The 144,179-nt window shown below is 32.5% G+C and overlaps 5 protein-coding genes across 5 annotated transcripts in view; 3 read left to right on the top strand and 2 right to left on the bottom strand.

The window, feature by feature from the left end:
- Positions 1 to 11,832, bottom strand: part of LOC129227019 (uncharacterized) — a 15,367-nt gene extending 3,535 nt beyond the window's left edge. Inside the window, exons 1-4 of the mRNA XM_054861654.1 lie at positions 11,707 to 11,832; positions 10,359 to 10,405; positions 5,049 to 5,159; positions 1,510 to 1,554 (exon numbers count right to left, since the gene is read on the bottom strand). Coding sequence (XP_054717629.1) covers positions 1,510 to 1,554; positions 5,049 to 5,159; positions 10,359 to 10,405; positions 11,707 to 11,809 — 306 coding nt within the window. The 5' untranslated portion in view covers positions 11,810 to 11,832. The remainder of the gene's footprint in view (positions 1 to 1,509; positions 1,555 to 5,048; positions 5,160 to 10,358; positions 10,406 to 11,706) is intronic.
- Positions 11,833 to 17,271: 5,439 nt separating this feature from the next.
- LOC129220251 (uncharacterized) lies at positions 17,272 to 53,737 on the bottom strand. Its single transcript, XM_054854629.1, has 6 exons — positions 53,611 to 53,737; positions 43,920 to 43,966; positions 37,367 to 37,477; positions 36,265 to 36,309; positions 32,571 to 32,630; positions 17,272 to 17,475 (listed from the first exon to the last, which is right to left on the bottom strand). The coding sequence occupies exons 1-6, from the start codon at positions 53,735 to 53,737 to the stop codon at positions 17,272 to 17,274; spliced, it is 594 nt and encodes a 197-aa protein (XP_054710604.1).
- A 9,215-nt stretch (positions 53,738 to 62,952) lies between these two features.
- LOC129227010 (WD repeat domain phosphoinositide-interacting protein 4-like) lies at positions 62,953 to 89,493 on the top strand. The gene is made up of 11 exons (XM_054861643.1): positions 62,953 to 63,072; positions 63,547 to 63,621; positions 69,405 to 69,509; positions 71,897 to 71,984; positions 73,595 to 73,689; positions 74,573 to 74,658; positions 76,375 to 76,497; positions 78,270 to 78,355; positions 80,475 to 80,576; positions 84,001 to 84,119; positions 86,175 to 89,493. The coding sequence occupies exons 1-11, from the start codon at positions 63,012 to 63,014 to the stop codon at positions 86,282 to 86,284; spliced, it is 1,050 nt and encodes a 349-aa protein (XP_054717618.1). The 5' UTR covers positions 62,953 to 63,011; the 3' UTR covers positions 86,285 to 89,493.
- Positions 89,494 to 96,522: 7,029 nt separating this feature from the next.
- Positions 96,523 to 118,923, top strand: LOC129227000 (protein ILRUN-like). The gene is given in 7 exon segments (XM_054861631.1): positions 96,523 to 96,645; positions 96,647 to 96,681; positions 103,337 to 103,491; positions 110,097 to 110,294; positions 112,148 to 112,294; positions 113,946 to 114,103; positions 118,827 to 118,923. Coding segments are annotated over 7 exon segments (903 nt in total). The 5' UTR covers positions 96,523 to 96,525; the 3' UTR covers positions 118,917 to 118,923.
- Positions 118,924 to 130,038: 11,115 nt separating this feature from the next.
- LOC129220244 (uncharacterized) lies at positions 130,039 to 143,392 on the top strand. Its single transcript, XM_054854616.1, has 3 exons — positions 130,039 to 130,301; positions 137,967 to 138,045; positions 143,181 to 143,392. The coding sequence occupies exons 1-3, from the start codon at positions 130,239 to 130,241 to the stop codon at positions 143,390 to 143,392; spliced, it is 354 nt and encodes a 117-aa protein (XP_054710591.1). The 5' UTR covers positions 130,039 to 130,238.
- Positions 143,393 to 144,179: the final 787 nt, after the last annotated feature.

Raw genomic sequence — 144,179 nt, 5'->3', positions numbered from 1 at the left:
TATATTTACCGTTGCTTTAAAACTCTATTTAGCGGGTGAAGCGGTTTTTACCTCAATTTAAAATATTTCGCCAAATAAACAAAAAAAAAAAAAGACATTAAATAATATCTTTCAAATGTAAAATAATTCCGCAGCTCTATTGTTTATCGCCAAACCTGCCCAGCAACCACGCTATCATAATCCATCCGTCTAACGAAAAAAAACAACGACCCGTGGAACGTTCAAAAATCATCGTCAGAAAAAAAGAAGAAAATGTCGTACATTTCACTCGGATAAAAACAAATCAAAAGTTTCTTTTCTTTCAAAACAAGGAATTACGATAACGGTTGCCTTAAAACAATAATCCTAGACTGAACTGCTCAGCGCCTAACGTGCCAAGCGATCACGCTACCGGAACCCAGCCCTTTTGCGAGTGAAGCGGATGTATTTTCTTTGCCAATAAATAATAAATGTTTCGCCAAACAAACAAAAGGGTATAAAATCACATTAACAGTAGCTTTTAAATCTTTATGTATTAAGAGCTGTGTTGCCCGACTTTGCCCGGTCTACCTTGAGAACAAAAATTGTCTCAAGTGACATATATTCAACAATTAATTAAAAGAATAACTTAACAACTTAAAGAATAACTTAAATAAAAGAAAAAAAACACCATGCAAAATTACCCTTCCAAACAATGATGACAGATATTAAAGTACTTTTAAGAAATTAAAATGCGAAAGATAAATTTTAAAAGCGTAACCATGGAAACATGAAATAAAATGGTTGACAACCTGAATCAAAATGATATATTTCGAAATTGATTTAAAAATGCTTGTAACTTTTTTTCCTTTGAAGATAGAAGCTAAGTTTTTCGACCAAAGGTCGAGAGAGATCTGGAGTAAAAAATCTCGCTTTTTCCAATGCTGTCAAAAAGAAAACTGTGGGACAATTCCTTCATTTTTTATTGATAGATTTAACTAAGAAAGTAGTGCGTAAATATCAGCTAAGCCTAAAAAAGTTCGAGCTAAAAACGCAAATTACTCCCACCGTAATTAAGTTAGAGCATTGAAATAAATTGTTTAGAACGCACAAAATTCTACCCTTTTTAACGATTCATAATATGAATATGTGCAAGTAATTTTTCACCCCTTTAATAGCCAATAATAGGCAAATTACGTGAAATTTGGGCCTAAATTTGAATACAAAAAGAACTATTTATCGGATTTTTTTCGAGTTATAGCCTATGTTACTCAGTAAGAAAGCACCTTTCATATAGAGAAAGAATTTTTCAAATAGGTGCAGTGGTTCCGGAGATTACTTCGAACATATAAACACACAAAAATCCGCCCTCTTCTTTATAATATTAGTAAAGATAACCATTGAATAATTCAAATACTTTGGAAACATACATGGCTGCATATATGCACAAGGGAATTAATATTCAGAAATTAGGTAATACATTTTTAATTGTTTTTTCGGCTAAGTTTTTTGCAATTTTTCAAGCAAGATAATATGAATAAAGATAATTACTTCGTAGTTTTTCATGGAGTTGTAAGCTTCACTAAAACATGGATACTAGAAAACAAAACAAAAATCATATTACGGCATAAAACCTTTAAATTATATTTTCGTATTGCAACTAAAGATTTTTTTTTTTTAATTTGAAAACATTAAATGGAACACGCAGAAAAAAACATTAATCACACATTTATGGCAATCATTTTTGTTTTTATTTAATTCTATGTAAAAGGAATACACATTCAGTTTTCTTATTTTACAAATATGTATTGAAACTAAACGCAAGAACACGTACGCATAATTATTTGATTACCCAGGAAATACTCGTACTTACTAGGATCACATTACGGACAGTATAATTCCTATATTTTATATAAGTATATATATAAAACCCAAAGCTTTTAGTTTTAGGTTTGAGCTCTAGTTTATTGTTTTTAGTTTAGCAAATGGTGCTTTTGCCCAATGTTACTCTATATTGCATGTACTGGAGCTTAAACATACTCTTTTAATTCATAGTTAAATTTTTGGTCTTTTGATCATAATTAATCCTCCACGGCTGATGAGCTCTGGATTCATACTTTATCTTTTCCTATTTAATAGCTGTTTGCAATTTTCCTTTTTATCGTCATTAATTTTATGTAATTTGTTTAACTAGGGGGCTATCGCCCCCTGCTCGCTATCGCTCGCCAACCCCCGGAACTGCTTACGCAGTTCCCTGTGGATCGCTTCGCGATCCATGCTCGCTTCGCTCGCTCGCTGTATGCCAATACATTAGCCTAGCTAAAATTTTCCGTAAAAATTAAAGTTGGTAATTGCATTTAGGTCACCATCCATTTAACCAATATGAAAATTACGTTCATAATGTTAATTTGTCTGCTTTAGCCAGATTTTCGACAGTTTAACTTTGCTGTATGTAAGATGACTGCCTTGGCAATGTGCACAACTTTACCATTATAGATACAAAAGTGTCTGTCATTGCTTTGGAGAGATTGCACTTCTACCTGTTGGTCCGCGGAAGGTATTTTATTTCCCTTCTACCACCCATTGGAAAACCAATGAAGGCATTCCCCTATCCGCCACCTGGGGACGCGCCCTCTAGGGGTTACAGGCTCCCCCGAGGGATGTATTTACATTATTTACACTCTTATATATTTACATATTTACACTCTTATATATTCTAATCTGAGAAAACTTCCTCATATACACAATTAAAAATGTCCCGTTTGGGAGCCACAACTGACACTGCTTCAAAAGATCTTGTTCTTGATAATGCCACATAGAGCTGGCCATGACTAAAAACAGGCTCAGAGAGCACCAAACATATTTTCTCAAACGTTTGTCCTTCTTGTTGTTATTCTGAATCCTTGCCACGTCACGAACAAAAAATGGTTTAACTAAAAACGCGAAAACTCGCCAAGGCTACTTTGCTTGCACAATACTAAAACTACTATAACCCTAAACAAATTTGGCGAAACCTTTCAGCTGAGAATAAAAGGAATAAAGTAAATTCTTTCTCGGTTATTCATTTTGAACTGAACTGTCGTACTGAAGCAGAGAATAGACGACGCTCAAAGCGCCTACGCGTTCAAAACAACATTGCCGATGAACATGATTGTGGAGCAATGTGTGAAGAATGCGAATTTTGTGGTGCTCTTTATTGGCAGAAAGAGCGTAATACTGCAAATAAATATACTAAATGTTGCCATGACGGAAAGGTGCGGTTACCGGCATTGTGTGACGCACCTGATCTGTTGAAGGAACTGCTGACTGAAAATTCCCCAGCCGCTAAAAATTATCGGCAGCGAATCAGAGAATACAACTCTGGAAATGGCTCGTCTTAAATTGGATTCAAGAACGGTTTCCTGCCTTCTTTGAGCTTTTCTTTGCTGATTAAGGTTGAAATGGGCCACAGCCCGACTCTAACTCATCTCAAAAAAAAAAAAAAAGTTCGTTGAGTATTCTGTGATTCAAGATTTCAAAACAACGTAGAAGTTTGTTTACATGATTTATCGGCGAAGTGTTGCCAACAGAGGTTTAGAAATTCACCCCTTCATTTGCCGGCACATAAGAGAATTATATATATAGATATTTGAAATTCTGTTTGGTTAATTTTATTTTTACTCCGCTTTTTAGTTTTGCTGCGTTGCGCATCTATGGGCTTTTGGTGTGGTTTTTTCAATATTTTTCAATTTTATTATATATATATATATATATATATATATATATATATATATATATGTGTGTGTGTGTGTGTGTGTGTGTGTGTGTGTGTGTGTGTGTGTGTGTATTAATGATATAAATATTTAACGAACATATTTTTTTCTTTTATTTTTTGTTTTTACTCTAAACTTGTCTAAATATTTAAAAATTTAATTTTAAAAATTTAATTTGGCTCTCCCCTAATTTTGAGGTTCTGTTAAGTGTCCTTTGTGCAGGGCGATTAAATCCGCCTGAAACAAGGTGTATGATTCAATGTATTAAGAGGAGGGGGGGTATCACATATTCCAAAACTAAATTCAAACCCGATTTTAAATTCAAACAAACTTAAACAACTTTTAATGCAGAGCATTAGAAAGGTAATGTCATTATTTCGGATAAATTTAAATCATACACTGAACATGAGTGTTAAAATTTAAATCCTAGATTAAGCTTCAAATTCGCTGCAGAAATAAGGTGCTTACTATATTTTGCCAGAATTTTAATCATCAACTAGGTTGTGTTTACGCATTTTAACAATGTAATTAATATCGTTTTCAGAACACATATAGCTGTAATATAAAGTAATAAAATTAATTAACAATCTTTCGCTTTTAAGATCGTCTCAGCAGCAGATTTCGAAATGTAATTTTAACTTCCAATAAGGTGGTTTCCTCCAGTCAAAAGTACTACTTTTAGTCACTGAAATTGATATAATGAGTAAAAAAAAATAACATGGACCTAGAAAATACTTTCATTTTCCCAACAGTTATTTTTTAATAAATTTTTTTAAATGTCCGATTTTGAAAACAAGGCGTGGTCTTTATGACGTTACAAATGATGCAATTTGGCGCATCTTTCTACCACGTTTCCACGTTATGATAATCAAGCAGCGAATTAAAATTGCGCTTTATGCTTGCTATCAATCCTATCGTTGCCAATACACGTGAGTAAAGATGCGACTTAAATATTTTGCTCTGTGATTGGCAACACTGAATGGCATTTCATCATTTGTGATGTCACACGACAGAAGCGTAAACAATGAAAGCGAACCGAATTAAGTAGTTTTTAAAAAATATTAAACAAAAACAAATTATTTAAAAAAAATGGTCAGATCCTGTTTTTAAGCATGCTCTTTCAGAAAAAAATACTTTTAAAATTTTGGAAACGACCCCATTCTGAAAAAATTGTTAAAATTAAGAAGTGTGAACAGCGTGCTGTGTTTGAGAATGACAAAAAGAAATAATGAACTTTAAAAACTTGAAAAGGAGAAAAGTGTTATGTTACTGATACGTCATAAATTAAACTAGGTCATACTAAAATAGCCTTCGAAGAATTCAAAAACAATTACTTACGAATGTATCCCTGTCAAGACCACAAGAAGTGTTTTCTATTGTTGGTGGGTCGTATTGTTCAAGAAATCCAAAGTTACAGCCATGGAGAGCAGATGCCGTACGATTTCGCAACTAAAAAAGAGAACCAAAAGTTTGGTTTATAGACATACAAACATACATAGTCATAGACAACATACAAACTTTGAACTTTTATTTTTAATGGAAGTTCAATAAAGCACTTTTACAATAGATTTTAAATGTCAAAAAACAAAAATAAATTTAACTTTTCACAGTTCTTTATGAATTGTTTCAAATTCGAAACTTAGTTACTTATGATCAAAGAGCAGCTTTCTCAACCTTTTTTATCCCGACGGACAGGTAAAGTTTGAAAAACTTTCATGCACCGTTTTTTTTTTTTCTTTTACTCGAAAAAAACTGATCCAGTTAGTAAAAGGTACCAACTAATAAAGTATGTACGCTAATTTTTGTCATCATTTATTTATAATGATTTTTAACCCGTAAGATAAGCAATTTATTTTTCTTAATATCTATAAGTAAATGAACCTTCAAAAAAAAAAAAAAAAAAAACACCGAGTATCATAACAATAATTGCAAAATTCAGTCCAATTTTTTGAACAATGCTAGACTTAAAACATGACTATGTGACTAATGTGAGCCAAATCCTTGTTTGCCAATCTTCAAAGACAAAGCTAGGGATTCTAGGCACTAAAATTATGGCATAACAAGAAACTTTTTAAACGTAAACAGGTAAAAATTGTTATCCTAAACCACGTCTTTCCAAATGTATGTTTCAGTTAAAAAGATTTTCTTTTTCACTATAGTTGAGGCAAACCTAGCCTGGCAGCATCGTGAAGAGTACGCAGATCCTAATCACAGCATTACGACGCTGTCAGGTTAGGTTTGCCCTAACAATGGATGCATTATATCAATGGATGCGAGTAAAACGAATATTACAATAACATTTATGCATGCGGGTGAATATCAGGAAAAGTGCTAATTTAAGTCCCAGATGAATTTCTTTAGCACTTCCAATTAAAAACCAAAAAGTTTTTTTTTTTTTTTTCATACAATAAACTTCACTGCAATCAGTTCAGATCTTAGCCTATGCTGATGATATTGATATAGTTGCTAGGACTGTACCAGCCTTGGAAGAGGCTTTTTCTTCTTTGGAGATAGCTGCTGGTCGAATGGGACTAAAAATAAATGACTCCAAGACCAAGTATATGCCTGTACAAAAAATTCCGCCAAATGACAGGAACACATGTTTAGAAATTGGTACTCATTCATTTGAAATCGTTAGCAGTTTTACGTACCTTGGGTCCTGTGTTAACAACAAAAATGACATAATCTCAGAAATACAGAACCGAATAACGTTGGCAAACAAGGCCTTTTTTGGACTACGCCCCATCTTCAGATCGTCTTTGATTTCAAGAAAAACAAAGATCTTGGTTTATAAGACTCTTATTAGGCCAGTTCTAAGTTATGCTTCTGAAACATGGCCTTTGACTAAATCCGGAGAGCACAAGATATTAATTTTTGAGAGAAATGTTTTAAGAAGCATTTTTGGAGGCATCAATGAGAACGGTGTCTGGAGACGACGATTCAATCTTGAAATTTACAGATTGTTTAGAGAACCTGACATAATAAAAAGCATAAAAATTAGGAGAATGAACTGGGCGGCCCATGTCTCTCGAATGAACGAAGAAAACCCAGTAAAAAAAGTTTTTGCTGCAAAACCTGTGACAATTCGAGGAAGGGGACGACCAAAAATGAGATGGTTGGATTCTGTTGAATCTGACTTCGATATTCTCAAAGTTAAAAATTGGAAACCCCAGGCAAAAAGTAGGACGTCTTGGAAGATTCTCCAAAGGAAGGCCTTGGCCCACCCTGGGCTGTTGAGCCAACTATGATGATGATGATGAAACTTCACTGCACATGTAATCCATGAGAAAATTTTGAGGTTTTACTTCAATATATGACATTGGAACTCTTTGTGTTGCTCCAAAATCATGTCGGTAACTGTCCCACGTTCGAATCGCAAATTTCAAAAAAAAAAAAACTGTGCATTATAAAACATCGCAGCAGAAACAAATACAAAATGAAATAGAGTAAACCGTATAGCTATTGCCCACTTAAGGACTTCAAACACATTAACATCAAAAAATGAAAAAGTATTCTAACTATCAAACATTTATTACTTTTTCCTTATTACCAAATAAACTCTCCAACAGAATATTAATGGTTTTAAGTTAAAACTTACATATTTCAGATACTTACATATGTTAGATCTTTACTAATAATAAAGCTGAAAGTCTCTCTGTCTGGATCTCTCACTGTCCGGATCTCTCTCTGTCTGTCAGGACCTCTGTGACGCGCATAGCGCCTAGACCGTTCGACCAATTTTTATGAAATTTGGCACAAAATTAGTTTGTAGCATGGAGGTGAGCACCCCAAAGCGATTTTTCGAAAATTCAATTCTGTTCTTTTTCTATTCCAATTCTAAGAATATTTTTTCTTGAGCAGAATTATCATAACATGGAAGAGTAAATTACGAAATTATAATAACGTGGAACCGTAACATGGGCAAGCCAACCGGAGAGAAATTCACCATAAATTATTTGTAAATATACAGGCGAACCAAGAGACCTTTTACTTTTCTACTACGGGCAAAGCCGTGCGGGTACCAATAGTATATGATAAAACAAACTTACAATAACCTATAAAGTACAGTCATTGCCCAGTGCATACACTAATTGCCCACATCACAGCACAGTGATTGCCCAGTACCTTAAAATGATAAATTAGACTTAAAGCGTAAATAAATAATCAAAACAAAACATTAAACTTAAATCTAATAGGATAGTCTTCAAAATCTCGAAATAAATTGCGTTTGGCTTTATTAACTAGGTCAAATATTTCGTTAGCTGCTAGAATCAGAAATTTTTTCAGGCAATCTTTGATACGGATAAATAATAAATGGACAGCAGACATTTCCTGCAGCCTAAAAGGTGAATAAAACTGTAATCGACTCTTATACTTCAGATTGTTCAACATTATAGACATTTTTTGCGCCTTTTTCTGCTAACACTTGGCCACTTTTAACGCTAATTTGGAAATTTGTTTCATCCGCATTGTGGTGCACTAAAAATGGGAGTCACGACTTTTTTCGGCAACATAATTTTGAATTTCTGTTAATCACCCTCTGACATCTTTTTCTGAAGAACAAGAACTTGCTTTTGTCACTCCTTCTGATGTTCTAATAGACTACTTTGGATATACAGTGCTGGTAAAAAAAAAAATTGCATCACCCTCGCGTTTTCACAACAATGGGATTACGTGAGAAGTTTTGGTCGACCGATTAACGATGAATGTATGTGAAATTCTGCAAAACTTATGAAATAAACATTTAACAGCAGGAATCCGATCATTGTTTACGTAGATCGGGCTGTTTCCGGGCCAAGGCAAACTGCGGACACCATGCTCATTTTTCCATTCCCGAACCTGCGTGTGATTTTAGAGAAAAAAAAAATACTCAACCCCATGTCAATTTAAGTCTAATGGCAGGATAAAGGCTTCTAAATTGTTACTTACCAGTTTTGCCCTATAGCACGGAACAGAATCATCCTGGGAAATGACGTTTGGAGCTGAAGTAAAGTGATCCCGGATAGTAGGAAGCAATTTCTACTCCAAAATGCCAATATACACCTGAGCGTTTACTGTTCCTTGCACAAAGTGAAGCCCATCCCTTTATCAGAAATACACCCCCAAATCATCTGGGATACGGGATGCTTGACTGTGTGTTGAGTGTAGTGGGAATGATATTCCTTTCCTTTGCGGCGCGAGTAATGCAATTTTTTTACCACTACTGTAACTAATTTATGAAGGGGTTTTAAATGTTTTGACCATTTCGTGTAAGAGTGATTTAGTCGTTTAGGCCATATTAGCGAAGGAAGTTACAATTACATTTTTCGGTTATGTCCCGGATTTTTAATGTGGTATCGGAGACTGCACCTTGTAACACCGTATTTTTCAGACTAGTAAAAACTAAAAGTATTTGAAATACTAGTTAAACTAGTGCCAAACACACCAATGTTTGACTTCAGGTTGGTCAAATAGACCCTTAAATCATCCTCAACAAACGACAACGCACTATTTAACTTATTTCTGTACTTGCTCTTCAGGTAAGTTAAACTCAAAAGCCCTTTCCCGCACGAGTAAGCTGTTGTAACTCCGCCCTCCCAAGAAAATACTTATCTGCAAAAATATGAGTTTTGCTTTTTATTAAGAGATTTTTTTTTTTACCGTTTTTTGAGTAGTTGTAAATTCAGGGGTGCCCACTTAGGAGGAAGTGGAAAGGTCATGGTGCAGACTGCGCCATCGAAATTTTTTAGGGATAGTTTTCACTTTTTGTGGGGGAGATCCCGGTTGGAGGGGGGCTTTGTGGTATTAAGAGTGCACCCTTGTTGTAAGGGCGGAGATCACTCCTGGTATATTTGGTAATAGTTTTTAAAAATACTTTAACTGACAGTTAGACTAGTAAAAATTTAAAGTGGTAAACTAGTTGAAAAACTAGTCAACTAGTATCAAACATTACTTAAAACCATTTCTTTTTTTTTTTCTTTTTTTTTTGAGCAATTACGATTGCTTATTGTTCTCACTTGACTGTTTTGAATTCCTATGATTTCGTTTTCCCCCGCCTCCCTCTGCAGCACCACCGTCGACCGGCCTCACGATGCTACTCCTCTAGCAAAAATCGTCTACAGGTTGCGTCCATATATGCTACACACACACGCATACATACACACCTACACACACAGACACAAACACACATACGCAAACACCTACACACACACCTACGCACATACATACACACACACATGCCTACATACACACCTACACACACACACACATACACACACACATATACTCACACACACATGCCTACATACACACCTACACACACATACACACACACACATATACTCACACACACATGCCTACATACACACCTACACACACATACACACACACACATACACACACACACCTACACAATCACACACACAAACACACCTACACACACTCATGCCTGCACACAGACACAAACACACGCGTGATTGCGATAAACATAATTTGAATTCCAAATGTCAAAATTCAAATTAATTTTTCATTTTGTTTTCTAATTATAACGTGTATAATCTAAAAAAGAATAAACTATGAAAAAAAAATCACTTTCTTGAAATTATTTTTTGAGTCCAAACTGATAGCGTAGATTAAAGAGAGTGCAACATTTTAAGAATGCATACAAACCATTTCTGGAGCTTTATCGAAGCAATCTATGTAGTAATCAATATGACCTGAAAAATATTTTTAATTATCAGCATGAACGATGGCAAGAATTTTGAAATTCAAATAACAACAGCTTAGTTTTACAGAAATAGATTAATATTTTTTTCTACTAACTTTAAACGTTCTTTACTAAACTAACTTAAACGTTATCTTCTTAAATCCGAACTACCAAATCATGAAGGATGGAATCAATGCAAGAACAGATAAGGAAAGCGGAAAATCCCGTTCACGCAAATAGTACTTCTGAACAGAACAGCATTAAAAACCTACGATAGGTACCCGCTATAGCAGGTAAGTGTGTAGAAAGGACGTAGTCAGTACCCAAACAAACTTTTTAGGGAGGGGATTTCAACTTGTCGAGTGGAACTCCAAATTTCTTCGATTGATGATAATTTTGCCGAATAGAACTCCACATTTCGTCGAATGATGATCATTTTGGCGAATCGTCAGACAAAATTTGCCGAATTAGGACATTTTTGGAGGTGACATTAACCTCCTGTGACCTCCCATCGGGGAAGCCTCTGAGTCGGTGTCGTAAGGTCAATCACATATTAGTTTGCAATTGTTTTATTGCTAAACCTTGTAACATCTTATTTGAAGGAAAGTGTATACCCTCTTATTTTTAAATGTTAATTTACTCATTACGTACATAAAACATCAGTGAGCAGCGTGGTCATTAAAAACATACATTGTAGAAATCACATACATTATTTTCAAAAAAAAAAGATTCAACGATTTTTTTTTTTCTTTTCTGTGTTGCGAAGACAAAGTTCATGAAACAGATATGAAAAAAGAAAAATAAGTCATAGAGCTAATTTGAGGAAAACGCCATCAAACACAAACTCTTTCAACATTTTTCACAATAGTTTGAAGCGCAAAAAAGTTGGATAAAGTATCATTCCATTCAAAACATTAAAAAACATGTACGATATCAGTATTCAACCGGTTTATCTTTTTGAATCAATAAAAACAACACGCGACAGCGACTGCTGAATGCATAACATAATCATAAATGAAAATTGCTGTGCATCATAGACAACTTCTTCTTTGATAACTACAATTAATTTCTCTTACAAGCTTTTATTTAGTTTAACTGCAAACAGTCAGAGCTATTTTTAACTGCCCTTATGATGAAATGACTGGGGCACCACAAAAGGTCGGTGGCCCAAATGTGACCATGGACCAGTTTGAAAGTAGTCGAGTAGCAATTAAAAGATGCAGTCATTAGTAGGTAAAGTATGCCTTGCTGAAATATTTTTCATGAAAAAAATAATAAAATGAAAACTATCATATTTCAGTATTTACTCACCGCATTCGCAGATTTGAAACATTATACATTCGTACATAGCACGGTCATCTGCTCCTTTGATTATTTGACTAGACGCTAAAAGAGTAACACCAACCAACCACATAAACTTGATACGCAAATACAGCATTCTGTCGTACATAAAACAAACATTTATGGATGCAGGATATACTACACATATATATCATATATATCGCGTTATCTGGTATAATTAATTAATAATCATATTGATACTTTTTATCTCGGAAGAATCAAAACTTCTGTCATGGTTTATTGTAAGAGTAAAGATAAATATTCCATGGAATTGTGTTCATGGTAATTTAGCAGATTTTGTTAAGAGGTATTTCCTTCTCTTAAAATAGTTGCTATGATGTTCGTGCAATATGACTATGCTCCATTTGAATTAAAATGCTCTTCTGAGAAGGAAGTTGTGTGAAATGTCACACAATATGCTTTGGAATGCAAATGCTTTTTGAAAGCCTTTTGTAACGGATTTTTTAATGTATCAAGTTTTGTTGCTTCTAAAAAAGAGGTTCAAAAATAATTGAAAAACTTCATTTATGTTCTAGATTAGTCTGACGCTTATGTTTCAGCAATTGCCTATTTAAAAAAAGTTTGAATTTCCATTCAAACATTTCTCGGCCCGTGTTTGTTTAAAAGCAACATAGATAATTAATAGCGATTTTTTTTTTGAGCAATCACGATTGCTTATTGTTCTCACTTGACTGTTTTGATGTCCTATGATTTCATTTCCCCCCGCCTCCCTCTGCAACACCACCATCCACCGGCCGCCTCACGATGCTGCTCGTCTAGCGAAAACCGTCTCCAGGTTGCGTCACTTGCCTACCTTTACACATACACCACCACACATACACCTACACACACAAACACATACACACACCCATACATACAGACACCTACACATACACACACACAAACGCATACACCTACACATACACACAACTACTCGCACGTAACCCCCCCCCCCCACACACAAACACGCATGCACACAACTACCCACACAAACACACATGCCTTTACACACATACCCGCCACACACAAACAACCTCCCCCCCCCACACACACAAACACACACTCGTGATTGCGAAAAACATAATTTGAATTCAAGGTGTCAAAGTTCAAATCTTTCTTTTTTTATTCTGTACTTTTAAATTAAAGATTTTTTATCCGGACCGTAGTCAAGAGAAGAAATATTAGGAACTGGTCCTCCTCATCCCTGAAATGATGAGTGGAAGGAAAAACAGCCTATATCAAGTAAACTGATATCGCATTTTCAAAGAAAAATTCAAAAAATTTAAATTTCATAATTATTATATATTTTTACCACTATTATCGGTAAAAACACACACGAAGGCCAGGTCTCGATGAAAATATTGGGATCCGTGGCCCGCGGTCAAGCACTCTTTCAGAGCTCCTTGCAGTCAAACCTTAAGAACAGCCCTGTATGCCACGCTTAATTAGCGACACACTTAGAGCAATGAATGCAGTTTTCGATTTTGATTGGAGGTTAACAGTCACGTGAATTTGTCGCGCCATTTTGGGTCCCAGCTTGATTGATTACATTGCTCTGAAACACTAGATACATTTAATATTTTGGCTTCGATGTTTAAATCGTTCAACAAACGTTTTGTAAAATATAAAGATGCCTTGTTGTAGTGCATTTGGATGTTTTAACAGTTCGGAGAAAGAAGAAAAACGCTCCTGGTTAGGATCGCAAGCGATCAAGGGATTCCCAACCAACATGGCAAATTCCAAATTGTGTGACATAAGTGAACTCAAATCAATATTTGAACACTTATTCAAGACTTTAATCACATTTAGTCTAGAACACTTATTGTATGCTTATCTGTACCTAATATGTACATTAAATCATAACAGCATCAGAAAAATTTTAAATCATTGAGATAATATTTCCGATCATTTCCATACAATTAAAATCACGAGAAATACGCAGACGACAATCTATTACGATTTATCTTTCTTATTGTTGCATTAATAAAGCTATTTTTATTCGCAAAAAAAAAAAAAAAAAAATCAACACCTCTTGGAGCGATTGGCGTCAAAATTGAACCGAAGCCTGTTTACATATGGATTCACATATATTCCAAATTTCAACCAGAACGTAGCATTATTTCTTGAGATAGGGCACTCACAATGGAAAAAAAAAAGAACGGGTGATTGCGCTACCCCCTTTTTAGCTGTTGACACCAAAATAAAATCAGCTCTTATACCCACTAAGGGCTACTTGTCGATAAATTTTTCTTTCATTCCGTTCATTATTTCTTGAGATACAGCAGTCACTATTGACGACAAAAAACGTTCTATAGCTCAACCCCCGTTTGAGTTATTGACACCAAAATTGAATCAGCACCTGTTCCTGTTAATACCAACATATGGACGAAATTTCGTTTGATTCCTCTAATTACTTCCTGAGCAATAGCAAGCACGCGTAACTCAAAAAACGCCCCATTGCTCCACCCCCCTTTGAGGAATTCGCGCCAAAAACCAATGGGCACAAGTTCACATAGGGGCACATATGTGTACCAAATTTCGTTCAATTTCATGCGGGAGTTTTTGCTGTAGAGCGGCCACAAAAAACTGGTCACACACAGACGTGACACACACACACATACACACACACATACATACACACACACATACATACACACACACACACACACATACACACAGACACACACACACATACACACAGACACACACACACACAGACACACACACACACATACACACAGACACACACATACACACAGACACACACACACACACATACACACAGACACACACACACATACACACAGACACACACACACATACACACAGACACACACACACACACACACACACACAGACAGACAGACATTTTCCAAAAATAGTCGAAATGGACTCAGCACACCTCAAAACGTTCGAATCCGTCAAAATTCGAAATTCGAAAATTTGCACGAATCCAATACTTTCTTCTATATATTAGATATAGAATAAAGTAAAAAGATCACGTTACGAACTCTACATAAATGTCTAAATTACCGTGAAATGACCCTTATCTTATATTAACTCTGTTTCCACATCACCACTGGGGTAAGAGTTCCGATGCGTTTTTGTTAAGGGGGTATCGCCAGGAGCCCTAGTCCCCCGTCAAGACTGTTCGTCTCAACCGTAGAACTATTGTTTCATTGAAGAATCATTGCGTTTTCTGTTTCAGGTTATTCAAACTCCGGCCAATATAGGTAGTTACATGCTTATGGTGTAGAGGAATTCACCTAAAATAAAAAAGAAAATCTATGAATATTTATTAAACCAGTTTCAGAGATATTTTTCTAATTACATTAATACTGGTGGGACCACAAAATAATATTGTTAAGACAGGTGATCGTTATAGACAATTTAGAAATTAATACAAATGTCCCCTCCCCCACCACCTGCCCGATCAGTGTATATAATATATCGAGTTTCATTTAGACGACTGAGCTTGATCGAAGTAATTTAAAATTTGAGAAAAAAGTTAATGTATATATAATTATAAATTATAATATTAGCTAATTTTAAAAATTTTAAGCTTTTGTAATCAATGAAAATAAGAACTGAAAACGTATATACGTACTAGATAAGGACTTAATTCAATACTATCAGCATTAAAAATAATTTTGCTCAGTTAAAAAATTTAGCTATTTTTAATATTGTCCCTCAAAAAAAAAAAAAAAAGAAAGAAAGAAGTAATGGCTATAGTTTACAAGGAAATTCCAAATTTTTCTTTCTTTGTATCAGCTTGTTCTAATTCTTCATCAATTGAATGCTAGTACCTACAGTTCAGCTTTCCCGAAGTTGTCCTGAATTTTCTTAGCGTTTTGTTTTCATTTTTTTTTTTAAATTTCGTATTTGGGATGCAGTTTCTAAGATAGAAAATGCTGTGGTGATTAAATACATGAGTTTTTTTTTTTTTTTTTTTTTTTTAATGCATACATTATTGTAAAAGACAGGTGCATCAGAAATGTGATTGTTGATATAGGGAGGCTTAAAGTACATTCAGTATATGAGAATTTGGCCGGGATCTAAGGAAATATCATTAAAGACAGGTTTATTGTTATCGACAGTATTATTATACACAGGTTTTCACTGTATATTATCTTACAGAGCCACTGTATTTCTTTAGAGTTCATCTATAAATAGCATGTCTTCAAGAATGCTTATATCCTATTTCTGCTTATGTGAACTTATTGTAATTATTTACGGTAAATCGCACAAAATAAAGGTTGCGCAATGACGTGCCTTTAGACTAAAAGTAGCTGTTTTTCCTTTTTATGTTTCCGGGCTTTTTTTCACAAGAATTAAACCAATAGGTATGCATATGCTTCTAAGGGTTGCATTCTTTCAACTATTCACAATTTTAGAGAATTGTTTTCCGTCATGTCTAGAAGTAAAAGATTTAGTCTTCTACTTCTAGATATGACAGAAGAACGGTATATAACATCAATATAATCCCCGAGACTGTGCCATTTTTTGGCATCTTTTTTTTTTTTTGGTGATAACTCGCCAAATGCATTTGTTGTCGTGTTTGGTTTGTCTTTTACAGCTCCTGCTGGCATTCTGCGCGTTAGTTTTTTCCGCCAAAAAATGTCGCTAACCCAGGGATTATAGCAAAGCTGTTCCTATTGGATTTTAATGATATGACGCAGAAGTAACACCATGTGTATAAAATGAAACGCATACTAAAAGATCAAGCAGAACGATAAGTCGTCGTGGTCCTTCCCTGGAAGTCAATATAAATAAAGTTATCCTTGCCAACTAACTTTGGAAAAGAAAAAGGTACTATTTCCAACCAATTTAAAAAAAAACTAAGCTGTTTAATGGCTACCCTATTCTAAGGCTGCGTTCGGAAATGATTCACAGGTTACACCGCGTGGTTAGTCTGGTGTGGTTATGACGTATTTGGAATTTCTTTATGAAGCCGGTAGAACAGAAGTGTTTCCGTACGCTCGTGGTTACACCGCGGTAGTTCTAATTCAGCAGCAAACGACGCTCCAATCAAAGCGTATCTTTCGTGACGTGGAAAGTCACGTGCGTAACGATCAAAACATGAAACACGACCGGATTGGCCAACACAGATTTTGTGACGTTTGTGACCTCGCTAACCGCTTCCAGACAGCAGTGCAACAGGTTGCTACCAAGTCAACAGCCAAAAAACGACCGCAGCGTTTCCGAACGCGGTTAAGTGACGTCACCGGTTCCACCGCAAGTGTTTCCGAACGCTTGCGGTGGCACCGAGGCGGCCGATTCTTGTTTCCGAATGCACCCTAAAAGTAGGAAGTGGTTCGAAATCAACCCAGAAGGTTCGAAGAAACCCTAAATGACTGCACTTATTTTGGCTACAAATTCAGTATTGGGATAGCATAATAAAGAGTTTAAAGACAAGTTTGAGAGGGATCGTGAGCTTTACTTACTTTTTTTGAAGTTTATCGTTAGTATTTTGCTGCTGCTGTGATGTTCTCTTCTTGAAGATGTTTTGTTTACTTTAAGGCAGCGCCATTCGGATTAAAAGGTGGTGGTTGTTGGATATTTGGGCATAGATGTTTGTAGCCATGGAAGGCGTTGAGTGAGTTCGAAGTTGCCCTGAAGTTTTTGATAGTTCACGAGCACAACATTGGTGTTGGCGTCGTGATGTGGTTTGGAGAGGGTGTATTTCCCTCTCCGTTTTTTGAAAAGTGTGGATAGGATTGGAATACCACAAAATTTCATCTGAAAAAGAAGAATTGGACATTTATAAAACCAGTACTTTGAAGATATTTTCATAATTATTTGATAGATATGCTAATTATGGTGTCCCAAAAAATGAAAATCGATTTTTCAAGTCGTGCACTCTTTTTTATGTCAAAACAATTTTAAAAATAGTTTCATACAATTTGAACAACGGCTACCCGTGTCGACTTGCGTCTGAAAGTGTGAACCAGCATTCATATACTAGGCCGTATCGAAAAAAAAAACCATTTTTTAGACCCTCAAGATTTTATGATGATAAAACGTTGCCTCTATACCCTCATATACCACAAAAACACTTATTCAAATTAAAAAACATTTAGGTATTTACCTCTAGGCCTAAAATGAAAAATTTTCATCAGAAAAGAGTTTTTTTTCTAAATATTTTTTTAAATTTTAGGTAAATTTTACGGAATTATCAAGTTGTGATTTTAAAACAGTAGAGTGGGTAATTAACATTAAATAGAAATTTTTTTCTCTTGCAAAATTAAGTATCCTACATTGCACTCAAAGGTATGGATATTTTCAAGTTTAAGTTAAAATTTTCATTTTTATATATTATTATGCATTTTTTTTCTTATTCACGTACAAGTAGTGATTTGAAAGTGTGTTCACTAATAATTTTTGTACTTGATATTTTATTTAACTTTATATGTAATCTTTAGTAGAATGGAATTGCCGTTCGTGTATTAATTCACCTTTGATATATATATATATATATATATATATATATATATATATATATATATACATGTATTTATAGCATTTCAAACATTCAAATATAATCAACATTCATTTATTGTACTGCATTCGTAACTTCAAAATCAATAGTTAAATATTTTTGCATAATTATACTCTAATTTTTAAACTACCCCCACATTACCTCGCTATGGTAGAAAATGGGCGTACCAGAATATGCTGTTTTATTGTATCGCCGAGAGGAAAAAAGATAATAAAATTAAACGGATTTGAAAAAGGTGTCAGATTTATTAAAATTAATTTAACAGTCTGCTTTATGGGATTTGATTTTAATCCTAATTTCCTCATGTGACCCCATGTTTTTTCGCAATGTTCTACAACTGGAGGGTTCAGCAATATAGCAAAGTAAAACTTATTTTTAAGAAAATATATCTTATTTTCAGGATTAGGCAACCAAACAAAATAATGACCAAACCCAAAGGGGGGGGGAGGTAATTGATCTGAAATGGACCTCATGTGTCACTTGTGCGCATAACTTAGCTTACTGCACTCTCTTTGACACCACCAACTTGGATTTTACCACCAAAAACATCGATACATTTGGCAGAACCATTAGTTTTACAAAAAAACGCAATCCCTGCTATTAAATTTTTAATCGAGCAGCTAAGTTACAAGACAAAGGGTAAAGATGCATAAGGACTTACTTTTCACACAAGTTTTTCGCAAAATTTCACAAATATAGCAAAAATTTTTCAGAGCGGAAGCTAGAATCCAGCTATTCAGCGTCAAATCTGCTTCAAAGTGAAGATTTTCAGATTCGTTCGCTCTGTTGCCGAGTTGTGGCATTGTTGAACACATTTGTTGGTTATTGCAACAATGATTTCACTGCTAAGATGTGTTGCGTTACAGTTTTAAGTTGGCAACAATATGGTAAATTTATATTGTTGGAATATCGTTCTTTAAATGTTTAACAGCATTCAAATCTAAAGTATAATTAATTGCAAAGGGGAAAAAAACGCGTACACAGTACACGGTACTATCAGTGTCAGCACACACTTTAGTCCTATTCTATGGTCGAACAAGGAAAAATTCTGAGTTTCGGGAGAGGTCCCTCCTCCCTCTTAGCTACGCTCCTGTGTACGCACATTTAGAAGTTGTAAATCACAAAGGAATATTAATGAGTCAGCAGAAAGCCTTCGCCTGCTGTTAGTCTAAAATTGAGACAATATTATTACTACTAGCAGATAGAGGCTGAATTATAAGCACTACCCTTGCTAAGGACTTACCTTTATCTTGTGTCTTTCAGTTAATTGGGGATATTTCGATAATTGGGAATCTGGCGCGGTCGTCTCATTTTGGGCGAAAATAATTTTGTTTTGGTAACCCTGCTGATTTATAGTAATCCTATGTGAATAGATGTTTCTGATCTCTTTGTTTTGATTTGCAAAGAAAAATACCTCTGGCGCAGGCGCTGGAGCCAAAAATTGACGCCAATCAAGAAAGATCGTCAGGTTCCCAATTATCGAAATATCCCCAGATGACAGAATTCCGCAACATAGTCTTTTTGTGAAATTTAAGGGGATGGCAAATTGACACTCCGATTTTACTTCCAATTTTCAAAAATTGAATGGAATGAGAGAAATCTTAAGCATCAGTTTCGACAAGTTTGACATATCCACTGCAGAGTTCAACGTTAACCAGGTATAAAAAGTCAGCTATTAATGCTAATTCGTTATTGAGCTTTCAGGATGTGTATATAGTTACTTTGGCGTGGCTTAGCTTTAGATTTAAAATATTTTACTAATTACTTTTTGAAATTGGTCCGAGGCTCATAATGGAGTGATGAATTCATTCTTTGGAAGAAAATGTCATCTTTTTTCCTATACGAGACTACAAATCTCATTTATTGTAATTCCTTTTTATTTTCCTTTTTTTTCTAGCAATTTTTTTCAGATTGAATTTGTCAAATAAATATAAGTAGCAGTTTTTCTCGCCAAAATCGTCGACCGCATCAAGCGATTGGCTTATTCGTTTTCCGGATTTCCTTTTTTAAACTTGCATGGCTGTACGCAATTTGCATTTTTTCCCCCAAATTTGACATGATACCAGCAAATTTGTATCGAGTTGAGATAAATCTAGACTTGGATCATTTTCTGTACTATCTTGACCTACTACGTAATCTAGCATTTTAGAAAATTCCTGAAAAGTTTTCATTAGTTCGGCTATATCTGCTTGCAGTGCATCTATTTTATTTCGATTGGTTGATGATGTTGATCTTGGCGACGAAATAACTTTCGCTGCCGAGCATATTTCTGACGTGCTATAAACAGCAACAATTGTATCTGCCACTTCCGCAATATTACCAAGAGAATCTACTTATTGGTAAAATGACTTGCTTGTGCTGTGGAAGCCTTTGTAGCCACAAAGATTTTGTTAATTCAATTCAAATTGAAATTTCGTCAAAATTCTCATTTGCCGAAGAAAATGGAACGAGCGTTTCTCGCCAAGTTCAAGATCGGTCAAAAGTTTTTTTGATCTCGATTCTTCGGTGTCAGTTAATCTTTTGAATACAGTACTTTTCAACGTGTTTAACGTATAACATTGCCGAGGATTCGATATTATGTCCACAATAAAATCCAAAGCGTTGTCATCGAAAACACTTAAACGATATTGTATTTCGTTGAGTCTTGAGAAATATCGCAACGAGCGTATTTGACTTCCAGCTGCAAAAATCATAACTTTGGTTGGTATCGGTTGGTATCGCCGGTTAAACGGATACTTCGTTGATTTCTGTACTTTGCTATCCATTAAAGTTCATTTCAACGGCGTATTTAACATCAAGTTCAAAACAGGATCCCGTCCAATTAAACCAGATATAGGGACGTATGGATTTGAGCGTAAAACACGGTTACATGAACTATATATTTATTACATCAAAGTATAAAGAGAAACTTTATGAACTACTGATTTTTAAACATTTAAACAGAATCGAACGTGACAACAACTTGATGCCAATACAAAACTACACAAATGAAAAGTCATTGAGCAATCACGATTGCTTATTGTTTTTCTTTAACAGTCCGTCCTTGTGGTCCAGTTCCTTTTTCAGAATGTTCTATCTGCAGCACCGCCGTCCATCGGTCCATGCAGGTGCTGATCGTCTGGTCCTGGGCCCTCACTAGCAGCACTGTCCACCGGAATCTCCTCTTCCTAGGTGGTGCCGTCCATGTCGTGCGCGCACCACACACACACTCCTACATACATACACATCTGCACGCATACACGTCCTTACACATAGGTCCCATCACACGAGATCGATCGTTGTAAACGTTCGATCTTGTAAACGATATCATTGTAAACGTTCGATCTTGTAAACGATATCGTTGTAAACGATTTGAACGTCGTTGTAAACGATTGTCGTCGTTGAAAACGTCGTTGTAAACGATTTGAGATCGATCGTGTTGTAAACGATCGATCTCAAATCGATCGTTTACAACCAGAAACCCCGGATCCTGCAACACCTGAAGGACAACATCCGGCTAACCAATCTCAAATCGATCGTTTACAACCAGAAACCCCGGATCCTGCAACACCTGAAGGACAACATCCGGTTGGCCATCGAAAACATTCCTGTCGATATGCTTGAAATAGTGGAACAAAACTTATTCATATCTAGGGTAGATCAGTGCATAATTAATGGCGGCCGCCATTTGCCTGATGTAATTTTTAAATCTAGTTAAAATAAAAATTCAGAATGTATACAATATCTTTTCGAAAGAAATAAATTGATACATCTACTACTTTTTCTTTTATTGACATTTTAAATCAGCAAGTTTCCCTGCCGCACCCTGTATTTGTGAAGCTTGTATCTAAGGAAACCAAACGACATTGAGTAATTCCATGTCAAGTGACCTAGTGGTCCCAGCTCGAACCTCTCCGATTTGGATGAAATTTTATAGAGATGAAAAGATGTCTTGGAAACTAACCTATGCAAGTTTTCAGCTTCCGAGATCCAAATCCTGAAGTACTAGCAGCACTGTCCACCGGAATCTCCTCTTCTTGGGCGGTGGCGCCCATGTCCTTCACACACACTCACTTCTCGCACACACACGTCATACACACAAGCAACCGCCCATTAGGAGGAGGCAGGCTTGGGAGGTCAGGAGCCGTTTCTAGAAACAACAACCCCCAATGAGCATAGGCGGATTTACGGGGGTGCCAGGGGGTGCGCCGCACCCCCAAAATGTTTAGTTATGTTTTGAAAAAAATTAGTTTGGTACATTTCACTCAGAAATGTAGTTGGGGGGAAAAATGCATAGCTGCTATACTAGTAAATTTACTTGAATCCAGTGCATCACCGCACGTCGCTAGTGCAAAAAAAAAAAAAAAAAACATAACTGTGCTCTTAATAAGAATTAAAGTAATTTTATCCATTTAAAAAAAAAAAAACTAGTAATTTTATGCAAATAAAGAAACTTCTCAAACAATTTATTGTTCAGTGCTGTGTTATTGTACAGAATAATTGCATGTTCTGTAACTGGGTATTTATTCGTATATCAATACCAATTCTTCTATTTCGAAACAACAATGGCTAATAAAGTCCAAAAAAAAAAACATGGCTATTTCAGGAAACTTTATCAATAAAATCTACACCGAAATAAACCGAAAACAAAGGTAAATTTTTAAAAATTTTTGAAAGAGGACTCCCTGACATTTTGCTGCAGTGGTGCATCCAGGGGGGGGGGGGCACAAGACTGGTGATTCTCCCCACAAAATGCTGAGTAGATGTTTTTAAAAAAATATTCTTTATTATTGAAGAGAAGAAAAGATCTCATTTTGGGAAAACGCAGTTATTTTACTAAAAAAAAGAATGTTGGGAAAAAATCTTTTTTTTTTCTTTCAAGAAGAAATATTGACATTTAAATTTTTCGACAGCTTCAGATTATTGGCGGCGAATTGTGTTCCTCCTCCCCCCTCCTCACACAATCCTTTTTCTTTCATATCTCACCCCCTCCCCCTTTTTTTTTTCATTTTTTCTATTAGTTCTCAAAATTTTTCTTCTCCAAAGCCCTTTCTCCAGCTAAAGTTATTACAGAGTTCCTCAAATTTCGTTTCTTGGGCTTCACTTTCGCAAAATTCCCAAGGAAGATCTTCTAATCACCTAAATACATCGAAAATCGTTTAAAATTGTGTTTTTGGAGCTTCAGTTTTGAAAAACTGCAGTGTCCTTACCTAACGTTACCAAATATGGTCTTACACTCATGTGTTTAAGACTTTAATTTTGGAAAATATTCGAACAAGGGCCTCCGACCCCCTTTCTTTAATATCATGAAAGAGTGTTAATATTTTGGTTTTGTAAACTACTATTTCGAAATATTTAAGTGGGAGAATCATTTTTCTTAATACCATGGAGTATTGCAGAAGAACTTCATTTTTAGGACTTTAATTTCGAAAATTTTCCAGGGGAGTGCTCCAGAACACCCTGTCCGGTAACAGCATCAAAAATTGTTCTCCGTAGTATTTTTGAAACTTCAATTATGAAAAGTTAAAGAGGTAGCGTGTGGGAGAGGAGGGGGGTACGCATTTCTATCTGCTTTCCAAAAAATCGGTTGGAGACAGTCTATGAGTCTCATTCCTAACCCAAACTATAAATATGGACTATAATCACATTTATAAGACTAAACTTTCTAAAAATAGCCTTGGAGCCACACGTACCTTTCTTGCCCCTAAAATATCACCAAGAACTGTAAAACTGCGTTTTCAAAACTACTATTTCTAATTTTTTCTGGGGCGTGAATCCCATTCCAAACCAGTAGCTGGATTCACCCATTGCTTCTAATATCGACTATCGTTTAAGACTTTCTCTGCAGTTTGAAACGTTAAGAATTGCCCATCCCCTCTAATCTTACTAAATATGGTTTACATCGCGTTTTTTAGACTTAAAAGTATGTCCCGCCCTAAAATTATTTTCTGATTTCGCCACTGCCTTGTTATTCCAGGACTACTCCCCCTCCCCAGATCCCTGTTATTGTTGCACCCCCAAATATTTAGGCTTAAATCCGCCTATGCCAATGAGCAGTGTCCTGTCGCAACTGGTGATTGCGAAAACCATCAGCTTTTTTTGACAATTTGTAATCTAGGCTAAGATTGCAGAAAACTTTATCATGCTGGAAGCTTGAAATTTTAAGAGCTTAAAGTAAGTTTGGTCGTTAATATATTCAAGTATTTTTGTGAATTTGATCTCGTTAGATTTAGTGTAGCATGCGTGTAAACTCATGGAAAAGCGCGATTGGGATTTTTTTTTTTTTTTTTTTTTTGCATTTTAGATTGTCAAAAAATCTGAAAAAAAATTTCAAAGACTCGTACTTCGTGATTTTAGTATAAAAATACTTTTTTTTAATAGGTTACAGTTTCAGAGCTTAAATGTATATTTTCTAAATGATATTGGCTATCAAAACCGTCAAAGTGGCTATCGAAACTGTTCAAGTGAAAAATAGCCTATTTTCAAAGCGCTGTAGCTCAAGTTTGTCACTTCGCATCTTCTTTTCGTTAAGACCGTTAGAAAGAACATATTGTTTCTTAACACAATAAGTTTTTTCTTCTATGGTGTTCTTTCATTTAGGATAAAAAACTCGAAATTCTGTCTGTCGTAACGGTTTTATTTATTTATATTTATTATTTATTAAAAGAAAATTATTTATTAAAATAATTTATTTATTAAAAGTATTACACACTACAGAAAGAATCCAGTTACAGTCGCAACAATAATACAAATAAAATAATAGTTTAAAAAACTAAAAAACACGCTTTCGTAGCAAAATGAACTAAAAAGTGAAAAATAATCTTTGGATGATAGTAGTTGACGAATCTCTTAATTTTAATGCAATACAAAAACCGTGGGGTGCTTTATATTTATATTTTTGCTTGGACAAGAAATGGAAGAAATTCAAGACAACTGATAAGAAGCCCCCCACGCTTTTTTGTATTACATTAAAATTAAGTGATTGGTCAGCTACTATCATCCAAAGATTATTTTTCACTTTTTAGTTCATTTTGCTACGAAAGCGTGTTTTTTAGTTTTTTAAACTATTATTTTATTTTTCTGTTTTTTAGTCTTACGTTGGAGAATTATCAGGCGACGAAATTATTTATAAAACGAGTGCGACGTAGTATCTTAAAGTTAAGACAAGGGCACCCCGATGGGAAGCTACTGTGAGTCATCGATGTATGTTTGCGGAAATCATATTTATATTACTTTGAAAATTTGAGATGCATTTGAATAAAAGTTTTGTTCAACAATGGTCTGATCAGCATTGAATTTCCAATTGAAGGCTCACCTAAATTTTGGCATGAAATTAGTTAAAAACAATTATTTTTCGTGTTCTAATTACCTTGGAACATTTTGTATGATGCAAAAAAATTAAAGGTTTTAGTAGATACTTTTAAATAATTTTTGCGAGCATTTTTTAATGTATTTTTTTAAATTTTTCCTTTTTCACATTGCTGGATTTATGCCAAAATATTGATTAAAATTGGAGGAAACTAACAATTAAAAGAGTTAATTAATTAATTTGATTATAGAATATTGCATTGTCATCGGGTATGAGGTCGCGTGCCAGATTTCAAAAGAATCCGATCGCAGGAAGTGGACGAAATTTGAGCTGCAAGATTCCGTTACAAGATACATACATACATACATACATACATACAGGTGAAGCTAATAAAAGCGTGTTAATAATTGCCTAGTATTCGAAAAATACATCATTTCAAAACAAAAGAGGTATTTTACAATCAGTACTGCCAAATGACAAATTTACAATATCACAGCTTTTACAGGGAGGAATAAAAATCAGAAATTTCGGAAGTGACTGCTTGTAAAGAACATTTCTATAGTGTTTCTTGTGATATTTTGTAGTATGATAGATGGTAATAGGGGAAAGGCTAAGGTGAAATTCTTAATAAAAGGACTTGTTCAAGCATATGAGTGGCTAAGATGATGTAGAGGAAATAGAAATAGTTTATTTTTTATAGCTCAATAATTTTACAAGGATGTGATCCATTTTTAAATATTGAAGAAAAGGGAAAGATTTTCAAATCTTCTAGTAATTAAAAAAAATATGAGGGGGAAAAAAGGTTATCGATAGAAAAAAGTCTTATTTTAATAGTTTTTCTTTTGCGTAGAGTTTTATTTACAAATTTTAAGGCTGTTAGACATTCGGTCAAACACATTTATAGATGCTACAAAAAAATACTATCGAAGGAAGTGCTGCAGAGTTCCAATCACCTACAGTTTTTGTTATTTTATATACTACAGCTAGGGTACACTGAGGTGTAAAAATAAACTACTTGAACAAAATACTAGGTAGCACAAAATTGTTATTTTTATGTTAAAAACCAATCTTATATATATATATATATATATATATATATATATATATATATATATATATATATATATATATATACACGTTTTGTATCGCCCTTGCTTTTAAACGTCGTAATAAGCATATTAAAACTACATTTTGTAGTAATTTTCTATACGGTCTATCATTTTGGGGGTCCTCATAGGCTGAGGATCCCCTGGGCTAGCCCTGAAGGCAAAGAAAGCTCTGCTTTTGTGTACACTTATTTGTATGTTTTACTGCGTAATTCTGAATTTTTTATGTTAGGATATATAGGAAATTCACAAATGTCAGTCAGTTACCTCACGAAGCTATTCTAATTACTCTAATTTTGTTATTTTCGTAATAATTTTGAAATCAAATGGTTTATGCCGGAAGGTTATTCATTTTTCTTTTTGATCCCAATTGAAATTTAGGAATAATTCGTTTTGCTTTCGGAGGAGAATATTTTATTGAATCTATATTACTGTTTTTTCAGATTGCATTTATGTCAGTCAGTTACTATGGTTTTAACATTTTTTAAAATCATCTAAAATAAATTTTTAAAAATTCAATTATACCATTAGATTCAGCTTGAAGAAATCGATAAACTAGGAGAAAATGTTTTTTTTTAATAGATATTTTGTGACGCATGTTTATTTATTTATTTATTTAAACCCCACCAATCACCACCGTACCAACCCCGGTGAAGGTTTAACCGGATGTGGTGACTGGGGGGAACAGAACAGATCACGAGCGACACTCGCTGGAACAATTTTGATAATTACAAAAACCAATAACAATAATAAGATAGCAAACAATAAAAAGAACTAAATAAAAAGAACTAATATACAAGTGAAGAAGCTAAATAAGACTGGGATGGCTGGTAAATACAATGCAAACGGCAAGTTTGAAAATTTTTAGGCTGGATATTTAAAGTCATCTGCTTGAGATATGAGAAGCGACATTATTTTATGGATATTCTTGCGTGTAACTGGATGAGATAGAATGCGTGAAATATTTTTGGAGAAAGAAAAGTTGGAATTGTAAGTGCAATGGAAAGAGCTGGTTAGAGGACAGTTGAATATGTAATGTTCAGGAGTTCCGGGTTGACTGCATACACATAATGGTGAGCTAATTAACTTAAATCTGTGTAAATACGATGGAAATGGTCCATGTGCACTGAGAAATTATACTTCTACTGGATGTTTGCAGCGTTGATTTAGTTTTACTTTTGGCAGGAAATCATGAACTCTCCGACCAGTTTCTGCAGTGTCCCAGATTTCCTGCCAATTTTGAAGAAGTTCAGACCAGAGGAGATATTTGAGGAAAGATTTTGGCAGAGGAATTTTATAGACGAATGATGCATGTTTGTAATATCATTCAGTTGCCAATCTGTCAGTGAATTACCAACTTGTCGTAAATACTGCTAATCTTTATTTTAGTAATACACTGGTCGCCGAGTATATGAATCCCACTTGTTGATTCCATAAAGCGGCTGATTCAATAAAGCGGCTAATTCAATAAAGCTGGATTTTGTTCTGTTTTTGGCAATTTGATTTATTAAAGCGGTTGATTCAAGTTTTCACTGATTCAATTGACCGGAATCCACTGTATCAAATCAAACAAATGTATTTTCATTGCTTGCCTTTTACGTAAACTTATATTTATTTGTTTTGCTGCTTAATTTTAAACATTTGCTTTAGTATATTAAGAAAATTTCAGAAATGTCAGTCAGTTACCAAGCAGTTCTAATTACTATAGTTCTTTATTGTAGCAATATTTTACAACTCAAATGCCATAGGCCGAAAGTTTATTCATTGTTCTCTTATCCCGATTTGAATTTAATAAAAATTTCTTTTATTTTCAGAAAAATCTTATTAGATCAATATTACTTTTCACATAGGTTGCATTCATGTCAGTCAGTTACCAAGCTTTTAACAATTTTTCTAAAATCACCCAATATTTATTTTGGAAATTCAATTATACCATAAAATTCAGCTTAAAAAGTACAATAAACGAGGAGAAAATATCTTTTTATAAGTTAATATTTTGTGGTTTATGTTTCAAAATACATATCGTTTTGCTCTGTGAATGTCAGTCAGTTACCCGTGGAGTTGCCCTAGAACGAAAATTGAAAACATCTGTGTGTAAATAAAAACAAAATACAATAGGCGCCGCTTAATGTTATCATTCGCTTAATGTTATCAGAATCACGAAGTCCCGGAACACTTGTATGTTAACACACGTTAAAAAAGTCGGATATTGTAATCAACGTCTTCGTTTATTGTTATCGCTTTTTCATAAACTTTAAATTTTTTCCCCGTTTTTGTTCCTCAATTAACAGAAATACATAGGCAAACTGACGAGACTAACTTTCTGTGTAGCATTTTGTGGTTTTCAATAACAGTTCAAAATTTTTCTAGGAATGAAGCTACAGAAAGTTCACCCTCCAGTGACCACAGACTCTCTTTAAGAAAACTTTCTTTTGCACCTAAAAAAAATCAGTCGCTGGACATGTTACAGGGATTGATGTAGGGCCTCCATTGTTGCCATTACTTTGTAAACTATTAAAGAATTGTGTCGAGATTGAAAACAAAGCGAAATTAAATTAAAATTTAAACAACAAGCAAAACCATGCTGGAAAAGATAGAAAAGCTGAATGTGCTTTGAAACTGGTTTACGAATGTCAGGGAAAACGGTCATATTTTACTTCACCTATTACTATGTGATTAAAAATTGCAAAATTTAGCTTTAACTTTTTATAATTCAGATATTTCCATTCTGTTAATTTGATAATTTATAATTTGAAAGAGCGTTTAGTTGAGTCACTGTGATTTTAATTTGAGGTTGCCAAAATAAATGCCCCTTAATTGGAAAAAAATAATTATTTTGTGTCTCCTGGATTCATTTCGGTTATTGTTATCAGTCAGTTTTTGTTATCAAATTGTATTTGTCCCAAAGTGATCACATTTAGCGGCGCCTACTGTAATTGAAAAATTGGTCCTTTTTCATTATAGTCAAACTCTGACGGTCATACGTGATCTAAAGACCCTAATATTGTGTATCTAAATATTGTGTAATTTCCCTTATTCTGCGTAGCATGCACTCATTTGTTAAAATGGAAAGATGAAATGATAAAACATGCCAAGGATTAAATTTTTTCTATCCTTGATCCATATTGATTGATATTTTAAAAGAAAGACGCCTTTCAGAGGAAAAAGCATTGTTGTTGAGTTATGAAGTTGTAAATAATAAAGAATGAAATTTGTTGATTTTTGTCGTTAGTAAACATTTTTTTTTTTTTTCTGCCGATTTTATGGCATTGAATACTACGAAAAGTAATCCTCAAAAAAAAGGAGACATCAATACTATGCTGTTATGAAAAACTTTAATACTTCAGTTTACAATTGATGAAATTATTGTACAGTACACTATTAGCTAGATCTTTCTTTTTTTTTTTAATTAAAAGCAATGAGATTGCGTCAGAAGCATTCATTGGTCTCTTCAAGACATCGTGTAAGATAAGACGTCAAACATTGCTGTAAGAAGACAGAAAGTATTAGATTATCTAGGAGCAGAACTGGCAAAATTTAAAAAATAATTTATTTTCCCCCCTTCTAAATCAAGTTCACAATTAAATTTGCAGAGAAATAATGCTTCCAAAATACATTCTTTTTGGAAAATTCAGAGTGACATGGCTTTTTCACGCAAAATTTTTTAATGAACAACTTAATTCTTCAATTTAAAAAAAAATCGGACTAATAAATCTAATAAATAATAAAATTTAAAATTTAAGTTAAAAACTAAAGCAGAGAATTAAGTCCTTGCCTTCAACTATTCGAAAGGCATTTTTTCTGAAATCTCACATATTAAGAAAAAAATATATTTAACTTAAAACTTCAAAGAAATTTAACTTTTTTAAAATACGTATTACGACTGTATACATGTGAAAGTATCTTTCTGTTTTCTGTTAAATTGACAATTTTTTGATTGCAATTGAGGACTTAATAACTAAATTGCTCAACTCTGAGCTAAATTTCAAAACATTAACCTTTTTTTTTTTTTTTGTATCAGTTTACACATACGTTGGAAAAAAATGATATGTTTTTCAGTAAAAAAGGAGAAATATTGATGATAGAGATAAATCTAAATGTTTTTCCAAGTGTCAATATTACTTTAATTTTAATTTTTTTTTTTTTTTTTTTTTTTTTTTGGAATTTTGAAGACATTAAAAAGGTACACATTCGCTGCACTCAAATTTACATTCGTGATATATTTCATCTTTCGTTCTGAAAGAATTAGTGTCCAAGGTAATTTTTCCCAACGTCCAAATTACGCTGAAATGAAGGAAAAGTTCGATTATGCCGCACCCGTAGAAGCAATTATTGCCAAAATATATTCGGAATCAGTTCTTAGTAGGATCCATCCGTATTCGAACTTGTGTTTAATTCTTCGCTTTGCTTCTTCAGATATAAAATGTCATGATAAACGAGACATTTGACATTTGAGTTTTCTTTTACCTGAGACAAACTTTGCTTGAAGCTAATGTCTGAAATAAATGTTTAAAGAATTAAAAATTTCAAAGCTTTCATGTGACTCATAGAACGTATTCCTTTCATATCATTGTCGCTTAATGTCAAGAAAAGTTTTTCGATATTCACGTATATTTTCCTTGTACCATTTCGCCTCCTTCACAGCTCCAATGTATTGCGTTAAGAAATAATTATTTATATTCAGCTACTTTAGATTGGTAACGGCTGCAAAGTTTTTTTGTAGAATGGTTTCAGTATATTTTTACTTTGTTCATGGTCGCACTTTATTCTTTTTCGTTTTATGTAATCGAATAAGCATATGTAAATCAAGTGCGGCCATACTTTGATATTATTTTTAAAGTAAAAGCCTACAATTTGCCTAAAAGTGTACAAAAATACATACACTATATATCGAAGTAGCAAATTGCCGGAAAAAAAAAATTCGATATATAGAAATTTCGATATATGGAAACAATTTTATTTTATCCTAAAAATCTCCTAAAATATTAAAATTTAAGCTAATTTTCATGAATGAAACCCTATTTCTAATTTATACGAGCGTCGGATTAAATGAAAATTAATAATTAAAGAATTAACCGAAATTACATTTTTGCGCCTTCATACATCTTCCTTCTTCGGCAATTCAACTTGATCCGCAACATTAGGGGGATTTTCGTTTTGACAATGTAATCGGAGAAAAGTAAAAAATTATTCTACCTGACTTGAATGATTTTTACTGAAGCTAAAAAGACTAGGAATGAGAATCAACAGACAAAAGGGATAACTTGAAACTGATTTTACAGTGTTACTGGTTAAAACTAAGATTTGAAATAAACTTGAGGGAATTTAAGAACTCCAGAACGGAACAACGACTTATCTACACACCCCTCAACCCCAGATTCCAAATGAGTTTCGTAGCAACCTTTAGTGAAGATAATTTTCTCCCGTAACCTTCAGTTTTCATGAGGCAAACAGTCAAAAGTGAAAAAAAAAAAAAAAATCTACGAATGTCTCGGAAAAAAATTTCGATATATAGAGATTTTTTCGATATATAGAAACAATTTTTCTATGTAATGAACATAGAAATTTGCTGGGATTTTGATATAAAGAAAATTTCGATATGTAGAAGTTCGATATACGAAGGTTCGACTGTATTTGTATTATGCCCCCAATAAAGGTGCTAACGGGTCGAGTTAACAAGTAAAAATATAAGGAAAGTGAGAGAAAGAGGAACACTAAACATTGCGTGTGTGTGAGTGTGTGTGTATGTGTTTGTGTATTTGTCACGTTAATGAAAAGTAAAATAAGGTATGCAAAAGAAAAAGTAAAACGAATATGACTTCAAACAATGTTTTGGAAACGGGTATAGTATTTTTTTTTGGAAATTGCGAGTATTCATGAATATTTTATAGTGAAAATTGTGTTAAGGGAGAAAAAAAAGAAGTTTTATAAATATACCTACCTTTCCGTTTTCAATTTCATATTTTTCGTCTACTCTTCTTATATCACGAGATGTCTCCCGCTGAAAGAAAGGGAAAATATAATTTTTTTGAGAACACTTTTGACATCATGAGGTTTACAAAGAAAACACTAATTTATTCAAATGTTAATGTAAAAACTTACATTGTGGGATTTTTGCGTTTTGAATGTGATAAGAAGTTAAAGCTTTTCCTTCGTTGTGATATCAGAATGCAATCTAAACTAACGATATACTCTGAGAAAGAATTTTCTAGAGGAAATATACAGAGAATGGCAGATATTTTTGCTGAAAAATAACTCATTATTAACAAGTATGTTGCACTATCAGGGCGATTTTCACCAATCATTGGTCTATTTCATCGCAAACACAGCGAAGTTAAATCCGAAGTGTACGAGAGGGCCGTATGCCTAATAAGAAAGAATAATCTAAAGACAAAACATTGAGGAGCGTAAAGATAGGCTCATGTACCTCCATGAAAGAGAACTTCCAATTCCGTCCAACCACAGGAAATATTTTTCTATGCCCTATGGTACGATTATTGGTTGCCCCCCCCCCCCCCCAACTCTCTAGGCGTTGTATCCCTATTTCGTACACTATAATGAAAGAATGGAAAATGCTACTTTATCCTCTCACAGAAACAAACTCAAGAATTTTTCAATATATTCCATCTAGACTAGTTTTAAGAAGTAAAAACGGACATGCAGATCACATTACGACAGACAGTTTTGTTTTTTGTTTTTTACAGTGTGTAGAGCGATGGAAGAAAACAGTCTTGGGTGATCTAAGGTAACCATACGTCCCGCCGGGACAGTCAAAATTTCTGCAGCCTGCCCCATTGTCGCAGCTCACTGTGTCGGGACGCAGAAATGTCCCGTTTTCAGAAAGTTAGCAACCTTCTCTAAGAAATTAAAAAAAAAAAAAAAGTCTTAGAAACGTGAGCAGAGATGGTTTAAAAAAAAAGGGTGATCAAATTAATCATATAAGTGAAAAAATATCAGTAAAATTTAAGCAAAGGAAGGATAATCACGCGATTAATAGATCAGTGTCGAAAATGGCAGCCATATTTGGCAAATACTAGCCGATTTGGCTTCTTTTATTTATTATGTCACTTTAAATATTGTGGGTAAAAATATAGGGAATGTGTTAGAAAAATTCAAGTGCTGTTATACAATTGAAGCTTTTAAAATGGTAGAAAGCTGATACAGTTCTCACACATGTCAGATATGTTTAGTTAATTTTAACTAGTGTTTTGTTTATTTTCAAAACTTTTTATCTGAAAACTCTGGTCTAAGAGACGGAAATATTGTCCGTTTTTCACAAGAAGGCCCTTGGCTCCACCCTCGTCACATGGTATCCGATGATTCTATATCGCTGTTTTCGGCAGAAGGTATATTCGGATCATAGCATTTCGTTGTAAAAGCAGCAGTTTTTAAAATGTAAGAATAACTAAAATGACATCAGACAAGTGAAGCAAGTGATGTAAAGGACAAAAAGACCTTTTTTACACATTAAAATGCACACCCAAGTTAAGGTTGTTTGGTTTGTCTCCTTTAGAAGCGCGTGGATTGCGTACCGATCATCCCCGTGTAAAATGGAACTTTGCTTTCAAGGGGGCGTGGCGAAGTGCCTTCTCTTGAAAAACGGACAATAGAAAACACAAAGTTGTAAAGTTCTCAGGTAAAGGTTTTTATTGATAATGATTGACTCAGTGTATTATATGTGTGTCTATTGAAATCAGAGGAACCATTCTTCTCTTTAGCTGTTCATTTTTATTCTTAGTAATAAGCACAAACAGTTTTTTTTTTTCTAATATTAAGCAGTGTTGCTTAAAATTTCAAAACGTCCCGTTTTGAGGAAAAAAAACTTCTGGTCACTTTAACGGTATACCAGACGTGAAATGTTCTTTGATAAAGAAACCAAATTGTGTGCTATACACCCGCCGTATTCCTTCCATAGAAGACATCAGAAGACTATCCAAAAATTTACAGTGAAAAACGTAATGCTTCAAATTAGGGATTGAAAAGAAGTTTGTTATTCTCAACGGTTGATTTTTAGAGTAATCAATATAGGTCTGATTTTAGATAAAACTAGCAAAAATACCCGGCGTTGCCTGGGTCAGTAATAATTATGAGAAACAATCGTTACTTGCCCTTGTTTTCTGTTTTAAGCGAAAGAATTTAAAACGAACCTTTTTGACGTGATTGAAAATCGAGCTTCTTCCTTACTCATTAAACTAAAATAGCAATAAGTATAAAGAACAAAATAGTACTCAATTAGAAACGAAAGCACAACATTTAAGCATATACAAATTTGAAGAATTTCCGAAATATGAAATTAGACTTTTCATGTTTAAAAAGATTTATCTGTTAGTACTTTTTTTTTTTAAATCTAAAACCTTCTCTGTATGGCTATTGATGTACGAACTGTTTTAAAAAATGTAGCCGTGTTCCCCTTACACTTGCTTTAGTTATTTTGGGAAATTTCAATTTTTGTGAACACTTGGTGCGGTTTAAAATCTTACCAAATTTGCGAGAATCATTTTGGGACACTTTCGATAATACTCCTCCTCCTTACTAATTTTTATTATAGAAATATTATTGCCAGATGCTGAGATACTTTTGGTCAAAAAAAAATGGCGCTAAACGGTTTCATCCGAAATGTTTCCAAAATAAGTAGTAAAATTTGGCGATTGTTTGAAATCGTGCAAAAAGAAAAATTGATGGAAGTTTTTGTGTGGTTTATGGAATTGCCTAATTTAGTTGTTGAATTATTTTACACAGTATTTTTTTTTTTTTAAAGTATATTTGATTGGCGATATTTTGTTTATATGGTGAAAGCTGAGAAACATTATTACGTAGTCTTTGGGCTAAAAAACAGCGACTGGAAAAAACTGCCAAATGCATCAGCTACTGAAATCTTTCTGAAAAAAATTCTGGCGAACAAGTGTCCAATCAGCATAAATAATAATAATAAACCATTAATTACATAAGTTCCGTTTAAAACTAAAATGATCAGCCAAATCCATTTATTTTTAGCCAATCTTGTGGGAAAACGTTACTTTAAGATTTGACTTGAGAAAAGCCTCAAAAAGTCAGACGAAACGCAAAAATGTTCAACAATACAACAATTCTTAGGAGTTGAGATGACACACTAAATAATGACTTGGGTTGATGAAAGCCTTCGAACAGGGAACAAAAAAGCTCATAGCTCGTTTTTTATTCAACTTAGAAACTTCGAACAGATGCTATCTTCAGCAGAAAAATTGGCGCTTTCGATGGACAAATAATAATATGTGCACGTTTTTTTTCCACCCCCATATTGGGGCATTTATGCGAAAATTGGGACAAAAATTGGAATAAAAAGTGAACTATCAATTGGATTTTTTTCGAACTGGTCTATAAACCTTCCCAGTACCAAACTGAACAAACGGTGAAAGATTCAGCCAAACCTGCCGAGTAGTTTCTGAGATCTTAGGGAACAAATTTACCAAACTCCATTTTTATATATATAGATATAATTATTGATTAGTTCAGATGATTCTGAAATGTCCATGGCTACAAATATGAACAAAAAAATTGTTACTCAGAAATTAGGTAATACATTTTTAATTGCCTTTTGGCTAAATTTTGGAAAAATTTTGGAAAAATTTTCCAAGCAAGATAATATGAATAATTACTTCGTAGTTTTTCATTGCGTTGTAGGCTTCACTAAAACATGGATACTAGAAGACAAAAAGAAACATATTACAGAATGACAACTTTAAATTATATTTTTGTATTGAAACTAAACATTTTTTTTTAATTGAAAAGAAAAATGGAGCACGGCAGAAAACACTTGCAGTTTAAACGCACATTTGTGACAATCACCTTCGTATGTATGTAATTCAAAGTTTAAAAATCAATATTTTCTGTTCTCATTTCATAAATATGCATTGAAACTAAACGTAAGGACATGTATGCGCAATTTTTCACGGAACTTCCAGTGGATTATCCTTTTAATACTCACTAGTAATGTATTATGGACAGTATATATATATATATATATATATATATATATATATATATATATATATATATATATATATATATATATATATAATAAAGGTATATATGTATTAATGACATAAATATTTAACAATAATATCATTTTTCTATGTTGTTACTTTTTTACTATAAACTTGTCTAAATATTTAAAAATTCATTTTGAAAAATTAAATTTATCTCTTCTTTAACTTTGAGGCTCCACGTAAAGGTCTGCATGCGATTAAATCCTCCTGAGACGAGGCGTATTATGCAGTATTTTGAGAATGGTATATTATATTCAAAAACCAAATTAAAATCCGAAGTTAAATTTAAATTAACTTAAACAACTTACTATCGCAGAGCGTATAGAAAGGTGATGTCATTGTTTTGGATAAATTTAAGCCATACATTGAACATGAGTGTTCGAAATTTAAATCCTATATTAAGCTTCAAATTTGCAGCTGTTTGTCCGAATAAATTTCAGTGTGCATAAAATAATTATTTAAGTATTTTGCCAGAATTCTTAATCATCAATAACGTTATGTTTTGCGCATTTCAACAATAATATGAATAACTTTTCCAAGAGCATAGATCGCTTAAAGGTAAAGTAATAATATAATATAAAATCCAATAAATGTTAAAATTAAAAAATATAAGCAGTGTGCTAATGTTATAAAGAAATAAAACCTGAAACGTCGTAAAATAAACTATTTCATACTCAAATTGCATTTCAGGAATTTGAAAACAATTACTTACGCCTATATCACGGTCAAGACTACAAGAAATTTTTTCTATAGTTGGTGGGTCATATCTTTCAAGAAATCCCAAATCGCAGTCATGGAGGGCAAAAGCCGTACGATTTCGCAACTAAAAAAGAAAAGCAAAAGTAAGCGTAAACAACATAAAAACTTTGAATCTTTATTTTTAAAGGGAAGATCAATAAAACAATTTTACAATAGATTTTAAACGTCAAAGAGCAAAAATGAATTCAACGTTCCTCAGTTTTTTATGAATTGCTTCAAATTCGAATCTTTACAGGGTTGGCAACTGCTCCGCATCTTGTGGAGTTGCTCCGCAAAAATAGCGAAACTCCGTAACGCCTCAAAAAAGTTATCTTGATCCGCATTTTCTGACCGAGCGATTTCAAGCATGACATAATATTTAAAGCTGTTTTTAAATTTATGGTAGTGCTTAAAATGATTATCGAAGCTCAAAAGCAATTTTTTTTTTAATTGAATTTTGTGCAAAATACCTCAAAATTTGAAAATCACCACAGATGCTCTTCAAATTGTTCCCCAAGGTTGACAACCCTGCTTATGATCATAAAGCAGATTTTCCCGACCTTTTTGTCCCAACGGACAGGTAAAGTCTGGAGATCTTTCGCAAACTGATTATTTTTCCTTCCCTCTTTTTTTTTAAAACTTAACCAGTTAGTAAAAGGTATCAGTTAATAGAGAATGAGAGTTATTTTTTGCCATCATTTATTTACAATTATGTTTATCCCATAGGATAAGCAGTTTATTTTTCTTAATATTTATAAGAAAATGAACCTTTAGAAAAAAAGGAAGAATATTATCTTTATCTTCTTTATCTTTCTTTACTAATAATAAAGCTCAAAGTCTGTCTGTCTGGATGTCTGTGACGCGCACAGCGCCTAAACTGTTGGGCCGATTTTCATGAAAATTGACACAAAAGTAGTTTGCAGCATGGGGTTGTGCACTTCGAAGCGATTTTTCGAAAATTCGATTTTGTTCTTTTTCTATTCCAATTTTAAGAACATTTTACCCAGCAAATTATAATAACGTGGAAAAGTAAATTACGAAATTATCTCAACGTGGAACAGTAACATGGGCGAGCAAATGAACATAGCGAATTGGTGAGAAATTCATCATCCATTATTTGTAAATATACAGACGAACCAAATGAAGTTTTAATTTTCTACTACGGGCAAAGCCGTGCGGGTCCCACTAGTAAACAATAACTGCAGAATTCTGTCCAGTTTTTTAAACAATGTCAGACGTAACACGTGACTATGTGACAAATGTGAGCCAACTCCATATTTGCCAATCTTCAAAGATAAATCTAGGGATTCTAGAGCCTAAAATTACGGCATAGCAAAAAACTTTTTAAACGTTGAGGGGATCCGGGACACAAAAATCGTCAAATTTTGCAATTTTTTTTTTTTTTTTTTTTTATAATTTAAAAAAACTTCTCCGTATTTTTTCTGTTTAAAAGAACGTTTGAATTTTGTTTCTATTTTAATTAGAACGAAAGATATAATTACTTTTGTTGTATGCATTTAACTAAATATTGTATTTAACTTTAAAACTTTAAACGTGTTTTTCTCCATGATGCAATATTTCCCTGTTTCTTGCATTCAAACTCTTATAAATCAAGAACCGATAAAGATAAAGAAATGAAATGTGAAGCATATCTTTTTCAAACAGTTTACTTTAATTTTTATTTGGCGAATTTGGGAATTTGAAAAAAAAAAACGTTTACTGCAAAAAAATATAATTTTTTTTAAAAAAAAGTATCTTTGAATTATTTGAAATTTTTCTTCAAATATTTTTAATTTTTTTATTGAATTGATATTTTTAAAATTTCCAAAGATATTTGTGCATATTTTTTTTTTGAAAAACTTTTTAAAATAGAGCAAGAATATTTTGAGTTATATCTATTTAAAGTAACCCCTTAAAAAATTAAAAATAAATTTAATTTAAATAATTTTTTTTTTATATTTATGTTATGATTTTGCTTGGTGGTGAATAGTGTGGATAGATGGTGAAAAAGTGCAAAAAAATTTCAAAACTCTAAACCATTTAATAAAAAAAATTTCAAAATGTATCCCGGACCGAATTAACTGGTAAAAATCTGAGAACTGGTTAAATTTTTCCGCGGACCGGTGGATGAGAACCACTGTCATAGAGCCCTAAAAATATAGGAAGTAATCTACTTTACAAACACACATACACACGCACACATTAAAGGCACTATAGCTAACTTTCAAGTCACGTATTTCTATGTTCATACAATAGTAAAGCTTTCACTTCTTAGATATCATAAGAATCAACTGAATTTAAAGGTACAAAGCTTTGAAACTTTTTAAAAAGCGTAAACTTTGCTGAAATTGTCAAGCTTAGTGAATTCTTGGTCTCAATGTTGAGCTTATTCTCCATTTTTCTGTTTACTTCACTTAAATTTCAAAAGAACTTATGCATTAATTTTCAAATGAAACTATAATCTTTTTCTTCAATTAACTTAAAGCAACTCCATTAAATTTTCATAAATTTTGAAGTTAAACTTATGCAACATTTACAAAACAATGATATGCACGTTTCTTGAGACTCTTTGTTATCCCAAAACACGTGTTTTCAAATCTATGGTTTAATTAAGAAGACTTTTACTACAGATGAGAAAATCTAACCTGGCAATTATGGAATGCAATATGTACCAAAATCTCAATACCGGTATTCGATATTTATTAAAACGTGATATTGGAATACCGGTATTAGAAATTTTCGAAAAAATGGTCCAAAACATAATGTTTCGCAGACATATTTCATAATTTTGGGTCAAAATTGTATTATTTATGAAAACGTATTGTAAATAAACATAAAATGGAGGAACAAGGGTCATAATAAAAATCAATAATAGTAAAAAACATAATGCATCTATTAAATTGTCTCTAAACCTGGAACTCATTTTAGTGCACAACTTTCCTGCAGTAGAAAATAATCTTTCTGACTTTACGCAGGTCGGTGGTACTGTTGACCATGCGCGATACACTTCCTCTTAATTGCCTCGAAATCTTTTATCTTCAAATAATTCGGTCTCTGCTGCGTGTTATTTTTGGATAAATCCTTTTGCGTGTGTGTTTCTTTTTTGTATTGTGTGTATTTTTACTATTGTTATTATTTTATTAATTAATATTTTTTTTAATTTTTGCTAGTCGTAATTTTTCTTCGAGGGGGGACGATAGTTTTCCCAATATTAACATCATCTTCAACGATTTTCTCTTGATCAGGATGGCTTAATGCTTGTTTTTTTTTTTTTTCATAAGTCCTTTGGTTTGAAATTTACGATGAACTTAACTAAATTTGATCCTGTTGGTTTCTTTAATTATTTTTCGTTTTCTTTCAAAAATCCTTTACTATTATCCATCCACTACAATATTAAAATCTGTTCGCGTCTGTCTGTCTGTCTGTCTGAAGATCTATCTTCTCTAAAACCACTGCGAATCGGGAGTCAAACGAGATACCGATCAATTCCAAATTTTCCAAAGAAAACAATAGGATCAATCTCTTAATTGTGCGACTTTAATTAGCAGAGATATTAATTAAAACGTTAATTAACATAACGTTATTCAGGAATTTTTATTTCTTTCCTGTTGCCATTTTGCATATGCGCAAGCAAGTAAAATTCTAATAATTGTTTTAAAAGAGATTTTTTGGCTGCTGTCCAAATCTTAAAACAACGTTTCCATCTAGAATTTCATTTTAAATTAGTTTAAAATTGGTTGCCCTATTCGGACATAGCCTTTATTTTATCGTCTGTCCTTTTTTTTATTTTTTACATTCAACGTTCTTAACTCTTTTCAGCATATGAAAGTTGTTTCTTTAGCTATGTTTATTGATTGTAGTGTAAGTTTATTATTCACCGACCTCATATTTTGGTACATTTGGGATGTGCGACTAATTATGTTTATTTTGTTGGATTTTTTCCCGTCACATGGGTGAATTTTCGAATTGTAATAACTCTCTTTTTCCTTCCTGTTCCTATTTTTGAAATACAGTTTGTATCGTTAAAAGAACATGTTAAATTAAGATTGTTTGAATTTCTTTAAGTGAAACAGAGTTGAACAAAAATATTGTTTTTAAGGATTTTAACTAAAGCTTAATTCGAATCTGATGACATGGTATTAAATTAATGCTAATTGGTATTTATTAAGTCTTGGTGCTTTAGTTTCACGTAAGCTACCAAAAAGTACGTGTCATTTTATGTAAAAAGCTGATCGTAATTGTACATACAAATGTTTCAGATATAGTCTCTCAGATTTAATTCAGTTTAAAGTGAGCACAGATTATAATTGATAATGCATGTATTTTTATCTTTTGTGCTAATTGAAAATACGCATAACTTGCATTATTGATAACTATGATTAACTTTAAAGAGATTTTTGCCAAAAAATATGCTCTACTGGTGTTTTGAAAACCTTGCATTACGAGTATTTATTTACTCCTTAGCGCTTTGGAAACTGATGTCAGAGTAGTGCAAAAACATCAATTGGGCATCTCTTTCGTTTTTTACGTAGCCCGTGCAACGCCGGGCACGCAGCTAGTAATTATTTAAAATTTGAAAATATTTTTTGATTCTGCCTTACCTCTAGAGCAAGTTTTCAAAAAGCACTATATAATTATTTAATTTCTAACTATTATCTTACTAAGTATAAAGCTAAATAGTGAGACAGGACAACAAACTAATGCCAGAGACAACAAATTACCATTTGTTATACTAACAAAAAAGGTTTTTCTTATCAAAAATCAGCAGAGTTGGGACAAATATTTAAAAATATACAAGGGGATGTGGGGCAAAGTGAAACAGTTAAGATAACTCACTTTTTTCAAAATAAATAAGTTGGAAATTTCTTCAGAAAAGTATGGCACATAAAGAATGAACAATATATTTTATAATAAATAAATAAAAAAAAAACTTTTAAAAACCCCGTCGCAACTGTAGAATCAAGAGGGAAAATTGAAAATCCTTTTAAAAGCCTTATATTATTAACTAGTGGTACCCGCACGGCTTTGCTCGTAGTAGAAAATTAAAAGGTCATTTGGTTCGTCCGTATATTTACAAACAAGGGACGATGAATTTCTCGTCAATTTGCTATATTCATTTGCTTTCCCATGTTACGGTCCCACGTTATGAAAATTTCGTAATTTATTCGTCCACGTTGTGATAATTTGCTCGGTAAAATTTTCTTAAAATTGGAATATAAAAGGAAACAAAATCGAATTTTCGAAAAATCGCTTTGAGGTGCACACCCCCATGCTACAAACCAATTTTATTTGTTATTAAACAGAAGCTGGCAACAGATAAAAATTTTAAATCATTGCGGTTTATTTCCTTGTTGGCCAACAGTGAATTCGGTTATCAATCGCGTGAATAAAGGCTTAGCCGTTATTAAAATCTGCTTTAAAAAACGTTATTATTCGAATTCGATGAAACATGGAAGTTCCAAACACATTCTATCAGACGCGGAAAAAAATTCTTTATTTTGGTATATTAAATTTTAAAATTTTTAACTTTTTTTTTTTTTGCAAAAACCACGGAAAACGTTTTACAGGTTTTTAATTAATATCTTCTTTAATTAATGTCATCCAAAGATGCAACCTAGCTAAGAACACTCTCGATTCCTTTCGAACATTTCCCCCCCCCCCCCAAAAAAAAATCGGTCCATCCGTTTGGGCACCAAAGTGCCACAGACAGACACACAAAACACAGATACACAAACACACAGACACGTCAAACTTGTAAACCCGTGATTTCCCGTTACGAAAAATGGTATGCACACAAATTTTTTTATATACATACCAATATTCTAGGCACTTGTAAACACTAGATTGCCGTTTCTTGGATAAAGAAGTGAATTTTTGCATCATTCAGCATTAAATATTGTTACGATGCACAAAAACAACTATCAATATGAAAGATACACAAAATAAAACAGTACGGTATGTACAGTATGTTGTAATAATAACATGCAGCACTATAATAGAACTGTGCAGTAGGTGTAATAATTATGTTTATAGCTTAAAAAATGATGATGATGGTTGGACAATATCAGGCAACTCGTCAAAAGAAGAAGAATTAGTGATGAATTGATATTCTACTTTCTGCCGAAATTATTCTGGTAAAACTTTCGTGCTGTGAGCGAGGGATTCGCGTTAGCTATAAACTTCATTAATCGTTAAAAACTCGAACTGCAGACATTTCGCGTAGGTCGAATCGCGTTGTGGCGCTAGTCGACTGTTAAATTTAAAAATAGTTTTAACTAATAATTTTTAAAAAGTACTTTAGCTAACAGTTGGACTAGTAAAAACTAAAAGTAGTTGAAATATCTGTTAACCAATACCAAACTCTACTTGAAACCATTTCTTTTTTTTTTTTAATTATAGCATGCAAAATCTAAAAAGGAATAAACTATGGGGGGAAAATCCCTTTTTTGAAATTATTTTTAGATTTCAAAATGATAGCGTATATTAAAGAGAAAAAGGCGTGGAACAGTTTAAGAATGCATACAAACCATTTCTGGAGCTTTACTGAAGCAATCTACGTAAAAACCAACATCACCTGAAAAATATTAGTAATTAGCAACATGAACGATGCCAAGAATTTTGAAATTCAAGTAAAAGCAGCTTAGTTTTAAAGAAATAGATTAATAATTTTTTCTGCTAACTTTAAACAAATCTTTTGTAAGTTCGACATCTTCTCATCCTGACCACCAAATCATGAAGGATGGAATCAATTGCATGAACAGATTTGGAAAGAGTACAATCCCGTTCACGGCAATAGTATCTCTAAACAGAACAGCACTGAAAACATGCGATTATAGCAATTATAGCACCTCCACCCCACCCCCCTTATATAGCAGATGTCATCGTTAGTATGTAGAAAAGACGTAGTGCAGTGGCAACCCAAACTTAAATTCGGGGGCGGGGGTGGAAAATCTCATTTTACCGAATAAAACTCCAAATTTTGCCAAATGATGATAATTTTGCCGAATCGTCAAGGACAATTCCACGGATAACTGATTGACTTTTTTGAAGCAAAACAATGCGTATTTTGTAATATTCAACGTAAAATATACATTGTAAAAACAATCTTTTCCCGTGGAACATTGTATTTTTAGGCTGAGTTCAATAGTATAATTAAATTCTCAAAATACATTTTGGACTATTTAAAAAAAAATGTTAAAAGCATGTGTAACGGATCCGGTGCGACTTCCAACTTTCTTGAAAAGACGACACAGTTCTTGATTAAGAATACACGAAATCTATTTACACTATGTACAAGGAAGATCGTCAACAACTGCTAAATTAATCATCAGCAATTAAGCAAATATCACACAACACCGTAAACTCAACGGTTACACACGTATTTACTTCCAAATACGAAAAACAACACAGCGAAATGCCTCGCAATAAACAGAGCTAATACACTCTCAGTACAAATTCTCAATCGAAACTAATTCTTTATCACGCATAACGCTTTTTATACACACCGAAAGAGAACTCTCAAATATTCCAGAAAATGCTGCACCGTTCTACTTTCTTATTTCATTCACAAATTTTATCAATGGAAAAAAAATAGGGGAATCGTATACTTCAGCCGAATGTACGGGGGGCTGTATATTCATTACGAAAAAACTATTTACAGGTTACGTTACTACAATAATTACTATTTACAGAATTTGTAACACATGATAACTGACTAACATTTACAATGTCATTCGGTTACCCTGTTTTAAATAAATATTTAAAAATCATCCAAAATGTATTTCGAGATTTCAACTATAGCTTAACAACTACAGCTTAAAAAATAAAATATTCCAGGGCAAAAGAAAGATCTTTGCACAACATATATTTTGCGTTGAGTGTTACAAAATACGTATTTTTTTTGCTTCAAAAATGTCAATAAGTTATCCATGGTATTGCCCTCAGACGATCGACGTAGTCGATTGCAAACTTGTTGCAACGACTTGTTGCAAACTTGAGTAAACTTGAGCAAAGAAGAGACCGAGGGGACATGATTCAGTTGTTTAAATTTAAAAAAATGAAAGATGTTACGGGGCTGAAGTTTAGCACTGAAAACAGGACAAGGGGTCATTGTTTTAAGCTATTTAAATCTCAGGCTAACATGGATGTTAGGAAAAATTATTATTTTAGCAGGGTAGTGGAACCTTGGAACAGTTTACCGGAAGAGGTGGTAATGAGCAAGGGAGTAGATAGTTTTAAAAGGGCCATTGATCTTCACTGGGGATTGTAAATTGACTAGGACCAGTCTAGCTGGGCCCAGAGCCTGTTGCTGGTCGTCACTTTTGCATTTGTATTTGTATTTGTTCCTTATGCTTTGGAGTTATACTTTTTTGATGAAAATATTCTGCCGAAATTTGAGTAGGTATTTTATGTTTTTTTTTTTTTTTTTTTCTACTGAGCGTCAGTACCTTAATTTCTAACAATACGACAGTGTTGAGTTAATTTATGCAAAAAAAAAAAGCACAAAACAAATCATGATCCTTCCATGTCAAATAGGCCGACGCATCAGCTTAAGTTTAGCCATTTTGGATCGGATTTTTCATTGTTGCGCTGCTAGGGTTACCCACGGCAAAGTTTCGGTTTTCGCCAAATTTGCCGAAAATAATACTTTATTTAATAAACAATCCACGTGCCACTAATAATCGCTGGCAGTGAAAAATCACCAAGCGCGATAACTTGCCAGAAAATACAACAACTCAAACGCACGCCTCCGTTCCAAAATGGTTGATCCTTAAGCTGATGCGTCGGCTCGTATATATAGGGGCCTTAATGCCAAGCAATTGTGACCCAAGATCATTTATTTCTGCATGAAAAATTAAAATCTTAGTGACCACGAAACACGTGAATGAAATATTCGCGGAAATTTGAATAAAGTTGATGTTATTATTTACAGCAACGACGTATTTTTAAGGTGTTGATTTTATCGATATTTTCTTAACCTTTCGGTCAGTATTAGAGAAAAAAGTCGGTTGAAAAAGGCTGTGGTATTTCTCGTTATTGATGTCAGACGAAATCTCAAATCACTGACTGAAATCGGAAGAAAATGTTTTTGAAACACAATGAATACTAAGCAATAAGTTACCGCCCGTAAGCCAGGCTAAGGCAGAACTACATGCAATGTATCGACAGCCCGGTTATGCCAACCAGAGGCTGCAGTTTCAACCCTTTTTTTGGACTCATCAGTCTGGGAATGCGGAGTTAATATAAAGTGTAGAAATCACTTACATTATTTTGAGAACAGAAAAAGAAAAGAATAAAACTTTTTTTTTTGTAATGATAAAATTCATGATATATATATATATATATATATATATATATATATATATATATATATATATATATATAAAGGAAAAAAAGAAAAGGAAATCACATAGTGCTAATTTTGAGGAAAGTGAAATCGTATACAAACTCTTTCAAAAAATTTCGCAATAGCTTTAAGTGCAAAAAAGTTAGACAAAGGAATGTTGTAGTCAAAAAAAAAAGTATGCTAGCAGTAAAGTCAGACCAAACAACGTAAGTAGAAGCACAAATTTGTAAATTACAGCAGACACGTGTTTCGGCGTTACAGGGAACGCCTTTTTCAATGCAAAAAATAATGAGCTTATGGATGAAAAGACATCCGACAAAAGCCAAGAGCAGATAAGCATGCAGCTTAAAAGATAAAAACAGCGGATTAGCCAAACACCAATGACAAAGTTATAAACCGATCAGGAACCAATAGGAATGCAAGCAAAGGCTAGGAGCTTTCTCTTAGGTACGACCCAGAAAGAAAGAATTCAATTGGACAAGGATTAAGCCGAAGCTTCAACAAAAGGAAAAGAAATTGTCAGTAACCGTGAACCGCAAGAAAGGAAAAGCAGAATGGAAAACACTGAAATAAAATAAACAGAAACAAAAAATATTCGAAAAAAGGAAAAATAAAGATAAATAGAAGAAAATTGGGGGGGGGGGGTCAATCAAGACAAAAAGGTAAAAATAAACAAAGGAAGATAGAAAAAAAAAAAAAAAAAAAAAAAAAAAAAAGGGGGGGGGGGGAATGGGGAAAGGACAGTATTAAAGATATGGGAGCCAAATGTTAGAAAAATATGGAACTGCACTAAGATCGTTAACTAAGTTAGAACTGTTCCTCAAAATATGAAAGGATTCCCAAAAGTCAAGATCTGATGAATTGGGGCATTTTTGGATAATCTGATAAGAGTTAAAATCAAAAGAGTGATTCGAATCCCAACAATGTTGAGCAATACTAGACTTATTTAATTGTTGTTTTTTCACATAATTTTGATGCTCTTTCAAGCGAATTTTTAAAGCACGCCGAGTCTGTCCAATATAGGCAAGTTTACAACTACAATTAATTCTATAAATTCCACAACAATTAAGAGGGTGAATAGGATCTTTAAGAGAAGAGAATGAAAGTTTATTAATAGGAGAGAACACCACCTGGAATTGGAAACGTTTTAGAATCTTAGCAACCTGATAGCTTACAGATGGAAAGAATGGCAAAACAACCAAATTCTTTCTGATGAAGGTTCGGTTAAGAACATTAGTTTGGGATTTATTTGAAAGTTTTTTATAAATGGAATCAATCAAAGTTGGCGGATAGTCTCTATCAATTGCCACAGCTTTAAGATAATTAAGTTCCACTTTAAGAAGTTCCGACGAAGAACAAATATTAATTGCGCGATAAACAAAAGAATTGAAAGCAGAATATTTTTGATTTGGAGGATGAGACGATAGTCTATGAGGAGGTAAAGAGACAGCAAAAGGTTTGCGATAAACAGTAGTTTCAAAACCAATTTCAGTACGAGAAACAAGTACATCAAGAAATGAAATGCAATTATTCCGTTCTTTCTCACAAGAAAACTGAATATGAGGATCAATGGAGTTTAAAATAGATAAAACCTCATCACTCTCAAACTGATTCTGGTTCATTAGAACAAAACAATCATCAACATACCGAACATAAAATTGGAACTGCAGTTTTTGGAACAGCTTAACCTCAAAATAATGCATGTAAATATCACTAAGAATGGGGCTAAGTGGGTTACCCATAGCCAGACCATCTAACATAATATAAAAATTCCCATTAAAAACAAAAGAACATTGCTTAAGACAAGTACGGGTAAGGAAAATTAAATCCTCAATTTCCGTATTGGTGAAATGAAATTCAGAAAGTCTTCTACGAAGGCATAACAATGAACCCTCGACGGGGACGTTTGTAAATAAAGAGTTAACATCAAAAGAAGCCATAAAAGAATTATTTGGAACGAAATTATGAATTTTTTTAACAAACTCAACAGAATTTTTAATAGTAAATAAATTGTGACTCCTAAGGGGAGAAAACACAGAGACTAAATATTTTGCAAGTTTGTACGAAGCCGTACCAATATTGGAAACAATCGGCCTGAAAGGAATACCAGCTTTATGCACCTTAGGTAAAGCATAAAATCTAGCACAATTAGCAATAGATGGAACAACAGAGCGTTTAACATTTGAAGGAATAGACTTAACAGACTTGACAGCAGATGCAATAGTTTTTAACTCTTTATCACTAGGATCTTTAGAAATTTCAGCATATGGCCCAGAAGAAATCAAATCATTAGTTTTATCAACATAAGATGATTTGTCAAGAACAACAATTTGGCCACCCTTGTCAGCTTTGGTAACAACCAGATCAGAATTCGAAACTAAGTCTTTAACAGAACGGCTAACAGTATTAGCAAATACAGGTTTAGAAATTTTCGAGTTAAAGTCAATATTAGAAGCTATAAGATGCCGAATCGAATCTTTTTGAGAGGAAGTTAAGGCACTAAATTTAAAAGCTTTCTCAACAGGAGCAATAAGCTTTGAAAAAGAAGGATTAACACTCACAGCAAAATTATCATTACATTTTAGAGCCTCAATTTGAGAGTTACTTAATGGAACGCTAGAAAGATTAACAACAACATTCTTATTAACAACAGGTAAATTATCAAGAGGAACGACATGAGAAGATTTACAAAGCATAGCTAATTTCTTTTTCAAAACAATTTGATGTTTATCAGAGGAACGAAGGGTTCTAGACCAAGAATTTCTGTCAATAATGTCAAAGTTGGGAATGGAATTAGAAACCGAAAGATGTAAATCATAAAGTTCACGTTCAATAAACGATAAATGTTTCCTAGTTTCCTGGATCGAAGCTCTGAGTAAAGCCAATTTCGACCGAAAGATTACTTTGTCAATTTTTACAGAACGTGGTAAATTACATTTCAAAGAAATAAACTTCGGAATAATTTTCTTGCGCCTACACTCTTGAAGAAATTTCAAATGGTTCAAAAAACGAAATTTCTTAATCCGAAGATTGGCAAACCTATTGATTTGAGACATAATCAAAAGCAAAACCAAAACAAATGAAAATAAACAGAATCAAACAATAACAGAATGAATAAGAAACAAGAAGTAAAAAGTCACGATCAAAATACAACAATAGACAAAAATTCCGAAAACAAAAACAAAAACACAAATTGCAAAAAGGCGGAAAATGTAAACGTAAGGCCCGTTTAAGCCACAAATAAGATAAATAAATACCTTTGTGCTGAATAGTAAAGTCAGACCAAACAACGTAAGTAGAAGCACAAATTTGTAAATTACAGCAGTGCTGCTATTTACTAGTTTTGCTGTAATTTACAAATTTGTGCTTCTACTTACGTTGTTTGGTCTGACTTTACTATTCAGCACAAAGGTATTTATTTATCTTATTTGTGGCTTAAACGGGCCTTACGTTTACATTTTCCGCCTTTTTGCAATTTGTGTTTTTGTTTTTGTTTTCGGAATTTTTGTCTATTGTTGTATTTTGATCGTGACTTTTTACTTCTTGTTTCTTATTCATTCTGTTATTGTTTGATTCTGTTTATTTTCATTTGTTTTGGTTTTGCTTTTGATTATGTCTCAAATCAATAGGTTTGCCAATCTTCGGATTAAGAAATTTCGTTTTTTGAACCATTTGAAATTTCTTCAAGAGTGTAGGCGCAAGAAAATTATTCCGAAGTTTATTTCTTTGAAATGTACTTTACCACGTTCTGTAAAAATTGACAAAGTAATCTTTCGGTCGAAATTGGCTTTACTCAGAGCTTCGATCCAGGAAACTAGGAAACATTTATCGTTTATTGAACGTGAACTTTATGATTTACATCTTTCGGTTTCTAATTCCATTCCCAACTTTGACATTATTGACAGAAATTCTTGGTCTAGAACCCTTCGTTCCTCTGATAAACATCAAATTGTTTTGAAAAAGAAATTAGCTATGCTTTGTAAATCTTCTCATGTCGTTCCTCTTGATAATTTACCTGTTGTTAATAAGAATGTTGTTGTTAATCTTTCTAGCGTTCCATTAAGTAACTCTCAAATTGAGGCTCTAAAATGTAATGATAATTTTGCTGTGAGTGTTAATCCTTCTTTTTCAAAGCTTATTGCTCCTGTTGAGAAAGCTTTTAAATTTAGTGCCTTAACTTCCTCTCAAAAAGATTCGATTCGGCATCTTATAGCTTCTAATATTGACTTTAACTCGAAAATTTCTAAACCTGTATTTGCTAATACTGTTAGCCGTTCTGTTAAAGACTTAGTTTCGAATTCTGATCTGGTTGTTACCAAAGCTGACAAGGGTGGCCAAATTGTTGTTCTTGACAAATCATCTTATGTTGATAAAACTAATGATTTGATTTCTTCTGGGCCATATGCTGAAATTTCTAAAGATCCTAGTGATAAAGAGTTAAAAACTATTGCATCTGCTGTCAAGTCTGTTAAGTCTATTCCTTCAAATGTTAAACGCTCTGTTGTTCCATCTATTGCTAATTGTGCTAGATTTTATGCTTTACCTAAGGTGCATAAAGCTGGTATTCCTTTCAGGCCGATTGTTTCCAATATTGGTACGGCTTCGTACAAACTTGCAAAATATTTAGTCTCTGTGTTTTCTCCCCTTAGGAGTCACAATTTATTTACTATTAAAAATTCTGTTGAGTTTGTTAAAAAAATTCATAATTTCGTTCCAAATAATTCTTTTATGGCTTCTTTTGATGTTAACTCTTTATTTACAAACGTCCCCGTCGAGGGTTCATTGTTATGCCTTCGTAGAAGACTTTCTGAATTTCATTTCACCAATACGGAAATTGAGGATTTAATTTTCCTTACCCGTACTTGTCTTAAGCAATGTTCTTTTGTTTTTAATGGGAATTTTTATATTATGTTAGATGGTCTGGCTATGGGTAACCCACTTAGCCCCATTCTTAGTGATATTTACATGCATTATTTTGAGGTTAAGCTGTTCCAAAAACTGCAGTTCCAATTTTATGTTCGGTATGTTGATGATTGTTTTGTTCTAATGAACCAGAATCAGTTTGAGAGTGATGAGGTTTTATCTATTTTAAACTCCATTGATCCTCATATTCAGTTTTCTTGTGAGAAAGAACGGAATAATTGCATTTCATTTCTTGATGTACTTGTTTCTCGTACTGAAATTGGTTTTGAAACTACTGTTTATCGCAAACCTTTTGCTGTCTCTTTACCTCCTCATAGACTATCGTCTCATCCTCCAAATCAAAAATATTCTGCTTTCAATTCTTTTGTTTATCGCGCAATTAATATTTGTTCTTCGTCGGAACTTCTTAAAGTGGAACTTAATTATCTTAAAGCTGTGGCAATTGATAGAGACTATCCGCCAACTTTGATTGATTCCATTTATAAAAAACTTTCAAATAAATCCCAAACTAATGTTCTTAACCGAACCTTCATCAGAAAGAATTTGGTTGTTTTGCCATTCTTTCCATCTGTAAGCTAACAGGTTGCTAAGATTCTAAAACGTTTCCAATTCCAGGTGGTGTTCTCTCCTATTAATAAACTTTCATTCTCTTCTCTTAAAGATCCTATTCACCCTCTTAATTGTTGTGGAATTTATAGAATTAATTGTAGTTGTAAACTTGCCTATATTGGACAGACTCGGCGTGCTTTAAAAATTCGCTTGAAAGAGCATCAAAATTATGTGAAAAAACAACAATTAAATAAGTCTAGTATTGCTCAACATTGTTGGGATTCGAATCACTCTTTTGATTTTAACTCTTATCAGATTATCCAAAAATGCCCCAATTCATCAGATCTTGACTTTTGGGAATCCTTTCATATTTTGAGGAACAGTTCTAACTTAGTTAACGATCTTAGTGCAGTTCCATATTTTTCTAACATTTGGCTCCCATATCTTTAATACTGTCCCTTTCCCCATTCCCCCCCCCCTTTTTTTTTTTTTTTTTTTTTTTTTTTCTATCTTCCTTTGTTTATTTTTACCTTTTTGTCTTGATTGACCCCCCCCCCCCCCCCAATTTTCTTCTATTTATCTTTATTTTTCCTTTTTTCGAATATTTTTTGTTTCTGTTTATTTTATTTCAGTGTTTTCCATTCTGCTTTTCCTTTCTTGCGGTTCACGGTTACTGACAATTTTTTTCCTTTTGTTGAAGCTTCGGCTTAATCCTTGTCCAATTGAATTCTTTCTTTCTGGGTCGTACCTAAGAGAAAGCTCCTAGCCTTTGCTTGCATTCCTATTGGTTCCTGATCGGTTTATAACTTTGTCATTGGTGTTTGGCTAATCCGCTGTTTTTATCTTTTAAGCTGCATGCTTATCTGCTCTTGGCTTTTGTCGGATGTCTTTTCATCCATAAGCTCATTATTTTTTGCATTGAAAAAGGCGTTCCCTGTAACGCCGAAACACGTGTCTGCTGTAATTTACAAATTTGTGCTTCTACTTACGTTGTTTGGTCTGACTTTACTATTCAGCACAAAGGTATTTATTTATCTTATGCTAGCAGTATTCAACCGGTATTTCTTTTTAAATCAATAAAACAACACATGACAGACAACTGCTTTAAACATAACATAATCATAAATGAAGATAGCTGCGTTATTGCATACTTTCGCTGATATCCACGAACAAACTTTTTCTCAATCTAACTACAAACAGTCTGTTATTTTTAACTGTTCTTACGATGAAATTACTAGGGCACTGCAAAAGGTCGGTGGATCAAATGTGACCATGGACCAGTTTAAAGGTAGTCGAGTAGCAATTTAAAAATGCAGTCAGAAAAAATGTAAAGTATGACTTGCCGAAATATTTTTCATGAAAAAAAAAAAGAAAACTATCATATTTCAGTATTTACTCACCACATTCGCAGATTTGAAACAATATACAATCGAACATAGCACGGTCATCTGCTCCTTTGATTATTGGACTAGACACTAACAGAGTAACCCCAACCAACCACATAAACTTGATACGCAAATACAACATTCTGTCGTACATAAAACAAACATTTATGGATGCGGGCATGCTATACATATATATCATATACATCGCGTTATCTGGTATAATTAATTAATAATCATATTGTTACTTTTTATCTCGGAAGAATCAAAGCTTGTGTCATGATTTATTGTAAGAGTAAAGATAAATATTCCATGGAATTGTGTTCATGGTAATTTAGTAGATTTTATTAAGCGGTACTTCCTTCTTTTAAAATAGTTGCTATGATGTTCGTGCAATATGACCATGCTCCATTTGAATTAAAATGCTACTTTGAGAAGGAAGTTGTGTGAAATATCACACAATATGCTTTGGAATGCAAATACTTTTTTAAAGCCTTTTGCAACGCATTTTTGATTTTTTTTTTTTTTTTTTTTTTTTTTTTGAGCAATCACATTGCTTATTGTTCTCATTTGACTGTTTTGATGTTCCTATGATTTTATTTTCCCCCTGCCTCCCTCTGTAGCACCACTACCCATCCCGTTGCTGCTCCTCTAGCGAAAACCGTCTCCAGGTTGTGTCCATATCCTACACACACTCAAATACCTACACATTCATGCCAGCACACAGACACAAACACACACGCATACATACACACAGCTACACACACACTCATTTAGTACACAGACACAAACACACACCTATACACACCCATACACACACACATAAACTCATGCCTGCACACAGACACAAACACACACGCACACATACATACACACACATACATACACACAAATACATGCCCACATACATACATACTCATGCCTGGACAGAAACACACGCCTACACACACACTCGTGATTGCGAAAAATATAATTTGAATTCAAGATATCAAAATTCAAATTAATTACTTTTTTTTTCTTCTGAAAAAAGGTTTCGAAAATAATTTAAAAAACTTCCTTCATATTCAAGTTTAGTCTGATGCTTATGTTTCAGCAGTTACCAATTTGAAAAAAGTTTGAATTTCCACTCAAACATTTTTCGGTCCGTGTTTATTTAACCTTTCAAAGGCGCATCATTAGTTTTTGAGAAATCTGAAGAAAAAAACACTATAAGTAGGTTTATTTGATCATGTAGACATAGATTCTTCAGTTTAAAAAAGTTTCTTGAATTTTTTTCGTAGGGGGTGGTGCTTGGGGCAGAACAATAACATGTTTATGCACGTAAAAATGAATTTGAATCTTTTAGAACAATATGATATGTACCTCGGGTAAAATGAAAAAAAAATGATTCACTCTTTCTGAACTGATTAAAAATTTAAAATCTGAAAAAAAAAATCCAATTTTTGGGTTCAACGAGAAATTGAGAATTTGATAATTTGAACAAGAAATTGAGTCCACGGAAAAATATTTTTTTGTTATTTTGCTATCTAATGTTCATTGAACTCAAAAGAGAACTCAAGCGATTTTGATTTAAAAAATTCGGAAAAAAAAAAAAAAAACAGAAAAAAAAATTTATAAATTGTTGGTTTTACAGAGCAACCACCGCTCCTGAAAGCGTTAAATGAAACATAGCTAATAAATAGTGGTTTTTTTAGCCACCTTTTAGAAAATTAAACATTTTTTACTCGGACCGTAGTCAAGAGGGGAAGTTTTTAGGGACTGGTTCTTCTCACCCCTAAATTAATGAGTGGAAGGAAAACAGCTAACAGCAAACTGACATTGCATTACTTAAAATACACCACCAGCTCAGTTATTCCATCCGAGGACTGCAGTTTCGTGTTTTCTAGCACTCATCAGCCCGGAATAATAATCACATGAGCTGGAGGCGAAAAACCTCTTAAGGGTGCCAAGAGAGTCAAACAAACTGGTAGCTAATTCAAAGAATTAGCAAACCAGATGAGCGACCGCAGCAATGGTGCGGTTCAACTCAAAGATTGATGGCAAAGCATGGTATTTTGTAGTAAGTTACCGCCCTAAGCCAGTTCTAAGGCAAAAATACTTGAAATACACCACCAGCTCAGTTATTCCATCCGAGTACTGCAGTTTCGTGCTTTTTAGCACTCATCAGCCTGGAATAGGAGTCACATGAGCTGGAGGCGCCTTAGCCCTGGCTTAGGGCGATAACTTACTACAAAATACCATGCTTTGCCATCAATCTTTGAGTTGAATCGCACCATTGCTGCGGTCGCTCATCTGGTTTGCTAATTCTGTATTAGCTACCAGTTTGTTTGGCTCTCTTGGCGCCCTTAAGAGGTTAAGAGATTGGCAACAACACTTGAGCGCAATGGCGAAACCAGGAGAAGGGCTATGGGGCTACATCAACCCTTCCCCCTCTCATGCCAGAGTACCTGATCTCAGAACATCCTCTAAGAGTATCATAAGCTTTGGTTTACGGACTTCAATCTCTACAAATTTCCGCGACAGAGACCCGAATACTCTCTCTCTCTCTAACATTATCCAAAATCGTCTAAAATTTCGTTTTTGGAACTTCAATTTCGAATAATTTCTATGAGAGATTCTCTAAGCCCCAACCCTTATCCTGAAAGGTGTCCTGCAGTTGCGTTTTTAAAGCTGAATTTTAGAAATATTCCAGGGAAGAGCCTCGAACTCCTTCCCGTCCTCGAACTTCATCAAAAATAGCCAAGAAAATATTTTCAGGACTTTAATTTCGAAAAAAAATCCAGGGAGTGCTTGTTTTCCCTCTTCACATAGTTAAAGATTATATAAAATTTCGTTTTTAGGGATTAAATTTCAAAAAAAGTTCCAGGTGAGGGTCTCCGAACATTTCCCCTTGTCATTAAAGGTAACTTAGGATTCTGTTTTTTAGACTTAAATTTCGAAAAAAAACTTTTGGGAGTACCAGGACCTCTCCCGCACACATTCTTAAAACTCGTCTAAAATTTTGCTTTTGGAACATCAATTCCGAAAAAACTCCGGAGGGGGGGGGGAGGCTCCGAATCCAAACCTTTTCCTAATGTTTACTAAGATGGCCTATAATTGCGTTTTTAGAACCTCAAACTCAAAATTTTCCGGGGAAAAGTCTCCCAAACTCCTTTTCTTCCCTAAAGTTCAACAAAGATAGTCAACAACTGAGCTGATTTATGACATATCATTTTCATCGAAAAAACAGAGAGCATCCTTATCCACTTCCCTCCTCCCCCATCGTTAAAAATCATTTAAAACTTCATTTTTTGGACTTTGTCAAACTTCAAAGTCAAGTCTCCGAGCTGGAACCATTCATAAAAGTCCATGAACTTCTCCTCATCTGAACATCACCAGAGATCGTGTAAACTGCAATTTTAGAACTTCAATTTCGAGCAATTTCCGAGGGAGGACCATTGCGAATGCTACTCTTACGAATGTAGATTCCTGCCTTCCGTGCAAAATTTTACCCATTAACATCTTTCACTTTGACAAATTTAGTATCATAATCTAAATCAGAAAGTCCCTTACTAAGCCCAGCAGCACTTCTTTGAACCCTTTCCAATAAAATAAAAAAAAAATTCTCGAGTAGAGATGCAAAAAGCCCATAAGCTACGGGAATAAACCCTGGAATTTTGGGGAATTAACCCGAAACTTTGGGGGAACGTTGGGAATATTGGGAGTAAATAAACACCATGTTTTCCTACGTTGATTCTAAGTTTGAAACCCGATTATGTAAGATTTTTTCAGATGATATCATTGCTAAAAAATATTCTATGTGTTCAGTATAGAACAAGTTATTAAAAATTGAAATCGAATTAAAACTAAAAATATGCTTGTTGTACAAGCTTTTTTTTTTTTTGGAAAGAAATTCAAATTGCTGGTTGCAGGATCGACGCCAAGGGGGGGGGGGGTGCTACACCCTCCCAGTTTTTCAGAAGTGGGGCCGCCAATTTCATTTTAGCGATGCAAAAAACGAAGAAAAAACGAAAACTCTTCGTTGCTTAAAAAATAAAATAATAATTATAACTGAATAATTAAAATAATAGTGACAAAAAGCATTTTTTCTCAAAATTTGAAAGAAAATGTCACTTTAAAATACAATTTTGGAACATTCATGACACACTTTTATTAAGATTATCCAAGTAAGGGCCGCGGAAATGTTCGCTTCAAACAATTTTTAACGAAAAAAAGAGTATTCAGTGCACTATTCACTAAGCTGTGGCCGCAGAGTGGGTATGTCTGGCTAGTCGGAAACTATGGGCCCAAATAAAAGTATTTGGGCCCATTATTAAAGTATAGTGCGGCTCAAATTAAAGTATAGTGCATAGATTAAAATTAGCATAATGAGAGGGAGGACCAGTGACAAAACTAACGTGGTTCATGCTTTGTCTCTCAGCAACCCTGGTTATACAAAACCAAGGTTCTTCAATTTTCATTGAAAAAAAGATAAATAAATAAGATAGCTTCATTGGGGTCGCCGAAACATTCATATATGTAATTTTTTGATGAAAATTATGTCATGCAAAGCATTGTTAACTGGAGAAAAATGCACGGGTCGCCGAAATATATTTCAATTAGAAAAAAAAAAAATGTTAATGCAGAGAGAGATTCAAAGTATATTGCAATGAATACTCACACTAGAAGTTCTAAATGCTTGAATGTAAAAATCGTAAGCAAATCAAAGCTTGATCAAGAATTGCAGGAGGCATATTTAAAATAAAATGAAGTGGAATAAAAACCTAAGATATCGCAGAAAATTACCAAATCTATTCAAAACGTTAAAAGTTATTTTTCTGGGGCCGCAGACTCTTAAGTTTCAAGGAAACAAAAATATTAGGCTGGAAATTGAAAATTATACTATGGAAAATCCAAGCAAAAAATCGTTTTCGGCAAGGAAAATTGAAAGAAAGTCTTGATACAGTGAAACCTGTGTAAGTTGACCACTTGCGGTGCAGTACTTTGGTGGTCAACTTAGACAGGTGGTCAACTTATAAAGGGGATAATGATTTTTTTTTGTCACTTCATGCACCATGTATTTATTTTTTGACTAATTGACACTTACTCTTCCATTCAACTCACTTTCATTGTTTAACATTACTTTGAAACAATAATTTAAAATGTTATTCAAATATTTTTAGAGATTATTTTCTCAGAATGACGTATAATGTGTCATGTAAATTTAAAATTTCAGTAAATTTATCAAAAAAATTCATTGTTTATAAAAAGTTATTTGATATTAATAGTTCCTAAAAATTCATAGCTAATCAAAAATAACATATTTTTCGCTTATTTTTTTTCATATACATTTATTACATTTATAACCATGATGATCTACTTTTCAACGAAATAACTCTTTATTGAAGTTTGGCGCACTTATTAGACACTAGTTTTTGAAATTCCATATGACAGCTAATTTTCTCTGGATTTCTTCCTTTTCAATTAATTTTAATATTTCATACTTTTTATTAATCTCAAGTTCAACTTTCTTTTTGAAGCCATTTTATGTAAAACGATAACACAAAGAGCAACAAGCTGGACTTTCATAGTTCTAAAAAGCAGTTGAAAATGAAAATGTCCTATTTCTTAATCCCTTGCACCAGAAATACTGCAATGCAAGTAACTTTTACTCTAGCACAATTTCAGTGTTGCCACAAAATATTGCAACTGGAAAAAAATGCTTTGCACTTTTCTACTAACACATGTTTACATTGAACAGAGAGTACAAAAGGTAATCTCAAATAGAACAACAAAAGAAAAACAAGTTTGGAGAATAAAAGTGTTCTTAAGCTGGTTTGGCATCAAAAATATTCTTGGAAAGCTATAAAAAAATAATGATAAAATAAATAATTTGCTAAATTAAGTTTTAAAAAATAAACCAAGTGGTCCACTTACAAAGGGTTTTTTACAATACTCCAAACCAAATTTTGGGTCAAGATAGACAGGTGGTCAAGATAGAAAGGTGGTCAAGTTACAGAGGTTTTCCTTCATGATACAAGATAGGACTAATTCCGTTCCTGACAAAAGCGGTCAACATAGACAGGTGGTCAACTTACAAAGGTGGTCAACTTTACAGGTTTTACTGTACAACATTTTTATCAATAATTAAAATTTAAAATGAAGATAGGGATATAGCCAAACTGAGAGAAGAGCGGGGAACACCAAACCCTTCTTTTTACGTCCCCAAAGCCCAAAGGATGTGAGTTTTTAAAGCTTAGGTTTTTGAAAAATTCCGGGAAAACGTTCTCAAACACCACTCCGACCTAACGTCATTAAAGATGGCCTACTACACATGAGTATTTAGGACTGCAATATAGAAAAACCTTGAGAGTGCTCTCAACGTAATCCCCGATAAAAACCCTCTCAATTACTCATTCATCATTATTCAAGATGGAATAAATTTCGTCTTATGGACTTTATTTAAAAAAAAAACTTCCTGAGGTCTCCCGAACCTGTCCCCCTCCTAATATTACCGAAGTTCCTCAAAAATTTCATTGTTAAGGCTTTAATTCAGAAAATTTTTCGGGGGAGATCTTTTAAACCCCCTACTCCTCTAACAGTATTGAAAATTGCCTACGATTGCGTTAATTGAATTTCAATTTTGAAAATTTGCCAGGGGAGGATTCCGAATCTCTCGCCCATTAACATTACCAAAAATCTTCTAAAACTGCGTTTTTATACCGATCGAAAAATTTTCGAGAGAATGCTCCTCTCTCTCTCTCTCTCTCTAGCCAACACCATCGATAAACGTCTTAAATCCCGCTTTTAGTGCTTTTATTACGAAACATTTCTGTGCGCGAGTCCCTTCAAAACACCCCCCCCCCCCCCCCGCCCCTTTCAACGAAATTTGGTATAAATTACGTTTTCGGAGCTTTAATTTCAAGAAACTGGCGGTCCACATTTTAACAAAAAAGCCTACGACCGCGTTTTTATGGCTTCAATTTCAAAAAATTTCGGGGGGATGGCCCCCCGCATCTCTCTTTCCCTTAATATCACCATAGTTCGTCTAAAACTGCATTTTTCGAACTACAATTTTCAAATTTTTCCCGGGGGAGAGCCCCCGGACCCCTTTTGCCTGTCACAATCAGAAGTAATTCACAATTGCGTGCTTGTAATTTGAAATTTTGGAAAAATATCGGGGGATAACCTCGAGTCTCTTCCTCCCCTAACAGCACCATAGATCGTCTAAAACTGCGCATTTCAAATAACAATCTTGAAACTTTCTCGGGGGAACCCTCGGACCGTCTCTCTCCTGAACATAATCAATCATTACGTACAGTTCTGTTTTGGGAACTTAAATTTGGAAAAATTATCGGGAGAGGCTTTCCTGGACCTCCTGTCCCCTTCCTCCCCAACTTAAAATATTGTCGAAAATTGCGTTTTTATATCTTCAATTTTGAAAAAATTCCAGGAGGTAGCCCTCCAACACCCCCTATTTCTGATTGAATATTATCCTTTAATGTAATTATCCCTGCTAAACCAGAAGCTGAATCTTGTCTTTCTCTCTCTCTGCATATTGGAACATGAGTTTGAAACAATTAAGGGGCGCCAAATGCGTACACCTCCCCTCCCCCCAGATTTTTGACCCATCGATGGCCCTGGGTGCTTGATGTCCAAAAATAACTACATAAGCAATTCTTGCTGACGTGATAAATATTACAAATGGTATGGACTTATCTCGGTGCTATTATAAAAAAGTGCTAAATATACAAATAAATACTTTAAAGGTAATTACAGATTAGTAGTGATCATAAAAGTATTAAACATTCAGATCAATCAGTTAAATATTTAATTGCGAACCAATAAAAAAAAGTCAGTTAGGATTAAACAGTCTATTTGGCTTCGAAAAAAGTTACGTATTTTACATTTACTACAGTAAAAAGCATAAAAACTTAGAAATCGTGTAGAAAAAAGGTTAAAATATAAACAAAGTTCTCCTTTCTATAAGCTACTTGAAATCCCTGGAATTTTCAAAATGTCCTTCTCAAAACTTCCAGTTTATTCTTTTTACTTCCTTTGCAACACTATTCTTGAGATACCAGATAAGGAGGCCGAATCTGAATAGCATACTCCAAAGGAGCTCTTACTAAACTTCTATATAAAGACGGAAAAAACTTCTTAGATTTGCTTGAAATAGATCGATTGATAAACCCAAGCATATTTTGTTGACATTTTTACTTGCCATGATGCACTCTGTTGATTAAACTTGAAATCCTGATTCATTGAGACATCCAGATCAATAACATTTTCAACTTAGAATCCTGTAAATAACAACTTGTAGTCTTATTTCCATGACCGAAATGTAGCACTTGGCAACTTGGCATTTCTCAACATTAATTGCCATACTCTGCTCACTGGTTCACTTATTAAGTCTTTAGTGAATAATGATCTAAATCCCCTTGAAGCTGATTTACCAGGAACCCGTCACAAATGACTTTAACGCCCCCCCTTCAATATTGTTTACCCCTACGTCTCTATTCTCCATATTTTTCACCCTCTCATTTTAAAAGTCTCGGGCCCCCTTCAGGCTCAGGCCCGGGTAACAGAGTCCCGCACGCGCCTCTGTTTTGCATTTCTTCAAATCACCAAAACAATTCATTTTTACGGAAATGTATGCATGAATACTCAAGCCAAACGAATACTCAAAGGATTTTTATGTATCGCATAATCGTGCGCTGTCCATTTTCATCATCTTGAAAATGCACCGACTGAAGACAGATTCAAATCTGTGCCTTTGAGCAGTTTTCTTATTTAACAATGTTGATAAGCAATTTATTTATTTTTTTGGTTTAAAAAAAATCCGGTTTTAAACGTGGATACAAATTACGAAAATTCGGGCATTCCCCACAAAGCGAGAACATTTGATCTCGTTATTTAAAGCAATCCCAAAGGATGCTCATTTGATTGCTCATAAGTCCTTCTAAGGTTACGATAAAAGAAATTGTTTTGTTATTTTAAATTGCAGTTATAAAATTGTTGGTTGTAAGTTTTGTTTTCCGAATTTTCTTGCTTGCTTGCTTTCTTTTTCGTTGCTTTTAACTTTGGTTGCGTTCGACGAACTTAACCGGTTTACCGGTTACTAACCGCAGCATTCTATGACCTACCGGTGAATGCACCGGTTACCGTTTTAAGCTGTTGATTGGTTAATTGAAGCAAGTGATCATTAGCTGTCACTTGATCAACTAACCGGTAGCTACCGGTTGTGCTCGTTGAACGTAAGCTTTAAATATTGCACGGTAGAGGGCAATCGATGTTTTTGTTATGAAACAACTCAACTATGTGTGTTTTTTATATTGGCTCCAAATCTATCAGCTGGTGAACAGTTCTGCAGTGAAGGCAATAAAGACGTAAAATGAAGAATAATTGATGACAAAGTTGTTTATTTCGTAATTTTTGCAATGAATTTAGTGCACTCTGATTCTGGTATCGTCACCAGCTTAAGATTCAACCAGGATAATGGTTAGTTTGATCTGTAACTTCGCTTTAAACGAAGTAAACAAGAGCGAAACTACGTTCCAAGTTCTTTGTTTGGGTTGCAACAAGAAGCATTTTTTTTTTCACAGAGTGCTTTTCTGTGTTAATGAAAAAAAATTATGAGTAAAATCTATGAATCAGTTTTCAAATCTTTTCCAGATATTATATTGTATATATTATAAATTTTACTTGTGCATTAATTATATTTACTAGATTCGATGTCTGTCCCAAAACTTGAATTTTTTTTTTTTTTTTTGTTTATTTTAAATACATATTATGTTTATTTTAAACACATATCATTAAAATGCCTAGTTTTGTGTTTTTATATTACTATTTTTTCTTTTAGTAATTTATGAGAATTGAATTTTGAATGTATATTTGCTCATTTTGACTTGATTTATGTTCTTAAAACTTCCTGTCGTTGAGCGTTTAGTAATATTTATTATATTTTTCTCTCAGGCTGTTTTTCTTGTTCTATGGACAATGGTTTGCGAATATACAATGTGGAACCACTTCGTGAGAAAACGCATTTAGGTATGTTTTCATTATGTGTTGACCATTGAAAAGTAATTTTTGTTTGTGCGTAACTCATAAGAGCAGCCAAAATAAAAAACCGTATTTTTCATGATCATTAATGTGTATTTCCTAAACAACTATAAAATAAAACAAATGTTCCTATCAGTCATAAATTCATAATAAAGATTTTTAATATGTTTCTAAATTTCAACACTAGAAAATAGAAAATACTCAGACCACTTTTTTCAGTCACACATGTAAGGCATAGAGTAGTAAACGTTTTCGTCTAAAGTTAAGTTAGGGGACTAAAAGGAAAATACTTCATTTTTTATGAATTAACTTGAAATGGAAGTCACATACATTAACTTATGTCTTTATTCATTTGGCAGACAATGTTTAGTAGGGCTTTACCCGAAAGCAAAATACTTTGATGTTCTTCAGCATAAAGTCATTTAAGTGATATTGTTCTGCAAACACTTCAAGCATTGCTAGAAATGTGATCTTTTCCAAAATCAAAACTGTTTAATATACAGGAGTTTGAAAGAAACATTTTTTCCCCTTCATTACTATCTTACTTAAGAAAAAAGCATGAAATTAAAATTTCTTAACTATAATAAACAAAAACTATTCCCTTTGTTGACAGTTTTGTATTTCCATCTATTAGCATTTGATTTTTGCTGTCGATTAAAAGGTTGAAGTTTGCCAGAAAATCTATCCCGATGATTGGCTTGTCGACATCGGCTATTATGAACGGCCATACAAAGTCTCGTCTGAGGCCAAGATCGAGTCGTAACAGTTTCTGCCCAAAAGTTTTAATTTTCGAATGGTTTGCTGCAAATAGTTCAAACTTATGTACATTTTTTCTTTCCGTGCGCGTTGGAGGAATTACAGAAATCTCCGCCCCTGAATCTACCAGGAAAAGGGCTGCTGATGCTTTGTCACTAATGAAGAGGCGACTCAGCTCCACCCCTAGGCTCCCTGTCGCCGTGGAAAGCCGGGGTATCAGTTTTCCTGCACGTCGGGGCCCTCACGCCGTAGTTGAAGAGACATACTGCATGGTTGTAAGCATTTATACGCTTTATCACCAAACTTTGAATGGAAGTAGCATATTCCGTGCTGATCGGAGGGTTTGCGGCTGCCAGATTTGCTGTGGCTCTTCCCACTATGCTGACGACGAGCTGTGGAACGTCCCCTTTTGTTTAAATTTTCCACCAGTATTCGGAGATCTGTTATCTGTTTTTGGAGGGATTCCAAAGTAACCATCGACACATTAGTATGTGACACCGAAGCCAAATTGTAATTATTGGGTGATCGAAGGTCCCAAATTTTATCAGCCATGGTGGCCAGTTTATTTAAATCATCGTTGCTGACTGATAGAATGCTGCGCATGTCCATTGGGAGGCGTTGCAAAAACAAGGTTTTTAGAAAATTTTCACTAACCTTTTGGTCAGCAAGATTTCTCATTTCACAGAGTAAAATTGAAGGTTTACGATCCCCAAGTTCAATTTGGGTCAACAATTTTTGTGTCCTTTGGGATTCAGTGTCTGCGAAAGTCGAAATCAGGCGATCTTTTATTGCGTCATATTTGTTGTTGGGTGGTGGGGTAACTAAAATGTCCGTAACTTGCGCTAGGATTTCCGCCTCTATGGAACTGACGACTAGGTCGAATTTTGTTTCGTCACTTGTGATTTTTGCACGGCGGAACTGTGCTTCTAACTGCAGAAACCAAATCCTGGGATCAGGCTTCCAAAACGGTGGAACTTTCACTCCAACATGACCCACAAAGCAGGCTTGCTCAGTGCTTTCGGTTTCAGAAAGAACGTCCGTTGCAACGCTTTGTTTCGGAATTTCTTTATCAGTACTCATTTTCAATGCACAAAATAGTCCGGAGGTCACCACTGTAGCTTTAGTGTTGTTGTTGATTCAGTAAACACTATCATCTGACTCCATATTATTTATTAATCTTACAATGATACACACCAAATCAAACGCGTCTGTTCGATCGCCGAATTGTTTTCGTTCCACTCCTGCTCTCCGCTCGAGTTGAGTTGCTCGCTCGCAGGAATCAGTGACTTCATTGTAGCTTGATGTTTTTTAGAATCAAATTATCGGCATTTTCCTAAAGTAGTTTGGTGGCAATTTAGTTCTTGATCATGAAATGGCACTATAGTCGAGAGGAAAATCTACAAGAAGCTGTAAAAGACTCAAATATATTTTTTTTTCCTTCACTTAAAAAATTATCATTGCATTGAAGATGATTATCACTCTATATTTTGAATGCTTTCATCTGCCCACATGCTTAAATGTCAGAAAATTTGGTTACTATTATGAAAAAAAAATTGTATACAATTGAAAATTTTAAAGGAGAATTCAACTTTTATGTAACCAGATTAGAATCAGCTGTATGAATAGGTTATACAGTAGGTGCCAATAGGAAAGTTGCAACCTATTAAATGTTCATATTTTGACTATTGGATATTGTTAATTGACCCTCAAAACTAAAAAATCCACGTGCAAAAGTGCACTTTTCTGAAACGTTACGAGCTTTTGTCACAGGGCACTAATGGGCAGTCTTCCGCCGAAGATCCCTTGTTTTCGCTATGGACATTTTGAGCACGCTGATATTTTTATTTTTAAAAAATGCAATTATCCTTTTGAACACACTATGGAGGCCAAATTCGTTAAAGCACAATCTAATAATCTTCCTCAAGTAACATCAATGATGATATTCGAATATTTCCGAGAGGATGAGAGGTTTAATGTTTCAGAAACGCGAGGAGTTAAATGCGAGGAGGTAAGCCTTACATTTCGTCTTCAAAGCCAACTGCTCGTCCTTCAGCTTCTCCCGCAGCGGAAGAACACATGACGTCATTTCCTGTGCCATTTGACGTCACAACGCTTGAACTTAACTTTAAAAATTAATTTTAAAAAAATTATCATATTGCAAAAATTTTTTCACCTATGATGTTCATACATCATATCTCTATCATATAAAATTGAAAAATCGAAAACTTCCTTATTTATGTCATCACGGTTCATGTGTTTCATTCGCTTAATGTTATCAAAGTCCCAAAGTCCATTACACTTGCAGATTAATATGTGTTACAAAAAGTTGGACATTGTAATCAGTGTGTTTGTTTATTGTTATCACTTTTTCATAAACTTTCAATTTTCTTCTTTTTTGTTCCCCAATGAACAGAAATGCAAACTCTGACAAGTAGCTTCCAAGAAAACGAGTTACGTTCTGATCAATAAAGCAGAAGAATTTTTCTCCCTGCTCAGTTACACTAAAAACTTCACTCTAAATGGTCAAACATTTCAGCCATGGAGGAAAAGTGCAATGAGTTGACTGTCAAGGAAAAAATTGATATTTTAAAATGCTTTGACAATTTAACCGTGGTGAGTCGAGAAAATGCTGCTGAACAACTAAACATTTCTCCGCCATTACTTTGTAGGTTACTAAAAAAACGGAACGAGATTAAAAGCAAAGTAACGTTAAATGAAAATTTTAATAACAAGCGAAACCGTGCTGGAAAAGATGGTGAAGTTGAATGTCAGGGAAGAGGATGTGTGAGTAAACATTAATGTGGAAAAAAACCGAAAATCTTGATTTTAAAATGGGCAAAAAAAAAAAAAGACTTCGTAGCATCAGATGAATGGTTTAATCGATAGAAATAAAGAGCTATTCCATTCTGAGAATTTATTAAAAAAAACTGCATTTAGTTGAGTCATTGAAATTTTAATTTTCATTTGTGAAAAATAAAATGTTTCTTAATTAAAAAAATCATCTTTTTGTGTCTCCTGGATTCTTTTCGGTTATTGTTATCAAACTGTTTTTGTCCCAACGTGATCACATTAAGTGCCCCCTACTGTATATATTTTTACTTAAATGTTCACATTGAACAAATATTTAATATAAAATATTGCTTTGGAACATTTTATTTTGTTTTTGATATTTTCTCACAAAATCCAATTCCTCTAAAAATATAGTTTTGGACAGGACAGTAAATCCGCAGTATTTACCAAAGTATCAAAAACTTTGCCAAACCTTGCTTGAAAACCCAAGCTAGTCACATAGTGGCACTCCACTTGCATTTTTTCTATTGTCTGAAATATGGCTGGGACTCATTAAAATTTTTCAAAAGAAATTAATTGAGTTTGCAGCTAGTTTTTATCCAAGTCTGCAAAAAGGTTGTGAGAATAATTAATACAAATAGATACAGTTTGTCAAACATTTTGTATCTTAAAATGTTAAACCAAAGAGTCAAAGGAAGTCTGTGGCGGACCTGCGTCCAAGAGACCAAATAGTACCTACAGCCTTGAAATTATGTACTAAATTACTCCAAGCCCCGGTGGTATGCACTTGCGTTTTTTTTTTTTTTTTTAAGTTTTGAAACAGGTTTTTTTTTTTTTTTGTAATTACCTTTTTAAGCTAAAATTTTGTGTAAATTAATAGTTATTGTCTGTTAAAGGGGTGAAAAATTACTTGCACATCTTATATCTTTAAACGAGCAATTCTTGTGGGTATATATATATTTCTTATCTCAGAAACGACTCTAACGATTTGGATGAAATTTTGGATTTAATTGTAGTTTTGCATTCTAAGTTCATCTACATCAGTGTTTTTTCTGTAAAAGCGCGATTTTTTACAAAAAACAGTTTTTTAATAATGTCAAATTGAGTTAAGCCTTGAAGCAAACTGTGAGTTGACGCGTCAGGCAGACGATTTGCAATCATAACAATGAAAATTTGTCTCTTCTCGCTTTAAAATTTTATACTTGCTTAGGGTTGCCAGGCTTGGCTGATATTGGCCACTTTGGCTAATTTCAAACACACTTGGCTGAAAACAAATTTAAAAGCATTATGTAAGTCGATGTAAGGCTTTTTTTCCTTTTTAAGTGAAACTATTGCTTGACCATCCTATTTTATTTTATTTTATTTATTTATTTTCTTTTTACACTTCAAATAGTTTAACATGTTTTTTAAATCACGCTTCTAAATTTTATTTCGAAGAAGTGTATGTCTTGAGATTGTTTATGTTTTGTTAAGTCAGTTGTTATCATTTGTTGGAATGGTTTGTGGCTCATCAGTTTTGATGGATATCATACTGTATGTAGCATTTTCTGGCGTAAAAACTAAAAGTACTTATTCAATAAGAAAATCTCGATTGGGATAAAATCGTGAAACGCATCATAGTATGAAAGGAAGTATTCGGTTAAAAACCGATTTCACCATAACAAAACTAAGGTCAAAATATTTAAATTACTGACAAGAAAATTGTATAGTGGAAACAAACGTAACAGATAGTTTAAAGCAAAATGTTGATTTAATTACATTCAGAATCTTCTTTGGTACTTTAACTTTATAAGAAGGTCGAGTACATAATATTTCGTTAACGTGAAGCTTTTCAAGTATATTTGGAAAAGTATTGAACCTCAAAAAAACACAATTTGACAAAAAATAATTCTTTTAAAGCCGAGCGAGACTCGGTCGTCCTGGTATATTAGTATTATGTATCGCTTTAAAGGGTAGAATTTTCTGCATTCTATGCAAGTTGGTTCAATGCCCTAACTTAAATATGGCGAGAGTTATTTGCGTTTTTAGCTCGAACACATTTAGGTTTAGCCCCCTAGTAAATCTGTATAAAAATAAAAACTGCATTGAAAAATAAGTGATAACTAACTGGAAGTTTCAGGCTAGTGTTTTTATGTCAGTTATGTTCTTTGCCTTTATGTAAGTTCTTCCTTTCCCTAATATGATCTTACGAAATAAAGAAAAATTTAAACTATGTTTCCTTTCAGATGCATCTGTTGTAGGGAGCGTTGGTATATGTGAAATGCTGTATCGTACCAATTTACTTGCTATTGTTGGCGGTGGGAGGAAACAAAAATTTGCAGAAAATGCAGGTATGAAATATTTTTTGTCCTTGCAAAATATGAACCTGAATTGATGACAAGGAACTACCCAAATATTTATCTTTAAGTTGCTTAATATTGAAAGTAAATGTTTTAAAGTTGAATGAAAAGTTCCACTACCACTTGGCTGCAAACTAGGCTTGCTGAAATTTGTTTCGATACAACATATAGATAGAACATATTTTTCCTGGTTACCTTGTTGATTGAAACAAAAGAGCCAATGTGCTAGAAATGTCTTCAAAAGTCCAATAAACTTAAGAAGACTCTTAGGGCTTTTCATTTCGCCCAGCTATTTTAATGCATTGCTTATGTTTATTATCATTTTTCATTGGATACTATTTTAAAATTCTAAAAGTGTAAATTAAAATAATGTTAATGAATAAATAAATTATTAAACTAATGAATAAAATTAGCTGAATTACAGTAGCGTATAATAAAAATACCTTAAAACTTTCAAAATAATTGAATATTTTCAGGATGCAAAAAGATTCAAATCTCAAAGGAGGCTTGCAATTTTTGGCGAGGCAATTGCTTCAGTGTTGGCATGTTTCCAGAACATACGTTTATGGATGAAATTAGAGTGGATGAAGATTTAGGGTGAAAAATATAGAAAAAGGAACCAAAAATACAAAAAAAATCATAATCTTTTCAGATTTATATGAATTATTGGATCACTCTAAAGCCTGGAAGCAAACAACTGAAAGAAAGAGGAAAACTTAGCAAAACAAACATAGAAAATTTGAATTCTTCAAAAGCAGAAAAATAATGATTTTTCTGCAGAAATCTGTAGAATTTCTGCAAATATAATTTAATGACTTTGCACAAATTTTGAAGATTTCTTTCCATTTGAAGTAAATCTTAAATGCTTGCAAATGTTGCATAAAATTCAACATTTAGCTTAAGTTTTGCCAAGTAAACGTAATTTATGGGAGTTTTAGATTCTCTTCTAATTTGAAGAAATCTTCAGAAATTGAGCAGAATTTCTGAAAAATTATATTTTTAGTTAGAATATATTACAGAAGACCTGCTTTTGTCGACATTTTCCCCTCACATTTGAACATAATTGCTCTGCTGCTGTGACATCTATTCTGCGATATGCGTCGCAAATTTAGTAGCATTCTACTTTCAGGGTTTATTTTATGGCACATACAGTCCCTGGTACTAAGTGATATTCTATCCATAGAATTGGAACTAAGCATTTTCATTGAAAGGCTGTAATCACTATAAATATATTTATTTCAGTAATGGTTGCAAGATTTGATAGGATATTTCCAGCTTAAAAGAGTGTTGTGATAATTAGTTCCTGATAAAAGTCAATAGTACAACAACGAAAGTAGTAATCTGTATTTTTACTGTAAAATAAGTACAGTCGGACCTCCATATATCAAAGTACCAAATCGCCGGAAAAAAATTCGATATATAGAAATGATCTTAGTTTATCATAAAAATCTCCTAAAACATTAAAGTTGAAGCTAATTTTCATGTATGAAACCCAATTTCTAATTTATACAAGTATCTGATTAAATGAAAGTTAATAATTAAAAAATTAAATGTGAAATATTGACTGTGAGCACTGCATTGTTTCTAAAAAAAACAACTGTATTGCGTTTCATGTTTTTGAGTGAAAGTTTTCTGTAAGTTTCAGTACTTTTATTATGGCATTCCACTTTCTCATAACAGCTGGCACTCTGCTTGCAGAAATACTAAATTTACCAAAAATGACATTTTTGCACCTTCAGGCATCTTTATTCATCGGCAATTCAACTTTATCCACAACATTAGGGGATTTTTGTTTTGACGATGGTAGTCAAGAGAAAAGTAAAAAATCAATCTACTTAACTTGAATGATTTTCACTGAAGCTAAAAAGATGAGGAATGATAATCAACAGACAAAAGGGATAATTTGAAACTGATTTTACTTTATTACTGGTTACAACTAAGATTTTAAATATTCTTGAGCAAATTTAAGAACTCCAGAATGGAAAAACAACCTATCTACACACCCCTCAACCCAAGATACCTTATGAGTTTTGTAGTAACCTTTGGTGAACATAATTTTCTCCCCTAACATTCATTTTTCATGAGACAAACAGTCTAAAGTGGAAAAAAAATCTACGAATGTCTCCAAAAAAAAAATGATATATAGAAAAGTTCGATATATGGAAGCTCGATATTTGGAGGTCCGACTGTATAATTTTGTATTAATTTTGATTTTCTGTAGCTCTCTTTTTAAGAAAGAAGAAGGTTTACATAGTTTCCTGCACTTAAATATTATGACAACAGATAGCAATTAATAGAAGTTTGATTAACCTACTATATGATATTTATATATAATTCAGAAAGAAGTGAAAGTTTTGTATCTTCTTTTCCTTTCACAGTACTATTATGGGATGATCTTGCTCAAAAATTTGTGGCTGAATTTACATTTTCTTCTCCTGTTTTGTCTTTGAGGATGAGGAGAGACAGGTTTGTTGCTCATGTTTTTGATATTTTAGCTCTCTTCTGAAACATTATTATTTATTTATTTATCTATACGGAGGGGAATGGGGTGTAGAATATTAAAAAGAGTTAAACATTTTTCTTATAATTATTTATGCTGTTGAACTTTTAGTTCTTAAAGTTTAAATCTATGTCAGAAAATGTATCAAAAGATATTTGTATTTCTGTCACCGGTTTGAACAGATTTTTTTTAAATTCTTTTTTACTTAAATGGGTTTGCTCAATTTATTTTTATTTATTTATTTATTTATTTATTTATTTTTCAATTTGTCTTTAATTTCTGCTTTTATCATATGAGGCAGTGAGAAGCAAAGGAATGTAAGTGGCAAAATAAAAAATTTGGAGATAGCAAGGCAAATGGTAGGTGAACCTCTCCTCTGTCTTGGGGCAAGAGGTAGTACCCATTAGCCCTGGTAGGTTCTGGTATACAGCAAGATTTAGAAAAACTTCTCAATGAAAATCTGCCTAGGACCTTATCTTTAAACACGTTTTACTCAATACTTGAAAATGTCCACTTACATCCTTTTGCTTCTCACTGCCTCATATATAAGTTCAGATTTCTATAAAAACTGAATTTCAATAAGTTTTAGGCAGCATCTTTCATTGACATCTCTTGTTACATAACATTAATTTATAAATTATTGATTTTTTTTAAACTGTTGGTCAATAACTTATGTTAACTTATAATTAACCATCCAGACGATAGTATAGAGCAGCGGTCAGCAACTGGCCGACCAGGTTACAGCTCTTTCTCACAGAAAGTCAAAAACTGAACCACCAAAAAGGTTTTGAAACTAAAAATACTAAAACAAATAAATAATTATAAAAATATTTTTATGTAGGTAACAATATCTCTTGGCACAACTTTTTCTAGTATTTTTGAAATAAATGTGGGATTGATTTAAGTGGTTAGTGTAGAATATGAGGGTTTTTTCTGGACAACCATAAAAAAATTTCAAAAGTTTCCCTGACACCAACTGAAATTACTTACTGAGCTCTGGTATGGAGGAAGTAAAAAATATGTCTGAGCCATCAGTTAATTGATGAACCTGGGAATTGATTATCATATGATTTTTTAAAGATTGATTCTAAATTTTTTATGTGAATTTATTCCTCGAAACAGATAGTTTGGTAACCATTACCAATAGCTACCAAACCTACATTGTCAGATAGCTTTGCCATTCAATGTTTCGCAGAGAAGCTATTAAAATCTACTTGAAACTTGTATCATTAGAAATATTAATTTCTTTGAAGTAAAGTTCTTTTAATGCTTAACTGCTTTGATTCTGACAAATTGCAATACAGTAATGCTTTTATATAATGTTTCTTGAGAGATTGCTCCATTGATTCCATTTTTCATTTGATTGGTTCTATTTGTTTTTCTGAAATACTTTTTTTCTAAATGATAATAAAACTACATCCTTTTTTCACATTAAACAAGATTACACACTCAGCTGATAAATTTTGTGAATAATTTAAAAACATGACTTTTTTAATTATGCTTAAAATGTTTTTTTTTAAAGTTTAGTCAATTCAAAAAAATTTTCAAATGCTATTCATTTGTTTATTTTTTCTAGGTTATTTGTTGCCCAAAGAACACAGATACATGTGTTCTGCTTTCCAAATAATCCTGCTAAATTGTTTACATTTGACACAGGTGTTAATCCACGAGGTAGGTTCCAATTTGTAAAACTGCAATTAATCATAAAATGTTGGTTTTTTAGTTCTTAATACATGATTTTAAACTTCAATCTAGAACTATTTTTGAAACATGTATAATTTTTGAAACGTTAGGTTTTTAATTTTGTTATTCTTTTTGTTGGTAGTTTATCGTTTTAGATTTTAAATATTTGGATTTTTTTTAACTTCCTTTCACAAAAAGGAAGTATTGTATTCGCGAAAAAATTTTCACTCAAAAATTGGCCTTAATTTCTATTTTGCTCACCCCCGAATGAATGTTGGGTTCTTTTTTGGACTCGACCTCACGTGCATATATGCTTAGGAATGTACGGACACCCGAAATATCCATTTTGACGATCCCCAAGTTAATTACAACGAGTTTTCTCGTGACTGTATGTGCGTATGTATGTACCTCGCATAACTCAAAACGGCATGTCCTAGAAAGTTTAAATTTGGTACGTGGACTCCTAGTAGGGTGTAGTTGTGCATCTTTCCTTTTGGTTGCATTCGGCTGTTGCTATGGTGGTCTTTTGTCCCTTTTTGGGTGGAAATCATTGTTAATTTCGATGTAAACTCAAGTGGTGTTATAATTTGGCTGACACTTGGCGATATATGGCCAGTGTTTTGGTCGCCAACTTGGCGACAAATTTGGCGATTTTTTATCTTTTTGTTTTTTTAAATCTGGTTTGGATTTGGCCACTGTTGGTGATATTTGGAGAGTAAACTATTGAATCACGTTAAAATTGCCAATAATAGGAAAATGACATTAAATTAGAGTAAAAAGAAGTCATGTGATGCACACATCAGCTCATTTTTTTCTGTATCTTTCAATTTTCTGTTTTTAATAATGTAATTTTTAAAATAATTTTATGCAGGTCTGTGTGAAGTCAGTCCATTTCCTAGCTCAGAAAGGCAGCTGCTTGTATTCCCAGGTCACATTTCAGGGAGTATACAAATAGTGGTAAGTTCTAAATTCATGAGGCATTTCATTTGCTTCTTTTTAAACATAAATATTTGATAATTTCACTGGTGAAAAAACTTGTGGGCACTAGGTAAATGGCTAAATGGATGTTAAGCAGTTATAGTTGCAGAGTTAGAACTGAGAATGACATGCTGTAAAAGATTTATCTTCCACATAAATAATTAGATGTTGAAAAAGGTTGTTGGTTCAAAGAACTGAGCACAAGCATTTTTGAAAACGTGTCATTGTAAACAATAACCATCATAGAATGTGACACATCCTCCTTTGTATTAGTACATATTGTAAGCAACCTTATTCAGGAGCTAGTGAGGTAAGAGCCGCATTCATAACGCACTTTTCGACCCGGTAAATCCCTGTTCTGGCTCCACAAAAAAACAATTGAAAAATTCCCCGTTTCCATGTAAAAAGAGGTTCTGCCATTGTACCAGAGAAAGCGGTTTTTACCCAGCATCCTTAGCGACTAGTAGACGAACTTGTTTCGCGTAATGCGTTCTGGATAAAAACACCGCTTTCACTCCAGAAGCTAGCAGGAGTAGAAAGATTCCACATAAACCCTGCAAATATTCTGAATTCGGGAAAAAGGTTTTTTCCGGGTTCGAAAGTGTCCATGGAAACGACCCTAAGCTCTCTCATTGCTTCAGTACGTGATTACAGGTACTCTTTCTGAAGAATATATATGAACAGTAAAATATCATCCAAGAACTCATGAAGTATTTTGTACAACTCAAATTTAGTGATCAAGTCAGGTATAGCAGAACAAGAGTTATTGAACAAGGCAGGGTGCAGGATCGCGTGATTTCAGCAACTTTTTCTAAAATCCCACTCAATAAAAATTCCTTTGTAGGCTGTTCCCTTTGATTCCCACTAGTGGACACACATTAAAAAGATAAGGAAATTCATCTCATCCTGGATTTTTTTATATTTCTTTTTAAAGGATAGCCTATATAACGAAATGGCTTACAATAATCCCGTCACCCTATTGTCAATTAGCAGAAGAATCTAGAAATTTAGCCACTAAGAAACAGTAATCAAAGATTGAGCTTTGTTCTTTGTGTTTACCGAGCGCTCCAACTCCTTTTTGAACTTTGAGTTTATCTTCTGTTACTAGTTGCACTGAATGAAACACATTTTTTTAATCCTTTTTGCATCAAAGCTGCACCAAACTTTTCTTTCTTTTTTTTTTTTGGAGGCATTGGTACATTTTTTAAGACTCAAGAGCGCTTCTTTTGCGCATCATTTAGTAAATGATTAATTAAAAAACGAATCTTGCCTGTGTAGCAGAAATTAAAAGAGTTATCTTTTGATGGTATGCACGTTAAGTGTTTTTTGTTACATGATATGCAGATATTTTGTTCAAATAACTATTTCTCTAAAATATTCATTGTTCAAGGACTCAAAAAAATTAAAAAAAAAAAAAAAAACTACTCTGACTTCCATTTTTGAAATACCCCTTAAAGTTTTAGGCAAAAAGAGCCACAGAAATGGGGTATACATCCGACAAAAGCTTTTGTCCGATGTCTTATCATCTAGAAGCTCATTTCTTTTGTATTGAAAAAGGCATTCCTTGTAACGTCAAAACACGTGTCTGCAGTAATCTGCAATTTGTGCTATTTGACGTTGTTATTTCTTATTTTGCTTTTTATGCACAAAGGTATTTATTTGAGTTATATGTATTTTATTAAATATCTGTTGCAGGACTTGGCTAAAATTCATCCTGGCAGCTCAGCCACACCAATCACGCTTAACGCCCATACTTCAGATGTCGCTTACATTGCAATAAACCATCAAGGAACTTTAGTTGCTACAGCCTCTGTGAAGGTAAGCATTTTCAATTCACTTTTAAGTGTTACTGCTTGACAACATTTTGCCTTTATTTTATGAAAGCATTGGTTTATTGTTTGTTGAGAATTTAATTCAGAAAAACTAACTGACATGTATTATTGTTACATTTCTAAATAATATGCTATTTTGAGTTTTTACCCAAATAGTTCTTTAAAATTCCTTGCTTGTCAGATAAGTTTTAAATTTTTTTTTCATTTAATCTGTATTTACACTTGTGTTGCACTCTAATCTGTTTCTGTAATTTTATCTTCTTTTAGTGGCTAATTGAAGTACAACGAATCTGATGTTGTAGTTTTGCGCACTAATCGTTTAAATACATACATGTGCTTTTTCAACGGATTAGTGAAATTCTACTTTTATGACTCTTTTGTTTTTTACAATTAAAAAAACATACTATTTCAATGGAAAAGCCACACCCTTTTGAAAAACTATTTATGCTCGGTATGTTTTTTATTGTTTACTGGGGGGGGGGGGTTAGGAAGTAATAAGTAGTGTGGAAAACTAATGGCAGATGTTTAAAGATTGCTGCTGTAACGTGTATCTACATTGTAGTATTATTATCTTCCAAAACATCTTACGAGAATGCCAGTTTAATTAGATTGAAAGTTTACTGTGTGCTTTAAAACTATAGCTTCAAATTATCATTTCTCTGTTATGATTCATTATAGAATGTAAAAGCCAATCCTCAAATGTTATCTCCAGAGTTAAGTCGTCCATTATCCCTATTTTCATTCTCGTTAATATGATTGGGTATGGAGCGAAAGTTGATTCCCAAATTGCTTTTACCTTTTATTGACAATGCTAATATCTGGTTAGCATCCTGATATACTAGCTGACCCGTGCAAAGTATTTGCACTTAACAGATGGAATCAAAAACCCGGATTTTTAAGTAATTTTTTGAATAATTGCAGAAATGTGATTTGGTTGTTATTTTTTGATTACCATGTTAAAATTACTGGCTTGTTTCCTGCTTTTAACAACAGAGCTATAACTCAGAATCCTGCAATGAGTTTATATTACAGTAAAATCCCTCTAATGCGGACACTAACGGGACAAATATTTTTATTCGCAATCGAGAGGTGTCCACAGGACAGGGGTTTAATAATGTTATTTGCATTGGAACTGGGGAGTTAAAAATTGTCCGCATAAGAGGGGTGTCCGCCTTTGAGTGGTGTCCGTTAGGAGAGGTTTTACTGTATATATATTCATGGTTATTTTTATCAGGATTCTGAGGAAGTAAACAAGTTATTTAAATAATAGTTTTCTGCCCATGGGGATTCGAATTCATGACCTTTGCATTAGTAGCACAAACCTCTAACCAACTGTTGCCAATGAGTTTCCATTTTAGTATGCTATGCTCTGAAACAATGTCTAATGACAAACACAATAAATCGGACTTGGACAAAACAACCAAAAAGTGAATTTTCTCTATATTTCGCCAAAAAGCTGTAAGAAATATCTTTAAAAGGATGCCTTACTTATTGAGATTGATTAAGTGTAGAGGAAGTTATGGCATTCCCACAAACTAACATCTTTGAGGAATAATACATATGATCATCATATGTTATTCGTAGACCTGCAATGGTGAGATCACCTGATAATTGAGATCACCGTAGGTGTGTTTGTGTTTTACTAGCTCAAGTTGTTTGTCATTGCTGTTAATTGATTACTAAATTATTCATACCAAATTTTTAGTCGTTAATTTTTGAAGTGCTTTAAGCCTTTAATTTTGAAATATCCAATTTCAGGGTACTTTGATAAGAGTATTTGACACATACAGAAAGCTTCTTTTGATTGAATTACGTAGAGGTTATGATCCTGCATCAGTATATTGGTAAGAATTTTAACTATGCTTTGAAATTTTGAAAAATGTTCTCTCTCTCTCTCTTTTTTTTTTTTTTTTTTCAAAAAATTCTTTTTGTCAAATGTTTAATTCAGCACATTTTTTTTTTTTTTTTTTGAGTTACATTCAAGATGTTATTGTATTAAACTTTTTTTGTAATCTTAATTTTCTGAATAAGGTAACGGCACCAGTAACATACAAGGGTCCTGTAACAGATAGTCATAAGTTTAGATTTAAATAATAAGGATTTTAGGCGGGTAAAACAGATGTTGCTAGGGCCCATGACTACGGTACAACCATCTAGTGTCATCAGAGTGAATTTTATGCACCAGTTCGTATTTACAAGGCATTGGTGGAAGGTTATGAACAGCCACCACGAAGTCAACAGGTGTTTCATGTTCATTTGAATTTAATAAGGCTTTAGTTCTAAAAAAACAACTTTTGCACATTTTGAAGAGAAAAGGGGAGTTTTGTACATTGCGCATCCTTTCTTCACATAGGTGGGTTTAAGACTCAGTTCCTGGGGGGGGGGGGCAGTTTTTTTTTTTTTTTTTGAGCAACATCTTTATTCCCCCCCCCCCCCACCCCATCCCACCCCCTCCATGTCTTTTGCCTTTATTTTCTGTGATGCATAAAGCCATGCTTCATATTGTGTGTATCACTTTTATTAATGTGTGACACGCTGTCCTTTTTGAATTGACTTTAAGAGAGCAGCTAGTATCAAGAGCGACACAAAGCTTCCTTTTAAGTGGGATATAGAAAAACTCCAATTTAAGGGGGTCCAGAGGTTTCTCCCCCGGAGGAAATTTCGCAAAAAGGATATAAAATTCTGCAGCTTGATGCTTTATGGGGGGTAATTGGATAGACAAAAATCTAAAGAAAAAATAGGCAAATAAAATTTTTAAAAAGTTATATACATTAAATGTGCTTTGTAATGTAAGTTAATGCTTAAAAAAAATGGTGAACAGATTTAGAAAATAGGTAACAAGAAAGTTAACTCAGTGCCCATTTGAACAATTCATAATTTATGCACTTGATAAGAAATAAAATTGAAGCACATTTTGCTTAAAAGTTTCAAGGACTTATCAAATTCTTTTCAAGGGAGTATTTTTTCTTTGTTTTTAGCTTCTAATTTGTTAAAATAATTGTTGATTATTTTAAGTATTGCAGCTGAATGCATAGCTTGTTGAGCCTATATTTCTATACTTGCCCAAATGGTTTTCATTTCAAAATAGACACATTTTCAGCAACCAAGTGAGTTTTTCTACTTCTAGTACAGTGCCCCCCCCCCCACACACACACTATCAGAAAAAGACATTAGCTATTCTCTTAAATTTCTCTTATGAATCATTCAAAAAAGAAAATAAAAACAATCATGTTTTTTGTTTTAAGATTTTGAGAGGTGTGTTGTTACTATGTTTAAATTCCTCCCAAAACTGGGGGGAGCATTGTCCCCCTTCGCTCCCCCCCCCCCACCACCACATAAACCCGCCCATGTTTCTTCATCCTGTCTGTTACTGTGCATCATCAGATCCGTGTCTGACATCCATCCGATTTTTCAGTGTCTGTTACTGAGAGTCAGACTTTTTTTTTCAAAATTGAGCAAATAAAGATAGAATAAAAATAATTCAGACGATCCAAAATGAGCCAAACGTTAGATGAGATGTAGTTGCATGAGAGAAAAATAGTTTAAAAAGTCTAAATACATTAAAAGCTCAGAAAATTGAGTTAACCTGAGAGCAATGTCTGAAGCATGTCTGTTATTGGTGCAAATACCCTATGTTAGGACTAAGTAATTATTCTTTATTTATTTTATATTTATTTTGTGTATGTGTGCATATGAAACCTTAAGAAATGTTTAACATAAAATTACATTCGGATTCGGTAAACTAAAGTTTTTTGTATATAATTTGCAAAGTAATGCTGTACTGCAGGTGAGCATGTGCATATATTAAGCAAGAACAAACATTCTGATTTTACTTTTCAAACATGCAGTGATAAAAGAACTTAAACTGAAAATTTCTATTGATGCCTTGAAGTTTAGCAGATTGGTGCTATTAATAGTTATGTGGCAATTTCAAATGTTTTAGTTGTAACATTTTATTTTCAGCATAAATTTTAGCAGTGATTCAGATTTTCTGTGTGCATGTAGCGACAAAGGAACTATCCATATATTTGCTCTGAAAGATTTTCATCTCAACAAAAGATTAGCGTAAGTTAAATGCAGTCATTTTTAATTAGTTTTCTTAGAACTTGTTCATAAATCTATACATATAGAACTGATACTTGGAAGCTAAGAAACGGTCTTATTGCAACTCATCAAATGGCAACTCTTGCAAATTGACCAATGATTGTAGCTAAAAAATTCATGTGTTAGATCTAGCTGATGAGATGTGGATCGCTGTATAGCGCCTTCAAAGACAAAAACTGGAATAACTGAAAACTCTGACACTTTGTTTAATTGGTAGATGTAGCCATTAACTTTATTTTTAAATGGCTGACGTAATTTGGTTTCAAAAAGTAAATGTATCTTATAATTTATGTACAGGGGGGGTATCCCTCATATAAAATGGTTAAATCGTTTTGTGTAGTATTGAAACCGTGTTATGCGAGACTTTTTAAAAAATGGTTTTTTTACTTATTTTTAACCTAATTAATCATATATATATATATATGTATATCATAAATCATATCAGTGTGTAACGTGTTATATCGAAGCTATGTTCCGTGTTATATTGAAACAAAGTCATAAGGTGCAAATTTTATAATACCTGAAATTTCCATTCAGTAGAGCATACGAACAAAAACTGGTAACCAGAACATGCAAAGACCTACTGATTTAAAAATAGAAGTTGTTATAAATGATAAAACTTAATTAATTTACGTAGCTCAAATTAAAACTGTTATGCACAACAAGAAAAACCTTTATTCGCTTTTCTTTACTAAGAACAAAATGCATTCTATAAGAAAAAATCTGAGCTTTTCTATAGCAATAATGTTTGTCTGAGCAACAACAACAAAACAAAATATAAAATAAAATAAATAGAATTATTTTATTTGTTTTATTTCATATTTTGTTTCAATTTTTTTTTATTGATCTTTTGCCAAATTTAGCTTTTGTTTAATCCTAATGTTATTTTCTTACAATGCATTGGAAACAAAATAATATTAATATTTTAGCTTTTAAAACACTGATGAGAAAAATAAAGTATGTATTTCAAAGTTAAAAGTTAGTGTTACACGAGGAAACCAAACTTTTTAACCGAAGACAGAAAATTTTACGTAAAAGTTTCATAAAAACAAAGCAAAAACGTATTACAGTTATTACCATGCATTTTTTAACGTATTGAACAAAAATTAAATTCCTTCTTTTGAAATTTGTGTTACATCAAAACCATGTACTTATCAATTCAAGCTTTGTACCATGTAATATTGAAACTGTTGTAGAAGTACTGTGTTGTACTAGGGACACCTGTATTTCTTTTAATTTCAAAAATTGTTTAAAGAATAACTGATTGAAGGATGCTTGATCAGGGCACAAATATGCCGATAGAAGCGTGTAAATGTTTTTTTTTTCTTTCATCCGGCTTGAATAAAAACTTTAGTGAACAGTGAGCAAGCGCATCAATCTTTGTGGCACTGCATCAGTAGTTGAAGAGTGATATCTAGCAGGGAGGGGGTATATTTCTTGCAAAAGTGTTGCTATCTGTTATTTTGATAATTATCCAAATTTTGTTTTCTTTCAAATTTAGTATATAACGTCAAAGCTATCGATGTTTTAAAACTTTAACTTTTTTTAAAAGTAGTTAAAGTTGTGATGTGAAACTTACCAGTTACGATCATAACTGAGAAAAATAAATTGTTTGAAAAACTTGAAGGTGGTTCCTTGAAAGGAGATTATTTACAGTACCTTCAAAATGTGTCCAGATTATACAAGAAAATTCTAGAAATTATTATGATTTGAGCCAATGAGAAGCAAATGGATGTAAGTGCCAAAGTTAAAACTTTGGATCAACCAGCACAGATAATAGGGGAACCTCTCCTCTGCTTTGGAGCAAGAGATTGTACTAGTAGCTCTGGTGGGTGCTACTATACAGCATGATTTAGAAAAAAATTTCAATGAAAGCCTACCTAGGATCTGTGCTTTAAACTAGTTTTATAGGAAACTTTAAAAAGTCTCTTTGCTTCTCACTGCCTCATTCGTAAGTTTAATTTTTCTTTCAGTTTTATAAATAATTTTATTGCATGCACACATTTTTCGTTAATTTTTTTTTTATTATTCTTATTTTAATTATTTATTTTTTTAAAACTCATGTTGAGGTAATACAGTGAAACCAGTGTGTAACAATACTGTCTATAATGATAACTTGTCTATAACATTTTTTTTTTGGGTCCAACAAAATGTCAGTATGAATAATCAAACTATCTATAACGATAACCTATCTATTACGATATTTTTTTAGGTCCCAACAGTATCGTTGTAGACAGGTTTTACTGTAGATGAGCATTTTCTAGACAGAAGACTGTGTTCAAAAACTCAAGAAAACACAATAAAACAGATACTCTCTTGAACTTTAACCCATTAGGTGTCAGGTAGCTTGCAGATTTGTGTTACAGACTTTAAGCTATGCTTACTCACATTTTACCCGAAAACTAAGCTAGAATCACTTTTTGTCTTTGTGTTTTATCGAATTTAGATGTACATACAATGTTTACTATTGTGCTTACTACGATTTATCGTATTTCCATTCATTGCCGGATATATTAACAATTGTTAAAAACTTTCTTGTAAGAATTTGGAAATAGATTTTCTGTGTCCTTACTAGGATTGAGTTACCTATTTAACAAGAATACCTGAAGTAAATATGTTTAAAGTAATATTTTCATTACTTGCAGGCTAAAGTGGGGCAATTCAAGGAAAAACGTTGACCAACCTGATTAATTTTGAAAGTGGAGACTTTACAGAATCTTAATTGTTCCATACATTTTTAGTGGACTATTGAATCTTTTTGCAAAATAGCTTATAAAAAAATTATACAACAAGTATTAACTTTTTTTTTTTAAAAAAATCGTTTGTATCATAATTACATCCACAGCATATGTGTACAAATAAAGTTAGCATTCTCTGTTCAGTTTAAAACTCAACAAAACAATACAAGGTAGTTACTTTTTTTCCATTGTTAATTAAAGAGTAAAATTTGATCCCAGTACAGTTCTGAAACTCTCTTTCAGTTACTAATCTAACAATACCTTTGTAAAAAAAATTTTAAGTGGTATAAATTTTGTACTTGTATTATTATTATTTTTTTTTTTTCAGTAAGTTACCAACTGTAACTTACTGAAAAATACCTGCCTTGCCTTCAATCTTCAAATTGAACCGAACCATTTTTTCGTTCACTCCTCTGGTCAGAGCTAATTCTATATTAGCTACTAGTTTGTTTGGCACTCTTGGCTTCCTTAAGAGGTTTTCCACTTCCAGCTCAGTCACTTCCTATGTTGGGTTGATGAGTGCTAATAAGCACAAGACTTCAATCCTCGGCTGGAATGATTGAGCTGGCGGTGTATTTCATGTATTTAAATACATATTTTTTTTTAATTTTTAATGTAAAAGAATTAATTTTATTTTTTACATCTAGGTTCCCAGCTTCCAAACTAATAGGATCTTATGGAGAGTCTCAGTGGGCATTTGCTAAAATAAATGTGACTCAAGATAGCAGATGTATTTGTGCCTTCGGATCTAATTCCTCTGTTTATGGTATGCATTCATCCCTTATATTTGTTTGATTGAAATAAATGTAATTGCAGATGCTATGCAAGTATTATAGTCAAATGTTATTAGTTTTTTTGTCTATAAATACTTACCCATATTCCTTGCAAACTTTCATTATTTTCATCGGAATAAATTCAGATTGTCTTTATTATAGAAGATTCAAAATGTAATAAGGTAAATTTCTCTATGGGCAACAACAAATTTTTATTATTCAGTAGTACCCATCCACTCCTAAAAAGAAAAATGGGGCACCCCCCCCCCCCATACTACAAAAGTTCATTCAAATTACTCCTCCCTCCCAAAATTTCAATGGCTCAGTCTGCGCTATGACCCCCCCCCCCTCCTCATTATGTTAAAGTTAATTGTGATATACATGAGAAATGACAATTAAAGTTTATTCTTTTTTTTTTTTTTTGAGTAATCACGATTGCTTATTGTTCTCACTTTACCGTCTTTGATGTTCCGTGCCTTTTTCAACCGCCACCGTCACCTGCAGGCGCAACTCCGTCTCCCGGTAACCGCTCCTAATCAGTGGCATTCATGTCCTACACACATACACGCTCATACACATGCGCACTCACACACATACATACACACCAACGTGCATACACACAGGTCTATACACACACAAAAGCCTACACATACCAGGGTTGGCTTTCTGCCGGCAGAAACTGGTTTCTGCCCTGCCGGTGGCAGAAACTGGTTATAACCGGTAAAAACCGGCAGAAATTGGCAAAATTAAAAAGCATCTTTATTAATTCAAGTAATTACAAAATGATATTTGTTTAAGTAAACTAAAAAAAGATTCCATTTCATCATTGTAAAAAATAAAACTCATTGTCCTTGATTTAGTTTGATCAGAAAGAGAACTGTTTAACTGCAGATGCTCGTAACATTTGGATTAATCTAAAGGACAAGAATCTTAAGGGCACTTACGAAAAAGAAGTGACATACAGATTTAAACAGGCAGTTACTGGTTGTCATTTACTAGCTTATACGTGTCGTCTAAAATGCTTGGGATTAAAATTATCATGTGCTCAAGAAGAAAATGCCAGAATTTTACTTGCCGATAGTAACCTCGATTTTATACCTAATATCACATCTTTACAAAACAAATTGACTCTATTTCCAAAAACTTATTTTTCCAGTCATATTTTAAAACCACCCCAGTTACTACATAGTGGATCAGTTTAAAAATATATACAATTGATGAAAGTTTCATGAATCTTTGCTGGCTCCATGATGGCATTGCCATCTAGTACTTCTTCTGTTGCCAGAAAATTCTGTTTTTTCTCCTCTATTCATATTAAATTAAGAAATCATTTATATTTTCAATCCACCTTTTCTTAGAAACAGCTGCAGAGTGCAAAAATCGTAATGTTTGATTTTTAATGATATTGTAATTAAATTGTGCTTTGGCTAACATTTCATTATTTTTCTGTGCTAAATTCCTATTGGGTATCAAAGATTTCTTTTATGTCATTTTTTGAGTTTTTGCCAGTTTCTGCCACAAATGTGGCAGAAATGGGTTTTTGCCATGCCGGTTTTAACCGGTTTCTACCAGTGGTTTTAACCACCTCGGCAGAAACTTGCCAACCCTGACACATACACAACTAATACACACGTCTCTGTTCAAGAGGAAAGGCAGGCTTGGAGGGACAGGAGCCGTGTCTAGAAACAAATGAGTTGGGTAGTAACCAATGAGTAGGGTCCTGTTGCAACTCCGGATTGCGAAAAGCATAATTTGAATTCAAAATTTCAAAATTCAAATTAATTATAATATTTTTTTATTTTTTTTTTTAATTTTTGATTTTAAAACATGATAGTAATTTAAAATATAAACTATAAAAACAATGTAAATTCAGCATAAAATTTGGTTTAACAGTTTGATGTAAGTGCAGTGGCCCCCTAAAATATGAGCTTTGTGTGTATATCTCTCTGTGTGTTTGTGTGTGTGCAGTTTTGATCATCAAAAGTTGAAAATGTATCCTTATTAATTAATTATAGTCTTAATCGTTTCATTTTTTTTCCTCCTAACAGTTGTTTGTGTTGATGGGACTTTTCATAAATATGTGTACACAAATGACAGAAGCTGCAACCGGGAATCTTATGATGTTTTCCTTAATTTGTGTGACAACAGTGATTTTTAAAACTTGTCATATTCTTATAATGTGATATTTAATTTTCAAAGGTTTGAAGATATATTTTTGATGAATAAATACTACAGTTTGTGAAACCCTGAAAACCAAACTATGTATCAATTTTTAAATCTAGACATAAACTTATTTATATTTATGATTTATTTGAAATAGGCTATGTGTTTCTGTGCCATAAGGTTTTAATTACGATTTTGTATAACCAAATGTTTTTAAAATGCTTTGTCTTTTACAAAATTTCTTTTGTGTGTTATCCTTATTGATTTTCTAAAATATTTTTATCTTGCTTAAATTATTTTGAGTGTGTCTAATTAGTTATAAATGTTTGTGTTTGTTTGTCTTTTTTTTTTTCAATGTGTAATATATTATGAACTTTATAAACTTACAATGAAAAAGTCTTATTTTGGTGCTAGATCTTTTGCTTTGAATAAACTCAATTTAACTTAGTTCAATGTAGATTTTAACTGGTAAAGATATTTTCATACTCTTGCATCTCAATAAGTTTGGTAAACTCAACAACAAACGCTCTGGGACCACGAAAATCCTTTGTTTTGGATGGAATTCATTTCAATTAAATTTCCATATTGCTGTGTACAGTGTGTAAATAAAATTGTGTCTTTGTCAAAACTATAGCTAAGTTCCTGATAAAGTGTATAGGTACTAGAACTCTCTTAACTGTCTTTAAAGCTTATGGTTAAATGAATATAAAAGCAACAATTTGTTCAACACAGTCTTTTTGTTTCTGAAATTGAATGTTTAGACAATTGGAAACTTCTCATCATAAATATAGCTAAAAGTTGAATGAATAGAAAAAGTAATATTTCATTCAATGCTATCTTTTTGTTTTGAAATAAAATGTTTAGGAAATTGGAAGCTTTTTTTCATAAACCTTTGTAATGCGAATACGTGCAGAAGTTGGTAACCTTTAAATTTCAAGCAAAATATACTTTTTGATTCTTCTCTTAATCTCATCAAAAAGTAGGGAAAATTTTTTATTGTTCTTATTTTTGAACTACGGTTCATTACAGTATATTTTAGATACATCCCCCCCCCCCCCCCAAATCTAATGCACGTTGAGGAAGTGAAAACTCAATGCTATTTTGCTTCTCGACTTTGATTCCAAATATTTTAGCTTATGTTGCTTCAGAAACAAGGAAAATTATCCGCTAAGCTTTTCGTGTTTATAAATTGTTCAAAAAAGACTTTTTCAATACTTCTCTCTCCAAAATTCATAAGTATTTGTTCTGTGCTAATTGCAAAAATAACAGAAAAGTTGTTTATGTTTATGCATTTGCACAAATCTCACTCTATGTGATGCTTAAATTGTTGGATATGTTGTGCAAAGACATTTAAACTTTTTGTTTTAAATTGTACTTAAAAAAGCCATCAACATTATTGAAGGGTCAAGTCTGAAAGGTGTGGCCATCAAGTATTTCAAGTATACAGAGGAAGCTTTTATGCAACTCAAATTATTTAAGAATTAGGTCATTTTTTATTAGTAAACAAGGACACTATATTTTTATCCATCCAACATGTATATTTTTCTCACCTAGAGGATACCTTTTTAACTTTTTTGCTGATGTAAAAGCTAGCTCCACCACTATGTGGTTATGAAAAAGCTGATTGCTGCATTTCTTTCACAGTTATGTTATGTCTTTGAAGTAATTTGAGACAAGAAATGTTTTATTTTGGATCATAAATATGGTCGATCATATCACAAGTACTGAAAGTGTGTTATACTGTAAAAACGTTCAATGAGCTAACTTGAGTCAAATATTTTCAATGTATTGAATTTTAAGCCATTGATTCCCTCTCCCCACAAGATTTGGGTTTTTTTTTTTTTTTTTTTTGCCTGAAGTACATTAAAATTATTGCTTCACTTATTTTCTGCGTATATTTATTTTTTCATCTAATTTTTACTTATAAAAGTAATATAGAAATATAATCCAGTTTTTATCGTAAATCACAAACTCAGTTTTATGCTCTTTTATCCCTAAGTGACAAATCATATTTTTTAACGTAATTGTTCTGGAATTTGTTGATGTTTCTAGGTTTTTTTTTTTTTTGTTTTTTTTGTATGATGCATGAATTGTTGCATTTTAAGGTTAAATATTTGCAATACATTCAGAAAATTGCTATCAAGATTTAAATTTTAAAAAAAAATAAATAAACTGCCTGCATTTGAATTTTAAATTTACAAAACTCCTTTTTGTCAAAAATTCATAAAAAAGCAGTCAAGTAGTGTGATTGTGTGTGTATATGTAAAACTGGTTTGCTTCTGTTTTCAGTCTTATAAGCTCAAGTGTTTTGTGAAACATCTAGTGCAATGAATGTTTTAGAATACAATTATGTTGGCTGAAAATACTTTAACAAGAAAAATCACTTGTATGATTTTTTAATTTCATGCAATAAAAAGTTACAATAAGTGTTGCATAAATTCTGTTCAATGCATTATAATTTACTAAAATGAATAATTTATTTATTTTAAGTATGTTTTGTAATTACCTTATTTATTGTTTTATACATGAAGATGAAAATCATGTGTAAATATTGTATGTACATCAGACAAGTCTAGAAATGTTTGTTGACTGTTGAAATATCACATGTTTTTGCGCACAAGTGTAAATATAGAAAGAAATATAATGTTTATTCATTGGAAAAATGCAGTTTAGGTAAAAGTTGAATGCAAAGGTAAATTTTTTAAAAGATTTTGGCATTTTATCCAAAATAAGAAAAGTAATTTGGCTTCACTTACTAGTCATTATTTTTTTTAATACAGTGAAACCTGTGTAAGTTGACCACTCGGGGTGCAGTACTTTAGTGGTCAACTTAGACAGGTGGTCAACTTACAAAGGGTTTGTTATAAGGTTCTCAGCCAAATTTGTTGCATATTGGTGGTCAAGATAGACAGGTGATCAACTTACAAAGGTGGTCAACTTTACAGGTTTTACTGTATATTCAACATCTTCTATAACACAATTTCAAGTTAATTTAAGTTAAAAGTTTACTATTTTTTCAGTCTTTTATGTTAACAGGGTTGCCACACCACAGGGAAACCTGAAGAAGCAGGGAAAATACAGGGAATTCAATAATCAACAAAAAAACAGGGAAAATCCAGGGAATTTTGAAAATTTCTTCAAAAACCTGGAAAATGCAGGGAATTTTTTAATTGAAGTTGAAAAATCAGTTTTCATATATATCAACTACCAAAATAAATAAATAAATGACAATAATATTAATGAAGTTCAAAAACAAAATAAAAAATGGTAGTTTTACTTTAAGGGTTTTTTTTTTTTTTTCTGATTTAGTAAATATTAAAATATTTATCATAAAAGCAAAAAATATTTATTGTTTTATTTGACATGCATCTTGAATTTCATGCTAATTTAATTTAGAGAGCATGGAATTAGTCATCAATTCATTATTCTGCTTAACTGTTGCACTTTTATCTTTTTAGATCCAAGTAATGAGTGGTTACAAGAAGGCTTTTTTTTTTCTTGTATACAAAGTTGAATATATATATATTCAGTTACCATGTTATTCTTTCAGTTAAGAAATTCTTCTTTAATTCCCCTTATTTTTTTTATTTTATTTATTTTTTTATTTATTTTATTTTATTTTATTTATTTTTTTTTTTTTGGTATTTTTTTCCCCTATGATGAAAGTAACAGGAATCTGTACGCTTGTTTATAATCTTGCGTACAGGGAAAACACAGGGAAATGATTTTCCAAAATTGAGTGGAAACCCTGGTTAAGTATTTATTTAATATTTTAGTTGAAGTATTTTTTCCTCATATTTCTAAAAAAAAAAAAAGGAACATAACTCAAAAAGTATCTTTTTATAGCTTGGAAGCATTTTTAGTTATAAGAAAAATTAAAAACAAAGAATGCAAAAACCATTTTAAATATAAATGTATGTTTTTTCTTTTGCTGGGATGTTTATTTGGTTTTCAATGCCTCTTTACAAAATCATCCATGTAGTCCCACTTCTTCATAATAATGGAGTTCCAACGACTTGGAAGCTTCCTCATTTAATGTCTCATCCTTTCCATACTTGCCAACTCTACTGTTTTTAACGGGAGACTCCTGTTTTTTGCTTCCATCTCCTGATTTCCCGTTTTTGAATTTTTTCCAGTAAATCATCAAAAAGTTTCACTTTCTTCTCAATAGATGGCTCCCTTTTCTAGTCATCCACCAATGTCAGGGAATGAGAATTTTTCGAATTAATAACTCATTTAGTTTTTTTTTTTTTTTTGGGAAGCTTTCCACATTGCATGTTCAACAAAGCTTAGTGCTTTGCCAAAAATTGTAGCAGATTTCCATCTTTTTGCATCTTGAAAATATTTCAGTTATTTTGAAAGTTTGAACTTATTTCAACATGGGCTACCCTATATCTACTTATTTTATATTTTATTTTCATTAAGTATTGATTTTTTTTCCCCGGATTTTAGTGGTTAAATATTTGTAGCTCTTTTTTTTTTTGGGGGGGGGGGGGGTTTGGATAGTACAAAACTTTAAGCAAATCCACTCCTTGTTATTTGGTTTTTCCTTTGCAGTATATTTTTCTTGCTACTATCAATTAGCTTACATCTGTAAAAAAATCCCATTTCACTTTAAATTTAGTTTTGTTGTGAAATATGCCGCTGGTGAATCACCTATATGCCTGTAGTGGAATCTCCTGTTTTTTTTTTTTTTTCTAAGGGGGTTGACAAGTATGCCTTTCTCATCTGCTTGCTTTGCTCAAATACCAACCCAGAATAGTTGACCAGATGGAAATTGATTTTAACAAATGATTTGATGAAAAAAGATATGCACGATGGGTCATACACACTGCTTCAGACTTATTTCCCACACTTAACAGAACTTATGGGAGGACATCATGTTTCATCTTTGGTTGACCTTTCTGCTGCTGGAATCGTGCTATTGAACAGATGAACAAAGATAGTGTATTAAATGGAATGGTTAACTTGGGTGACAATTTTTTGATGGATTTCCCCCCTTTTTTAAATTTAAAACAGAGTGAGACAGAACAAGATAAAAGAGCCAGTAAATGAATTAATCATGAAAAGTTGATATAATTTTTCTTTGAAATTTAACTTGTATTTCATGATTATAATTGAGAGAGAATTGCTTCTCGTTACCTCTAATAATGAAAAATTAATTCTTAAAATTAAAATTATTTCCCTTAGTTTATTTTAAAAATTACATATATATATATATAATAGCTCTGTGCGGTTATACTTAAAAAATTAAACTTCTTTTCTATGAAAATTCTTCAAAAATTGAAATATGAATAAATTGCAGTATTCAATCATTTTATATACTTAAAAACAAAATTTAGGACACTCACTTCCTATTTGAAAATTTTCACTCTTGAGAATTTTTCCAACTTTCACTCCTGGGTAAACTTTCAGATGATTGGAATTCTGTCTCAGTGATGTTACTTTCAAAAGGATTTTGCAAACCAAATAAACGTTTCAGTAAATGATATATCTTGAAATTATTGAGTGTTCTTAGTGAAATGAGAAGACATTAGTAAAGATATGTAGTCGTTCTGAAGAAAAGAAAAAAAAAGACTTAGAGAAACCATTGTAAAATTAGTATCTTAAGGGTTTGACCAACATTGCATTTTTATGCTGTTTACCTCCATGGCACATTATAATTTTGTTTAAATGTAAATAAATCAGCATGATGTACCTGAACAAATTATTTTCTTTCCAAATTTTAATAATTGAGCATTTAAGGGAGTGCGTGTATTTTTATTCATATGTAAATATTGTTCATAGAAGCTTTATAAAGTTCATGTATATATCTAAACAATAAAATATTATTGTCAAATAACAATGTAGTGTAATGATCTGGTTTATTTTACTTTAACTTGAAAACAGTGATTGATTTGAGTTGTATGATGTGTTTCTTTTAGTTTAAGATTAATTTCCGAAAACTTTACCTTAAACATTTTCACCAACATTCTGACATTGACTCGCACTTAGCGTACTAATAAAGATTAAAGAAATTGGAATGGGTTATAATTACTTCGAAAACTAAGGAGCTCTGCCCCCTGCTTGCTGATGCTCACCTTCGAAATCTTATTTGGTTTGCTAAGATTAAAATAGTCTATTAGAAAGAATCAGATTTATAAAAACGTGTTATGAGTTCCCTTTCGAACAAAATGAAAATCCTCCTTTCCCTTAACTTGTGGTGAGCATTGGAAGAAACTGATTTTTTTTATTTTTAAATCAAAGTATTGAAACTTATTCGAGAAATTTGTAATACAAATAAAATACAGCCTCCAAATGAATATTGCTTAATTATTCAAAAACTACCAGATAATTTTTTGTGAAAAAATCAGTTTATTCCAAGTAGGGGTATTCCAGACCAGTTTCAGATTCTGAATGCTCGCTATATAATATATTATGTTCATCACTATTTAAGACATTATGTTATAAATAGTTGCATTTTTAATATAAATAACAGATAAAAAATAGTATGGTTGGAAAAATATGAATTAGTACGACTATTTTAGTCATAATGCACATTACACAATACGTGCATCTGTACCTTTATCGATTTACTGTGTTTCTAATGCTTTTTATAAAGCTTTTTTTTTTATAAAAAGCATTAAAAACATATTATTTTAGTTGTTACTACTGTAATTTTATATTAAAGTTTAAAACAAACCGTGCAAAAAGCCATTCGAATTAGAAAAGTCTTTTTTTAAATAACTCCATAACATACTAATTTTGAATGATTATATTTCCAAAAGTAATAGGAGTGACACCGATTTTTTTATTTCATATGTTAGACGAACATGTTGGTTATCAAACTTAATTAGTTTCAGATCTCTGCTATGAGGGCGAGAGTAGTAGTTAGATTTTAAACATTTGCATTTTTGTGAAACTTATCACATAAAAGTTCCAATATCTTCTGGCGCCCTTATAGTGACACCAGTTTTATTACATATTTTTGATGTATGCAAGTGTAGCTAGGAATTTATGTAAAAACGTTGGTGTCATCATAAAGGCGCTTTGAGAAAATTGGCATTGAATGTAGTAAAAAAATTCATTTTCGGTCATTTTTAAACGGAGTTTGTTTCTGTCGCCCTCGTAGTGACACCGATTCGACAGCTGTAATAGTGTCTAAGAAGACCATATAATAGTATAGAATTTAAAAATCCATGTTATTATAGGGGCGCTTAAAGCAACAAGAACTTTAAAATCTGCAAATTTGAAAAACACGCAAAAATGTGCCACGCCCCCTAAATTTGAAAATTTAATTTCCCAAAAACGGTAAGGCAGACAAAGCTCATATTTTGCTCTAACATTACATTCATGATAAGGAACAACATATGTGAAAATAAAGAAAATTTAAAATGTCAACAATCACAACCTGCCTGATCCTTACAGACAAAGGCTCTTAAATTGGAGTAAAAGGAAGTCATGTGATGCACACATCAGCTCGTTTTTCAAGTTTTTATGCTGGGTCAAAGTAAGTCGCAATTATTAGTTTACAAGATATGTTGTTTTTGTGAAATTTTTAATTAAAATCCTAACAAAAATGAGAAGTAAAACTTATGTGGAGAAAAAAATTAGTAATATGATTATGAACTCTAGTCGTTAGTGAAATATTTGATTAAAATTTTTAGATAGTCCTTAGGTCTTTCCTAGAATTTTTTCAATGTGTTTTTCAAAGGGAGAGATGATCAGGGTTAGATACATCGACATTGAAGTTCCAAAAAAGAAATTTTAGTCGATCTTTAAATGGTGAGTAGGGAGGCAGATTGACAGGGTGCTCTCCGAAAAGTTTTTGAAATTGATGTACTACTAGAAAGACAGTTGTGGACTATTTTGACGACATTGGGGAAAAGGATTTGGGTTTCGAGATACTTTCCTGGAAATATTTTAAAGTTGAAGCAGTGGCGGATCCAAACGATACTGTTGGGAGGGGCGATTTAGTAATGCATTATGGGAGGGGGCAGAGGTTGACTAATGAAAATAAAATTTAAAAAAGTTTTAAGAACTGAAGAGTTTTTTTTTTTTTTTTTTTTTTCCGAATAGTGTGCATCGTTCAAAGAGTTTGAATGAAAGTTATAAGTGTTTGAAGTATCACAAACACACACACCACACACACATACACAAGAATGAATGAAAAAAAAAGAATTTCTACTAATATTCTGGATCTAAATTGATCTCATCAACTTTTGATTCCTTTGAAGACTCGTGAAGTATTTTCAGAAGCCATTAGGTCCTCAAATGTATTTTTTACCTTATAAAAGAAAGGTTGCACTATCAAGATGACATCTCTTTTTACCAGTTATTTTTTACCATAATAATATAATACTACAATTGCATTTGTAAATAAAATTTGAAGATAGTTACAGTTTTTTTTTTTTTTTTTTGATTGAGTTGTTTAGTATTCGCGCATAAGTAGGAGCGCTTGCCCCCCGAAATTTTTTGTTAGACGCGCATTTTTAGACTATTTGGCTGTTTAAGAAGGGAGACTTGGAGCTCGTCTTCGGATTTTTTTTTTTTTTTTTTTTTTTCAAATTTAAAGGGTATATTTTTGAAAGCACAATTGTTTGCTATCTTTGGTTTGTAAAGATGAGATTCAGGAATTCACCCCCGTCGTTTTTTTTAATATTAGAGCTTCAAAAACGCAATTTTAGATATCTTTACTGACATAGCAGAAAACATATGGGGTTCAGAAGTTTTCCCCAGAGACTTTTCGATGTATAGTTCCAAAAACGCTGTTTTGAGACTAATCTTTAAATGATGTTAAAAGATGCGGAACGAAGGACATGGGGGCTTACCACCTCTCCGGAAGTTGTTTGAAATTTGAATTCCTGAAAACGCAGGTGTAAGCCATTTTTATGACGTGGAGAGAAGGAACGGGGTTTGGAACGATTTTTTTGTGATGTGTTGGGGGGGGGGGGGAGGGGGCGGGAGAGGAAAAAGAGAGTTTGGGGACTCTAGTGACCTTTTTGCGGAAATTTTTCAAATTAAATTTTTGGGGGGGGGGGCAATCCCCCCCCCCGTGGATCCGCCACTGAGTTGAAGTTTTAAAATGAAATTTCAGACGATGTTCGTTATAGGGCGAGGAGTGGGGAGGAGGTGCACACCCTGCTGGATACTTTTCGAAAATGACCTCTGATAACTTATTTCAAAGCCTGGGAAGGGGGAAGGAGGGCAAAAGGTATGTTCTCGATGCATCTTGCAGGAGTAATGCAACAAAATACATGCAAAAGTAAATAATAATAATTATTTTTTTCTTTTCTAAAATCAGGTAAAGATAATTTACTTCCCTCCCCTTCCTCAAAAAAAAAAGGAAAAGAAAATTAATTTGAATTCTAAAATTTTAAATTCAAATTATGTTTTTTTGCAATCACAAGTTGCGACAGGACCCTACTCATTGGAGATATTGTTTCTAGAAACGGCTCCTGTCCCAACGAGCCTGCTCTTCCCCTTGGGCGGTTGCGTGTGTAGGTGTGTATGTGTAGACTGTGTGTATGCATGTTATAATAGTGTGTGTATGTGTTTATGTAATAGAGCGTGTGTAGGACTTGGACGCAACCGACCAGGAGAAGCCGAGCCTGCAGAGGACGGTGTGGAGGGTTGAAAAAGAAACCAAATATCAAGGACGGTCAAATAAAAACAATTTGCAATTGTGATTGCTCAAAAAAAAAAAAAAAAAAAAAAACAGTTTGTCGTTTTTTAAGCAGTGAGAGAATGCGGAAAATTCTCTAATAAAACATTTGGCACTATTTAAGAAAAAAATAAACTCATTTTGAATCTTGCTGTTTGAACTGTGAATGAATTTCAAGCAAAATTTATGTAGAAAGTTTTCGCCCTTCCTAGTGCTTAAATTTATGCATGCAAGATTGATTTTGTGCTTAATATAAACTATGAATGACAGAATCTCTTGGGTCTCTTTCCTAAAATGAAGTTTCTTCTTTGCAGCTGGAGCAGAAAAGAAAAACAAAAAGTTCCGCATAGGTTGTACTGTACTCCAGTTTTACGTCGCACTCCAGTTGCTTAAAAACAGAAACTGAATCTGGCTATTTTCAGCTTTGCTATTATATTTTAGTGATTTAATGTTGACGTCATATCTGGTTTACTTGGTTGTTATGCCCGAGCACTTATTCATCATGTGTTTTTAATATTTTGTTTTCAAAATTGCAACATGTGTTAATTTCGAAATGTTTGATTAATTTTGGACAAATTGTTTTCGTTTCAAAAATGGATATTGATGGGGATCTCGATGCTGGATTGCTTCAACAATTCAGCTGTCTTGGTACAACTGATAGAGATGTTCTTATATCGCAATTTCAGAAGCTATTAGGAAATCAGTTAAATACGGGCAGGATGTCATTTTTTCCTGGATATGAACAATTGGTATTCTATTTTAAAAAAATATTTTTTTAAAATGTCCTTTGAAAACTAATAGTTCTGTTGGTAGTTTTTATTTGAAGTTGTGTGGATATCGCAGTGTTTATTTCATCTCATTGGCTCTGAAACTTAGTGGATTTGTTTGTATTAGTTCATAAAATACTTTCATATTTGATGAAATTTGGTTCAAAAATGTTGGGTTATCATAAATTATTGTTAGTAAATAAGTTATAAATTTTCGAATACTATTGAAAAACAAATAGTCGTAATGTTTGTTATTAATCGTAGTAACTGCTATCTATTCTACACTTTGCTATATGTGTGGAGAAGTACATTGCTCGGAAACATTTCAATTATTTCAATTCAATTTCATCGCTGAAATTTGAATGTAAAGTTACGATTATATACTTGAAGAAAAATTTCTAAATATGTTTATGCCCGTCCGAACATATTATGCCGTTGTGACAATATTCAAACCATATCCTAATACCTCTTTTTTTGTGATAAATTCATTAACTCCGAGCAACAGTTTATTGACTAGTTTTACTTCATTTCCTTGGTAAACATTGCTTTTGCAACTCCTATCAAGAGTGGAATTTATTTCTGTACCACAGTTTGACTGTGGAATGTCATTTCACTAGATTCCCTACGTAATTTAAATGAATTTTGCTTAAATTTAGGGCATTAATGGGTTAACTATTTTGTATGATATTATATGTGACAACAACTTCTTGAAAATGAAGTTATATTATTGCACTATTATTTATTAAAAGATGGGAGGGATTAATAGTTGGGTTTTCACTTATTTCATCCTTCAGCATAGTTTTCTTTTGTTTTTCATTTGATTGTGATTTAAATCAGTGGTACTTAGAATTTATATCGTAGAAAATTTCTGCATAAAGGCTTTTTCTTTTTGTGGATGCTGCCCCCCCCCCCCCCCCCATGAAAAAAGGTCAGAATGTTGACAGATAAAAGGGCACTATTTAATATAAATTTTGTTGGAGAAAAGGTGCTTTTTTAAAAACTTTTTTGTATAGTAGGTACTGCGTTAAATAAAAATATTTTTCAACAATGGAAAACCTTTTTTTTAATGTTTAGTTTACGATTTAATTTTAAAACTGAAAATTCAGAAGGACATTCAAATTCAGTTCTACTAGAACAGGAAAATGAAAACATTATGTTTCAAGGCCAGGCAATCTTAAACTTTCAACAAAAAGAAGTTTGTTTTTGTGATGAAGTTTTGTTAAAACTTCAAAGAAGCAAGAAAGGCATAATAAGAAATGGAAACTAGGAGTTTTAAACTTAAATGGAGCAGGGGTGCTACGTAAAACTGCCTGTAGGAAGCACTATTATCATCATACAGTACAAAATATCTCTAAAAGACACCGTCTAAGAATTGTATAAAAAATTATTCCTTTGTCCTAAAAAGTGAAAACAAAATTAGCAATATTAAAAAAATACAAATTTGTAAACAATTGCAGATGTATGTTTTAAGGTTACAAGAAATATTTTTCAATCCAAAAAGATGTGAGCATATGGATGTGGAAACATCTGACAAAAACTGATTATGCTATTCATTGCATCGCTACTTTGAATGCACCAAAGAAAGAAAAGGGGGGGGGGGAGGAAACCATACAAATCAAGCCAATCCTTGTTGTATGAATACAAGCAACGTAGAAAATAGTCAGGGTATGAAATTTCAAACTTGAAAAGTGTAAACAAAGCACATTGAAAATTTAAACAACAAATCTTAGAAAGCACAAATCTACAAAAACTTGCAATGCAAAGAATGTGTCGTAGATATTTGTGTTGAATCTTGGGCTTTTTCGAGCTGGGGCAAATCTGGCAGCTGTAGCCCATGCCGACCATACTAGTTTTTATCTATCCAGTTTCCCTGAAAAAACAGAAATAAGGTTAATTTGTCGCTGCTCAGTGCAGAGCTTGCTCTCCCCTAAATCTGGTATACTGAGAGTTATAAGCCATGCTTTTTTCTCTATGCTAAAGGATAATATTAGAAAGATATGCTTAAATATAAGTATTTGACAACATTTTTTGAAACAAAGGTATTTTTATTTTAGCAAAATGGGTTACATAACTTATTTTCAAGTTACTTTTCTATGTTAATACCTGGAGTAATCTGTAGTTTAAATTAAATAAGTATGTACTTCTATTCTAGACTTATTTCAAATCAAAACAAGACTATTTATTGTCAGTATTTTGCATGTACAAGTATACTTGTTTTGATAGTTCTATACTTCTGGTTGCGAGAAATAACTTGTCAACCAAATTTGCACTTCCATAATCTGCTTAAAATAGTTTAAGGTTAACCTAACTAAAGTTACTGTTTAATGTGATTGAAACTTTAATTTCTTGAATGTGTTTTTATTTATTTTTTTATTTTTTATTATTATTTTTTTAATGCTTGAGAGCCAGCATCAGAAGTCGTAAAAAACAGTAAATGGTTCTTCGAACCGATAAACATAAAAATGTACTGGTCCACCTTCCAGAAAAAAACTAAAAACATTTATCTGGAAATATGTTTTTTGCATACATATAGATTTATAAAAAGTATTTCTCTCTCGCTGTGCAACTTATTTTCTGCCTGACTGATGACTGAACCCTGTAAATAACTGTTTCCTTCCAATTTCAAAAAAACAGTATTTAAAATATTAATCTGATTTTGCACCTGAGATAAATTTACCAAAACATAAATGCAGAAAATTCAAATATACAAACAAAGGTGATGGAAATAATTACAATATGCAAAAATTTTGCTCAAGTTTTTCCAGTTGTGAAAATGCTCCCTAAAATGTTTGGGGGGGGGGGGAGTGAAATGTAACGAAAACAGTAAGGACCATAATTGTTATGAATTTCATAAAAAAGTGTTTATAAACATAAAAGGATAAAATGGAAGAGGACGGGCGCAAGCAGAAATGTACACTTTTTTTATGTGAGCGTAATTTTACAGCTTTTGCCATGGGCGGATTTATGGGGGGGGCAGAGGGGGGCAATGACCCCCCAGTTTTGGGAGGACTTTATGTAGTAACAACACATCTTTTAAAAATTAAAAAAGAATATATTTTTTTCTTTTTTGAATATTTCAGAAGGGTATGGGTGGATTTATAAGGGGGCAACATCAACATATCTTCCAAAATCTTAAAACAAAAAAATCATGACTTTTTCTTTTTTTGAATAGTTTAATGAAAATGAAGAGAAAAGCGAATGTCCTTTTCTGATGGGAGAAAAGAAAAGGAAAAAAAAAAGAACATTAAATACAAATAAAACAGCTGTCACTGGGGTGATAAAAATGTGTCTAAATTCACTATTTTGGACTGAAAACCATTTGGGCAAGTATATAAATGAAAATATAGGCTAAACGAGCTTTACATTAAGCTGCAACACTTATAATAATTGACGATTATTTTGACAAATTAGAACCTAAAGCAAAGGGGGGAAAACTCCCCCCGCCCCCATTCTCGCTAACAGAACGATCTACTCGTTATGATTTGTGTCCACATTTCAAGTATATTTGTGCATAATATTTATGTTCTTAGTAGATTAATTGGCCCTTTAAGAAATTCTAAAAAGCATAGTTTTTTTTCCTTCTCTCTCTCTTAAAAAAAAGAGAGAGAGAATAAATACTATCGCAAACTGAATAAATTTCAGTTATCTGAGTGTTCTGATTAAATGAATCTTTTAACTTGGAGGGAGAGTACAATTTTACTTACTTTATAAATACTGTTTAAAAAGTAAGGTTAGTCATAATCATCTAAGTCTAAGTGAGTCAGTCCTTGCAATTATTGAAATCTAAATAATTGAGTCATCAAAAGTTTTGGAAAATTTTGCTGAAATTTTATAAAAGTCTAAAAAAACCTAACAAAGATTGGTAAAATCGTAAAAATCCTTTAACCGTGAAAACTGACGAATTTTCGTAAAAATTTCAAAAAATCAAGCAAAAATTTGTAGGTAAGAGTGAGTATTACAAACAGGGCCAAATTTGCCTACAAGATAAACAAGTTATTGCTTAGGGCCCCCGCTTTGAAATGGATCCCTAATTCCCAAAAAAAAATTCATGATTCGTTCCTTAAAAATAGAAATTGCTTGAAAAAACTAATTTCATTTTTAAGTGCTTGAAAACCTTGAATATTTCAAAACGTGTGACTACAAACCTTAAATTTTAAAATGTCTTACAAATGGTAGAGGGGGAGGAATGCCAAGATATGTCAAATTCAGCTCCTTGCCACATCCTGTATTAAAAATGTAAAAATCATGGTTCTCACGTTTGTAACATTATTTGAAATAAATTTTTGTGACTCATATGTTTCATATCTTGCTAGTTATTCAATCCCGAATGCAGTAATTTAGAAATTCTTTTGTATTGATTGCTTTTATCTTACTTCTTCTGCATATTGTCTATCTGTTTAGCACGGGACAAAATACACAATACACTACTTCTATTTCTTTTCGTTTTCTGCCCCACTTGCAACTGAAGAAAAGTTGCTGTCATGAGAAATCTATGGTTACTTTTCTCTTTTAAATTTAAAATAGCTATTTCTCAAAGTTAGAACAGGACTGTAAAAATTTACAATCAAGTACTAAAATATCAGAGACTGGAAAGTACAAATGAAGTGCGTTAAATAATTTCATTTATTTTACTTATTCTAGAGTCCTTGAAAATAATTAGATAAGACTTTGAAAATCCTAAGCAAAATGTGCTCCAGTAACTTCTACTGCATATTGTTAATCTTTTTAGCCAGGAAAAAAAATGATATACTACCTCTATTCCTTTTCGTTTTCTGCACTCTACTTATAATTAATAAAAGGTTGTTATAATGAGAAATCTATAGCTTATTTTTTCTTTCAAACTTAAAATGGCTGTTTCTTACCAAGTTTGAACTAAACTGTACAACTGTATAATCTAGTTATCAATTTCTATGTCTATCCAATTAACCTCTATAAGGCTTCAAAATGCAGAATTTTATATCCATTTTACAAAATTTCCTGCGGAGGAGAAACCCCCGGCCTCCTAAAATTGGAGACATTCTATTTCCCTCTTAAAAGAGAGCCCTGCGTCACTCGCTTGATACCAGCTCCCTCTCTTAAGGTCAATTCAAAAAGGACAGCATGAAAACACACATTAATCAAAACAACACACAAAAAAGTAAAGCATGGACTTATGCATCACAGGAAAAAGACAAAAACATGGGAGTGGGGGGGGGGGGCAATAAAATGTTGCTAAAAAAAAATCCTGCCCCCCCAGGAACTTAGTCCTAAATCCGCCTATGGCTTTTGCCCGAGGTAGATAGAGAAAAACTCACCAAGTCAATGGAAAAATATCCTTAGAGCAAATATATTGCAGTCTTACCGATATTGTCAGAAGATTCAGCAACATGGAAAATAAAAGCGACTGGAACTTTTATTGTTAATTATTGTTAAAAACTATTATTGTTAAAAACTTGTTGATTGCGATTTTTAATACCTCCTTTGAATATGCAACAAAATACAGTAAAACCCCTCTAATGCGGACACTAACGGGACAAATTTTTTTGTCCACAATAGAGGGGTGTCGGCAGGACAGGGGTTTAATAATGTTATATGCATTGGAATCAGGGAATCAAAAAAATGTTTGTATAAGAGCGGTGTCCGCACTTGAGGGGTGTCCGTTAGGAAGGGTTTTACTGTATTATATAATCTGTAAACAGCAAGGGTTCCTTTCTAGACTGTTTTTTGTTTTTTAAAAAAGGAATGTTTTAAACCGTCTCAACATTTACTTACATCAAATATCCCAACAATTTAACTATAATCCCGAAAAATACAAATAGTATTTATTCACTGTTATGTAATTTAACGTAACATTCTTTAGGGATGAATTTGCATTTTACCAGTTGTGAACGCAAGAGAGAAATAATTGAATCCTGGGTTGTGAACAGCTTTATGTGAAAGAGGAATTTATGAAAAACAGTATTGGTTTTATGTTTCTGGTATCAATTTACCCTGCACTACTTATCAGTTAACCATATAAGAATGAAATTTTACTTTAAAGATTGAAAAAGCATCACTTTTCATAGCAGAAATAACACGTTTACATATGTAAACAATGCTTTTTCCAGTCAGACTACAGCGCTCTCTACAGGAAAGTTGGCACCTTTCATCATTTGGAGAAAACGCACATCAAGTTAAGCGTCGGACTGGCATTTTAAATTTGAAAAGTGAACAAGCATTCAAATATAACATTTTAACAGTTCCAGTTGCTTTTTTTTCCATGTTGCTGAATGTTTTATTTGAAATTCAAAGCGTGAAAATACGCTTGGTTAAATTTTTTCAGTGCATAGCTGATTTTCTATGTGTAAAATACTATTGTAGGAGTATTAAAAACGTTTCTGATAACATGTAATAGTGTAAAATGGCTCAATTGACATTAAATAATCACTTGTCCCGCAGATATTTTGTGGTAGTTGGGCACATTTTTTACTGGTTTTGGACCACCCTACTTCCAATGATTTCAAATCGTGTTAAAATAGTATTAATATGTAGTCCAAAAATGAAAGAAAGATTTGAAACAGTAAAAATCATTTATTTCTCTAAAATTCAAATCATGCTCAATTTTATGATTTTTTTTAACTTTGTTCTTATGTTTCTGATAATTTTCATCCTTTTGTAGGAACTTACAAGCTGCTGTATGTGCATACTTTGATTTTGATTCTTCAAATTATAACGTGCCCAGGATGTCATTTGTCAGAGATGTTACCATTGGGGAAGGTGAAGCAGTTCCACCAAATATGAAATTTGTTAAAACCTGGCAAATCCAAAACCCAAGTAACTTTCCTATTATAATGTATACTTGTTGCATAAATTTTACTCAATGAATTTCCAGTTTAATTTTTTTTTTTTTTTTTTTTTGCGATAAAGGTTAAAGCTGGAGAAAATATTCTGAGGAACAGTAGTAGCATTTTCAAAAGAGTTACAAGTTTTTGGAATTTGTGGCCACTTTTACTATTTTAAGGGTTATTCCATATCAAATCAACCAATAAAAAATAAATTTTGAAGGTCAATGTTTTGGATTATTATGATTTTTTGTCTGTTTGTTATACTTACCTCCATGATGAAAAAACTGAAGTTTCAAATTTTTTTCAACAATTCTTTGCAAAGTTATACATTTTTTAAATTTTGGAGGAATCCGAAATTTTGCATTGATTAAAATCTTAAAAGGGCTATTATTAGAGTACTATTTGACTTAGAAGTCTACACTTGGTGCTGTTTTGTTTAGTCTTTTATAAGGTTTTCAAAAATATATAACAAAACCCAGTTGCTAAAAAAATATTTTTTAAATTTTTTTATTAAAAAAGTTTTTTTTTAATTTGTAAAAATTCAAAATCGAAATTTTTACTTTTCTTGAAAAAAATATATGTTACTTAGCCTTTTGTTAGCAACATTTATTCAAAATTTCAAGATGGCATTCTTTTGGTATCATGCAGAAAAAATTTTTTTTCCTCTTTCAACAGTGCTTTAATGGGTCATTCCATGTCAAATCAACCAATAAAAAATAAATTTTTAAGGTCAATGTTTTAGAATGTAATGATTTTTTATCTGTCTATGATACACACCTCCATGATGACAAATCTGAAATTTCAAATTATTTCAACAATTCTTTCCAAAGTTATAAATTTTTTTAACTCTGGAAGTATCTTAAATTTTACATTGTTTAGTAATCTTTAAAAGGCTATTATCAAAGAACTAATTGACTTAAAAGGTTAAAACTTGTGCTGTTTTGTTCAGTATTTTAGGAAGTTAAAAAAAATATATAACAAAACAGCTACAAAAAAAATCATTTATTTAAAAAAAAATATTTTGCAAAAATTAAAAATCAAAATTTTTAATTTTCTTGGAAAAAAAAACAGGGTACTTAGTTTTCTTTAGGCAACATAAATTCAAAATTTCATGATGGCATTTTTGTGGTATCATGGAGAAAAAAAAATTTCTCTTTCAAACAGTTGCTTTAATTTTATTTGTAAAAAACATTTGTTCTAATGAAAAGTAGTTAAAGTTTAAACCGGGACTATTGCATAGAAAAACAAGTACTTGGCAGCATTGCAAGCATATTAACAAGTTCAAACAATTTTTTCGGTGAAAAAATATTTATTATTGAATAAAAAATCTAAATTTTATTTAAATTTGAAAACTTCAATTTAAAAGTTACTGAAGCTTTTTTAGCCATATTTTAAAAGCAAATTTAAGTTTTATTTATATATAATTTAATTGCTACAACATAAAATTTAATATTTTTTTAAGCCCATTAAGAAGCAGTTTGAGATGTGCGTAACTCACTTTGCTACTATAGAACTCGATTTGTAGGTCCTATAGTATAGATATACTTTCTTCTTACGTAAGATTTCAAATACTTTTGCCATCTCCTCTTTCGAGACTTGGTATGTTCTGCTTGTAGCAGTGACAGGATGTAATTTGCACGGAACAAAATTTTTAGGAATGGTCAAAATGTCTGCTTTTCTTGGATAAATGAATGATGATGATGGTCCGCTAGGATGAAGGAAAGAAACCTGGATTTCTTCTTCTACCTGGTCTTTTGAAATTACATATCCTATCCACCATTTGCTGTCATAGGCACAAGCAATATAGCCCACAATTTCTTCAAACTGTACATCCCCATTATGAGGGCTCATGAACTCGGGATCCTCTGTACTCGAGCCTGGTTTTCGATCTTTGCTGAACTCATTCATAACATCATCAGTTTCAGGAACTGAAGAACGTTTTTGCTTACTTAATTGTATGCGACAAGCAGTACAAATTTTCATTCCTTCTTCAATGCCATATGTTAGTGTTGTCATCCACAAGCTTGCAGTTCTTAGATCTTTTTTCACCCAATGTCCTTCCTTTTTAAATGGATTGCAGCAAAATATGCTCCATTGTTTATCCATTTTCAACTGAAAGTTGGCTCTTAACAAAAATATGCATAAATTTAACATTAAAATAAGAATAAAACTTGGAAAAAAAATTCTCAAAGAAAGCAAGCAGTAAAATTTAGAATGTGCACTGTCCAAGAACATACAAAGTTCTGAAGATTTCAATGCCTCTGTAGTGGGAGAAAGCAGACGGGTTTCATATTACACCAGGAGCAGGCGCGGATCTAGAGGGGGGCCATGGGGGCCATGGCCCCTCCCAAAGCCTTGTGATTGTAGGATTTTTTTTAATTTTTTTTATTTTAAGGAGAAAAAAACGAAAATATTATGAAAAAATAACAAAATTTAACACGTTTTTTACATTAAAAGAAATTTCGGCCTTAATTGGGGGAGAAATTATATCTCTCTCCTCGAAAAAGAACTATTATTCCTAAAATTTTTCTCCTTCGTTTGCATCATATCTTGATTCCAACTTCAGACACTTGGACGTTCTCTAAATGCTGTTGTCCTCAGAGTCACTTATTGCTCTCGAGACCAAAGAGAGCCTAAATTTGCGTATTTATGGCTTTAATTTCGAAATGTTTCGTTGGGAGAGCTCACAAATCCTTATCGCTTTATTAAAACGTGTAAAAATAGCTTAAAATTAGATTTTTAGAGCCTCTAAGGTAAAATATTTCTATTAAGGGTGGATTCCAAACACACACACTCAATCTCGATTTAGAATCATTCATTTTAATAAAGTTTCTCGAGAGTTTGTTCAAAAATTTTGGATGGCCCCTCCCGAAATGATCGGCTAGATCCGCCACTGACCAGGAGAAAGCCTAAGGGTTCGTTACAGCAGGCAGCTGATGAGTGGAAGTGGTTACTTAGGGGATGGGTAGCAGGGATGTAGGTGCTGAAGCATGACTCATGATGGTCAAGCCCTTCTACTGTATCAACCCATGAACATAGGATTGAAAAAATGTTGATTGGAGACCTTTGCTTTACTGAATTATTTCAACACTTTCGATTACGGACCATTTGCCATCGATAAGTAGACTAATATATTTTCAATTAATAAATTTTAATTCTTGGCTATTTAAAAAAACCTGCATATATATATATATATATATATATATATATATATATATATATTTCTGTATAAATAAACATCTATATATATTTAAAGGAATCAAGCCAAGGGTGCCAATAACACCTCCTCAAATACTGTACAGCCCCCCCCCCCCACACAGGGATGAAACCTCTTTACAGAGAAAAATGCCCCTTAAACATCCCCTTAAAAATCTTAATGGCACAGTCTTTGCCATCCCTCCACCCTCCACCCCCTTTGGATGATCCAGCTGATCAAGCAGTATGAATTGTTACATGAATAAAGATGTTGAAAGAGTAAATATTTTTTTTCTTATGATACCACAATAATGCCATCATGAAATTTTGCATAAATGTTGCTAAAGTAAGACTTAATAACATAAATTTTTTTCAAAAAAATTAAAAATTTCGATTTTGAGTTTTTCAAATTAAAAATTTTTTTTTTCAAAAAAATGTTTAAAAAAAAGAAAAAGGTAGAACTAGGTCATGTCATATATTTTATAAAACCCTATTAAATACAGAACAAAACACTACCAGTTTTAACTCTGAGTCAAATAGTTTTTTAATTACGGCCATTTAAAGAAAACGTGTCAGGAAAAATTTTCAATTTCGTCAAAACTTTAAAATATTATAATTCGAAAACAAATGAGTGAAAAAGTCCAAAACTTTGTATATTTTCTCTGTTGTGGTAATACTCCATTGGAACAAAAAATGAGCAAAATCTAAAGACATGACGTTTTGACCATTGGTTGATTTGATATGGAATTACCCTTAAGTGCTGATGTTATAATAAGAAAATATTGAAATTAATATGCATAAAATTTATGCATTTTGCTGTTTTTTTTTAATCCTCAGCCTGGATTCAAAACTGATTGCATATTAAATGTACTCACCTTCAAACATAAGTGGCAAGTGGCTGTAGCTCTAAAACAGCTCAGAGATATGGATAAGGGAGGAGGGGGTTTATTTATTGTAAAATTAGGCTGTATTAATTTAGAATTGTGAAACTTTATTATTTACTTTCTTAAAATAAATTCACCGTGCAAGAAATCCATTTTTGATTCATCATTAATTTTGCACTTTGTAAAGTGGAGTGACAAGGTGACCGGACAGTTGTCCTCCTTGTCCTTCAGATGAGCCATCTATGCCTTCACAATATAAAAATGTATTATGTAGAACCGTTTGTGCATGATTTACATAAGACTCATTCAGAAAACATATTAATGCTTTTTCTTATAAGAAAATAATACTGTGAGGCCCCGCTAACAGGGCCGCAGAGAGCCAAGGCGAACCCCTCCTGCTCCCCCAAAAAAGAAGAAAAAAAAAGGGGGGGGGAGAAAAGATTGGGAAAAAGAAGGAAAAAAATTCAAAACTGCTTACTGGAGAACAATTAACTCTATTTTAAGTGTCGCAACACTAAATACCAAAAGTGTACATTTTACTTAATCTTTACATTTTCCCTTATTCGGAGCCTCCCTCCCCTTCTTTTTTTTCTTTCCTTCTTTTCTCTCCTATCTTTTTTTTTTTTTTTTTTTGCATCAGTGGTGTCCCCCCCCCCCTTCAGACCCGGGCCCCTAGTTTCTGACTAAGCTGACATGGCCTCTCGTTCAGGCCCGCCCGTTAATAGGAACTCGTTTAAAGTAAAATTTCGCTTAACACGAAATAAATGCTATTCCTTATCAAATAAAGCTACAAATTAATGTTAAATCAATCGTTCAACACGCAGATGATTTAGACGAAGTAAATTTCAAGGTCTTGGAAAAAATATCCCTATTCTTTCACATGAAATTACTAACTTTCAAAGGCTGACAAAGATACATTTATGGAATCCCAAAAGAAAATATATGAATTTGAAACAGGTGATGAAAACGATACTGATGCTGCAAGGTTTAAGCTAAGTTGAAAATCTTTTAGCAAAAAAGCTAAAATTGGGTAAAAGTCTTTAGCAGAATGCTAAAACTCGACCTTGTCATCTTTGAAGAAATAAATGCACAATAGGTAATATTTTTTAAAAATTTGAAATTAAAAACTCAGAATTTATTCTTATATTTATTCTTAGTATTTAGGAAGCAAAAAAATTTTTTAACATCCCCTAAAAATTGGGGGGACATAATGCCCATTAAGACAAAATATTGTTGAACTTCATAGCAATTTATACATGTTAGGTAAGATTTATAAATACGATTAAGTTCAATATCGCCATGCTTGCTTCCTCTCTCGGATTGTGCATATCCCCCCCCCCTCTTTTTCTTATTATATTGGAGCAAAAAAGCAAAAATAGCTTGTTCCATTTTCACAAATTGAATAGTATTTTCTAATTTTGCAAAAAATGCAACTGTGTGATTCTGAAGCCCAAACTTTGATTGGTGTAAACGAAGGAGGGAGCAGCGGCGTACACAGACAAATCAGTTCGGGGGGGGGGGGGGGCTGAGCTCGAAAGTCTTTGAGCTGGGGGGGGGGATACTTATGAACTGTAGCTAAGAAAAGTTCATGTATCGCTTTTCTGATATCAATACGAATGTAAGATTTCAAAAATACATCATAAAAAAAAACTTGTTCTTTATTATAATTTTTATAATTAATTTTGAAAATTTCGGGGGGGGGGCTGTAGCCCTATCAGCCCACCCCCTGGGTACGCCACTGGAAGGAGGAAGCATTACAAACTCTGCAACAAGTCTTTAATGCAGCAAGGTAATCCCTCGCGTGTGTTAAACTGTTTAGAAGAGATAGATACTTTTGTAAAAGGATGTTACTTCAAAGCATTGAAGCAAATATATTTTGAAGATTTTTTAAAAATTAATGTATACGGGTAATACAATTTATTCTATTTTGATAATCAATTTAAGTTTCTTAATATAAGTTTCTAACTTAAGCTATAAATATAATTGCTTGTTTGTACGTTTTTGTACAAACGTACTTTGGTTCCCATATTTTCTGAGTCACAAAAACAAAAAGAATTGTCTGCTAACACAAAATTCGCCAACATTGAAATCGATTAACATGAAATATTTTGGTGTCCCTGTCGATTTCGTGTTAAGGAGGTTTAACTGTATAGTAAATTACTACAGAAGCTAACCCATGTTTTTTATCAAAATAAATTTTAAGAAACTACAAGTAGCATCTTTTTTGGCATTTGTTTTTAAAAATAAGTGTGCAAAGCATGGGTGAAATAATTTCCATTTGATTTTCCCAAAATACTGGTTTTAGACACTATTTTGAATAATATATTTTGTTGGAAATATGGTGTCCTTGGGAAATTTACATCCATCGAACTGCAGGCAGGCATTTCTAAGACACAGCTTTGAAAACTTAAAGTGCAGCAAAGACCCTGATTCACTGTAAATTTAGCATGATTTGTATATTACATCGGAATTCAAAATTTATGAAATGTAATTAAATTATAATAACTTTCCATAGGTGATGATCGTTGGCCTCCTGGATGTTGCTTACGCTTCACTGCAGGAGATCGCATGGGACATGTAGATAGAGTTTTAGTTGATGCCCTTGAACCTCATGAAATGACTGATGTTTCAGTTGAAATGATTAGTCCTTGTGCATCTGGTATGTACCAGGGCCAGTGGAGGATGAGTACAGCAACTGGGCAGTTTTTTGGAGGTATTTTTAACATTTAAGTATTCCATGTACATGCGTTTAAGCTACGTATCTGCATTAGTGAAAAGTACTCCTATTGTTAATTGAACTTTCAGTTATTTAACTAGAATAAGAAAACCTGGCATTTATGAACTATAAAATGCAAGCCACTGTAAATTTTAAACATTCAAACCATTTTCTTGAGTATACTTATGCATTATTCCATCAACTGAGTTTGTCAAAGCCAAAACTTCACCAAACATGCCATACACTGCAAATAATAAAGTCGTTTTGGCGGAAAGTCTTACGGCAGACTTTTGAGTTAAAGATTTGTTGTTAGATTTTTTTATTTTTGTTTGCATTTGGCAATAGTTTTAGTGTTGCCAAAAATGGTCTACAGAATAATGCATAAGTACCATTCCTAGTTAATAACTCTGATGCAGAGTTGGCAAGGTTTTGGATACTACAGTAAAAACCCTTATGACATGATTCAGTTGTTTAAATTTAACAAAATGAAATATGTTAATGGGTTAAATTTGTGTATGAAGACAAGTCAAGGGTTCATTATTTTAAGCTATTAAAATCTCATGCTAATCTGGGAATTAGGAAGAATTACTTCTTTAGTAGGGCTGTGGGCACTTAGAACACTTGAACGGAAGAAGTTGTAATGAGCAAAGGGATAGATAGCTTTAAATGAGCCAATGATTTTCATGGGGGAATAATTAATTGACTAAAACCAGCCTATCTGGGTGTGGAACCTGTTGCTGGTTGTCACATTTGTATATGTTTATAAAACCTTGATTTTTGAATGTAATTTGCTCTCCATATTGCAAAAGATTTCTATATGAAAAAAGTTTCCGCATTTTTCTCCTTTTGAAAATTGTAAACCTTCATCATTTGGTAGATTTTTCTTTTTTTCCTCCTGACTATGCTTCAGAATACAAATTGAAGAATTTAAATATTTTTTTTCCTTTCCTGCTATTTAACCATTGGATTTAAAAAATTCTTAAAAGCCCATCATTGCGAGAGAATTCTAGTAAAGCTTTTTTGCCTTAGTAAACAAAAAAATCTCTAGGAGTATTGCATTAATTACAGAATATCCTTATCTGGGATGATGATATCTGGGATAATGAACTTTGTTATATAACTTTGTTAACTAATGAACTAAGCTGGTTTCAAATATTATGCAAAATGTGATGATGATGATGATCAGTCCACTTGCTTTACAAGTTTACAAGAAAAATGACAACATCTAAAAGATACTGGAGCTGTTCAAGAAAATCTTAATTTTCTCTACATTTATGAAAGCATTGCAATTACTCATCATCATACAAAAAAAAAAAAAAAAAAAAAAAACACAACTTGAAAACCGTTAGGAATTGTAATGAAGATATATTGAGTGATAAAAAAGGCAATGAAGAAATAGTGAGAAACCTATGCAAGTTTCAGGCAGATTATTCAAACTTTTACAAAAGTGGGATATTTTTTATGAAAAATTTGTTTGTACAACAAACTTTGATGTAGAAAGGTTACAGACTTTTCATTACAGACTGCATTCTAGAATACATAGTTACGTCAATAAAGCAGATAGATAATGTTATATCTTTTACTTTACTTTATCAATAAGAAACTTCTGTTTAATGAATTTAATGAACAGACAAGACTTTGTTAAATATAGACTTGACTGTATTATGAAAATATCCATATAACTAATGGCTTTTTGGCCAGCCCCGCACTAATATATTTGGACGTATTTGTTCCAATTTTTGGGTTATATAATTTTCTGTGCGATTTTCATATTAATAATTTCTTAGCTTTATTTGTAGTTTATTCTTTCATCCTAAATGTTTTCTCATTGAATTGTAATGCTTTTTTAGAAGTGATATGGGTGATTGTGTCAGTAGCTGAAGGTGGATTGCTGAGCTTAACTCAACAGATGGATGCGTTTCATCAGCTTGGATCACCACCAAAATCATCTAATATGCCCACAAATCCATTTGCTTCATCTAGTTGTAAGATTGATGGTAAGTTTCAATTGAACAAAGAACCTGAAAATTCTACCTCCTGCTCACCTTTTAAACTTGGTGTAAATCATTATTGTTAACATAGCATGTAGCCTTGCAAAAGATGTATCCAAGTTTTTTGCAAATGCGCTTTCTTCACAAATATTGCAATACTAAAGGTAGGCCAACAACTTTAGATAGTGGGATATTGTAAAAATATACCCCTAAATATTCAAACACCAGCAGGAAACGTTATTGTAACTCATATCTTTTTGTAGTGACAGATAAGATAAGTTTTATCTAATTAATTTTGGTTTTAATTGAACTTTTTGTTCTGTCGGAATGTTCATTTAATATTTTATTGTTGTTTGCTATTTCCTTTTTTGCAATTTTATTTAAACTTTATGGTTAGCATTATATAAAGCTAGGTTTTTGAATTTTCCTTTTTGTTTCCCCAAGTTAGAGTGAGTTGTTACTAGTAATTAATCAACATAAAATGAAGATTTACAAAAATAAATATCTATTTTTTTTCAGTGTCAAAACTTGCTATATTTTTCAATCATTTTTTTTATTTAAATGTTACACCTACTGTTCAACTATCTATGTGATTCAAAAAAGGGAAGAAGTCATCCTTCAGATAGAGAAATGATAGTTATGATATTTTAATAATAAGTTACTGTTTAAAATATCTTAAAAATTGCCCAATACTCCCAACTTTTGGGAGAAATACTTAAGGGAGAAGCACAGTCCAAAATATCCTGAAAGGGATTAAAGCGCATAAAAGTAGAACTTACATACAACACAAACTGTATATTATCGCCTCAGAACAACAGTAAGATACCTTAGCGTTATTTCTAGGATTAGATATATCACTGTTGCTCTGAGGTGACGATGGATAATTTACAGTCAAGATTTGAAAATATCCAAAAATATCCGATATTTTGCTATATATCCGATATTTTAATATATATCCGATATTTTCATTCAGCACAAATCTAAGTCTTTAAAATAGCAATTGCATCCTCAAATCACTCTTTTAATTATTATTATTACAATATATAGACTTAAAATTAAGGTTTCTGTTCATTTATATCTAATGTTTCATTTTAGATTTTTATCAATTTTAATATAGTTCATTTAACTTTAGCTGTTTTACTCATTTTTCTTCTGTTAGCTACTTTTACAGTATGGTTCAGAAATAAACAATGTGCATCAGTTGGTGCACAGTCATAAGACATTTTTTTTTTCTGACCAAAGTTTAATATTTAATCAGGCACTTTTAATATGAATTAAAATTGTTTCATTACTAATAATTGTATGAATATAAAATTAAAAAAAAGAATATTATATTAATTTGTTACATTGATGATGCATTAATACATTATAAAAATATAGTACATAACCTTTTAGTTATTTTTTATAACGAAATGAACAATATTACTTTGATTAATATAATTTTTATATTGAAAATACTGTAGTTGGAAAAATAAATATTGAAAATATCAAAATATCATGATATTTTCAAAATAAATATTGGATATATGTCATAAAATATATCATGATATATATCGACTGATATATATCGGCAAAGCCTGTTACAGGTGTTTAAAAATTTAATGAAAGTGTCTGTGTTTTACTGTTAAAATTTTAAATTAAAGTTTTTGTTTTGTAGGATCATCTTCTGACACAGTATCATCAGTTCATTCTCAAGAGGGTATCTCATGGTCACATGAGGCGGTTCATTCTCATGTAGCCCCAATGTGTGAAGAGAACTCACTACCCCAAGCAGAATGTTCATGTGAAATGCCCGATAAACAAAATCTTGACCAGGTATTTTTTTTTTTAATACTTTCTTTTAAAAGTTCATATTTCTTGAATTTACGTGCAAATAATATGAATATCTTTTAAACAATTGCTTTTTGATTGTAAAATTTTGATCAACATTAGTTGCTTCAGTTCAACTTATGAAAGTTTTCATTTGGTTTCAGTTTGACAGTATACTGTCCGACCATCACGAGCAAAGCCACCGCTGAAATGTCTGCGCCTGTCTACTGCTACAGTAACAAGGCGCGTCTCATTTTTTTCAAGAGAAGCTCAATGTTGGAAAAACCAATACGACTGCACAAAGGCGAGCAGACGAGTGGCAAAATGGTGCCAAAAAAGCTTTCCTGCTAACCCTTGCAGAAAATGAACGAAGTCCGTTTCTACGGCAGTAGATGGGCTCAGACTTAATGTCGGGAGCTTTTCTCGTGAAAACCAGACAGTACATTAATCAAGTTTTTCACGATGATAATTTAAAGTGCTATATTTAATGTGCAAAAATGGGGAAGGGAGGGGGGATTAGTTCCTATAATTTTTACATGTGTTTAAATTTTGTATTATACATTATTATACGTTTGCAAGTCTTTGATTTTGTTTATTTTAAATCCTTTTATTTTTTTTGTTTTCTGTTTTGATCTCAAACTGTAAAAAACTTGTCAGTTTATCATTTCCAGTAGACAAGAAGCTTTTTGTTTTTGCGTTCCAAAATGTAGTTTTCAATAAGGATTTTGCAAACTATAATAACAAATCATTTTTAATTTTTCACCTATCCTTTTATTTTACTAAACATTTTACATGACATAAAATGCTGTGTTTTTAATATAACTGTGTTTTAATATAGTAACGCTTTTAGTGGGGCCTTGGTGGCCGAGTGGTATTTATTGCTCAACAACTGCTTGCAAGCTGAGAAGCGCGGGTTTGATTCCCGCCTACTGCTCTGGGTGTTCTTCTGATTTTTTTGAATTGTAATAGAATCTGAATTGTGCTATCTGTCTTATGTGTCTGAGCAAAAGTCGGACTTCCAACTAAATGGGGCTCAGTCAAACGGAAGCTGCTTATATTAGCCTCAAAAATGGATTAACGCTTTCCTTATCTATCACCTTGGGTGCTCCAAGGGGCATCAAAATTAACAACAACAACACTTTTAGTAATAATATATTTGAAATTTAAATGATACGTTGTGTTAAAGGTTGTTTAATGTTTAATAACAGTTAGAGATCTCATTTTATTTTAATACATTAACTTGTTTATGTCATTTTGATTTCAATGAGTTACATGCTACGGTGTAAACTATTCATTACTGTGAGTGAAAAATCTTCAGTTTCCTGAGTTTATGCCAAAGACAAAAAAACTAATCTGTGCACTTGACTGCTAATAAAACTACAGAAAATTACCGAAAAAATTATTTTATTCTGTAAAAATTCAGTTCTTTGTGTAAGAAATGACAATATAAGTTAAACAATGGTTTAAAACAGTTTAAAGAGTTTATAAATGTCTAAAATAATTGGGTATGTTTATTTAAAAAAAAAGGCATGCATATCTTTGTGTCACAACATTGTTTCTTAAAGTTTCAGTTTCTGGTTAAAGGTGAATGTATGATACAGTAGGTGCCGCTTAATGTGATCATTTTGGGACAAATAAAAATTGATAGCAATAACCCACTGATAACAATAACCGAAAAGAATCCAGGAGACACAAAATGATGATTTTTTTTCCAATTAAGGTGCATTCATTTTGGGGACCTCGAATTAAAATCACAATGACTCAACCAGGGTTCGTACGCTCCGGGAATTCCGGGAAAACCGGGAATTGTCAGGGAAAATGACACTGTCAAAAATGTCAGGGAAAAGTCAGGGAGTTTTCAAATTTTGTCCTCCAAAAATTTTTTTTCCCAAGGAATTAAGTACCATGAGATCTAGTCTTCGTTTTTATTGTGATTTCACGAAAAAAATTGTAAATTTTTATCTAAACCGACGCTGGCACTTAAAAACTGCGATCGAGAAATTAACGTTTTTTTTTTTTTTTTTCACAACGAAAAATGCGCCAAAAGAGCGAAAATTTTCTTACATGGAGTCAGTGAGGAGAACGCATTTCTTTCTACTGCCTAAAGTTTTAGATGGGTTGCCACAACATTCTATTCGGTTTCCCAGGGAATTTGGTTTTATGAGATCTAATCTTCATTTTTATCGATGTATTTAAAAAAAAATTGTAACAATTTTAAAGCAATGAAAAAAGTGGCGACCCAAAAAATCTTCAGCAGCCGCCATTTTTGGCTCTCAGTAGTTCCCAAGGGAAAAAAAATCAGGTGAACAGCAATTATGCACAAACTCAAAAGGAGAGAAGACAATTTACTGCTTCGGAAGCACAACCTGTAGATGGGAAGGTCGATCGGGGGAAATAGTTTTTTTTTTTTTTTTTTGATCGGAAAATCATTTCAGCTACGTGTGAAACGTAGTCGCCATCTTTGGTCATTCACAAGATGGATGTAGATACGATCCTAAAATGCCTAAGTTTCTAAAAACAAAGCAGAATTGGATGTTTTCTTTAATTGAAAACTGATGAAAATAACAAAAAATGGTCTACAAATTGATTTTCTATTGTTATTTAAAATAATTTTCTTGAGAAATGAAAAATTTTGTTCTTAAAACTTAATCTTATCCTCACTGCCTCGGACGCAAATGTGATAAAAACTTTTCAATGAATTGTAGTTTCATGGAGATTAATTATTTTTTAATTGTCTTCATGCAACAAATTAAAAAAGTTATTTCTTATTTTTGGGCATAGCCGCCATATTTGGTCATTCCCAAGATGGAAGTACACAAGACTTTTTAAAAGCCTAAGTTCCCGAAAACGGCATTGGATGTTAATTGCAATACAAACTATTGAAAACAACACAAATTGTGCCTTTTTTTCGGATAATTTGTAATTATTTTCTGGAAAAATGCAAAATTTAATCTTCATAACATTTTTTTGTTTTAATTGATTTATACTCTTATGTGCTAAATACTGACTATTTTGCTTTTATTGTATCCTTTTAAGGATTATTAATTATTTATTACTACTTTTATACTACAAATCCAAAAATCTACTTATTATTTTAAATTTTTCACTTTGTCGCCATATTTGATCGTTTGCACAATGGAAGTAGACTTAAACTTCCAGAAACAGAATTGGATGTTTATATCAATGAGTAACATTGAAAATAACATTAAAATGTGCAAAAAGTTGTGAATTTTTGAAAATTAACTATACTTTCTGGAAAAGAAAATTTGAAATTTTAATGTAAGCGTCCATTAATATGTGAAAAAAAAAAGATTATTGGCATTGGCCTATGATCGGCGGATTTTGATTTTTGTTACTATGCATTACATGGTATGCCAATTGATGCAACAAGTTAACCATATTTATATTAAAATTTAGCTTTGCATTTTGCTCAATATGTTTTGTGTAACCTACTTATAAGAAAATAAAAAGTATTGTAAACCAAAAGCGGATGCTAAAAGGTTGCTGCAGGACTATAGCAAAACGCTATAATATTACGCGTGACATCAAAAAAAAAAAAAAAAAAAACGCTAAAATAAGTTGAAAGTACTCTGTTTTCAACAAATGGTAAACAAATTAAACAATTTTGAACAAAATGTTTAAAAAAAAACTTAAAATTTTGACAGAAAAAACAAAGGGAAAAAAATCCAAGTTTTTTTTTTTTTTTAATCTAAGGGGAGAAGTTTCAGTTCTTCTGCATTGCTACTTTAAACAATTTTAATTATTTTGAAAATATTACTATTTAAACTTAAATTTTTAATGAAGCGAGTAACCTGGAATTTTCTAAAAAACAACCTGGAAAACCTGGAAAAGTCAGGGAACTTTTTTTAACCAAAAGTGTATGAACCCTGTCAACTGAACGTAGTTTTAAATTATAAATTATTAAATTTACAGAATGGAAATATGTGAATTATAAAAAGTTAAAGCTAAATTATGCAATTTTCAATCACATAGTAATAGGTGAAATAAAATATGACTGTTTTCCCTGACATTCGTTAACCAGTTTCAAAGCACATTCAGCTTTTCTATCTTTTCCAGCATAGTTTTGCTTGTTATTTAAATTTTAATTTAACTTTGCTTTGTTTTCAATCTCGACACAGTTCTTTAACATCGTACAAAGTAATGGCAACAATGGAGGCCCTACATCAATGCCTGCAACATGTCCAGCGACTGCATTTTATTCACTGCAAAAGAAAGTTTTCTTAAAGCGAGTCTGTAGTCACTGGGGGCGAATTTTCTGTAGCTTCATTCCTAGAAAAATTTTGAACAGCTATTGAAAACACACAAAATGCTACACAGAAAGTTAGTCTCGTTAGGGTTTGCCTATGTATTTCTGTTAATTGAGGAACAAAAACGGGGAAAAAATTGAAAGTTTATGAAAAAGTGATAATAATAAACGCAGACGCTGATTACAACATCCGGCTTTTTTAACGTGTGTTAACATACAAGTGTTCCAGGACTTTGTGATTCTGATAACATTAAGCAAATGATAACATTAACCGTGATCACATTAAGCGGCGCCTACTGTACTTCTGGTTCTAATATTGTATTAAAAAATATATGAATAATAATTATATGATAATAAATAATATAATATATGATAATAAATATGAAATAAATGTATGATATTTATGCGTATTTTAAACAAATATTTTATTTATGTACAAATTTTGCTCTTTTTCTATTGCAGTGTTCTCTGAAGCCACAGTTCCTCCTTTCACCAAATGTCACAGAAATTTTGTTAAAAAATGAGTCATCGTGTGAAGAAATGATTCCATGAAGTGTTAAGGCAAATTATATGTAATATAAAAGAAATATATATATAAGTGCTTATTAAAAACTGCTTGCAATATGTCAGTTATGTTCTTAATTGTAACCCGGAAATTTTTTTTATAAATTTTGCGAATCCTTCTTTATTGAAATTCAAAAAATATTGCTTATATCTTCTGAAGTTTATCTCACACATTAAAAAATGTGCCTGTATTTTATCTTTTTCAATGCTACATTTTACATCTTTAAATTGTTTTTACCCTAAATAAGAAATATCCTACTCATAAACATTGCTATTAACAGTCGTAGAATTTTCTTTTATAAGTTCCATTGAAATTGTTTAGGATATTTAGCTTGGAAAACTAAATTAAAATTATTCTATTTAGTTTTCCTAGAATTAATTACATGATTACAAAAATTAATATGACATCAGTATATACAGAAAAACCTCATGGTTGTTTTTGCATTGCAAAACGTGTAAATTCGTCAGCAATAAAAAATAGCTGCAGTGCAATTAGTACTCGATTTGGAAAGTTACAAATTTTTGGAAAAGTATTAAATTATCAAAATTATATTTTTAAACTTTTTTTTCCAGATAATATCTGTTTGATATGTTTCTACTTTTGTAGTGTAACTTATGTATGAATTCTAAAAGAACATGTTTTTTTTTCTTTTTTGTTGAGTTAAATGTAGTGAATTGGCGATAACTCGAATCTAAAGGAACCGATGAAAAACTTTGACTTATTGGAAGTTCAACCTACCGCTAGTTTCGGTTTTCGACCTTTTGATATTAAAACCATCGAACATTTTTACTTATATGTACATATAACAGACAAAATTACAGAACTTCAGAACTTTTAAGCGCAATATGCACAGTTTAATAAAAAATACTGAGAGAAAAAAATCAAAAGTTTGATTTTAATACTGCTGGAACCACTTGTATAGAACTGATTCTATATGAGGAAAGGTGCACATCTTTATTCATTTCAAATTTGGATTCATGGATTCTATCGCTTTGGAAGTTTTTCTTTTTTTTTAATATCGTTGACAGAGTATTTGCTTGGACATCTTTAATAGAAAAGAAAACTCACTCTGTCTTTCAGGAACTTATCAGCCAATGATTGAATTAAAGAATGAAGGGGATCACATCTTAACTTAGATCAGCCTTTGAGTAAAGGTACAATAAGTTGACTTGACAGCTTAAAAGCAAATTCGTAGTCCAGCAACATGTCAAAGTGTAAACAGTACAGTACAACAAAAGAAAACAAGCCGTTTCTGCATGTGTAATTTATCGCACATTGGCTCAACAGGCATTCTCTTGCTTAGAAGGTCTATTGTGCCGGTATTGCAAGTGAAGGTAAATTAATTTTTCTCTCATAGTCATTTATTTGTTTGTTTTTTTTCCCCATTCTTTCAAAATAAATTTAAAGTCATTTTTGAAAAAACTTCGAGTTAAAGGAAGTTAACATCAAGATATTGAGAATGATTAGCATGGAATTAAAGACAAGGGGGTCGGGACTTGATAAAAATTTCGATTTATGGTAATATTCGAGTTATCACGAATTGACTGTATGTTTAAGTAACCATTTTTTTGCTTAAAAGCAGGGGTGTTTGTGATCCGAAATTTCCGACATTTCTTAAATTTTTGGTTTGGCAGCATTCTAAAACTGAAAAGTTATATTAAAAAGAAACAAAAAAAACTTTTCACATGTTTTTTCCCCCATGGTTTTTATTTGCATATTTGAAAGAGGTTTTACGGAAGAGGGTAAAAGGGGTCAAGCTTCCGAAAATTTCAGTCTTCAGAATATTTTACTTGAGTCCACTTGCACCCCTGTTAACAGTTTCAAGTTTTAATGTATAAACGTTGTGTAAGGATGTAAGAGCACAATCCTTAACTGTGACTTTTTTTTTGAAATTCATGCTTTGGATATAACGATAAAAAGAACACATTTGACTAAGCGAACAAAGTACTTGAGTTCTAAACTATTGTCGTTTTATGTTTCTTATGTTTGCTTTTAACTTTAATTGCGAACATAAATTAAAGTTAAAAGCAAAAAAGAATTTGTGATAAGTTAGTAAACTTGTTTGAAGTAAAATAGTATTACTCTAAGTGTATGAGCCACCTGTGCTAAAATAAACCAAATAAAATAAGAGGACAAATTCTCATAAATTTTGTTAATAAAAGTAAATTAAAAATTGTGCTATTGATTTTTCCCCCAGTGCCAAAAATCAAAAAATACCTTAATTTTAGTAAAAGAAATTATTGCTTGTGCTTGGTATGATAATTGAGGAATGTGCTATTTGATTCATCTTGTATATAAGTATGTATGATATGAAGTCTATTAATGTATATTCACTGAAAAATATCTATATTTTTTGCTCTTACCTGTAGGATTTGTTTAAGGAATTGCATTCTGTCTTTTTAATGACATTACCTATTCTAACTGGTATTAACCCGATGCTTACATGTGGTGCACAACCAAGTTTTTTAAATTACAAACTAGAAAAACCTGTTATACCTATGGAAACACTGGTGAACATCTTTATATTATTACATATTTTTGAAACTTGTGACATTAGTCAGCATATTATGTATATAATTGGCTTTTAACTAATATTATGCAAACAAAATGATCTATGCATTAAAAAAATAAATAAATCTTTCAAACTAATTATTTTATGCATGAAATTACTATAAAACAAATTGTATTTCATACTTATTGTTACATGTAAATATTTAACTAAAACCGATTTCATATTCGAACTTTGAATGCAGTGTAGGGTTTAACTCTTAAATGTACTCAGTAGCCAGTTATATTAAAAAGCAGGCTTAAGATGCTACACAAGATGCACGTTATCCGTCCGCAACATATTTACTTTTTTCTGAGATGTGTCTCTAAGTATTTTATTCTTGTATATTCATTATAAATGGGAGATTTCTGCATTGTAGTAATTTAGTTTTCATCAAACATTTGTAAAAGACATTTTTTTGAAATTAACTAATATGTTACCCAAATGCTATGAAATAAATTGAGTTTTTACTGTGACTTGAAGATAAAAATACAAGAAATAGATATTAATAATTTTCTGTAAGTAGCTAGAGCTACCAATGTGATACCAATTTGAATTTTATAGCTTCATCAAGAGTTTTTTTTCCCTATTATTCAGGACAATGAAAGCTTTAACTGTCTTTGTGCTTTAAAATATGTTCTTAATATTTAATAGTCTTGGTACTGAATTAAATGCTACTTAAAGCTGAAATGAAGTTTTTCATTTTTATAGGAAGGGAAAATGTGTCATTTTTGCATTTAAGTTTTTGTGTGGTTTCTTTCTTTCGTTCTTTTTTTTTTTTAGGACGTTATAATTTGTGTGTTGGTTGTGCTCCACTTTTAGATCATTGAATTTGAATGTAATATATGTGTGAATGATTCATATTTCAAATATGTAAAAAATCCATCATTCTTTTAACTCATGAGTCATGGGAAAGAATGAGATTTGTTTTTTATTTTGATATTAGTTTATTTCTTGGTGTGGAGATTTCATGTGCTATTTCACTTCATATGTAATGTTTTTATTAGAATGAAAACGTGTAGTGCTTAGTTTGAGTTTGTTGAAGAATATCGTGTGAAATTGTTTTGGCACTTATTGCATCTGCTTATGTTCCTTATGTTTCTCACTTTTAATTTTTTTTTTTTTTTACAACTATGCGATTTCTGCTCTGGATAAATCAATATATATACATATAGTTCCTTAAGTGGGTTTAAGTTTTCCTCAAATTATTTTAGTTACAACAAAGTTTATGAGCAATGCTACATGAGGAGAATATCAACTATTGAATGTCTAATCGACTTAAGTTATAAATAAAATTCCTCTAATGATTATAAAGTTGTTAAAATGTACAGAAAATATTATTTCTCTCCAAACAACCAAATTTCCAATTGAATTGAATTTTATCTCAGTAATATTATGTTACTTTGCTTTCTATTAAGCAACCACTTTTAAAAAAACATTTTCTTCCATCAAGAAATTTTTTTTGTGACTTATTGCTATTGAATCAGCTTATGTTCAGCAAACTTCTTCATAGGGTGAACAGTGATACCTGTATGGTATTACTGTTCTGATGTAAATTGGCCACTTCCATTGAAATTCTTCACACCTCTTTATGGTAAAAGCACATCGCCTCATTATTCCCTTGATTAGTTAAGGATAGTATTTTTCTTTTCCTTTCTTTTTTTTTTTAAGTGGTGTTAGCTAGAACACCTTCTTCCTCTCAGCTGCAAGGCAAAAAACATTTTTCTCTAGCTCTGAAAACAGTTGAATCAATGAGTCTGAGAAACAGTCGTGGTTTTCAGACTCGTCAGTTCAATTAAAAATGCTGTTTTTAATTGAATCAGTGAGGGTATTTAATGGGTATTTCTTGAACTGAAAATAAGTTTGGGGGAAAAAAGCACATACTGATTTCCATCTGCTCTTTAAAAAAAAAATTTTTTAAATTTATGTTATATTAATAATATATTAAATTCTATGTCTTTATGATACTTAAGACATAGAATTTTAACAGTCAGTACGTCAGTCAGTCAATCAGTACGTCAGTCAGTCAGTACTGACTGACGTACTGACTGTTAAAGTTTAATAATGTCTATTTCTGAGCAACCTCCATTAAGTGACCAACTCCCTTGATTACAAGTTTTCGCCAGAACGAGGTGGGGTTGCCTTAGAGAGCTTTGCCATAATTTGATAGAAAAAAAATTAAGAAAAATTTCCCATACCTTTAAGTAAAGCTGACAATTTGATTCAGGATTAAGTGCCACTTTTAGGCTCAACACTTTTTAAAAATCTTTCCATTATTTATGGGAGGTATTCTGTAAGTCTGTCTTAATTTCTGTAAGAGTATGAAAATATTTTCATTGGTTACGTTCGCATACCGCTACCAGTCGACCAGTGGCTAACCGTAGCATTCTAATAGAGCTACCGGGTAACTAGTTGTTGCCGACGTAAATTCTAATAGCTTCACAGGTAGATCCACCGGTCAACCGATAATTTAAGCTGGTTGATTGAACTATGTGACATTTTAGACCAATAATGAAGTATTTTTAACCTGCGGGTTATTTGTCTGCGCAAGTAACGGCATATCAACTGAAAGCATTCAATGAAGCATTAGTTGATAAACAACCAGTGAATAACCACTGACGTCATTAGCTGTCATGTGATCTACCGACCGATAGCTGTATGCGAACGAAACCATTATACTGCTAGGTACAGAATTATTTGCATGGTAGTGGGAAAACAAGTTTACAACTTTGAAGATACATAAATTTCATTTCGAGTACATTCTGAAAGTTATGTTAATTAGTTTCAAACATGGTGTTTAAAAATTATTTTTCAACAAAATTAAACATGTCATAAAATTATGTTTTCCAGCTTAAAACAGGTAAAATTTAAATAGTTTAAAAACAAAGTTCGATTAATGCATCTCTTAAAATGCTCCCTCTCATATGTTTCTGTTTTTCTTACAATAATAAAAGCCAATGATTTTTTGAGCAGTTTAAAAGGAATTTCTACATTATATGATAGTCTTAAATTAGTGCCAAAACATTTAATGTAAAAAAAAGTGTAGTTTGAATGATATTCTGTTGATGAAAGATGAATAAATTGCTGTTATATGCAAGCACTACTAGAATTTTGAATTTGGAAAAAATCTTTCAAACTGAATTCTGTGATAGAATGTATAATAATAATAATTGCTGTAGTTCAGAAGTGGGAAAGTATCTGTTTACCTTGTTTTATCCTTTTGTTAATTATTTTGTGAATTTTAACATTTGTATTCTCTATTTGTAATCACTAAATTGTCATTATTTGAATGTGTTCGTTAAAACAAACACATCAAATTTATTACAACACTGACAAGCAGTTGCAGTTCAAACAGCTTCAAACAATGTCAGTTGTCAGAAATTACTTTGAGGTGGTTGCTACTGTGTAATTTTTAAATTTTAAGATTGTTTAAATTTTTGTTTTTGATTTCTTTCTTTTCTCCAGTTATAATGCTTTTTTGTTTTGTTGGGAAAATTTTACTAATGGCTAATTGCATAACCTATACTCGTAATTGAAGCATTATGTAAAATTATAGATTTCAATTTCTTCCATACAAGTAACTATTAGTAAAGCAGAAATATTTCAGTATTATAAACAGTAAGTTACCGCCCTTAAGCCAGGGCCGTGGCAGAACTCTATGCGTAATACTGGCAAACCAGTTATGACATCCATTTATGTATTTCAGTATTCCTCTGCAGAAATTTTGAAATATTTTTACTTCATGAAATGCTGTTTATATAATGCAAAAGCACATGTCCGAAAGAAGTTTGTGTACATGAACTTTTTACATATGTATGCAGGGATGTCCAGCCTATCCTTCCATGAGCAATAGCACCCCTTTGAATTCCACAACCCCCCCCCCCCCCTCCTCCTTATGATCATCCCTGATGTATGCAAATGAGGAGATATGCTGTTTTATAACTGGAGAATAGTACATCGTATATACTCGAGCATAATTTGACCTTCTACTTTCAGAGAAGGCATCAAAAACTAGGTATTGTCGACCCCCTCCTCCCTAAGCTTAATTTTCTTTTTTTTGAAATTAAATGCTTTTTTTTTTTTAATTTAATAGAAAGGAAAATAAAATGTACTTAACTGTTACATTTCTGACCAAAAAGGTGCGATTTTCATATTGACTAAAAGGCTTTGTTATATTGGTTGCGATATTTATCAAGGGTCCTCCTTTGCAGTTAGGATTTTTGTTATTTTTTGCTTTTGTTCTGATTTTAGATCAATACAATTTTCTTTTTCACCACTTGGAAATGTATTGCTTTTTTTAAAAAATGCACATAACTTACACCTAATAAGATAGACTATGAAAACCTCCCATACTTTTCCTGGTAATTTTGTATGGTAATTAATCTTTAATTAATAGTCAGACAACATAATATTATATTAATTTATTTATTTTTTAAAAGATTTATTTAAAATACTGAGACTAAAACCAGGAAAGTGTCCAGAGTTTCAAATGGTTCTTCTAAGAATTGTTTGAAATTTTTTAAAGAAGTTTAGCTTTATTTTTAACCTTTCCCCCAATGTTGAACCTCATTTTCACACTAAATTGCTCAAGTTGTATGCGAGTATATACGGTACTTCTAGTTTTTTTTAATGCTTTCTTCTTCTTTTTTTTTAGAAAATTCTTTTTTTATAATTTAGTAGAAGAAACATATTCTTGACACTTTCTTAAATGGTATTTTGAATTGTGAATTATTTTTCTCATTTGTTTGCTATTATAATAAACAATTTGAAATAAAATGTGATTAAACTTATTTCCTGTATTGTGTTATCTATAATGTGTTAAGTAATTGTTTGTTTCTAATTTTTAAGAAAAATAGAAAGTCATTTGAGTTTTAAAGTATTTCAGATAAAAGATTAGTACTGAAAGTTTTGTATAATTTATATATTTGTAATCTTTTATGAAATTATTAAGGTTTTTCTTCTATTTTTAAGAATTAGTTATGCAAAGCATATCTTGAGGATTATAAAAATTATGTAAATATCCACTGAAAAAAATATTAAATAAAAACGTTTATATGGCTTGAAGTTATGGAATTTGGTAATTCTAGAGTCATATTAAAGAAAGGCAGAAAATCTCCATTACAGAATCTTAAAATATGTATTCTTACAAATACAAATTTTAATTTCTGTTATTGCCTTATAGCAGCGTTTCTTAAATTGTGTTCTGTGGAACCCCAGGGTGCCATAGAGATTGCTGAAGGGTTTCAGTAGAGCTGCATTCTTTCTCTTCATAACTTTTAAATAAGCTACTTAAAAGTTTGACGATAGTGATATTTGAGCGAGAGTGAAACTTTTAATCTGTATTTTGCAAATGAACACCGAAAAGCACAAAAATCTGAAAATGAAATGTAGATCAAAACCCTATCCATTATTAATGAAAGAACTTCGACTGTGTCAGTGCAAGAATAAGAAAGTTTTTTTTTTTTGAAAGGACATCTGATTTTTCATTTCAACATGAATTTAAAGTAAGGCTTCCCAAAACTGTAATCCATAGACCCCTTGGGGGGGTCCCCCAGAAAAGTTTCAAAAACGTTGACTGGATTTTTAAATAACGCTTTGAATGCTAGAATTTTCACCTTCTATGTATGACATAGTCCTTTGAGCTCAAAATGAGATACCAATACTCCAAGATCATGCATGCATAGATAGAACCACTTTCTGTTTGAATAAAACCACACACTCTGTCATCATGTGAATATGAATGTTTAATAGACATAAATTTAGACTATATATACCTTGAAAATAACCTTCCAGGATAATTAGTGCCATTTTTTTTATTTGTCTGGAATGGAAGAAAAGAAAGCACTCGTTGCAAAAGCAAAGTGGATCTTTCCAGTTGCCGCAACCTACCTATACAATTCTGGATTTTTAACCAATACAACCATTAAAAACCAAATATTGAAGTTGTGCAGATGGCTGAGATTCGACTGATATTCGACTCCAGCTATCAAAAATGACACCCAATTTATTAAAACTGTACCAGATAATACAACCTCACCCGTCTCTGATTTAAAGTAATGCCAATAATAATAGAAGAATACAGTTACAAATCAAGCTTTAAGAATAACAGTAAATTTTTTAAAGCATCCAAAGCAAAAAAAAAAGGGGGTAGAAGGCCATTAAAAATTTATGAAATTGTTTGGGAAGTAGGAAAAGGTTTATTTGTCACTTAAAGACAATTTTACTGCACTGGAAATTACTCCTCCGATATATTGCTACAGTATGATGAATCTAATTGTATTTTTGAACGTGTCCGATTAGTAACTGTTTTGAGCAATTGCCAATTGAATTCACTTGATTGAAGTTGGCGTTTTGGATCATTTTTTAAGGTCCACCTGCCTCCCCACTCGGGACCCTCCTATTATCTTTAGACAAAAACCACATTGCATCACACAACACCTAGCATCCAGCCCCTGGCATTCACGTTTAAATTTTTTACTTCTTGAATTCAACTTATGTTTTTCGCAATTATGATTGCGGTAGGAGCCATTTGTAGAAACAAGAAACCCAACGAGTAGGGTCTTACGGCTATTTGTGAGTCAAAAAACCTAATTTGAGAATTCATGACATCAAAACTCAAATTAAATTCGAGGGGCTGATGTGTGTTGAATGCTGGATGATTTTTTTTTTAATCAAATTTTGATGCTTGTTTGAAGGGGAATTAACATAATTACTCAGAAAAAGGCAAGCACATAAATGATCACACTAATTTGTTGCAGCGACCATATTTTTTGAAAACATTGCCACAGTTGCTGAGAATTTAGCACAGTAGATATCCTGCACTCAACTCGAGCAGTTTTGAGAACGTAATGAACATTTAACAACTCATCACTCTTTTCCTAAAATGTTTCAATCTACTCTATTTCATATTTCCTTTTCTTACTCGTAAACGTTTGTGAAATAGTGCTAAATTGAGAAACTTGCACTAGCCTTCTGTATGGTAAAAATCTGGTTGACTCCAGGCTCATCATTTCAAAGTTTTTCGGAGGGGGGGGGGGGGAGGCAAAGTATTTTTCCCGATGCATGTTCTAGAGAAAAAACACCAAAAAAACATGAAAAATGCACATTTACATTATGTTTTTGAAATACTGGGGTTGGGTCCTAGGAAGGGGGGCAAAAAGTGTATACTCGATGCAAATTTTATCAGAAAACTATGAAAACCACTTCCACTTCATGTAAAAACATTGCTTTTCATAGCTGGGAGGGGGGGGGGGGGTAATGACCCGAATGACCCCCCCCCCCCTCCTGCACCAAACGACAAGCCTGCCTCTCCTTCTGATTTTCAATAGCTCCCAGAGCCGACACAGGTACCGTTGGAAACAGGGTATCCAAAGGATGCCATTCCGCCCTATACCATTGAAATTATCAGTTGTCAATCAGGTACAGGTTGGCATCACATTTGGCGATATATAGCCAAATAGATTTCCAAATTTGTCGAAAAATTGCCAGTAAGTACATTCTGATGTCAAATTTGACAAAACACCGCCAAGAAGTCACAGGCGGAGAGTCAGAGGTATACCTTCGGATGCTCTTCCAACACTCCAGGGTCCTCTATGCCTACCACTATTTGCGGTTTAACCGGTCGGATGGGACCCTGAAGACAGCTCTGATTTTTTGATCCATACCAGAAACTGAGCAATCCTGATCCAGCAACCCCATAGGTATATTGATTCATTTGGAAAATTTCGTGACCTCAACATTTAACGTGCCTAAGTCACCATTAATGAGCATGAAGGGTCGCTAACCGTTTGGGATCAAGCCTGGGTCCTTTCGGTCATGAGTCCGAAGCCCTACCAATCAGGCCACCATGCCTCACTGCCGAAGACTCTGAGCCGCCTCAGGCAGGAGGGGGGGGGGGGGGGCAAAGCCATCGAACTAGACTGCCGAAAGCCAGGGTTGACCTCCTGGGAGGGGGGGAGGTCATGGCGCAGACTGTGGCACTGAAGATTTTAGAGTGGTTTTGAGGGGTATTTTTCCTTTTTTTGAGGGTCTCATGCTTTTTTTTTTGGGGGGGGGGGTCTTTGCGATATTTATGGGAGTACCCTTTTGCTTTTAGGGGTGGGCACCATCTGCGAAAATTTAAAAAGTGAGCACTGACAGAGCTCCCCAATAAATGAGGGGAAAGTATTTCTTTTTGAACTAAAAATTTCAGTTTGAAAAAAAAAAGAAAGAAAATAAAACTGCATTAGGATAACGACTCAAAAATGCTTTACCTAGGGAGTTGCAGTTGGCCTCCCCTGCCCTCCTTTGGCTCCGCCCATGCATCTGGAAGTGCTTTTGTACTGAAAGTAATAAAGAACATTATTGAGGATAAAAGTGTGTTCGTGCTGTGTGAATTTCTTCTGTTCGACAGTTGAGGGGGGATGAGAAGGCGCTCCACTTAAACTACACTCCACTCAGCCTAGAGTCCCTCGTTTTCATGTAGGGACTCTAACTCAGCCCAGTTAAAAGTCCCATGTTTATTTTTCGCATTAGAAATCACGAATTGGCAGTTCAGTGCTCAACACGCGCAACTCACCAACTCAGCATACAGCTGTTGTTTACTTTTATTTTTCTGGTTGTATTTTCCAAGTGCGTTGGGTAAAAGTAAATCTTTCTGCGTACTTATAGAAAGTATTTACACCCAAATTTTTTCCCAATCTGATGCGTGTACACTTGAAAAAGGATTCACCATTGAAAACTTTATTTGATTTTTATTTCAGACGTGAATTTTGAAATCAAAATGACAACTATAGCGAATTTGGTACCGAGAGTGATACAGCCAATTACTGCTTGTTTAAAAAAAGTAAGAATTTTTCTCTCACAAATGTTTTTAAATTTCTTAGTTTATTTGGCTTTGTTTATTAATATTTATGAAGGGAAGGGACAGATTCCACTTTTCTTTAATCATTAACTATCTCGTAACCCACGCCTGCAAGATAACATAATCTGTCATTGAAGAATTATTCATAAAATATTTTTTCGATTCCAATTTCGATTGTATATTAGATGACTTTTTCAATTTTCTGATGGGTGTAATTTTTTAAATCTGAAAATGCGTTTTTCTTTTTGAAAGAATCCACACTGAGATGTTTAATATGAAACAAGTTTACTATTTGTATTTGAACGCGATCAATAAAACGTAAAGAACTTTAAGTAACATTTTATTTGATTTCGATGACAGATTGACGCCCACAAATTATTCAAGTTCTCAATGTTTATTTCCGTTGTGGAATATTAGACAAATATCTGACCACAAGTGGAGTTCTTTGGGCTGGTAGGTGACCAACTGCATATCTATATCACTAAAGTGTAAGATCTTAGTAACCCAGTGTATAAATTAGTGATCGAAAAATATTTTTTTACTTCTTCGAATGTTCTGTTTCCCAGTTACTACTTGAATGTTCTTTATTTCACGTTATTTTATAAGATTTTAAGGATTGTAATAATTTAAGTAAACTTTTTTAAGTTCTTATTTTATCATGGTTGAAATCAGGGTTGTTATTTTGTCCACTTTTTTGTAAAAAGTCCGGGACGCGGGAAGAAACTGGACAAAATGGGCGAAATGAAAAATCAACTAATTATCCATATAAATCTATTGTTATAGTGTAATAAAATTAGTATAGTATTCTAATACATTATATATTATGAATTAATCATTTAATTAAAATAGAATGATTGTCAACTTTAGAATTTCCTAAATCCAAAAAAATTTTAATTACACATTGGTGCAACTAATTTTAGATCATAACTTACTTAAAAGTAATAAAATTTAACAATGTGAATAAGCTATTGGGCTTGATTACACTATTATATATTACAATAAAATAAATTAAACTGAATGGAGAAGTCAAATGAAATGCTTGGAGACAAACATACAAATTGAAGATTTATAGACTACCTAAAAACATTTTACTGTTATGTTTTTCGAGTTTTTATTGATGTCACCCTATAGTAAAATATTTATGTACTCTGCATGTTTTTATGGATAGATACAAATTACTACTTTAGTAGGGTTGTGGGTACTCAGAACAGTGTACCAGAAGAGACTATAATGAGCAAGGGGGTAGATAGCTTTAAAATGGCCATTAATCTTCATTGGGGACTAATAAATTGAGTAGGAACAGCCTAGCTGGGTTCAGAATCTGTTGCTGATAATCACATTTGTATTACAAGAACAGATTTCACTTCATGTCAACATTTCCTTTATTAATATCTAGTGGATCTCCCTCCTCTTTTTTAAATATGATTTTTAATGTTTTGAGACTCCAACCTTTAAAAACTTTTATATCTACTTTTTAAATTTATAAATGTATTTATTATGGAAAATAAATCTCCACATCATAGATAAACATCTTAAAATGTACAGCTGATGTGTTTATTTTTATAAATGCTATTACATGCATTATAACTTATTAACACTCATTTGATTTACATACACACTTACATAAACTTCAACACATCTTAATTTTTTCATTTTCGCTTTAAAATATTTTTTAATCAATTGTTTATACACATATTTATGTATCCTATTTTATATTAAAATATTACTTGAATAGGAAGAATCTATATAAATACTTATTATTTTCAATACTGTATTTATATACTATATTTATCATTTTCAAACTTAAAACTTTTAACTGAAAACTTTCAGTCCCCAAAGCAGAATACTTTAGGATGTTCTGCAACGTAAAATCATTTCACCAAAATTGTTCTGAAAGTACTTCAAGCATTGTATGCGAAAAATCATGACATTTTCCACAAATTGGGTGCCAAAAATCAAAATCGTTTCATATCGGAGTTTTTTTTTTTTACTGGACTGTTGCTATTTATTTCTGTGGAAATAAGATATTTCCGGAAACATCACAGCTTTTAAACAAATGACTAATTAAAGAGCACTGAATTTGGAAAATTAGTTGATCATGAAAACTATAAAGTCAAAAAAACTTTAACAAAGTGTCAAACCTAAACCTATTGAGATTCTCTAAAAATAGTTTGTTTGATTTCTAAAATACATAAACAGAGCAAAGATACAAAATTTTATAAAAATCCAAACCTAGGTGGCAACTACATTTTTTTGGTTAATTTTACATGGCATGAAGGAGCAATTAAAATAATGTTCCTAAATAAATAAACTAATAAAACAAGGAATAAAATGAGTCGAGTTCGGGTTTATAATAAAACACTTCAAAACTTTCTAAATGATTGAAATATTTTCTGGATGCAAAGGAATTTAAATCTCAAACAAAACACGCAATTTCCGGCGATGAACATGTTTCAGTGTTGGCATATTTCCAAAAAATACGTGTATGGACGAAATTGCAGTGGATGAAGATCGATCGTGAAAGTCCTACAAAGAACTTATCGAATTCAACATCGTGAGCTTTCCGCCAAATTATCGTAATTTGAAAATTTTAGATTTTCTTCTAATTTTAAGAAATCTGCAGAATTTCTGCAAAATTCTATCTTGAGTTGGAAGGTATTTGTAGAAAATTTGCAGTTTCTACAGATTTTCTGCATCGTAGTTTCTGCAGATTTTCGGCACCTCGGATGCCGCAGATTTTCTGCTTCGCGGTTTCTGCAGATTTTCTGCACTGTGGTTTTGGCAGATTTTCTGCATCGCCGTTTCCGCAGATTTTCTGCACCATGGTTTTTGCAGAAATTTCACTAAAATTTGCAAAATTTTTGCAGAAAATGTATCAGTTTTCCTCTTACATTTGAACCGAGTTGTTCTGCATCTGTTTGGCATCTGTTCTGCGACGTACGTCGCAAATTTAGTAGTATTCTGCTTTGGGGCTTTCAGTTTACCGAAAAAGTGGACAAAATGACATTTTGACCAGGACAGGTTTTTTCCGGTGGTTTTTCCGGGGTGGACAAAATGGGACAATCCTGGTTGAAATAGAAAAAATCTGATCTCGATTCCTCTTTGATAGAAACTCAAAACTGAGTGTAAATTTCTTCATGTATAAGTGGTTCTATTTTTAAACACGGTTGGTGCTCGACCTAATTGCTCCCGGGTATGGCACCAATTAATATAATGAAACCTGAGGCTTGTCACCTCTTGCTCACTCTAAAGCGCACGGGAACTCAGGGTTGGCCAGATTGGACCCAATGGGTTTTTTTGAAAAAACCCATTTAAAAAACCCATTATTTTACCCACTTTTGGGTTTTTTAAAATTTTCTGAGAAGTTTTTTAAAACAATAATTAATTTAAATACTTTCACAATTTAAACTTCTTTTTTATTTGTTCTTCACCACAGACAATGGACGTAAAAAAAGGAATTTTGAACTTTAATAGTATTTTTTAACTCTTAACGGCATTAAAAAAATACTTCAAAGATTTTAAATAAATATATTTAACTTTTTCTTTAACTGGTCAATAAATAACTCAAATTTTCTGGACTAAGTCCTGTCACGTCTGATTTTCTCGATATTTGTAGATTGTACAGAAGAAACTACGCTAGCTATAAGTCTTTCATGTGAATTATTTTCTGCAAACCAACATGTCACAAATTTCAAATAAACAACGTATATGTTTTAGAAATTAACAGGTTTTTCAAACGGTCGAACAGAAAACAGAATAGGATGCACAATACTTTCATTATCTTACAAAAAGTTTAATATTTCTTACTCTGTACACAGAAATAGAAACAGTCAACATAAAGTTTAAAGAAATGTCTTGATTAAGCTGAATTCAGTAAAAAGGGATTTAAACTACTTTGACGTTCTACAGTAGTTTTGCATAACAAAATGAAATACAATAAAGTAAAATGCAAAAAAAAAAAAAAATGTTTTAATTAAAAACGAACAATAGATTTTATCACTCGAGAAGTAACTTTGCCCTAACTGTTGGTAATCATGGAAACTAAAAAATCTTAAACTTCACCATTCTTGGGTTTCGTTGTCTTTTTTACTTTTCTTCAGAAAATGCTGAATTTTCCAGTATTTTTACCCCCAAGACAATTTTTGTGCTTTGTCCATATACTTACACTACAATATGCTACAAGCACCCCATTTTCCCTAAAAAAAGACAAAAAAACCCCACATTTCTTTTAAAAAACCCAGCTTTAGTTGGGTTTTTTTGGGTTTTATTTAAAAAAACCCTGGGTCCATGGGCTTTTTTAAAAAACCCCGGGTTTTTGCCAAACCTGCGGGAACTGCTAGAAGTTCGGACCTTCTCAGTCCGAACACGCCACTCTCGTTCACCGCATTACCTACATCATTACAGTCCAGCAGTTGTGAGTTCAATAATATGCTCATAATAACAATACATTGTAGACACTAAATCGTTTTTTGGCCCTGCGAATCTTGCAGGAATGAAACTTTAGTTGTCCAAAATTGTGCCCAAGGCTCGATTTAAAAATTTTAGGACAATAAGCCAAGTGCACCTGCAGGGGCCCTCCTGAGCTGTACAATTGACTAAAGTGTTATATAGTTGAAACTACACACGTTTTTTCCAATAGGATATACAGGGCTCATAGTCAGGGTTGTCCCATTTTGTCCACCCCGGAAAACACCGTCCTGGACAAAATGTCATTTCGTCCATTTTGTCCACTTCATCAGTAAACTGAAAGTTTTGAGTTAAAAATTTGAAGCTTGAAAATAATAAATAATTGTATAGATTTTTCCTATTCAAGTAATACCCTCATGTAAATAATAGGCGATGATAAAGTAACCTGCGTGTTTCAACAATGAAACTTGCGCCATGGTATGATAATGATAAAATTTTTTGGTAATGTTTTACATGCATGGAAAAACTTTATTGTGACAAGGCTGAACTCGATCTGGCAACTTAAAAGTTTTACTGGTAAGACTGTGTCATTTCAGGGAAATGAAGAAACGAAAACAATTAATGCTATGTACTGGAGACTCGACGTTAAATCCTGGTTATCACAAATTTGCCATTTCCACTGCGCTTGTGCGCGGACTTCTTGCTCAAACAAATGAAAAACATTTAAATTTGTTAATATGAGATAAGAACAGATAAAAATTAGAAATTACAAAGCTGCCTTTGATTTAGTTTTTACGCCTCGGTAAAGATTGAGTTTTGCGTCTTAATTATTAATGGATTCGGAGCCTGATTTTTCTATCAAACAAAGGTCCTTTTCAGGGCCAAATTTTTAACCTCAGAAGAGCGTACTCGATCTGCAGCATCACTTCCAATACAAAGCGGAACCCTCAACCTAAATACAAATGTATAATACTAAGCTGTTTATGCCTAACGTAAAATATCCGCAAAAGACGGATATTTGTAATATTCCGATCATTTTTGAAGTACATAACATGTTTTACGTTTACGTTAAATAAATATTTCCAAACCAATAAATATTGAAGTGTCATTTTTCTCTTTTCTTTATAAAGATTATCAGTTATTCATATCTGTAGTTTCATATAATGTATCCCGAAATCGCTGTGAAAATACTCTAATCGCATTCATTAATTTGTTGGGATTCTAGCACAACCTAAATATAAACAAGCAACACGAAATCTTAAAACAGAAAGCCCAAAAAGCAAAGTCCGTGCGCAAGTGCAGTTGAAATGGCAAATTTGTGATAACTGGGATTTAACGTCGAGCGTACTGGAGTTTAAGGTTAATCCACTGGGTGTTAGGGTTAAAATTTCAATTATCAAATTATCACCAAGAATAGGCAATTGCTTCTTTCAAATGTAGAAGCAATGTTCACCCGCCATACCTTGACGTGCAACTTTCTAAACTACATGATATTAATAAAATAAATATTGGCATGAAGTGAAATCTGTTCTTGCAATACAAGTATACAAATGTGATATTCAGCAACAGGCTCTGACTATGCTGTTCCTAGTCACTTTCTTAGTCCCTAATGAAGATTATTGGCCCTTTTAAAGCTATCTACCCTCTTGCCTATTATAGTTTCTACCGGTACACTGTTCTGAATACCCACAACCATACTCAAGTGGTAATTTTTCTTAATTTGTATGATATTAACATATCCATAAAATATGCCTACATAAATATATTACTACGGGGTGACATCAATAAAAACTCGAAAAATATATCAGTTATAAAATAGTTTTAGTTTATAAATCTTTGTTTTGCATGTATGTCTCCAAGCATTTCATTTGACTTTCCCATTGAATTTATTTTCTACTATTGTATGTAATAGTCTAATCATGCCCAATAGCTTATTCACATTGTTAAATTTTATCACTTTTAAGTAAATTATGATCTAAAATTAGCTGCACAATGTGATTTTTTTTTCTTTTCAATTTATGAAATTCTAAAGTTAATGATTCTATTTTAATTAAATGATTAATTCAGAATAAAAACTGTATTGGAATAATATACTAATATTATTACACCATAACAGTAAATGTCTGTATGGTATAATAGATTATTTTTCATTTTGTCCAGTTTCTTCCGGCGTCCCAAACTTTTTACAAAAAAGTGGACATTCTAGTCCTCCTATATTTTCACAATTTGTCAGATATTCTCCTATATTTTCTCACTAATGGTATAACAACATGTTAACTTTAAGTGCACTGCTGTTAAGATTTTGAAAGCTATTAATTTTGTAGAGACGTACCGAGTAGCACTTTGACCGAGTACCGAGTTACCGAGTATTATGTTTTAAGAATCACCACTGAAACACACATGACGAATTTTGAACTCATTTGAATAGTAGTATAGACCTCTATGTGCAAAAAAGTTTTTAAAACAACATACAAAATTCCATATTATGAAACTTAATTACGCATAATTTAAAAGATTTTCTTTGTGTCAATAATTTTTGCTAAAAAGTTATTTTTAAAATTAAAAATAAACAAATAAAATGATTACTCAAGTTGAAATTGAAACAAATTATATCAATCTATTTTATAGATTTAGTCTGCCAAAAAAAGCCCATTTTTTTAAAAGTAAATAAAACAACGTTAAAGGCACAAATTTGCAGGAACACTGCAGACACGTTTTTCTCTTACAAGGAACATCTTTTTCAGTGCGTAAAATGTGAGCTAATGAATGTAAAGACATCCGACAAAAAATCCGACTTTTGTTGCATGTCTTTAAATCCATAAGCTCACATTTTGTGCAATTTAAAAGGCATTCCTTGCAATGCCGAAACAAAGGTCCTTTTTTCTCTGAAATGTATTAAAATTCAAAGTATTTTCAAGGTTTTAATCATGTGATGATAGAATATAATGTTTTTTTTTTACTAGAGCTTGAAATATTGTTGAAGTTTTAAATGTCAGTTTATTGTTGTGTAAGTTATATTTGTGTAAATTTATTTGAACTTCTAGTATTTAGAAAATTCTTTAATAGTGAAACTTATAGAAATTAAACTCGTATTGCAATAGAACTGGACGATGTGGTGAAACAAATTAATAGTTCTAATGCTTATTGTTCAAATATTACTAAGCTTTTAAATTGTGTGCAATGTGCTTTTGCATTTCAGTTTCAGTGTTAAAACTTAACATAACTTAATATTGCTTTTAGCCTGAGAGCAACAAAACTTCTGAAGAAGAAAAAAGTGGTACTGGTGAACCAACAGCGACAGAAGAGAATAATTTAAAAAGTGAGTCTCTGAGAAAATTCATCTCTTTTATTTGTTATAACATGTTAATACGTAATGTCATGTTTAGGCTTGCTAGATTTCTGAAACATTCAACCAGCACACCAGAACATGCCCCCCCCCCCCCCCGGCAGCGTTGCGGGTATTTAAAAGAGGACACACCCCTGTTTGCTTTTTAGAGTTTTAGCAGGTAGTTCATTCTCAATGCTTTGAATAAATAGTTGCTAATTATGAGCTGAAATCAGGGGTAATAAATAATACATGACGCAAGCAGGCAGATACATTTAAACACTTTATTTCCTACGTATTACTATTTTTAAGTTACTTTAGTAACAAGAAAAACTTTGATTGAGGAATAAAAATTTCTTTGCATTGGATATGACTTTTTTCAAGTCATTTTCATTTTTAACCTTGCTGTAAAGATCTTCATAAGCTAATCAGATAATATTTTACAAGTTAATGTTACAAATCTGTACCTCAGAGAATGACTAACGTAAGTCAAATAATCGCTACTTTACAGGAAATAGGGAAAACATTTATCAGGTGCATGCATGGGATAGGACGCTCGCTCTTTTAACACTGGTAAATAATTACAGAGGGTTTTTTAAAATTTAGAATTACATTTGCATGGCTCGATGCGGACTAGGATTCTTCATACAATGCAGTAATAAACAGAAAATTGCAATTTTTGGATTTAGTCTGGCTCTGAGGTACAGAAATGATAAAGTTATTATTTTAAATAATTTTTCGCAGTCTTAGACTTTTTTGGGCATCTATAATCAAATTTACATGAAATACACCGCCAGCTCTGTCATTTCAGCTGAGGACTGCAGTTTCAGGTCAGTGCTAATTCTATATTAGCTACCAGTTTGTTTGGCATTCTTGGCTTCCTTAAGAGGTTTTCCACCTCCAGCTCAGTTAATCCTATGCCGGGCGGATGAGTGCTAATAAGCACGAAACTGCAGTCCTCGACTGGAGTTGACTGAGCTGGCGGTGTATTTCATGTATTTCTGCCTTAGCTTTGGCTAATGGGTGGTAACTTACTGAATATAATCAAATTTGTCTTTTACCGGGAAGTGAACTAAACCAGCAGGGACACCCAGAATTTGTCTGAAAACCAGGACGTCAGACTTAGATAAAATGAAAAGCTTTCTGCGAACACAAATCTTAACTAGAAAAATTTCTGCAAATAATTATTTTGCCTAACTCACCCTTGAATAAAGAATTATATTTATATTCAAATATGAAAGAGGCCAACTGAAGAAAAATGCCGAAACCATTATTTTTTTCACACATGTGCTTTAAAATCCTTTTGGAGAAAGGCTTTAGCAGAAATAAACTGGGATCTTTTTAAAAATTCCCTTGAAAAATAAAATTAATGTTAGCAATTTGAAAAAAAATTTTTGGCAGAGCCAAAAATTTTCTGCCAACCCCATTCGCGCGTTCGTCTATATTATGCAAGACTGCAGGACATCTGGCAATCCTAGTCATGTCTATGTTTTAATAAATTCCATTAAACTCAAGTGATATTTATTTCTAAGGTTTAAAGGCATCCTTTTTTTTTAAATGACTTTTTTTTTGTTTCTGTAGTGAATAAAGTAAGAAATAGAATTCAAATAATCATTTGAAACTAATCTGAAATTGATTGACTGGAGTAAAAAAATAGTTGACTTTAAAATAAACATTTTTTAGCAAAAGCATGCATTTGTGCCAAATTCCATAAAGCCTCGACCAAAATTTTTAATTCAGAAAAATGACTCTAATAGAATTAAACATGCTGTTTGTTGATTTGCCAATAGACCTAAAACTAATCACTCGCCACCTGGCTACTATAGGTCTTATTTCGGCAACTTGAAACCCCCCCCCTCAATCGGCCATTTTTTAAAAACCCTAACAGCAACACCTAGTTATTACTTCATTGGTTTTTTTATTAATAAGTCTTTTCCATTTTGTCACCCCAAGCTTGATGTAAAAAGGACCCCAAGTTCTCACATAGTATTCTATATAGCGAACTGATAAGAAAATCATGTATAAGAATCAATTTTTTTTTTAAATGAGAACAAGCAATTTGCATGTTTTTAATTTTTAGTTCCACAATTGTAGATCAGAAAAATTCATGAAAAGCAATACCTATTTTTGAATTATAAGAGCTCTGTGTGATAGGTTATTAATGTTTAAAAGTTGACTCTAAAAATTTAGTGCGAAAACACAACGAATCAACACGGCCACAGATGTGACATCACTATGCACACCAGCAAGGTTCTCGTCTGTCGTTAACGTGATGCGATAGTATCAATGTAATTCCCTACACGTTGTTTTTGGCTCTTGTTATAATCTACGGTTTATGCTTTCTTTTTCATTTCCTTTTACAAAAGAATAAAACAACATTTGAGGTAGTGAGAAGCAAAGGGATGCAAGTGGCAAAATTAAAAATTTGGAGATAGCCAGTACAAGTGGCAGGTGAACCTCTCCTCTGTCTTGGGGCAAGATATTGTACTAGTAGCCCTGGTAGCTGCTACTATACATCATGATTTATAAAAAAATTTCAATGAAAGCCTACCTAGGATCTGATCTTTAAACTCATTTTACCCGAAACTTAAAATAGTCCACTTGAATCCCTTTGCTTCTCATTGCCTCATTTCTTCTTTGGTGATGAAGCAAGGATTCATCAAAGGACAATCTGATAATTTGCCGATGTTGGATAGCTGTAGGCTGTTTCTGTTTTTGGGAAAACACCCTGATTTTATATCGGTAGAAGTGAAAGAGAACCAAAGCTTAGATTTTTATAAAAGTAGGAATTTTTACCTGATAAATTTTAAAGAACAAAAAATAGTTTGAATATATTTTTAAAGTTGTAAGAAAAATTGCTGCTATGCTATTCTTGATGTAAAATTCGGACCTATCACTTCAAAATTTACATGATATTGAAAAAGATCATCTTGAATTTGAAATGTATTTTGTTGCTGTAACAGCTTTTAACTTAAACCTATTTTTCAATTATCTACATGTTCACAACATCTTAAAGCAATACTGCATTATTTTATACATTCTGTAAAAATAGGTTTTGTAAACCTATTTTTGTTGGTAACAAAATTAATTACAGGTAATAAACTTTGTAACTAGTTCAATTTAAACATTTTTATGTCTGTTTATACTGATATATAAGCAGGATAAGGATGTGAATAACCAATGAATTTTTAAAATGTGCAAAATAAAAGTAAAAAAGCCTCTGTACCTTTTTGATGAATAGTTCTTTTTATGGCCTCTTTGTCATTTTAATTTTTTAAAAAAATTATTTATTACACGATAAAAAAATAAAAAATGTAATTTAAATGGAAGCTAAGATTTATAATTAACATTTAAAAAAGTAATAATTAAAATTAAAATGAATATATGCTTTTAATAGAGAATGAGGGAGAAAGTAACACATTTATTTTCAAATATTTTCTAGTTTTAAACAAACTGCAGTTAAAACACAAATATTCTTATTTCAGAAGAAATTATTTTACACTTCGATAATTGCCAAAAAAAAAAAAAAAAAAAATTGAGTTTTTGAAAAATGACACTGTCGGGTATTGAACCGCAGACCATCATATTACGGAGCGTGTGCTTTTGCTATTCGACTACACAGCTATCAGGCTTGGTAGGTGAGCAAAATACTTGTGCTGTCAGTCATGGGCTGTATGGCTAAAAAATTGTCGTATGCGGTATGCATAACGGTTCATTACAAGCTCGAAGGTGCACTGTATGCTTTGAACACAATTAAAAGCTATATAAGGAGCTATAAGAACACTATTAAATCGGCCACAAACACCACAGAGTACGCTACGTATATGTAGGGACTGAAAAGCCAATTGACTTTTTATAAAAGTTAGTTTGATGGGGTATTTTTCTTTATAAAATTACATTTTTCATCATTGATATTGCTGGATAAAAACATTTAAATATGGATTTAAAAAAAAAAAAAAAAAAAAAAAAATTGCAAGTTATATGGGAAACTAAATGCATATCCAGCTGTGAATACTTACTTTTTTGGAAGTGAAACATAGTATTACCGAGTTAATTCAAGATGGAATTGCTGCTACCAACCTTGTATAGATCCAAACTTTTTGAATTACTACATTTTTATAAGAATAAATTTTCCATGTAGGAGCTAAAATCTGAAATCTTGTAAGTATCGTCATCTGAAGCTTTGCAGATAATGTATTGATTAGTGTTGTACTGTTACAATTTTTTAACTAATTAATTCTTACATTTGGCGTTCAGGCAATTTCCTTTCCTCTAAGCATAATGTGAATAAATTCATCTAATATTTAGAGAACCAACACAGTATACATTTTCCCATGTAATAAATTTACTTTCAAATTTTAATATATCGTCGCCTCAGATCAACACTAAGACATCTTATCCCAGGAATGACTCTTAAGATATCCTACTGTTGCTCTAAGGCAACAATATGTATTATCAGGGTCTGACAAAATCCTTAATAGCTAGGAGAAATTTCTAAGCCAAACTATTTCGTACCGTTTGTGGGAAATTCTGTTTGATATTGCTAAACCAAGGTTGTTTTATTCAGTAAGTTACCACTCATTAGCCAGAACTAAGGCAGAAATACATGAAATACACCGCCAGCTCAGTCAATTCCAGATGACCACTGCAGTTTCGAGCTTATGAGCACTCAGCAGCCTGGCATAGGAAGTGAATGAACTGGAGGTGGAAAACCTCTTAAGGAAGCCAAGGGTGCCAAACACACTGGTACCAGTTTGTTTGGCACTCAACTGGTACCAGTTAAGGAAGCCAAGAGTGTCAAGAGTTTGTTTGGCACTCTTGGCTTCCTTAAGAGGTTTTCCACCTCCAGCTCAGTCGCTTTCCTAAGCCGGGCTGATGAGTGCTAATAAGCACGAATCTGCAGTCCTCGGTTGGAATTGACTGAGCTGGCGATGTTTTTTGGTGTATTTCAAGGTTGTTTTAGTTGTGGTGGCTTTGTCGGACTTAGTGTATTGTTACATATTATTTTTTAAAAAATGTTGCTCATTAATGTTTATATGTTGAACTGGTATTTAAACAATTGTTTTTTGAGATAATTTTTTTCTCTAGAACTTATTTAAAAATATGAGCTAAAATGTTTGCCATTTTAGGTATGGAATCTGAAGCGCCACAGTCTGGTTTGATTTGGCGAGTGTCATCAGGACTGTTCAGCCTTGGGTCTGGAGCAGTTGGACTGGGCGTCGGATCAGTAAAATGGGCTGCGTCTACAACCTACACTGTTGGTACTGGCGTGGTATCTGCTACACAATCGGTTGTGGGCAAAGTTATACCATCAACATCACCTAAACCAAAAAAGGAGTAGAAGGTTTATTTTACTAATTTCAATGAAAATTATTTTTGAATGAATTGCAGAATTATTAGTAACGTGTATGATAAATGTATTTTCTGTGGATTTTGTGTTATGTTTTTAACAATTCAAAATTAAGTGTCATCCGCGAATATTTTTAAAAAAAATTAAGCATTTATTTTGCCATGCTATTTACATTTGTCTTTAGTCTTGATGCATTTGTAATAAATTTTTGCTGTTATATCTTGAAAAAGCAATTTTGCCTGAAGTGTTGAAATGCTGCTTTTATTGCATGCATATACATTATTTTATGTGGTGGAGTTTCAATATAATGCCACCTGTTTTAGTGATATACTATTTCAATTCAAAAACAAGCACCAAGTTTTTAAATGGTGAAAAAGATACCAAGGACAAAACTATTGTTAGTAGCATTTCTTTAACTTATACACTATGCAGCATAAATGATCTGAAGTGAAACATGAAACTCTTTTTTTTTTCGTAATTTTAAGCTGATGAATTAAAAAATGAATTATTTTAAAATTTACTATTATTTTCTTTTTTGCCGAAGTTTTTATTTTTTAGCATCAGTTTTTTTTGCCAATCTATTGTTTCCGATGTGTAGTAATAAGGCTTCAAACTGGAACTGAACCGAAAACTTGAACAAAACATTATTTTGGTCTGAACAAGCTCCTGAATTGAACCCCAAAAAATTTTCGGTTTGATACACCTTCAGTTTTTTTTTTGTAACCAATAGATAATTATTTTCTAATTCTTCAACCATATAATTATCACTACAAGTACA

Source organism: Uloborus diversus, chromosome 1, assembly GCF_026930045.1.
Source record: "Uloborus diversus isolate 005 chromosome 1, Udiv.v.3.1, whole genome shotgun sequence".
NCBI lineage: Eukaryota > Metazoa > Arthropoda > Arachnida > Araneae > Uloboridae > Uloborus > Uloborus diversus.
This window is presented reverse-complemented; position numbering and strand designations above follow the sequence as displayed.

Coding starts and splice junctions, on each gene's coding strand:
- LOC129220251 (XM_054854629.1), bottom strand. CDS start 53,737: ATGTTGTATTTGCGTATCAAGTTTATGTGGTTGGTTGGGGTTACTCTG. Junction 32,631..36,264: donor ACGCAATGAAAAACTACGAA/GTAATTATTCAT, acceptor CCTTTCTTTCAG/CGGGAGACATCTCGTGATAT. Junction 17,476..32,570: donor ATGAAATTGAAAACGGAAAG/GTAGGTATATTT, acceptor CTTCTTTTTCAG/ATGAAATTTTGTGGTATTCC.
- LOC129220244 (XM_054854616.1), top strand. CDS start 130,239: ATGACAACTATAGCGAATTTGGTACCGAGAGTGATACAGCCAATTACT. Junction 130,302..137,966: donor TTACTGCTTGTTTAAAAAAA/GTAAGAATTTTT, acceptor TATTGCTTTTAG/CCTGAGAGCAACAAAACTTC. Junction 138,046..143,180: donor AGAAGAGAATAATTTAAAAA/GTGAGTCTCTGA, acceptor TTGCCATTTTAG/GTATGGAATCTGAAGCGCCA.
- LOC129227010 (XM_054861643.1), top strand. CDS start 63,012: ATGAATTTAGTGCACTCTGATTCTGGTATCGTCACCAGCTTAAGATTC. Junction 63,622..69,404: donor TCGTGAGAAAACGCATTTAG/GTATGTTTTCAT, acceptor GTTTCCTTTCAG/ATGCATCTGTTGTAGGGAGC. Junction 78,356..80,474: donor GATCCTGCATCAGTATATTG/GTAAGAATTTTA, acceptor TTTTATTTTCAG/CATAAATTTTAGCAGTGATT.